Consider the following 133,808-nt stretch of genomic DNA (forward strand, 5'->3'; position numbering starts at 1 on the left):
AGCTGTATGTCTTTTTTCAAGATTTGATTTTGACAGAAAATGAACTTGATTTCTTTGTGCCATCTAGCTTTCAAATTACTCTCCCCGCATCTGTCAGACGTTTTCGTTGTTCAGTTATAAAAACTGTATCTAGACTGGATTATGAGAATGCTGTTTGCAGGCACCATAACCACAGACGCCCTTGGGTTGAACATCAGGCTCACTATCATCTTACCAAAGAAGGAAATATACTTTCAGCTGCTGCACCAGACCATCCTTCTTGGAGAGAGCACGTGAACCTTTCTGGGGTATCTGAAATATACATTTGGGGAGAAAGGAGGCAGCGAGAAGAGTGGAAATAGACTGAATTAATTCCCCTACATTTATGTGGTCTATTCCTACAGAAACAGCTGGAGTGGACAGTGAACACAACTATTTAGTTTGCCCAGGGGAGAGGGAGCTTTTTTTGTCCTGAGTTACCCTATATGTTAGCACCACCAATGTTAACCAATAATGCCCCATTCTCTGCTTCATTTTGCTTATGGACTCAATATCTGTGAGTCACAACAATAAAAAATGCATTCGCTTCCAAGCCTGGCTTTGTGTCCTTAAAAGCTGGCCAGGGAAAGTTTAACACGATGTTGTTTTGTCAAAGGAAGCTTTAAGTATTTGCAAAAGACACTGGATATCATTGGATGTCTGCTTCTCCAGCAAAATGATAAACAACCCAGGTACCGGTCCTTCCAGTTTCCCCAGGATTTCATCTGATACTTCTGACCTACCCACTTAGAGTTACCCACTTTGTAACTTATTTAATTACAACTATTTGTAATAATGTCCACCACGATCTAGCAAGATACTGACTTTGCAGATCCCAAATTTGCAGTGGCATCCTGATTGGTTTTATAGCTTCCACTCTTGTCCCTACCCCCACCCTCCAACCTCACTATGATTCATTTCCCCATAGCAGCCTGAGTAACCCCTTAAGAATATAAATCAGGTCTTGTCCTGTCTTGCTTACAGCACTCTAGTGACTTTCTCTGCATTTAGAGTACTCCTGACCCCTGTGAACCCCTTTTTCTCCCCTGCTTTCTCCCCTGCTGACCTCTTATCCTTCCTCTCCAGCCCACTGGCAATCTCTCTTCCTCGGACACATCAACTTCATTTCGGCCATAGAGCCTTTGATCTTGCTGTCCCCTCTTCCAGGAACACTCTCTCCGCGGCCCTCTTCATGCCTGGCTTCTTCTCATCCCATGGTTCTTCATTAAATGCCACCTGCTCAGAAACGCCCTCATGCCACCTTACTCCCTCCCTCATTGCTCTTTATCATATCACCCTAATGATTTTCTTCATAAAATTTGCCATGATCTCAATCAAATGATCTTGTTTTTCACCTGTGTCTCACTACTAGAATGTAAGCTCAAAGTAAGCATAAACTTCCTCTGTCTTAATCACCACTGTATCCTCAGTGTCTAGGACAGAGTCTGATACAGTCCCCAGTATGGTCTAAACCACTGAATGAATGCTTGGAGACCCCAAGTCACATTATAAAGAATCACCATTTCATGTTCCAGAACTGGTTTATTTTGAACACATGCAAATCTAATATGAGAAGAAGCAGTATCCCACTATTAATTCCAGTGACTCTCCCCGGGATACAGCAATCTGCATAAGAATCATTTCCCAGAATAAGTGAATGTGTCTGTAAATTGAAGAAGAAAAAAATTCAGATGCACTGGAAAACTCTGAGCTGCTTTCTTTTTCATTATAAGTACGACATAGTTCATGAGAGTAAGCATCAGCACTTTATTCTTTAGAAGTTGAAAATTAGATCAAATGAATTGGAGAACAACTACATCTTATATTAATGCTTTCCTCCTCAAATGAAGAAAATGAGATGATGTGAGCCATGACTCCATTTGAAAATGAAACTTTGTATTTCTATTTGCTTCCACTTAAAGCACACTGTTTTTCATTTTAGACTTTTCATGGTGGTAAATGTTGCAATACTTTACATTCATTAGGCTCAAGCCCATTTACCACGTGCAAGCAAGACAAGTACAGATATATCATCCCGATAAAGCGTCATTTCTAAATTACACGATAAATACATGAAACTAAGCCAGAAACCCAAGTTTCACATCACATACCACTAAAGTAAGAAAAAAAAAATTTTTAAACCACCTTGCATCAAAGTTCCCTATTCTTAAAAGATTAAAAGATGCAACTTATGAAAAATCTGTTATGCTTTTATTATGCCAAATAAACTGACCATTCAAGAATACACTGGATGCCTGATCCTAACTTATAACAGACAAAAATGCTTCAAGAAGAAAACTGGACTAATCAGAATCTGACTCTTTTTTGCAAACTCTGATGCGCAAGAAACCTGGTCTTGCTAGGAACCTTGGGTTGATTTCTGATTAGCTGATTACAGAAGTCAGCAGCAAAGCCAAAATAAAGCAGCAGTTCACAGTGAGATGACAGTGAGCAAGTGTCTTTAAAGTTATAATCGCCCTCAGATCTACTTAATCTACCCTTAAGTCATGAGGCATAATTGAGACAAATGGTTACGCTGAGTAGATAGCAGATATGACAAGTAGCTGGCTGTGATTATTTTGTTGCACTATTTCCAGTTGGGAACATTTTCTGCCAATACTTTTCCTATGATGGCTATTAAATTTTGTAGAATTTTGCCCATCATTAGTTGTAATGGCATTTGCATGTTAAATGCTCACAAGAAATGAAAACCATAATTCCATTGTTTTACACTGTAAAAACCATGGTTACTGCTATTCCGAATGGAGAACAAATCTAAAAAGAATCGAGACATTCTTCCTCCTTGTGTGATACCTATATAAGCTCTGTGGGAAAGCCTAGTTACTTTGTAACTCTTCTATTTTAAAACAACATAGATTTTTCACATGTATGAAAACTGAAGATGCCACAGTAACCCAACCAGAAGACAGCTCAAATGTCATTTTTGTTGAGAGAATTTGTTTACAATTAAATACAGTTCTTCTTTTGGTACATTTAACTGAGGGAAAAGCTTGGTAGTTACTTATGGGGTTTTTTTAATAGCGTCTAAAGCACCACCAACTTATGAAAACAACACAGAAGGCAGATGTTAAGAGTTTCTTAGCCAATTTTCTCCTCTGAGAAAATTTGGCAACTAATTCTGGAAATTTCTGGACTATTGTCCTTAGTCTCTTTTTATTGTTTATTGGAAATTTCTGGATTTACTGTTGCGGATTATTATTTTGGACTAATACTTATAAGTAAACAATTACTCAGGATCATCCAGATCTAGCAAAGCAAGCTATAAGAACCTCTGTATTTATGAATCTATAAAACTATTGAAATATACAAGTACTTGATCATTCTAGATCCTTTTAACTTGGTTCAGCTTGCTGATCGTTTCTCTACCGTCAATAACTTTTCAAGGCACTATCTCTTTCACTTAGAATAGCATTTAAATTGCATAACTCTCACATTTCATCCACCAAATCTCGTCTCAAGGCTTCAGTTGTCCTGAGAACCCTGCAGCAATGAAAGACGTGCAATAGTTAAGAAACCAATATTCACACTTCTGAGTTTTCATTTTAACTTTACCTTTCTCTGATGTATATTTTAAATTTCTCATCTTCTTGTTGAAGATATTTAGTCCAAAAATTTATGACTCATAATAGGCCTGTATAAGAGTATAAATTAGATTTAAATTATATGTAATTTCCTGTTAAAAGAATATCCTTGGAAGCTCCTCAAGTAAATATTTAGAATTCTAACTTAAGATCGTTTCATCTTCTTTATCTTTTCCTTCTCTCCTTTTCTTGCCCTGTCTCCTCTGCCCAGTATTCTGCACTACCAAAGCACAATTGGAGAGTGGTGGCTATGTTTGCTGAGGGAATCGGGGAAGATGAAATCCATTCACTCATTCAGCAGTTTTTTATTTATTCACTTAATCACCTGCTTATACCTCTTATGGCAAGGATGGCCAGAGATTTGTGGTGTATCACTACTGTCTGCCCAAATTTGCCCAAACTTCGGGCAAGTGGACAGACTTCCAGAGATCTGGCTTGGTTTGGGGCTGTGTGAGGAAACATCTGTACCATTGGCAACCCTTCCCAACCAAGTCTTACCTAGTGATAAACATTAGTCTTGATAACCACTAGCGTCCCTTCTCTGACTACGTATAGATATACGCATACAAGTTGAACTTTGTAGCAATCCAAAAGCAAGATGCAATGGGTTATAAATGTTGGTGTATGACTAACTGCTTCTTTGGGCAAATCACTTAACCTCTCTGAGACTCAATTTCCACATCTTTGAAAGCGAAGTCTTATGATTTTATTGTCTCTAAGAGAAATGGGTTAAACACATGAGCATAATAATTCACTTTATTCCAGCATAAAATTCACAGTCCCATGATTATTCCCCACTGTTTAGTCTCTCCTAATGTTCTTTCTGAGAGTATTCTCTCCCAAAATACTCTGGGAAGCATGCTACAACTCAGTTTCTACAAGGTCAATGCAACCTATATATTCCATTTGTAGAAAGCTCTCTTTTCTTACATTGCACAATGAACTCAACCTAAAAGTCATTCCAACTAGTGTGTTACATCAACAATTTTTGAAACAGAATACTGAATCTTTTGTTAATATGATGAGAAGTTTCATACAATTCTGGGTTTATCTCAAATAATGCTGTGAAAACACTGGTGTACAGAAAACAGGAATAGTGTCACTGCTATTTTCATTTTATCTATTGAACACAGAGGAAAGGCTCAGATTTGAGAAAGAAAAGGTCATAAGCTACAATCGTAAGAGTTACTTGTTACAAATATTAAACAGATGCAGTTTGTTTAGGGACACTAAGCAGGAACGTCAAATCTGTTTAAGACACTTAAACATACTACAATCTTTCATGCAGTGAGTGGTTATCTGTTCACTTGGTTCTTTATGGTGTTTCACACATTTAACACAGTAAGTCACACAAAAGTAGAGATATACAGAATTGCATGCTTACTAGCCAAGCCAAGACACAGAAAGTTATTGGTGTTATATGACATTGACTGCTAAGCCCCACAATGATCACACCGGTGACAACGCTGGTTCCAGGCATCAAACCCCCAGATACTGGTTCATTTTGTTCAAGGCATCACACACTGTATTCAAGTCGCTGCGGAGGTCCTGCACGACGCTCTCAATACTTCTGCTGTCTTTCAGAACTTCAACACTCTGTGTGTAGGGATTGAAGTGTACTGAGAAGGGCCGAGTAATTGACTTCGCAAATTCCCTGCAACATAAACAGAAATAGAAGGATATGCAATCAACTCTCATGGGTACAAGAAATAGATAGAAAGAAGGAACAGAGCCAGAAAAATAAAAAGTCATTTTCTCTAGATGGGAGAAAAAATAAGTTTACCTCATCTTTTCTTTGGCTTCTTCAAAACTTTCAGAGACAAAATAGGCTTCCTGGAAGGTGGTGATGAGGCACTCCTGCAAGCACGTGGTCTTCGGGTCGAAGGCTTTCACACATGCCTTGTCAGAAAGAGCGTGCTGCAAAACATGCCACAGAAACCATTCAAGTCCAGAAGGAGACTTCCAAGTGCCGTGACACCCCGTTTCTGCAACACAGCTCAGTCCTTTTATGGAACCGCTCAGCTACTAGTCTGCCAGGAAATAGCGAGCTCTCCCGAACGCAGGGTAAATTGAGTGTTAGGGTTTTGGGGTGGGGGTGGGGGTTAAAGTCTGTTAGGTACTGAGGGAAAAAATGAGATTATGGTATCATTTTATTTATTATCAGCCAAATTCATACTGAAGGACAGTTCAGAGCTGTATCCCAACAGAAATGGAATTTTAAATCTATGCTGTGAATAGAACCACGGAGAGCATAAATATAGTACTAAATTTATTGCTATAAGCAATGTAGAAATTTCACTTAACTGGCAGAAGTAATAATTATCTGCATGCAGACGTAATTGGGACTCTGCCTGAACTATTTGTGGACTCAGTGAGAGACGTTTTGAGGCCAGGTACTGTGTATCAATAGTCTGGAGTGGGCCTATATATTTAAGGACACCTGAAAAGCATTCATTTACCTTCCACCAAGTCAACAGAGCAATATACTGACAGATAAATATTGCCAGGTTGGGAAAAAAAGAGGTAATATTAATAGCTATAGTTATGCCCAGAGCAGGCATTAGCAAAACAGGAAAGCCAGTGTAATTACTCTTTGAGCCATCGTTAGCTCCATTCAGCTCACCACATGACTAAGAAGAGCAAAGAACGATGAATGTATTCTCAAGATAAATTCAGTGATGCTACAAGTTCGTGGTCACTTCCTGCCATGTGCCACCTGCCCATTTATAGACCCTCACTGATGATTCTCAAATGTAATATGCATAAGAATCACTGGGAGCTTATGAAAAATGCAGATACCCAGTCCTCAATTTTATTTGGTAGGTCAGGATGAATCCCAGAAATCTGCATTTTAACGGTATCTAAGGTGATTCAGACATAAGTGGCTGTGAACTATATTTTGAGAAATATTCCTCTTGATACTGTCCCTTTCTTAATTTAAAGCATAAGTTAGTTGAAAGAGAGAGAAAAGGGGTAACAGAACTAAGAGTGAGAAAACTTGGGCTCTAGTCCAAGTGTCGGCCTGCTAACTGGGTCGCCTTGGCAAGTCATGTCACCTCTTGTACCTCCGTTTCCTCAGCTGTAAATGGGAGGTCTGGGCTGGGTGACTTCTGAAGACACTATCTATTCTGGCCTTGGGATTCCACCCATGGCACTTTTCTCTCAATCTCTAACTGCTAAGGTTTCCTGGAAAAATGCTGAAAAATCTTTCCTGTACAATATTCCTGGTATATTCCCCCAACAATTTCAAAATGCATGGGGTAATCTGCACCTTCCATGAAGAAGACTGTGGCTCCCTAACTTTGAAAATACAGTTGCAAACCAGAGGACGGGCCTGTCATACAGAGGGTGCACGGCCCCGCCCTGCATGGGCTCTGCTTCCCCGCAAAGGCCCGCTGCCAAGGAGGGCACGCATACGAATTAGGGGACGCAGAGGGACTCCTGGAGAGGACTCATTTTGTTGGCCCACGGAACAACTTCATTGTAAGCAGAAGGTCACTACAAATACGCAAATGTATTGTGCTAGATTCAATGCAGTGAAGTGAGCATCAGGGCATTTCGGTTCCACATGACTAATAATTCTGTCCACATCTTAAAAGCAACCTCACAGTTTCAAGAGACAAAATGTCCTTTTATGAGGGCTCTTGCTCCTTTGCAAAGAAAAGGCCTCCTATTGGCTTGCCGGAGTCTTCAGCATTATAAGTTGCTTTCTTGCACTCTGGGTGCATCTTACTTTAGTATGCTGCTCTAATTTTCTATCCATCCATAAGCCCATATGAAAGGAAGGACAGGGACTGGCTCAGTATCCTTGATCTTTCTACTTTCATCCTCACATTCACGGAGGCAGAGTGATAGAGAACAGGCTAGAAGAACAGTTAAGACATGGTTCCCCGGGGGCATCCCTGCTAAGCCAAAGACTTCACTGAGTCAAGGACAAGCACAAGCAGTGGGTGAAACTCATTTGCTTGGGTCTGCAATGCTCTGAGAGGACAGTAGCAACCTTAGCAATCACTACATGTGGAGGATGCCTCCAGAATGTGTGTATGCAATAACAGAGATGGAAATCAGAGTAGTTTGAGAAAAATTATCAGGTTGACAATTCCACTGATTACTCAGATGAGCTTATTTACTCATTTAACTGGTAAAGGGGATGAGAGTAGATCAAGAATAAGCCAGAAGGGCAGGGTGCATTGCCCCACACTTCAAGAACAATCAGTTGATTCACAGCATATAATTTGAGGCAAAGACCATCAGGCAATATATATCATACTTGCCTAATGTAATAATCAAAGGAAAACCCAAAAGCTGATTGGTCTAAGCTCTGAACAATGCAGTTTATCTTCAGGAGTGTGCTATGGTCCAGTACACTGTTAGCCTGCTGGGACCCTCTCCCTCCCTTGAGTGTGGGACCAGAACTGTTCCTTGGCTATTATGAATATGGCAGTGATAATGGAGCCCAAGGATGAGCCTGGAGAATGACTAGAGCCTGGAGTTGGGGGAGCAACCAGTGAGTGAAGCCAACAAATGAGGCTGTGATCACACCTATAAATGGTCTAATTTACCTGACAGGGAGCTTTCCCGTGTGACAACTGTCAGGAACATCCACACAGCCATGAAGTCCCCTGTTTCTGAATACTTGAGAATGGCTCCAAGGCTATAAAATCGCATCCGTGTCTCCATGGGTTCTAAAGTCCGCTGCCCAATGGAGTGCAGTCCTCCTGCGTTTGCTGCTCAACACCTGCCCATGTCCCCCTCTAAGCCGGCTTGGTTTGCAGGGGCAGCTATCTTCCTCTCTTCTATGTCCAGAGTGGATTCTCTGTAAACATCGAACCCAACTGTTTGATGTCCCCGGGGAAGTCTGTGGTGAATCTTTCCTGAAGTGTAACATTCTCATATCCGGAAGTCTGCCAGAATGAGTCCAACCACCTGAGAGAGAGGCTGTATAATGCTGAGAGGCTCTGGCTGACAGTCTTTCCCTCTAAAGCCATTTTAAAAGTGCAGGAATGCGTGAGACTCACCTGCTCTCATGTAAACGCTCTCTACAAGGACTATTTTGGATTTACCCATAGTGCTAAAGACAAGGCCACAGGACCCAGAGCCAGGAGACCTGGGTTTTAACACAGCTGTCCCAGAGGCCAGAGTGAAAGTTCCCCAGGTGGGGAGGCAGTTTCATCTTTGATAAACTGAAAAGATTGATCTGTGTGAATTCTACAGCTCTTCTTGCAATACAGTTTTAACAGAGCCTACAAGTACACAGCACAAATACTACATGCCCTCCTGCCACCCCAGCCAGCATAAATTGACCAGAGCAGCCCTTAGCCCTGGGCCTGGGGACGACTTCCCCACCCTTCCCAGCAGAGATGTCCATTACCAGTTAATTGGCTTCAGTGCACAAATTAAGACTCACTTGCTGTTGCAGCCTTTTAAATAAAAAATCTCTTTCAACATCAAACATTTCTCAGAACCCAATTGTTCTCTCAAGTTCCTACATGAAGTGTGGGCATGCTATTCCACTTCTGTAAGCCTATTCCAGCATCCATCTGGAAAATGGGAATAGGAATAGTATCCATAACCTAGAGTTGTGGTAAGAATTATATGAGGTAACACATGCAAAGTGCCAGGCACATGGACGATGCTCTCTATTTCGTTATCACTGCTAATTCAGTCTCAAGATCATGCTTGGTGGACGCTGCATTCAGCCACACTGTCCACCACTGCTGCAGCTCCTCTCCCCCTGGGGTCTGGAACCCAGAGAGAAAGAAACCTAGCCCCAGCCAGGAGGCCTCCAGGGCCTGGACCACAACAGGGCCTGCCCTGAGTTCATCAGTTTAAACTCTTCCTTCCTCCCAGTCACCTGCCTTTGCAATGACCCAGAGTTATCATCTCAACTACTCTAGCTGTAAACCCTGTGATCCTCACCCTCTATATTAGGATTGACTAAAGTTGGGAAAAACTCAAGTGTGAAGTCAGGTTCGTAGGTAGTTTGGGGCCTAGATTCTGAAGGAGAATTTGCAAACACTCTTACATCCACACTACCATCATCTTTTCCCACGTCAGAACCACAAATATATACATTTGTGTGTGTGTATATGGATAGTTATATATAATATTTTTTGAATTTCCCTCAAATGTTTCTCCTGCTAACCAAGGACAACATGGCATCAATATCCCCATTGCCAAACCGGGTGATGATGGCACCACATTTTTTTAAATCAGTGATGTTAAAAGTTTCCTCAGTTTGAATAAGCTGCAGGGCAAGGGAACAAATTGCTCTTCCAGCAATCTCTTCCTAAAGGCCAGAGCCCCTTTTCCAGCTCCAGGTGCTCCAGCATGTGCTGCCATTACTAACAATGCTAGATTCAGGGAAGGGAAGGGAGGGGAGGGGGGCGGGAGACCTCTGAGCAGGACAAAGGTACTGGAGCTCTGAAGCAGTGAGCCCCAACTCCAGCCACGTGGCTGACACAGCAGACAAGCTCAGAGAACCACTGTGCCTCCAGCCTTTTCTCTACAACCTGGCAGCAACAGAGTTGTTGTGAGTGGTAGTAAAGACAAATGATTGTAAAAAATATAAAGCTGTCCTGCGAATTCTGATTAATAGCTATAAGAAAGCAGGACAATAAATTCACTGTTTAAGGATATCCTGAAACTAAAGCCAAATAATAATAATAAAATTGTTTAAAACCACCAGCTTTCTCCAAACCTGAAAAGCAGAACAGATGCATTTATATGCAACATTCTAGCAACTACTATGGAGTAGGTTCTAAGGACATTTACAAAACAATATAATGTCTGCCCTAAGGAAATGAAGAATCTGACCTTACCCTGAGCCATGAAAAAGAAGGAGAAATGGCCTTTCACTTTTGAGATGGGTCAACTTTTTGAGATAAGACTCAGCCAATTCATCAGTTATCAAGTATTTCCTTACCACCTCAGGTGAACATTCCCTTCACTATTGGTGCGCCAAGCAAACTGGATTCAACCCAGACCGGCTCAGTCACTGTTTAGAACCTCCCCCTACAGACGCCACTCCCCTGAAACTTAGACCTGCGACTTGGGGTTTGTTGAATAAAATGAATGAATGAATGAGCAAATAATAAATTTAAATTTAAATTATAGTTAGGTCCACTCCGGGATAGAGAGAAAAAGCGTGTGAAAGGAAACACATGCCAGGCTGTGGGTGAATAGTAATTATCCTATTTTCAACCTTTTTAAAAATCCATCTCCAGACGATTTAGCTCATTATTAACTGGTCTCCACAGTGATGAAGGGGTGGAAACGCCCTACAAACACAGTTTTGGAATCCTGAAAATGCACCAAAGGAAACCTGAACCAAAGAGCGCGATCGCTGCTGAGGTAAAAAAAAATAGTCCTAACGGTTATCAGATTTATATGAGCTTTCATAAGCTTTTCCATATTTATTTTCTTTGTGTTTTCTAAGATAAAAATAAGCACTGTCAAAAAATAAGAGGGGAAAATGAAAGTTATTCCCCAAACTACAGATATACGGTTTGGAAGTACCTGGGCAGCTCTGAAGTGCAACACCTACCCCAAGAAAATTTAGCCTCCTAAAGCACAAATTTTAAAAATGGATTCTTTTCAAGGAGAATTGTGGATATTTATGCAAAAGTTATAAAGACTACACCAAAATCTCCAACAACTTAGCTGGGACCTATGTTCGGGCTGTAGTTGGGACAGCAAAAGTATTTTATCACAAAAAATAAATAATCATGTTTTATCGTGAAAGATAACTGCATTCAAAATTGTAAGCATGTTTACACAGGAATTGCTATAAGGCTATTAATAAAGCTGCCCCCACCGGGGTCCAGGACGCCCACTTGTTCATTCAGATAAAAGTTAGACAGGAGTGCTGAGACTCCACGCGAGGGCTCTGGACGCCCCGGGTGCTGGACCCGGACGGGGTGAGGGAACAGGCGCTGCGGAGAGCATCTCACATAATGTGTTCTCTGTGAGCGATCGGAAGATGGTCCCTGGAGAAGGAATTTCTGAATTGTACAAATGGCCTAAAGTAGCAATCATAGGGATGTTGGAGTGTTGAAATTTGAGAATGGAAGAATGCTAATGACTGGAGGTGATGGACCAGAACAGGAAGGGCAGACGATGCCCTTCAGTGTGCATATTTCTGGCTGATTTCCATTTCCAGACGATTCTGTCTGCACCAATAGGAACAAAAACAACAGATTCACCCCAATGCTGCCAACACATGCTCCATTAACCAGACCAGACGACCCTGCCGAGAGCCAGGCAAGGAGAGGGACTGTTTCTTTTGTTTCTGGTGTAATTCATAAACCCTCTAAGGAAAACGTAAATAGTGTAGCTCAAGACCTGCATCATTTTCTGACTAATTCTTTTTTCGGGGAAATCAAGAGGCACTCTCTGGAAGGTGTGGGTCTTAACGGGATACGACCTCATGCTATTGCTGTGGGCTTTGCCACTCCACTGAGATGGACCCCAAATGGATTTTTTTCTTGAGAATTTAGTAAAAAGAAAATGTACCACATTACATGAGGCTTTTGTCATGTTAAATATCATCATCTATTCTAGCCATGCCAAGCCTCAGGCAGCTCCCTAAATGGGCCGGGCTTTGACTAGAGCACATGCTGCTGTGCATCTCGTCCTTTCCTTAGCACGTTTCCACGCTCAGGAACCAGCGAGGGCTTCCCAGGCATGGTCTAATATGTGCCACCCACATTTGTCACACTGTTTGTGTTATCTCTTGCACTAGAATGTAAATTCCTTGATAACAGGGGCCCCAGGTAGTGCAACCTAATGGTTAAGGGCTCAGATCCTGGAGTCTAGATCACCTGGATTTGGGCCCAGCTCCAATGATTACTAGCTGCATGACCTTGAGCAAGTTCCTTAAGGTCTCTTTGCCTCAGTTTTCTCACCTGTAATAATAACATTGCTTGTCTCATTGGGCTGTTATGAAAATTAATTAAGCAAATGGTCTAAAGCACCTAAAATTAACTAAAGTCTATTTTAGTGTCTGTTGAGTAGTTGTTATTGTCTTCATATTCTTCTTCTTCATTATTATTATTTGTCTTTGTATCCCCGGTGCCTGGCCCAGTATATGACTCATCATAGCCGCTCAACCAAATGTCTGAGGAATGAATGAATGAGTGAGTAAAGTCATAAAAGGGAGCAAACTCAATAAAACTCCAGTTACATTGCATCTTTCCAGAGCGCAAACAACCAGAAAGTTCTAATAATCACATAGTTTACAATTACATTATGTAAAGACAATCAAGACAAAGTAAAAACTCTAGATTAGTCCATGATCCTGATCTTAGTCCAAATGATCAAAAAAGGATTAAATTCTTTCAGTGCCACTTCCAGATTATATATCACATTGCATTCTAAATTCATGAAAACTTGCTGTCCCCTAGTGGTATAGACAGCAATTCTTAAATGACCAGAATATTTAAATTATCAAAATGCCCTGGGCCCCAACATTTCTGGATAAATTATCATTTTACTATATTATAAAGAAAAAAAATAGCATTTATTAGGCATCACTATGCGCATTAGATACCTCTGTGATCATATGTTTATTTAGTTTTTTTTTCAGATTGTATATATCCACAAATGTTTTAATACATATTAATTTTGAAAAAGCTAAAATAATCTCAGATTTCCCCTTGGAAAGTAAATGCTGAGGAGTCCATGGGAGCCACGGGTGGGGCAGAAACAAGAGCAGACAAGCCACCCCGACAAGGGCCTTCAAGCCAACAGGGTCCCTGCCAGCTCACCACCCACTTATCAGCACTCAGTTTAGGCCAGTCGCTTACTAGCCAACATCTGAGCACATGCTTGTCATTCCTGTCGATCTGTGCCCACGGCTGCTCACCCGTCTGAGTCACACCACAAACCCAGAAAGGCCTGACCCATTTTCAGAAGTGCAAAAGGTTAGGTCAGCACCCACATCTGAGGTGCCAAATCCTCTGTATGAAATGTTTATGAGGTATCTGGGAGTAGAAACGCTCGTACAAACCAATCACTGTCTTCCCTGACCGTCCCCTGTGCGCGTGGAAGGCATTCCCTCTGTGCGCCATACCTTCAGCTCTCCGATGGAGGACAGCAGCCCCGCTCCGTACGCCCTCAGCTGTCCTTCCTGCTTACAAAGGCCAAACTCGATGGTGAAGAAATAGCACTGAAAAGAAAATGGACACACGTCCAGTGAAAGGGCCAGCAAACTCTTCTACAGAATAAAATGGCACCAAAATAAAACAGCGCACAGTGCATAACTTCTTCAACACTGTCCATTTAAATACATTTGAATTAAGAACATTTATTGAAATCTATTTTCTTGTTTAATAATCCCTCCCCAGGTTAAAAGTGTACAAAAAAACTATAATCACTAAGAATTTACACTTCCTGGATTCAGAAACCCTATGCGTGAAATCATATCCCCTTCAATAATTTTAAAAATAAAAAAACACAGATTTAGAAATGAATGAATATGTCATAGTGATAACACCATGAGAATATGCTACTGTACGTACCAAGTTGTGTTTCAGTGACATAAATAAGTTCATACAAATGTAGAAAAATAACTTGGAATTCAGTAATTCCAAACTGATTTTTGCAGTTTATTCATTCAACAAACCTTTGTTGAGTACCTACTAGGTGCCAATGTTTGGTAAAGAAACAGAGAGACAAAAAGCACAAGTGTGTGCCTACAAAATTACCACTTTTTTAGTGAAATCTTAAAAGTATATCTAGGTATGCACGCATTCATACATATATACGTATATGTACATATATATATAAATATATATAGTAAAAACCATTTCATTGGCCTGAGTTTTATCAGCATCAACTACTACAGTTTTTCCAAGATGATAAAGTCTACAATTGGTTTGTCTGAATTTAGAAATCAACCTGGACAGACAGAAACCTCTCTACATCCAACAGCCTCCCAACGGCCTTGAGAGGCTGGAACCACGCCGCTGCCGCTCTGAGGAAAGTGAGACGCTGGCAGTGAGCAAGGAAAATCACGTGTGCCGAACACTATCCTGGGTTGGTGGCGGCAGAGCGCTGAATGCTGAGAAAGAGGAGGACACAAACGCTCCCGCAGGGGAGGAACATAACCACTCCTCTGGCCCAGGCAGGTTGCTCTATCTTTGTTCGGAGGCTGCGGGTTTCCTGTTTCACGTGTGAGGTTGATCTCGGAGCTGAGGGCCCAACGCTCTGCAGCACCGGCTGGACCCGGAGCACTGATCCTTCCAGGCCCTGGAGCTGAACCTCCAGAGGCAAAATTTTCTTTCCTCACTCACCTCCCACAGAGGCTGAACTTCCAGCCTCTCCTGCCTCTGTCGCATCCGCCTCCTTACTCTCTTCCGACTTCCCCACCACACCGCTTCTTTGACATGGCCCTTCATTTCTTCATGTAGGACATGGACTATTTCTCCTCCGTCTCCTCACCCTGGGCTACAAACTCCAGGGGTGTACAGAGCTGTCTATTCATCCATAACAGGGTTCCCCAACCTCAGCACCACTGACGTATTGGTTGGGTAATTCTCTGTTGGGGGCTGTCCCATACGCTATGGGACGTTTAGCAGCATCCCTGGCCTCTACCCACTAGACACCAGTAGCACCCCCCAACCCCAATTGTAACAACCAAAAATGTCTCTAGATACTGAAAAATGTTCCCAGGGGAGTAGCATCACTCCTGGTTGAGAACCATTGGTATAGAATAGCGTCTGAAACATAATAAGAGCTCAGTAACTATTTGGAGAATAAATGAGCAAATAGTGAATGGAACAAGTCTAAGTTAGGCTTGTTGTGTGACAGCGCGACCTGGAGGAAAGAAACACATGAGGAGGCGTGAGTTCTAGCCTTGGCCCTGCTCCTGGTTCGCTTGTAGCCACAACCTCTGCAGGGTGGCGCCCTCCTGCCTGACTCCACAAACACACCCTGAGCACCTGTCATATGCCAGACTCTATGCAGCTGCCGAGAACGTGTGATGAACGAGGCAACAAGGGCCCTGGTCCCAAGAAACAGACAGGCTGCTGAGATGAGACAGGCAACAATGACAACAACAACAAAAGTCAAGACACAGGATAAATACGTTACATAAATAACAAAACCATGTAATGTGTCAGATGTTAAGCAGAGGACATGACTATTTTAGATAGAGTGGTCAGGGAAGGCCTCTCTGAGAGAGTGATATTTAAACTGTAACCTGCCTAAAAAGCAGCCTTTTGGTAAGAAATGAAAAAGCCAGTTGTGCAAAGACCTAGAGGAAAGATTGTTCCCAGTAGAGGAAATAGCAAGCGCAAAGGCCCTGAGGCAGGAATAGATTTATATTTCCAAGGGCAACAGGAAGGGTTTTAGGCAGGAGAGAGATATGTTCTCATTTAGTTTTCAAAAGATCACACTGGTGCTGGGGGCACTTGTAGCGGGGGCAAGAGTGAACACAGAGGGGCCGATGAGAGGGCAGTGGCAGCCAAGAGACAAGGTAGTGAGTGACTCAGAATACGACTTGGGCCAGGGGTAGCAGGGGATTGGAGAGAAGTCAATATCACAGAGGCTGAAGAGAAGAACCAAAATAAGAGATGTGAAGATGCATTGAAAAGTTAAAATGCAGCCCTCAAGTCTGTCCTCCAAAACATTTTGCACAATCCTGGGCACAACGAAGAGAAGCGATGCCACAGTCACAGAAGGGGAGGCCTGGAAGTTCAGTCTCCTATTTTGCCAAAAGGAAAACTCAAGTTTAGAGATGAAGTGATTTACCCAGGACCAGTCTAGATGGTGACATTTAAGAGGTCTCAAGCTCAGTACTTTAAAGAGCTCGACATCTGTCGCGTTTTAAAGTTTCTAGGTAAAAGATTAATAGATGCATGATTTTCCCTTACAAACAAAAAATTGGGAAATAAAAGTCCTTATGGAGGAAAACTAGACTCGCATCATCTTCTCAGCGTGTCTGTGGCTGATTTCCCTAATTCCTATTGTGTTTACAGCATGACGTGAAATTCTCGGAACCTTAATAGTGGACACAGAAGGGTTTGTGAAGAAATGTGCTGTCACGTTCAAAAGTCTCCAAAACAGCCCCGTGGACACAGCGACAGGAGCATTTAGGTCAGCCCATGAAGATTAGTTTAATCTTCCTTGTGCTCTGTCAGTGCACGCACAACGCGCGGTCATGGCTACGATCTAAATCCAAACAGCTGAGAGAGCCCCTGACAAGCTAGTGTGCCACACACGTAGGCTTCACACGGGCTGGGCCTGCCATCCTGTTTTAAGGCAGAAACAAAAAAGTTTGCATCAGTTTGACTAAAGACTCAAAGCTAAGTCTATCAGCGTGTTTTTGGTCCATGCGCTTCCAGAATCAGGGCAACCCCAGAGGAAAGAGCGCACAGCCTCCGGCCATCACTCACGATGCGCTCTGGCCACAGACCTCATCTGGGAGTCCTTCCAGAAACTCCGACTTTACACAGCTTCATCTGCTCACTCCCTAGCTACCTTTCCTTTTGGTTTCCTTCTATCCTCCAGCAAGGAAGGTGCCTAGATGCTGCTTCTAGGCCCCCTCTTGCGGGAGAATTCGACCTTTCGCTTAGAGACAGCTGTCCATTTGCAGCTGCATGTGTGTCTAACAGAGAAAGAGAAACAGTAAAATGCACCTAAACCTCAGGTGTTGACAACATTTGAATTTTGGACTTGCTCAGGATAATTTTTCCCTTTCTGTTTTTAATACTGATGGAGATCTCAGAATGCAGAGTCCCCGGTCATGGTCGCTGACAGCGATGGAGAGCAGCTGCGCGCTTCTGTCTGGCTGTAAATGCAAAGCCTGCTCAGACCGGACTGGATGACCCCCCTGAAGACCCTTTAGCATTCAAGGATAACTAACTGCTTCTTGAAATTTTAAGAAAGTACAATTTGTTTTCCTCAGAGCACTCTCGATGTAGATCTATATTTCCTACAGATTTACCAAATAAATTCAGACCTACCTATTATCAAAAAAATAAAAACAAAACCCTGAGCCTTATAAGAACATCTGTGAAAGAGAATTGCAGCTTCCTGGCCACTAACATCTTTTAAACAGAAACAAGTAATAATACTAAGACTAGCACCTCCCAAACTGAAGGGCACCTTTCATCAGAGCTGAGTTTTATGAGTTCCAAATTTTACATACTGCTAATTATATGTAATTATTTATAAATATTTTATTTGAATATAATTACATATAACCATCAACTGAAAATCAAAACAGGAATGATAGACCCAACCTTTTCCGCAGAAGAAAAGGAGAGTCATTTACGTCATTAAGCAGAAGAAAGTCTGAGTGACACTCTGCAATCCAGAGTGCACAGGCCGCTGTGGACGCGGCCGGAGGATGCGCACGAAGGCGAGTGCGCAGGAAGACGGGCTGGGCCGCCCAACGCTGCCATCTTCAGGCCACTCCTAGTAGTGCAGCACTCTCCCCACAGTTCTGACTAGGTGGGTGTTGGCCGAGGCTGGAACGAAGGACGTCCCCAGACGCCGAACACACCGACAACATACACGCTGGTCTACGTGCTGATCTGCAGAAGCACATGGCGCAACATCCTAAACGCTGGGGGTTAGGTTCCTGAGGCTGTTGCTAAGGCACCTACTCCAATTAAAGAGATATACAACTTTTTCAAAGAACTCTTGGTGGAAAAGAAATTCACTATTCCAATTTCCCTCGCAAAGGGTCCTTTTGCCTCCCACTTTCCCCACTCCCAGTGCCCCTTGAAATAATGACATAATCTCTTCCTAAGAGTCATTCCATACTCTTACATTGGATTACAATGGCTCACCTCTAGGAGGATGCCCAGGAGTCACTTCTTCCACCTTCTCCAGGACGGCGGCTCATACGCATCGTTCAATAAATGCCTGAGTCAGTGGGTGACATATTTTCTCTGCCATCTTCACTACAAATGTGAGCTTTGCACACTGGTAGTATATGTTTTTTAAAAATTGCATACAGCATTCCACATCTAGAATTCCGTTATCCACATATCCAACACAGACAGGAAACAGAAGTCAGCAAAAAGAATGTGAAAAGGCCCTAACTGAGATGTGCTAAACCAACCGGAAGTGGTGCGCTAAGCGTGATTTACTTGATATGTGAACGACTCATTCAGCCTCACTCAGATCCTGTTCTCCTTATCTTGTACACAATGCAAACAAAGTTCACTTATGTAGCTTCCAAGCCCATAACTAACGTAAGAGGAGAACAAGAAAAATATGCACAAAGCAGGCCCAACAACTCAAAAGCACAGAAATATAATATTTGGTAGTATACCCTAACACTTCCATACTTAGTTATCACTAAACAACAGAATTCCACAGTGACACTAAAACATCAAGATAACAGGCAAGCTCAGCCAGAAGACGTCCAGTTTCACAAGTGCTCAGATGTGGGCTATTTTACTAAAAACATTCACCTGAGATAAGGTAGAGGGGCTATCATCTCCATTCGATGGGCCGGAATACCGAGAGTCAGTGTTCAGTCATTTGCCCAGATCCCACAGCTCATGGTTGGCAGATCTGGGCACAAAGCTCCGGCTCCCTAACTCCGAGCCCAGCCTTCCCTCCTCATCATTGAGTGCACTCAGAGGGACAGGGCCACCATCAGCCGCTCACACAGGCACAGCGGTTCCTGTCGCTGAAGTACTGAAATACTTCCAGAATGGGAATAGTAAATAGCTCTACCCCACCCTCCCCAGTGCCCGGGCCACCCCGCCACCCAGGCCCCTTAGGATTCCAGCTCCACGCCCTCCCCACCGTCACCCCTCCATCATCCGGCAAATAAAGGCTCAGTACCTAGAAGCTGGGGCCTCCAGAAGCCTGCCGCACGCAAGTGTAACAAGCATCTGTCCTATTTGGTGCTGTATCCTAACAAGAGGATAAATTGCAGAAAGGAAGAATGCTACGCGAAGATGTTCTGTCATCAGCTCAGCCCCTCAGAGAAGCGCAGATAAAAGCTCCTCGGAGCGCTCTGCACCTCGCAGCCTCGCTGTCCGCGTTTTCTCTAACGTCTTTCCATTTTGGCTCAAACAGCTAGCAGGTCAAAATATACACTTGAAAAGTTGTTGAAAAGGAGGCGAGCATTCTAGGTCCCCTCCCACCACCAGTTACCGCCCATCCCCAGAGTATGAATTCTAACTACATCAAAATTTCCTTTCACAAGCAGCAAGTACCTTCTCACCTTTTACCAAAATTCCCTTAATCTTGATTAAATTGCAAATGATAATAGGCTTGGAACAGGAAAGAGCCTTGATAGCTAAGCAGGAAGGGTAGGGATAGCAATACTAAGGAATACAAATCAACGTTGGGGAACAAAAGCCACATTGCTTGAGCCACGCAGGCCTCGGTGTCCCTGAAATGCCACCCAGACACTCACTCAAATGTCAGAAGCACCCCCCACCCCACACCAATTTCTGTTGCTGTTTCTTTGATCATTTACACTGCAAAGACGCCGAGGGGCTGCGCAGAAGGCCACATCACCCTCAGGGGCCACCCCAGCCCAACGCTCTGTGTGCAGAGCAAGGACTCCTGACTGGAAAGCTCTGGGGGAGCAGAAAGGAGGATTCTGCATGTTATTTTGCCCTAGACTAGTCCTCCGCAAAATAGGAGTGTGAGAAATGCTAGAAACCAGAGCTAGGAGACACTGGTCTTCTGCAGTCCTGGGGCGAGAGCTGCTCTTGTAACCACAGGCCACTCACACCAGTCTCGAAGCCTCCCCTTGGCTAAAGGAAGCCCCCGCTCACAGCTCGCAGACCCGGGGCCAGTCCTGGCATGGACTGCGAGTCCCCTGTCCCAGTGCCTTGTGGATTCGAGCCACACCTAGATACTACACTCGTATTTTACCATGAACTTCTAAATGAAAACCACTATGGCTGTGGCAGGTTACAACCTCATCAAAATACATTTTTAAAATTTATATTTATTAAATTCTTCTGTGCTAAGCTCTAGATGAGATTACAAAAGTAGCTAAAGATATGGTCTCTATGCTCAATGATGGTGTATTGTGGATGGGAGACCAGAATAATAAAATAATAATAATAATAAAACTCTGCTGTTTTCAATCCCACCACAAACGTGTATGTCTTGCCACTGCAGTGTGTTCCTCTGTCTCAGAACATGGAGACTCTGAAGCTTGTGTTGGACTATGAGGATAAATGGGATCTTGGGAGGGCTTCAGGAAGAGGGGAAGCTACTGGAAAGAGTCACGTTGAGGGGTTGGGGAGGGTGAGTTGTGGGAACCCAAAATGCAAGCCATAGGAAGATACAGGGAAGTCAAACTGTGGAATGTTCCAGATCACAGGCTGCACTTGAACTGGCAGAGGCAGTTTTTTTGGCCAGTGGTCTCCTCAAACCAAGATAGAGGAAAACAAGTAGAAAAAAAGAGGAGGGTTGGGATTTGGATAACATCCCATCATCTAGAAAATGGTGACCCTGAAGTGTGAAAGCAGATTATCTTAGGTTGAGACAGCCATCGAATGAATTAAGAAGTAAAAACCCAAGCTCTGAGGAAACATTATGGCAAACCTTGTGGAAAATTGATCATCAAATGTAAGAGGAACATCCACAGGAAAAAAAAAGTGTCGGCAGAAAGCAACTTTTATTGAAGAATGCATCAGCATAGGCCATTTCCAGCAGCACTGTTTTAGTCCGGACTTTTCAGTGTTTCTTAATTACCATTTGCTAATCTTTCTGGTTGCTTTTAAGAACAAATGGATGCTTTTGTTTAAGTGCCTTCTGCCATTTCTGTTTTATTCTCCCTTCTTCAGCTTATCTGAGAGTACTTTCAACTTGAAAGAAGGCCACTTAACTTATTATCATTTAATATTTACTAGTTTCCACATCAGGCTTTGATGATATTTTTTTAATTAAAAAAAAGAAGAAGAAGAAAAAGGAACCCTCCCTCCTCCTCCTCTAAGACACTCCAGCCCTGGGGCTCAACGTCAGGTCACAATGGCCACATGGTAGCCCAATTACAAACCTTCACTGCGCCCGCTGCCCTGGAGTACAGGTCCACACTTCATACGGCAGGAAAGCCCTTCTGTGGCCTGGCCCCTGCCTCCTCCAGCCGCATCTCTCAACCCTCCTTCCCCCTGTTGCCCGCTCCTCAGGGGACTATTTGCAATTGTGCAGACTGAACGTGTTCTCTTCAGCTTCCCCCTTAGGCCTTCGCACACAGACTTCCCTCTGCCTGGAGTGCTCCTGTCAGCACCCAGCCCCGCTGCCTAATTGCTGCCTGTCTGACAGTTTAGGTGGCTCTCTTCTCACTCCCTATGTAGCACTTATGGATCCATACAGAAACTGCCAGTCTTCTTGCCTGTCCCCTCCACCAGACTCTGAGCTCTCTGAGGGAGGGTCTGACTTGTTTTTTTGTTGTTTGATGTCTGGTGTCCAGCATCCTGCTTGACACGCAGCAGGTGCTCAGCGAATGCTGAAGGAAGGGAGGAGATGGTTCAGTAAGAAAAGTTTCGCCATCTTCCAGATCAGTAGCGACTACCCTCAGCAAATTTTCCAATATTTGAAAAGATGAACACCCCTCTACTGTAGCCATCAAATCAGTTTTCACTTAGAGCTTCAGAAATGATCTGTTCTTTGACCTCTCTCTCTGGGCCCCATTCAACAACAGTCAATGGCCCTCCAAACCAGGGAGGGAGGGAGGAGCTGGCCTCCTTGCAGACCTTCAGGGTGGAGGATGAAGAGTGATGGGCAGGCAGCTCCTGTGGGAGCTCAGCAGTCTCGTGGTTAAGTGGCTTCTAGTCTCCTTCATCATAAGCAGCAACTCTGAAAACCCACTGATTCCGACATCTGGATCCTCAATCAAAAACGTCAAGAGGGAAGTTTTTCAGTTTGCCATTTCTGAAGGTTGTAGCCAACTGGAGACTAGCCAGGGAAAATGCTCACTGTGCTTGGTTGGGGTGTGCAGGAGTTTGACTGTGATGGATCCAGGCCCTGAAGTGCCTTGCAGCCCACACTGCTCAGCACTGCAGCTGTGAGGAATTTCTATCGGCATCACTGCCCAGACTTTCATTTAGCAGATGATGACACGCAAGATCAGACAGATGCTATTTTCTCCTGGAGATGAATTGGTGAGATGACCATCCATCCAATTTTGTTTTCCACAAAATTCTGTGGCTCTTTGAAAGGATATTGTGAATACAAATAGGCTTCTTTTTAAAGCCTCCTGGACCTGCAGGTATTTTGAGTTTCATAGATCAAAAGCTGGTTTTATGTTCAGCAGTATTACTCCTTGGACCTTCCATGTAGTGCACGAGCCTCAATGCAACATCTCCAGAACACAGTGAGCCACGGAGTCTGGCTCTTCTTTTAAAGCAATTCTATCTTTTACCAAGCGACCCTTTGCTGAACTTACTGTATAGCTAGCTACCTTGAAATGGCTAAACTTCACTCTGAGGACACACGCACACACACACACACACACACTATCATTTTCATACCAGGTGCATGGATCAGCATTCCTTTTAGATATGCGCTTAATCTACTTTGCACAGAAGACCTACTTAAGCAAATGCTATAGGTTTGGAAATGCCCAAGAACTGACTTTATAACCTAAGCAATTCTGAGCTCCGTGAAGGAGAAGAAAACTGATGAGAACATTCTCAGCCATTTATCCTTTGGCATGTCCTAAAATGTTCTGCATCAAATCACACTTTCTCCCCAGATGTGGTGATCTTAAACGGCAGCTCTCAAATTCTAATATGAAAAATAAGATTTTTACTAACTCCCAAGGAAGCCGTGGGTAGTCACAAGTGCCTTTGGAGGGTCCTTTTATTTATCCCTGCATTACTAAAAGCAGCATCCTCCTAGACATTAGAGCTAAAGAGCTTGCACTTTCTCACCTATTTCTTTCCAGGCAAGACCAAGAGTCCTGGAAGATGATTGCATGTCTGAAAACTGATGAGAAAGGGACATTTAGCAGGAGAGCCATTCTTGCTGCTCCATGGCACTGAGCAGTCTTCTACGGTAAGTTTTTAGTAATGAAGTCATGTTTCTTTTCTAGTCACTAACAACTACCATCATCATCTCTCACACTCAGAGTTGACACTAACCATCTATATGTGTAAATGGGGCTGGAAAGATTTACCTGTGAATTGGGGTCCCCGTCACAATGAGAGTCTACAGATAAGTGAAACTCGAGACAGCATTTCATCTCAGCTAGTGCCCCGATCTCTAATAATAACCACTGCCGGCTACCAAGACCTAAGCAGCCCCAGCGCTGTGCCCTTCACATCATGCTCCCGACAGCCGGGAGGCGGGCCCCGGGAAGGTAATTTAGTGTGGTAGCTTGAATGCATTCACTTTGGAGTGAAAGACCAAGGATCAAGGGCAGGCTCTGACATGTACTTGACCTTAGGAAAATTATTTAGCCTTTCTGAGTCGTAGGTTCCTTGTCCATAAAATGGAGAAAATGCGTAATCCTCCCTTATCGTACCGAATCTTAGATCTACTGTTTTCTCCTCTACATACATACCTACGATAAAGTTTAATTTATAAATTAAGACAGTAAGAGATTAACAACCAATAATAAAATAGAACAATTGCAACAATACACTGTAATAAAAGTTACCATAGATCTTGGCAACCTCAGCAAACAATTATTTTTTTTCTTTCCTTATTCAAGTGGAGAACTTTCACCTTTCCACTTCCAGAAAGCACTTCACAGCTTCTCTTTGGCACATCTGAATTGCCAGAATCACTACTCTTTTGCTTTCAGGCCATTATTAGGTAAAAGAACAGTGACTTGAACACAGGCACTGCGACACCTCGACGGTCGATCTGACCACAGAGACAGCCACTAACAGACAGGCAGTGTGTCCAGTGTGGACCACTGGACAAAGGGAGGATTCACGTCCCGGAGGGACAAAGCAAGACAATATGAGATTTCATCACGCTGCTCAGAATGGCACACAGTTTAAAACTCATGAGTTATTTCTGGAATTTTCCATTGAATATTTTCAGACTGTGGTTGACCAAAGGTAACTGAAACTGCAGAAAGAGAAATCACAGAGAAGGAGAGACCACTGTGAAAAGAATTCCTACTATGTGCCAGTACTAAATCCCCTGTTTTACAGATGGGGAAACTGAGACTTAGGCAGAATTACTTGGGCAAAGTTATCAATGATAGAGCTGGGTTGGATCAGTTGTGCCTGATCCATGATGCTCAAGTTGTTTGTCCTACACCAGACTGTTTGGCCTCTGTTCTGAGTGACTGACCACTGCAGGCCCCTAAAATTGATGTTTCTGCCATGTTCTGGATAGGTGAGTGTGACATGTGCCAGGAAAGATAGGAGTCTGTCCAGCTTGCCTGCAGCCATCGTCTCACCGTTTGTGGTTGGGTAGATGCCTTTATCCCCTGTGCGGCCCTTGGATTAGCCACATAACACAGCACAGACCTTCGGGGCCAGGGAGGAGCACACACAAGATAGCAGTCCTAAAAAGAAGCCCAGTCTCCTGCGTCCTGCCGGTGGGAAACGGCACTGCAGTTAGCCTAGCTCAGGAGAGCTGTGCCCACGATCCATGAGACCGGGTTGGAAATAAAATACGTCATGTTTATGTTAAAAAGTCATATTATGGGGGGCCGGCCCCGTGGCCAAGTGGTGAAGTTCGCGTGCTCCGCTGCAGGCAGCCCAGTGTTTCGTCGGTTCGAATCCTGGGTGCGGACATGGTACCACTCATCAAGCCATGCTGAGGCAGCGTCCCACATGCCACAGCTAGAAGGATTCACAACTAAGAATATACAACTATGTCCTGGGGGGCTTTGGGGAGAAAAATGAAAAAATTTTTTTAAAAAAGTCATATCACAGAGCACAAAACTAAATATTACACAGTATTGCTTTAAACTACAGCAATCTACTTCCATTTGATATGGATGCATTATTGATGGCGCAAAATAGATGTGGTAACAGACAGTGAGAATTCATGAGACAGTAAAGAATAATATGACCTGAAATATTTCTGGTGTCTCATGATGAGCTCTTCTGCCAAACTTACTCTCTGGCTCTGGCTGCCAAGAGAACTGGTGTGTTTGCTGCTGCCTAGAACACCAACCCCCCATCTCTCTTCCTTCCTCTAATCAGTAAAGGGGGACAGGCAGGTGACTGAAGATGAAATTTCACTTTCCAACTCAGGATTACGTACGCCCTCCAATGGGGCCAGCAATTCAGCTCTGGCCAATTGTCTCCTTGGGTAAAGGCAGTCCAAATGCCAGAGAAGCTGGTCTGTTTAAGGAAAGCTAGGAATCTGGATGTTCATGCGATAGCCTCTGATGTGTAAATGTGTATTTTTTTCACACAGATATTATCTAGAACAGAGGATGCTAATTTGTAATCTCTCCATAGAACAGCACGGTTTAGGAACCTGAATCCCGCTTCTGTAACTGAAGCTTGCCTCAGGACGCGGAGCGCATGTCTCTGCTGCCTCCCTCGCTCACACCTTGCCTGACATCTGAAACTCCTGAGACGTGGTTTGGTGCCCTGGGTCAGGACACAGAAAATCAAATAGCTCAGTCTCTGCCATTATTCTACCGTATGGGCTTGGGCAAGTCATTTCACTTATCTGAGCCTCCCTTTACTCACCTATAAAATGAGGATCCTTTTTCTCACCAAATTTTTATTGAGCATTGACTGTGTGTACAGTGCCCTATGGGTAGATACTGGGGACTGTGTCAAGGGACAATAACATGAGTCCTGCCTATCTTGAAGTGCCATTGTAAGACTCAAATGAATAAGCATGTGTCAAATGCTAGATCAGCGTAAGAGCTGTAACTTAGCTGGCAGCCCTGCTCTCTGTGGTGATTCAGATGGTAGATATCTTCAGGTGCCTCCCCTCGCCTCAGGCTCTGATTCTACAGAGAAGCCCTTCTGGGTAGCCAACTGTGGGCTTGGTTACAGGTCCATGCTTCCTGAAACCCAGTCTAAGGAGCTGTCCAATATGAAGACAGCCCATGGAGATGCCGTTTCCTGAAGTATTAACATCTCTTCAATCAGCAAGCATATGTAACAGCAAATTAAAAACTACCAATTTGACTGCTGAGAAAGCCTTCCCAGGAAACTACCTTTGATCATCCATTCCTCTCCCTGAACCTGACCAAGTGCTCTTCTTCCCCACCTTTGCACCTATCAAATTGTATCTAAATCCTTCTTCATGTATCTGTATCCCTCACTCAACTGTAAGTCTCCAAGAAGCAGAACCACATCCACCTGTTTCACAGTGGAAGTCCCAATGCCTGACACATTTGATGCTCAGTAAACATTTATGGAATGAATCAGTGGCTGGACCATAATCGACTCTATGAGAGCTGTGGGAAAGATACTCAGTAGGATTCCAGCCAAGTGCGTTCCTGTGTTAGAATACCTTCGTAAAGACGCAGAATCCAATGCCCATTTTCTCACTGATTATAGCCTTGACATTTATCTTGGAAGAACTAAGCTTTCTTAGTTAGATTTGAGGGAGAAAAAGATGAATAGCCCAAAAAAGGTTTTGTAAGAGCTAAATATTTAAATGTTTCTAAAGTATGCCATGTGATATTATCTCCCTTGCTGTATACAGAGAACTTTTAAACCTTCCTAGTCAGACACCAACATAGGACCCTTGTGTACAAACATGGAGACACATCCAAAATGCATCGAAACTAGAACCACCATCATTTGGAGCTCTTCCAATAGCTTCTTTGCACACTTTTATGTAAATGCAGCTGTCTTATAGCCAAACTGCTAACAGTCAGCTTGAATTATCAGAAACTTGAACTCATGAGGAGGAGCAGCCAAGACCTGAAACCCCAAATTTATTGCTTCTTTAGTTATTCAGGGAGTGCTGCATGTGTCAGTGAACAGCATCGCTCCTAATCTGCTTGAAAGTTTACTCAGGGATTCACACTTCATGTGCTCCCACCAGCACAAACAATATTTATTCATTTGTTTCCCGAGCTGTTTCCTGCGATTGGCTTTCTCCCTGTTCACTGACGGGAGGGGTGCTATTAACTTGGGGGAGGCCTCCTCCATCTCTGGGAAGAAGCTCAACATCTTTTAGGGGAGGTCTTCTCTTTATTATTTAGGTTAAAACACCTTACATTGCAAAGTAGCACGCTATCTCTGTCTAAAACCCCTTTATAATATAAACTGCATAGTCTGCATTTCAGAATGGAAAATCTGAGTTGTTGAAAGTTAGGGAATTACCCAAGGTCACACAAAAGAGTAAACCGTCTCTCCAGGGCTCTTTCCTGCACTTGAGTCTTACCGATATGGCCACCTGGCTGTCTAAGAGCACCATCACGTCAAGCACACCAGCAGGCAGCTGTTGAACACTCGGCACTGTGCTAAGCAGCTTTAAACACATTATCTCCTTGGTCCTAAGCAGCTCTGCAAGACTTGATAATATTATTCTCATTTTAAAGATGAAGAAACTAGGGCACAGAGAAGTTAATTAACTTATCCAAGGTTACCCAGCCAGTAAGTGATAGAGCCTGGATGTGAACTCAGGTAATTAGATCCTAACGGCTACACTCTGAATTACCCACAACACCACACTGCCTCGAGAGCAGGTCCCTCGGGTGCACAGGCTCAAGGAAAACTACAGTGTCATACACATAGGGTTTGCTCTATTTTATTCCAGCTTTCCCTCTTACTCCCTACCGTATGATTATCTGGATCAAAAGCAATGGGGAAGGATGCCTATGATCTTACTCAAAAAGAGGGTGAATTTTTTTTAAAAGTTGGCACCTGAGCTAACAACTGTTGCCAATCTTCTTCCCCGCCCCCAAACCCCCCCAGTACATAGTTGTATATTTTAGTTGTGGGTCCTTCCAGTTGTGGCATGTGGGATGCCGCCTCAACATGGCCTGACGAGCGGTGCCATGTCCGCGTCCAGAATCCGAACCCTGGGCCACTGAAGCGGAGCACACGAACTTAACAACTTGGCCAAAGGACCCACCCCGAGAGGGTGAATACTGATTAGGTAAAAGTATTGCTCACTAATGGGAACAAGACTAATGCAAAATTTGAAGATTAAAGATTAAAATACATATGGGAATCAATTTTTTAATTAAAAACTGATATCTACTAACTTTTTTCTCAAAAAAAGAAAAGCAAAACTCATTAGCTACATATGATGTTCACTAAAATACTTTCAAAATTACCTGAGCAAAGGTCATAAACCCCATATTTCTAGAGTACTTCCAATTTTTCTTTTTTCTGTAATGTAAAAGATAAAGTCTCTCCTGACAGCACAGTATTGATAAATGGGCGAGCATCTCATTCTTCGTTTTCCCAAAGCCAGGACTCCTTTTTACTAAGTTCTTATTTGATGTGGCAAAATGACTTTTTAGAAAAACTAAAAGGCTATATTCCAAAATGTTAACAGTGGTTATTGCTGCTGTGATGTTACAAATTATCTTTATATTCTTTTGCTTACTTACCCATTTTTTAAAATTTTTCTGCAATGAATACGTGTCACTTTCATATTAAGGAAGAGAAACAAAGTTTTCATAAAGACTTTTCAGTAAGGGGTCCCTAAGTCACCCTGCATCCACCTCCCTTCACCACTGGGGACGATGTTTTGTGGACGTTATAAAAGACAGCCCTGCAGACCCTGACAGAATGAGGAGGCCTCCAAAGACTGCCTCCTCCCGCCACCCTCCCCACCCAGGCCTTTCTAACCCATCCATACTCTGGATTTAAGCCCTCAGATCACAGCATTTCCATTTTCTGGGAAATCGTTTCCTAGTATGAAATCCACCCATCAGAAATATTCCAGCAATACCCATCCTTACAGTGACAAGCATATAAAACTCCAAGTAAATTACAATATTTCCAAGAAGGGAGCAGAGATTTTTAGTCTCTGTGTGTTTGGTCTCATGTCATGTTTCTTATTGCGCTTCCATTCGTTGTGGTGGCTCATAATGTACAGTAATACATTTTACATCTACTAAATGTGTTCTGGGTTTTTATATCACAGTTCAGAGGAATAGCTTTGAAAATCCTTTTGACTCCTTTATTTGAAAACTACATTTGTAGAATGGGGTAATTAAATTCCTATAATTCAATATAACATTACCTCTGCTATTCTAGCTCATAGAAAAATCCCAACCACCTTCTCTCTGCTTTTTCTAAAAATGGAATTACATCACAGATATTTCTGTTAATACAAGTCTAAACTTTGAGAGCCTACTCCATTGTAGTTAAACCAGAAAACTCCTTCATTTGTAAATCTTTATGGGAATTAAAATGAAATTGTCTGTGCTTGGTGAATGCATTCTAGCTTACTTTGAGAAGAAAAAGTAAGAGGGTTCGATATCAGGGCTTTTGAATCACAGGAAGAAGTTAGCCCTGGATGAATAACTAAAGAATTTAGGGTCTTGACATGACTTTAAAATTGTTTTACCAACAATACATACAATACACTACTGCTTCTTTTGTGCAATTAGCATTTCTTGGGTTGAGATCAGGTCCTACCATACCTGGGTAGGAGGTAGGTAATGGCATGGTGTCCATAACAAAAGTATCCCATCTCATTTGCTCTTCATTCAGCATCAGGTGGAAGGAGACTACCCCAACTTTAAAGAAAACATTTGAGGCACAAAGAGGTATTGTAATTTGTCCCTGAGTACAAGGTTAGGAAGTAATAAAGCTGGCACTCACATCATCAGAAAGACAAGAGCTTACAAATGTTGGTGAGAAGGTGGAGAGAAGGGAACATTTGTACACTGTTGGTAGGAATATAAATTGATGTAGCCACTATGGAAAGCAGTATGGAAGTTCCTCAAAAAATTAAAAATAGAACTACTGTATAACCCAGCAATCTCACTTCCGGGTATATAACCAAAGGGAATGAAAACAGGATCTCAAAGAGCTGTCTGCTCTCTCATGCTTATTGCAGCATTATTCACAATAGCCAAGATGTAGAAACAACCTAAGTCCATCAATGGCTAAATGGACAAAGATGCAGTGTATATATTCAATGGAACATTATCCAACCATGAGGAAGAAGGAAATACTGCCATTTGTGAGAATACAGATGGACGTGGAGGACACTATGCTAAGTGCAATACGTCAGACAGAGAAAGACAAATACTGTATGATCTCACTTATACATGGAATCTAAATAAGCCAAACTCATAGAAACAGAGTCTAAAATGGTGATTACCAGGGGCTGGGGTAGCCAGGTGGCAGAATGGGGAGATATTGGTCAAAGGGCATAAACCTCCAGTTATAAGCTTAATAAGTTCTGGGGATCTAATGCACAGCATGGTGATTATAGTTAATAATATTGTAATTTATACTTGAAAGTTGCCAGGAGAGTAGTTCTTAAATGCTCTCACCACACAGACACAAAAAGTAATTATGTGACATGATGCAGGTGTTAGCGAACTAATCATTTTGCAATATATGTGTATCAAATCAACGCATAGTATACCTTAAACTTCCACAATGTTACATGTCAATCATATCTCAATAAAGCTGTCGGGGGGAACTCCACTGGGCTGACTTCAGGTTCAGAACCTCTCTACCACATGGTACCATGCCACGTCCTGCCCATCAGAGATCCCAAATAGCAGCTTCATCAAGGGCTGGGAGACCTCATCTGGTGACTTGTGGTGCTGCTGTGTGGAAGACACTACGGGGACATGGAGCTCACTCAGCACATGAACAGAGAATGGACAGGTACCAGAGCAGCTCTACTTGATGAGTTTCTAAACATATAAAATAGGTTTTTGGTTTTATTTTGCTTTGTCTTCTCATCCTCAGTTCTCGGAAGCCCATAGGATACAGTCATAAACAGCAAAGAAAAATTTTGTTGCAAAAATGTACAACTATTCTAGATTGCAAATGGATTTGTTTCTAAACAAAGTGGGCAATGTAGAGCTCAATTTTTAATTCCAAATAATGGCAATGTCCTCATCATAATGTAAACAGACTTCAAACACCTCATAATGGCCATGATGAACATAAGTGAAACATACACAAACAGATAGAGCAAAAGAGCCTCAGCTCCAATATCACAGTTCTCAGAAGAAAGCTGGAGTCAGAAGGAAGCATGGCCGTGGAGCACCAGGTGGAAAAAGACCAAGGGAAGGCAGTGGTGAGAACAATGAGAAAGGACAGAAGTTACACTTCGTGGAGCTGAAGAAATGTAGTGATCCTTGCAAGGCGCTGTTACTTTTCCATATGCACAGAAGACATAAAAGTGAAAGTAATGAGTTGGAATAGATATTATTAACTTTTAATTAAGTACTCTTGGAAACATCACACAAACTGATCAACCACCCAAATAACTCAATTAAAAATGTATAAAAGTGTATTCCTTCCAGCCTTTTGCCAGTTTTGTATCAAATGATCCAAATAATTGAACTAGTTCAAAGACTCTACATGGAATAAATAACCCTGGGGTTTATTTCAAGCATTCTGTAGAGATACCAAAATGGTCATTTTTAATGTCATCCATCTTCAGAAAGAATTAGAGCTGGGCATAATCCTTCAAAAGCATCTGAAAGTTCCCCATCTCCAGCCAGGTAGGCAAAGACATGAGCAACCAGGAAACAAGCTAATGTCCTCAGCAGACAGGAAAATATTAATTGGCTGTTGATAAACTAAACAATTGATAAACTTTACAATTACAGTTCTAATGTAAGTTACAGTTGATTGTTAGTTTAAGGCTGCCTGTACATTTCATTACCACTCTCAGCATGAGGAAGTACTGGTTATACCTGGAAATTCAAACACACTTGATTCATGGCCATCAAAAGCCCCAAGCAATGCAAACTCTTGCAAGAAATAGATTATTTGTTTTGGTAAAGTACAAACAGAACCCTATATTATTAATTTCCTGACAATTCTTTTCTGCAAAAAAATAAATTTAGCTGGTGATCAGGTCCCTGCTCACAATGAATTCCAGCCTTTCAAAAAACATTGTAGATTTGTATCTCCTAAAACTGTATTCTTTGGAATATTAATAGCTTGGGATGCTAATACACATTCTATAAAAAGAGACTTCTGTGACCATATAATGTATTTTCTTAATTCTCAAGTTCACATTTTAACATTTCCAAAATGGAGCTTCATCTTACAAACAATGTCAAAAAATTTTCTAGCTGAATCTTTTTTCCCCTAAAAACAAAAAGAATTGCTATTAAACTAACAGTATATTTTACAACCAATGTATCTTAAAATGGAGGGAAAATGGTAAATTTGGAAAAATAATGTTTTTTATCACTTGTGTAGATTCACTCTGCACATTTTCCTATTAAAGGCTCTGAAAAGTCCTATGCTTTAAAAACAAAGCCGTTTACTTTATTTAACCCAGTGTTTCCCAAATACATTTGCCCATGGAGCTCTCATTCTACAGAACTCATAATAACGCTTCATGAGGCTGACATTCTGGGAAAGACTGCTGGTCCCTTCACTACGCTTGCCTGAGACGCTTCTCTCATCAGTATTACGAAGACCCAGAGCAGACTCCCCCCAGTCAGATGCTGAAGGTTTCGGGGCCCGCAGAACTGAATGGATGCCCTAAAATTCTCTGTAGAGGGAAAATTCCAACTGGGCCAGAGGCCGATTCACCCTGCCCGGGAAACATCTGGGGTGTATTCATACGGACTGCTTTCTCCTACCACTGATGCACAGCTTTGTCTGTATCAAATGCCTTTATGACGTGAGAAGTGAATAGACTGAATTGAAGCCATCCGCATTGTAGGATGGGGTGCACCGTTTGGTAAAATGTGCCCCTGTACATTTCCTAACATTTGGAGGAAGAGAAATCAATATTTTCCTGGGACTACTTCCTAAATTTACCTGATCAGCAAGTTTCTGTTTGTGCATTCCTGTAAAATTGAATAATATAAGTCATATAGTGAAATAGCAGGCAGCAGGAGAGTGTGAGAGCAGACACACAAAACAGCGCCAGTGATGTGGCACTCACAGACGCAAGGGTACACTCTCAGGCCCAGAATAAGTCCTAAATAAACTTATCGCACACCTCACAATATTTATCTGAGGATACCCTATTAATCCAATTTTTAGAAAAAGTATTGAAAATGTGGAAATAAAGCTAAAAGTTTACTGTATGCCTTTTGAAAGACATCGTCAAGCGTCATCTGACAGGCCCAGTTCTCTAAACCGTCCCCTGCTCCTCTTGGACCAGCAGCATCGGCACTATCTGGGATCTTGTCAGAAATGCCAAACAGGCCCCACTCCACACTGACTTGACCAGAATTTACCTTTAACAAGACCCCTAGTTATCTTACACACATTGCCATTTGACAAGCTCTGATCTAGGGGATGTAACCTTTCTCTGGCCATTTACTTTTGATTTTGTCCCAGATGCTGGGAAGTTAAATGCTGACTTGTGAAGATTGATAAGTGGTAGGTTACTTTTGTCTACTGGACACGCAAATGATTTCTGCCTAGGAGAAAAGATAACCTCAGGTTTGTGGGTTTTTGCCCGGTAGAATATAAACCATTTTGTGCCTCATTCCAGGACTCTTTCTTTCAATAACTATATAGTCTCAGGCCCTCAAATTCTTCTTTGAGCTAGATTTACCACACTGCTTTATGTCATTCATGAGTTAAATAAATCTTTGACACGTGCTCAATGCAGATGTATGACAGTCATTCTTGTAACTGCTTAAAGTTATAACTCAAAAACCAGTCACCTCTCAACTGCAATAAGATATTTATCTGTAGTGAACACTCTAGCAGTCATCTCTTCTTATGAAAAATAGTCAGCTGCCCACAGCAAACAGTGATTGAGGCTGTCCAATGCGACACAAAGATGAGTCTAGTAAGGGCCGGTACCTCAAGGAAGGTGGAATCTCATGTAGAAGCTAACTTTTTCATTTTTTATTATTGAGGTAACAGTGGTTTGTAATATTATACAAATTTCAGTGTACATCATTATATTTCAATTTCTGAGAAGAAATACCTCATGTTCACCACACGGTCTAATTGCCATCCATGACTGTACACATGCGCCCTTTTAACCCTTTCACCATCCCCTCTATTCTCCTCATATATGTTTGTTGTTTTATCTTCCACATGTGAATGAAATTATACGGTATTTGACTTTCTCCATCTGACTTATTTTGCTTAGCATAATGCCTTCAATGTCCACTCATGTTGTCACAAATAGCACAATTTTGTCTTGTTTTACGGCTAACTAGTATTCTGTTGCGTATACACACCACATCTTCTTTATCCCTTCATCAGTTGATGGACACTTGGCTTGCTTCCAAGTCGTAAGTAATGCTGAACATAAGGGTGCATATATCTTTTAGAATTAGTGTTTTCATATTCTTTGGATAAATACCTAGAAGTGGACTAGCTGGATCATATGGTAGCTCTATTTTTAATTTTTTTTTAAGAGGGAAAGATTCATCCTGAGCTAACATCTATTGCCAATCTTCCTTTTTTCTTCTTCCCCAAAGCTCCAGTGCATGGTTGTATATCCTAGTTGTAAATCATTCTAGTTCTTCTATGTGAGCTAACACCACAGCACAGCAACTGACAGATGGTTGGTATGGTTCCACGACCAGGAAGTGAACCCAGGCCACCAAAGTGGTGAGAGCTGAACTTTAACACCTAGGACTTTAGGGCTGGCTCCTGTTTTTCATGTTCTGAGGAATCTCCATACTGATTTCCATAGCGGCTGCACCAGTTTGCACTCCCACCAGCAGTGTATGAGGGTTCCCTTCTCCCCACATCCTCTCCAACATTTGTTGTTTCCTGTCTTGTTAATTATAGCCATTCTAACAGGAGTGAGGTGATACCTCATTGTAGTTTTGACTTGCATTTCACTAATAATTAGTGATATTGAACATCTTTCCATGTGCCTGTTGGCTATCTGTATATCTTCTTTGGAAAAATGTCCGTTTAGATCTTTTGCCCATTTTTTAATTAGGTTGTTTGTTTTTTTGTTGTTGAGTTGTATGAGTTCTCTATATATTTTTGATATTAACCCATTATCAGATATATGATTTGCAAATATCTTCTCCCAGTTGTTAGTTGTCTTTTCATTTTATGTATGGTTTTCTTTGCTGTGCAGCAGCTTTTTAGTTTGATGTCATCCTGTTTATTTTCTCTTTTGTCTCCCTTGCCTGAGGAGACATGATATTCAAAATGTACTCCTAAGACTTATGTCAAAGAGTGTACTGCCTATGTTTTCTTCTAGAAGTTCTATGATTTCAGGTCTTACATTCAAATCTTTAATCCATTTTTAGTTAATTTTTGTGTATGGTGTAAGATAATGGTCTACTCGCATTCTTTTCCAAGCAGCTGTCCAGTTTTCCCAACACTGTTTATTGCAGAGACTTTCCATGGTCCACTGTATGTTTTTACTCCTTTGTCAAAGATTAGCTGTCCATAGATGTGTGCTTTTATTTCTGGGCTCTCGATTTTGTTCCATGGATCCGTGTGTCTGTTTTTGTGCCAGTATCATGCTGTTTTGATTACTGTTTTGTAGCATATTTTGAAATTGGGGAGTGGGATACCTCCAGTTTTGTTCTTTCTTCTTGGGATTGCTTTGGATATTCTGAGTCTTTTGTCATTCCATATAAATTTTAGGATTCTTTGTTCTTTTTCTGTGAAACCTGTCAATGGGACTTTGATAGAGATTGCATTGAATCTGTAGATTGCTTTAAATGTATAGACATTTTAGCTATGTTTATCCTTCCAATCCATGAGGACAGAATATTTTTCCATTTATTTGTGTCTTCTTTGATTTCTTTCACAATGTTTTATAGTTTTCAGTGTACAGGTCTTTCATTTCTTTGGTTAAATTTATTCCTAGATATTTTATTCTTTTTGTTGCTATTGTAAATGGGATTGTATTCTTAATTTCTCCTTCAGCTATTTTATTGTTAGTGTATAGAAACACAACTACTTTTTGTATGTTGATATTGTACCCTAAAAATTTACTGCATTCATTTATTATTTCTAACAGTTTTTTGATGGAATTGTTAGGGGTTTTTATATATAAAATCATATCCTCTGCAAATAGTGATAGTTTCATTTCTTCATTTACAATTTGGATCCCTTTTATTTCTTTTTCTTGACTGATTGCTCTGGCTAGAATTTCAAATGCTAAGTTAAATAGGAGCAGTAAGGTAGGCATTCTTGTCTGGTTCCTGTTCTTAGGGGGGCAGCTTTGAGATTTTCACCATTGAGTATATAATGTTAGCTGTGGGTTTGTCATATATGATCTTTATTACATTGAGGTACTTTCCTTCTATACTCATTTTATTCAGAGTTTTTATCATAAATGGATGAACTATCTTATCAAATGCTTTATCTGCATCTACTGAGATGGTCAGGTGATTTTTATTCTTCATTTTGTTAATATGGTTTATCACATTGATTGATTTAGAGATTTTAAACTATCCTTGCATCCCTGGAATAAATTCTACTTGATCTTAGTATACGACCTTTTAATGCACTGCTTTATTAGATTTGCTAATATTTTGTTGAGGATTTGTTCATCAGTGATATTGGCCTGTAATTTTCTTTATTGTGTTGTCCTTGTCTGGTTTTGGTATAAGAGTATGTTGGCCTCATAGGATGTGTTAGAAAGCATCCCCTCAGAGGACTCTGGTCAAGATGGTGGCATAGGTGGACTCTGAACTCAACCACCTCCCATGAACACAACCTAATTACAACTATTTTTGGAAAAATTACCCCTGAGAGAGAACTGAAAACTGGATAAAAAGAACCCCCACAACAAAGGACAGTCCTGTCTGAGGCAGAAATTCCTTTTGGAGAAGAAAAAAGCCACCTTCACAAGCCATGGAGTTTCATGGCTGGCCAGCCAGGAGAAATCCCAAGGTATGAAGCCTTCCCTAGAGGAGTGGGGGACCTGAGTGGGGGAGTGCTACAACTATAAGCATCCTGCAGACTCAGAACAACTGAGACAAGTCTCATAATATCTGGCTTTGGTGGCTGTTAACAACAACAGGGAATACTCCGAGAAAAGCTAGCAGATGTAAGTGGAAAAAAACCAGCTTTTAAAGAGCCCATGCACAAATTCACCCATTTCAGAAAGCAACCTAAAATGACTATAAAGAAAGGTGCACAGTCCTTTGGTGAAAAGAAACTCAACTAATAGGCTCTGGGTGTATCTCAGTGAGAGGTGAGACCTCTCCAGGGATGGAGACATTGGTGGTCACTATTATTGTGACCTAGTATAGGCATGCTGATGTATATGCTGACAGATGCTAGCAGACTTCTTCCACCTGCCTATTAGCCCAGGATCTTCCTGGTCCACTAGAGCACAGATTTAATCCAGCTCAGCCAGAGTAGGCAGACCACCATAGAGACTGACCCCCACCAACAGCAAGCCCTCAGGCAACTTTTCAGCCTGCATAGACTGGGTGCCTGGATCTGCTGCAGGCAAGTGAGTGAGTCTGCCTCTGTGGGGCAGGCTGCATGAGGAGAGGGTGGAGAGCATGGGGTGTTGGGGGAGTGTGTGGGGGTCTCTGCAGGGGGCAACTGGGTACACATGAGGGCGATTGGAAGTGTGCACAAGTCAGGACTGTGTTGGACCTGGGTGTGGACCTGTAGGCCATGGAGCTTATCAGCAAGAGAAGACCTGTGCTTCACAAACAGCCACACAAGGGATAGGCCCCACCTTCCAAAGCCTGAAACAATTGGGTAATCCCATGCCTGGGGCCAGCCCCACTCAGCTGCAATCCTGAGAGAGCTGAAAACAGCCTTGAATGCCTCAGGGCTACAGCAATTGTAAGCCCTGAGCCTAGCAACCAACCAACTAGGGCCTACTCACTTAACAGAAAAATTGCAAGAGGAATGTGCTATTAGACCTTGCAGTGAACTGTGCTGGGGCTCCCCACACCCTATGAACTGACTGAAGGGTCCATAACAGCCACACAGAGCTGAGCATTACAACCAGCCAGCAAGGGGGACAGGCTAGCCTCCATAGGCACCTGCCACAAGAGCAACCATGCCACAAAAATAGGACATATGTAGTCCACAACAGAGGTCACTCCTGGAACATTTGGAAGTGGTGACAAGAGGGAACCACACTGCTGGGCCTCAAAAAATGTGTCCTAAATAAGGCCACTTCTCCAAGATCAGGAGATGCAGCTGACCAACCTAATACATGGATATAAGCTCAGAGAAAGAAGCAAAATGAGGAGGCAAAGGAATATGTTCAAAGAAAAGGAATAGGACAAAACTGCAGAAAAAGAGCTAAATGAAACAGAAATAAACAATCTATCTGACAAAGACTTCAAGCAAAAGATCATAAGGATGCTCACTGATCTTGGGAGAAGAATGGATGAACAAAGTGAAAATGTCAACAAAGAACTGGAAAATATAAAAAAGAACCAATCAAAAATGAAGACTACAATACCACAAATGAAAAATTCACTAGTGGGACTCAATAGTGAGTAGATGATACAGAAGAACAGATCAATGAGTTAGCTGAAAGACTAGAGGAAATCACCAAAGCTGAACAGATAAAAGAAAAAGAGTTAAAAAGAAAGATAACAGTCTAAGGGAACTCAGGGAAAACATCAAGTGCACTAACATTCGTATTATAGTTGTCCCAGAAGGAGAAGAGAGAGACAAAGGGGCAGAGAATCTATTTGAAGAAATAACAGCTGACAACCTTGCTAACCTAAGGAAGGAAACAGATATCTAAGCACAGGAGGCACAGAGAGCACCAAAGAAGATAAACCCAAAGAGGCCCACAGCAAGACACATTATAATTAAAATGTCTAAAATTAAAGATAAAGAGAGAATCCTAAAAGTTGCGAGAGAAAGGCAATAAGTGACATGCAAAGGAAACTCCATAAGGCTATCAGCTGACTTCTCAGCAGAAACCTTACAGGATAGAAGGGACTGACACAATATACTTAAAGTACTGAAAGTAAAAAACCCACAGCCAAGAATACTGTACCCAGCAAGGTTATCATTCAGAATCGAAGGAGATATAAAGAGTTTCTCAGACAAGCAAAAGTTAAAGCAGTTTATCACCGAGGAACCAGTCTCACAAGAAATGCTTAAAGGGACTATTTATGTGAGAAAGAGAAGGCAACAAATAGGAATAAGGAAATTATTTTTTAAAAGGTAATAAAATCACCAGTAAAGGCAAAATTACAGTAAAGGTAGCAATCAACAACCTATGAAGACAATATGGAGGTCAAAAGACAAAAGTACTAAAATTACAAATTTCCATGATCAGAGGGTAATGGACACACACACACACAGAGTGGTTAGATATGATATCAAAAACATAAAATGTAGGAGGAGGGGAGTAAAAGAGTAGAGCTTTTAGAAAGAGGTCAAACTAAAGAGACCATCAGCTAAATATAGATTTCTATATGCATAGGTTATTATATATGAACCTCGTGGTAATCACAAACAGAAACCTATAATAAATGCACAAAGAATTAAGAGAAAGGAATGCAAACATAATATTAAAGCAAGCCATCAAAGCACAAGGGAAGAGAGCAAGAGAAGAAGAAAGGAACAGAGAAGACCTACTAAAACACCCAGAGAAAAGTAACAAAATGGAAATAAATACATATTTGTTAATAGATACTTTAAATGTCAATGGACTAAATGCTCCAATCAAAAGGCATAGGCTAATTGGATAAAAAATAAGACCCATATATATGCTGCATATGAGTCATACTTCAGACCTAAACACACTCACAAACTGAAAGTGAAGGGATGGAAAAAGATACTCCATGCAAATGGCAAAGAAAACTGGGGTAGCAATACTTATATCAGACAAAATAGACTTTAAAGCAAAAACAGTAACAGGAGACAAAGAAGGGCACTAAATAATGATAAAGGGAACAATCCAACAAGAGGATATAACACTTGTAGGTATCTATGCACCCAACATAGGAGCACCCAAGTATATAAAGCAATTACTAACTGACCTAAAAGGAGGAAATAGACAGTAACACAATAATAGTAGGGGACTTTAACACCACTTACATCAATGGGTAGATCATCCAGACAGAAGATCAATAAGGAAACATGGACTTTAAATGACATATTAGAGCAGATGGACATAGTGGATATATAGAGAACATTCCATCCAAAACCCACAGAATACACATTGTTTTCAAGTGCACATGGAACATTCTCCAGGATTGATCACATATTAAGCCACAAAACACGTCTCAATAAATTTAAGAAGACTGAAGTAATACCAAGCATCTTTTCTGACCACAAAACTATGAAACTAGAAATCAACTACAGGAAGAAAACCAGAAAAGCCACAAAAATGTGAAGACTAAACAAAATGCTACTGAACAACGATTGAGTCCATGAAGAAATCAAAGGAGAAATCAAAAAATACCTGGAGACAAGTGAAAATGAAAATACAACATGCCAAAATCTGTGGGATACAGCAAAAGGGGTTCTAAGAGGGAAGTTTACAGCAATTCAGGCCTACCTCAACAAACAAGAAAAATGTCAAACAATCTAACAGTGCACCTAAAGGAACTGGAAGAAGAACAAACAAAGCCCAAAATCAGCAGAAGGAAGGAAGTAATAAAAATAGAGCCAAAATAAATGAAATAGAGACTAAAAAAATAATAAGAAAAATCAATGAAACCAAGAGCTGGTTCTCTGTAAAGATAAACAAAATTGATAAACCTTTAGCTAGATTCACCAAGAAAAAAAGAGAGAGGCTCAAATAAATGAAATCAGAAATGAAAGAGGAGAAATTACAATGGACATCTCAGAAATACAAAAGATTATAAGAGAATACTATGAAAAGCTATAAGCCAGAAAACTGGATAATCTAGAAGAATTGGATAAATTCTTAGAATCACACAACCTTCCAAAACTGAATCAAGAAGAAATAGAGAATTTGAATAAACCAATCACCAGTAAGGGGGTCGAAACAGTAATCAAAAACTTCCCCAAAAAATAAAAGTCCAGGACCAGATGACTTTCCTGGTGAATTCTACCAAACATTCTAAGAAGACTTAACACCTATCCTTCTAAACTCTTCCTAAAATTGAAGAGGAGGCGAGGCTTCCTAACTCATTCTAGAAAGCCAACATACCCTGGTACCAAAAGCAGACAAAGGCAACACAAAAAAAGAAAATTACAGACCAATATCACTGATGAACATGAATGCAAAAATCCTCAACAAAATACTAGCAAATTGAATACAACAATACATTAGAAAGATCATACACCATGATCAGGTGGGTTTTATTCCAGGGACGCAGGGATGGCTCAACATATGCAAATCAATCAATGTGATACACAACATTAACAAAATGAAGAATAAAAATCACTTGATTATCTCAATAGATGCAGACAAAGTATTTGATAAGATACAGCATCCACTTACAATAAAAACTCTAAATAAAATGAGTATAGAAGGAAAGTACCTCAACATAATAAAGGCCATATATGACAAACTCACAGCTAACATCATATACTCAGTGGTGAACATCTCAAAGCTACCCACCTAAGAACAGGAACCAGACAAGGATGCCCACCTTACTGCTCCTATTTAACATTGTATTCAAAGTCTTAGCCAGAGCAATCAGTCAAGAAAAAGAAATAAAAGGGATCCAAATTGTAAATGAAGAAGTGAAACTGCAACTCTTTGTAGATGACATGCTTTTATACATAGAAAACCCTGAAGAATCCACTAAAAAACTTTTACAAATAATAAATGAATGTGGTCAAGTTGCAGGATACAAAATCAACATACAAAAATCAGTTGCATCTCCATACACTAACATTGAATTAGCAGAAAGAGAAATTAAGAATACAATCCAATTTACAATAGCACAAAAAGAATAAAATATCTATGAATAATCTTAGCCAAAGGGCTGAAAGATCTGTACACTGAAACTATAAAACATTATTGAAAGAAATTGAAGAAGATACAAAGAAATGGAAAGATATTCTGTGCTCTTGAATTGGAAGAATTAACACAGTTGAAATGAACATACTTCCTAAAGCAATCTATAGATTCAATGCAATCCCTTTCAAAGTTCCAACAACATTTTTCACAGAAATAGAACAAAGAATCCTAAAATTTACATGGAACAACAAAAGACCCCAAATAGCCAAAGGATTCCTGAGAAAAAAGAACAAACCTGTAGGTGTCACACTCCCTGATTTCAAAATATACTACAAAGCAGTAGTAAGCAAAACAGCATGGTACTGGCACAAAAACAGACACACAGATCAATGGAACAGAACCAAGAGCCCAAAAATAAGCTCACACATGTATGAAGAGCTAGTTTTCGACAAGGGAGCCAAGAACATACCATGAAGAAAGGAAAATCTCTTCAATAAATGAAGTTTGGAAAACTGGACAGCCACATGCAAAAAATGAAACTAGAACATTGTCTTACACCATGCACAAAAATCAACAAAATGGATTAGAGACTTGAATTTAAGTCCTGGAACCATTAAACTTTCAGAAGAAAACATAGACAGTATGCTCTTTGACATTGGTCTTAGCAGCATATTTTCAAGTTCCACGTCTGACGGGGCAAGGGAAACAACAGAAAAACCAAACAAATGGGACTACATCAAACTAAAAAGCTTCTGCATGGCAAAGGACACCATCAACAAAATGAAAAGACAACCCAACAACTGGGAGAAGATATTTGCAAACTATATATCAGATAAGGAGTTAATATCCAAAATACATAAAGAACTCATACATCTCAACAACAAAAAAACTAACAACCCAATTAAAAACTGGGCAAAAGATCTGAACAGATATTTCCCTGAAAGAAGATATACAGATTGCCAACAGGCATATGAAAAGATGTTCAACATCATTAACTATCAGGGAAATGCAAATCAAAACTACCATGAGATGTTACCTCACTCCCATCAGAATGGCTAAAATTTACAAGACAGGAAACAATAAGTGTTGGAAAGGATGTGGAGAGAAGGGAACCCTCATACGCTGCTGGTGGTGGGAATGTAAACTGGTGCAGCCACTATGGAAAATAATACAGAGATTCCTCAAAAAATTAAAAATAGATCTACCATGTGATCCAGCTATTCCACTGCTAGGTATTTATCCAAAGAAAATGAAAACATGAATGCATAAAGATACATGCACCCCTATGTTCATTGCAGCATTATTCACAATAGCCAAGACTTGGAAGGAACCTAGGTGCCCGTCAAGGGATGAATGGATAAAGAAGATGTGGTAGATATACACAATGGAATACTACTCAGCCATAAGAAATGATGAAATCTGGCCATTTGTGACAACATGGATGGAACTTGAGGGCATCCCACTCAGTGAAATAGGTCACAGGGAGGAAGTCAAATACCATATGATCTCACTTATAAGTAGAAGATTAAAAAACAATGACAAACAAACACAGAAACAGATTGGGTTGGTGGCTACCAGAGGGAAAGGGAGGAGGGATGAGGGTGAAAGGGATGATTAGGCCCACATGTGTGGTGATGGATTGTAATTATTCTTTGGGTGGTGAACATGTTGTAATCTACACAGAAATCAAAATATATAATGATGTACACCTGAAATTTATATAATTCTGTAAACCACTATTACCACAATACAAAAAAAAAAAAGAAAGAAAGCATCCCTTCCTCTTCAACTTTTTGAAGAGTTGAAGAAGGATAGGTATTAAAACCTCTTTGAATGTTTGGTAGAATTCACTGGGGAAGCTGCCTGGTCCTGGAATTTTGTTTTTTGGGGAGGTTTTTATTACTACTTCTTTCTCCTTACTGGTGATTGGCCTATTCAGATTCTCAATTTCTTCTTGAGTCAGTTTTGGAAGGTTGTACAATTCTAAGAATGTATTCATTTCTTCTAGATTATCTAATCTGTTGGTGTATAGCTTTTTGTAGTATTCTCTTAAAATCTTTTGTATTTCTGAGGTGTCCATTGTAGTTTTCCTCTTTTGTTTCTGATTTTATTTATCTGAGGCTTCTGTCTTTTTTTTTTTTTTGGTGAGTCTAGCTAAAGGTTTGTCAATTCTGTTTATCTTTTCAAAGAATGAGCTTGTAGTTTCATTGATCCTTTCTATTGGCCTTTTTAGTCTCTATTTCATTTATTTCTGCTCTGACTTATTACTTCCTTGCTTCCACAGATTTCATGCTTTGTTTGTTCTTTTTTCTAGTTCCTTCAGATGTTGTGTTGTTACATTGTTTATTTGAGGTTTTTCTTGTTTCTTCATGTAGGCCCATATTGCTATAAAATTGCCTCTTAGTACCACTTTTGCTGTATCCCATAGATATTGGTATGTTGTATTTTCATTTTCATTTGTCCCCAGGTATTTCTGACTTCTCCTTTGATTTCTTCATTGACCCAACTGTTGTTCAGTAGCATCTTGTTTAATCTCTACATATTTGTGACTTTCTCAGTTTTCTTCTTGTAGTTGATTTCTAGTTTCACACTTTTATGGTCATAAAAGATGCTCAATATTATTTCAATCTTCTTGAGTTTATTGAGACTTGTTTTGTGGTTTAACATGTGACCTACCCTGGCAAATGTTCTATGTGCATTTAAAAAGAATGTATATTCTGCAGTTTGGGGATGGAATGTTCTGTAAATATCTGCTAAGTCCATCCAGTCTAATGGGTCATTTAAGGCCAATGTTTCCTTGTTGATCTTCTCTCTGGATGATCTAGCTATTGGTGTAAGTGGAGTGTTAAAGTCCCCTACTATTATTTTGTTACTATCAGTTTCTCCTTTCACGCCTGTTAATATTTGCTTTATGTATTTAGGTGCTCTTATGTTGCACCCATAGATATTTACAAGTGGTATTAAGGCCTCTTGTTGGATTGTACACTTTATTGTTATGCAATGCCCTTCTTTGTCTTTTGTTACAGTTTTTGTTTTAAAGTCTATTTTGGCTCATATAAGTATTGCTACCCCAGCTTTTGTTTTAATTTGCATGGAATATCTTTTTTCCATCCCTCACTTTCACTATGTAAGTGTGTTTAGGTCTGAAGTGTGTCTCTTGTACATTGCATATAAATATACAGATCGTGGGGTTTTTTTATCCATTCAGCCAGCCTGTGTCTTTTGATTGGAGCATTTAGTCTATTCACATTTGAAGTAACTATTGATAAGTACATACTTATAGCCATTTTGTTACTTTGCTTCTGGCTGTTTTTGTAGTTCTTCTCTTGCTCTCTGCCCTAGTGGTTTCACAGCTTTTGGGTTTTATGTGTTTGGGTTCCTTTCTCTTTATTTTTTGTGTGCCCTTCTGTTGCGGCAGAGTTGCTGTTGTTGTGGGTGCATGGGTAAACCAGGCTGGCCCCCGGGCTGGCTGGTCGTGAATCTTGGCCACATGTGGCTGCTACAAGCACCTTATTAGGTGGGGTAAGCCCCCAGCACAGCTGGCTGCAAGGTTGGTAGTACGCAGCTACTGCAGTTTTGCTGGTAAGCAAGTCAGGCCCTTAGTATGGCTGGTTGCTAGGCCCAGGGGCTTGCAATTGCTCCACACTCCCAGTTTGGCACCCTGCATGCTCGGCTGCCTCTACGTTGGTGGGTGGGTCAGGCTCAGGTGAGGCTGGCTCCCAGGCATGGCTGTGGCAGCTGTCAGCTTGCTTTGGGCAGGACAGGACTCTGGTGAACACTAGCTATGTTGTGCTGATGGGTGGGGCAGCCCCAGGCCTGGCAGGGCACAACCGTTTCAGGCATTGGAAGGCAGGGAAGATCCCCTGCGTGACTGTTTGAAATGGCCAGCAGCACAAGTCTGGCATGAGCCCAGAAGTCCACCACAGGCTCCCAATTCTGCCCCAGGCTCACAACAGACAGTGTTAATCCCTGGGGTGGGCTCCCTCCTGCCTGGCTGCATTCAGTTGCCGTGGGCGCTCTACTGGGCGGGGCAGACCCCTGCACTAACAGACCTGGGGGAGGATTCCAATGGTGCCTGCCAGCCTCTGTGTCAGCACGACAGAACTAAGTCACCGTAATGGCTGCCACCAGTGTCTCAGTCCCTGCTGGGTGGACTCAGCCACCTCTTGCCTCTCTGGGATGCCTTCTGAGCTTAGTAAGTGAGTCTGTTTTACCAATAGACTGCACATTTTGTGCAGGCATTTGTGCTGGTTTCCAGATCAAGTGAGTGTGTATGGGGGCCCCTTACGAGAAGGTTTCTCTTTCCCAGAAGTTCTGTAGTTTTCCTGGGCATGTTCCCCAATGGTTTTCAAAGCCAGCAAAGTCAGGTATTATGGGATCTTGCCTCTCCTGTGCTGGATCTAAGGGCTAGGATGCCTAATGTGGAGTTCAGATCCCTTGAGCTTCTGGAAAACCTCCATACTTTTCAGATCTCCCCAACCATACGGCCCCATGGCTAGGGTGTGGTTTTTCCTTACCAGGACTCTATCTCAGCCTCTTCCACCCCTGTCAGTGTTGTCCCTTTTGTGGGGGTCCTTTTTATCCAGTTTCAGGATCTCTCTCAGAGGAAATTGTTCTACAGGTAGTTGTAGATTTGTTGTGTCCGTGGGAGACATGGCTTCAGGATCCTTCTATACCACCATCTTCCAAACTCTCCTAATCTAACTTTAGAGACAAGGCTGGTGACTGGGAGCCTATAGTTCTGTTTCAGCTTACAGACATGGTTTGTAGCCAAAGAATATCTTGTTTTTGTTTTAATGTTTGACTTTGAAGCCTTTAGGTGTGATGTGTATTATCCTGTCTCCACAGGCTCCTATACTACTTGTTATCTTATATCAGGCTGTTTCACACATTTGCTACTTATTTGCCCCTGAAGGCAATTGAGTTTACAACCCTTAAAGAAGACACTAATCTATTAAATCCACTTAAGCCAGCACCGGACAGTGGGAAACGCTTGGTCTCAAAATTATAGCACACTCTAATCATCCCTTATTGGGAACATTTTTGCATATCTATCATGCACAGATCCCAGACAGCTATGATGAGTATGAAAAGAGTACAGCTGCCAAAACCGGTAGCCTTATTTATTATCCACCAGAGGGCAAATTATTTACATGTATAACAATGCATTTGAAATATATTTACCAAGCATCATCATCAATTTCTTCAGATACAAAAGAGTTTCATTTAAATTGTTCTCAGGGCATAAAAACCATTGCTCACATAAAACAGTGAAGATAGCTTCATTCTCAAAACTGAGCATTATTAAAATGCCAAAATAAATATCATGAAGAAATACAGCAAGGAGAGGCAGTAGCTACTGGCAACAGTCTGGTGCCTCTGAAGTCAGACCCAGAAGTTCAAATGCAGCAAAACAGAGTTTGGCAGCACCAATTAGTCCTCGTGGAGGGTGTCATCTTCCTTAGATGAATGTGCTGACAGCTCATCACAGAAAGTTATGAAATGTCTGCTTTCACTAGGAGTGACTCTCTTTTTCATAAATGCTTAAGTTCACTAAACAAGGAAAAGTAGGCACTATGTACACAGAGTCATTAATAATATAAATCTCACCTGAAATGAAAGAACAATACAACCTGTCTCATCGTTCTGCATAAATGTGATTCCTCTGGTTTTCCATTTGTCCCGTCTATGGAATTTTCTCCTTTGGTACATCTCATCACTCATTTTATTCTGATACTTCTTCAGGGGACTTTTTGGGAACAACTTTGAGGAAATCAGCTAATAACACGTCCATTTCTCATCTGGACAGCTAGGAGGGCTTGCTAACCACCTCTATCCTCCCCACCATTGGACTTTTTACTCTCCCAGTGAGGCCTGAGCTCTTAATCTCTTAGTCTTTGCAACTGGGTCATCAAATTAGGCTTCTAGTTTTGGTATATGGCTTGATGGTTATTAATAAGCATGTTATCCAATAGGTTATTTATTCCAGGGTTTACTCTGAAATTGCCTGGCTGGAGTCTAACTGTGTTTTCTTTCAAAACCATCCTCCAGCAGTTTTCCATTCACTTCATTTTTAATGAAGGATGGAATGTGCTTCTAGAAGTCAACAGCAGTTTTAGTATCATTTCAAGAAGAATCTCCCTAGCTCCTCACACTGAGTCAACCATCCTCCATACTCTCCATACCACACAGAACAAGCTTTTCAAATTTCTCTTTGGTCTGCAAAACATTTTCTCCAAAGTAAATGGGTAGTCTACAAAATTGGAAAGAATTGGAACTGCAAGACTTGTGAAAGAGAGAAAATCAAAGAGATTCAGAGTAAAGGCTCATGCAATGTTGGGAAAAGAGAAATGAGCAGATCATGAAAAACTATGATGAGGCACCACCCCAAAATTCCCCACTGTACTTAGAAGAGCCTCAAAATATTTTGTGTTAAAGTCTTTTGAAAGTTTACACTCTCTTTGTTGTTGTTGTTTTTAACTATCAAAGTCACTGCACGATTCCAGGCAGGTTGGCTCCCTTGGGGGACACTTGACTCTCCCTAACCCATCACCAGTTAATTCCTCTATAGAGAAGAAGCTCTCTGCTGGCTCCTGCTGCAATTCTGAATCCCAGTCTCCCACCTTGAATTCAGAACTCACACACACATGGAAGATTCACCTTAAATCCACCCCTCTTACATATCTGCTCATGAATATGAATACAAGCTGATACTGACTCTGGGGTTTCTGTATTTTTGTGTACTAGATCATGCATTCCTTGAAGAAAGTACTATGTCCTTGTCTTTTTTCCTATCCCTCCCTCATGGTACCTAAAATTCTTTAGCCACTTAAAGAATACCTGTTAACTTGAATTAGCTTTGCAGAAAAGCAGGAATATTCCAGGGAAAGGATAATGAAAAAATGAGGGAAGAATAGAGAGAGAGAAACATCATAAATGACCTAATGATGTCTAAAATGTGGAAGTATTTTTGGCTGATGGAGCTAGGGCAATCCATGGCCAAGGGTATTGGAATTGTGCTAAGGAATATAAGTTCTGAAAGAAAACTTACTCATCCCACATATTTACTAGCCCTAGTAAAATGGGTTCCAAGTTTCAAGTATTAGTTTTTTCTTGTAAGTGTAAAAATAGAAACAAAGAATAATGGCCCACCAAAGATGTCCTGACCTAATTCCCAGGACCTGTGAGTATGTTACATTTGCAGATATGACTAACGGCATGTATGGACATTGAGATGAGGACATAATTATAAATTATCCAGGTGGGCCCAATCTAATTGCATAAAAGCAAAAGACCTCTCTCAGCTACAGTTTATGAGAGAGAAATGTGAGAAAGGAAGAAAAGTCAGAGAGATGTAACATTGCTGGCTTTGAAGATGGAGGCAGAGGCCATGAGCCAAGGAATGTGGGAAGCCTCTAGAAGCTGGGAAGGCAAGAAAATGGACTTTCCCCCTGAGCCTCCAAAGAGGAACACAGCCCTGCAGACACTTTAATTTTAGCCCAGTGAGAACTGTATTAGACTTCTAACCTTGTGAAACTATAAGATAAGAAATCTGTGCTGTTTTAAGCCATGCATAGTTTGTTAACAGTAGTGATAGAAAACTACTTCAAAAGGAAACCCTTGGCTTCGCCATGGCCTTCTAAACTGATGAGCAGGCATTTCCTGCTGACCCCCGAAACCAGGGAGATTTCTTGTTCTAGCTGAAACCATCCCTCTATTCCCCTGCTCCTTTTTCCGCTTACCTGACTTTGTCTCATCTTTCAAGACTTAGTACTAACTTTATCTCCTGTGAAAAATCTTAGTTTTATCTACATAGGCTATAAATTACCCAAAAGTGAGGACCATGCCATATTCTTCATAAATGTTGCTTTGAATGATGGAATTAATCAATCACCATTTGATGGGTTGTAAAAGTAAAGAACAATAAAACTGCTTTCTTATTACTGCTTTTAAGAAAGGAATAAGAGCGCTCACTAGGATCCACCTACATTACATCCATAAAGTCCTACCTTATTCCTTTCCTCTTCTCTTTGGACACACACACACACACACACACAGCCTGGCAGAGTCAAATCTCAGTTTGTAGCCATTCAGAGTCAGACAAGTAAGCAATACATTCATCCCTGATCAAAAATAGGAGCTGTAGGGTGTCACAGGTTTAAACCAGAAAATTTCAAGGGGGATTTGAAAGGCACGGAAAAGGTTTCAAACGTGGAGTTTAAAGCCAGAGCCAAGGTTTGAGAATTAAGTAACGGGACTCAGGACTCGTGCTGTGGTGGTTTTAAAAGATGTCTGCACATACTTTGACACTCCTTTCTCCAGAGATTCATTCCCCTCCCTTTGAGTGTGGGCTGGAGGGAGTCCTCTCTAATAAATAGAATATGGCCCACGTGAAGAGCATACAATCAAGTCAGAAAGGCATCACAACTTCCTCCCCTCAATCTCTGCCTCTGTCTCTCATCATTTGCACTGGAGGAAGCCAGTTGCCAACAGTCACATGAATAAGCCAACTTGGGAGAAGATTCCCAAATCTTCAGACAACTACAGACCCATCCCACATCTTAACAGCAACTACAGAAGAGTCTCTGAGTCAGAACCGCTCAGCTAAGCTGTTCTCAAACTCCCAAATACAGAAACTATGAAATAATACAGACATACTTCAGTTTATTACAATTAGCAGAAACTGCAATTTTTACAAATTGAAGGTTTGTGGCAACGCTGCATCCAGCAAGTCTATCAGCATCATTTTTCCAACAGCATTTGCTTACTCCATGTCTCTGTGTCACATTTTGGTAGTTCTTGCAATATTTCAAAATTTTCATTATAATTACATTTTTTATGGTAATCTGTGATCAGAGATCTTGATGTTACTATTGTCATTGTTGTGGGGTGCCATGAACCATGACCATATAAGATTAACTTAATCGATAAATGTTGTGTGGTCTGACTGCTCCACTGACCGGCTATTCTCCCATCTCTCTCCCTCTCCTTAGACCTCCCTATTCCCTGAGACACAACAATATTGAAATCATGCCACTTAATAACCCTACAATGGCCTCTAAGTGTTCAAGTGAAAGGAAGAGTCACACGTCTCTCACCTTAAATGTAAAGCTAGAAATGATTAAGCTTAATGAGGAAGGCAGTCAAAAGCCAAGACAGGCCAAAAGCTAGGCCTCTGGCACCAACTAGCCAAGTTGTGAATGCAAAGGAAAAGTTCTTGAAGGAAATGAAAAGTGTACTCCAGTGAACACACAAATGATATGAAAGTGAAACAGCCTTATTACTGATCTGGAGAAAGTTTTAGTGGTCTGGATAGAAGAACAAACCAGCCACAACATTCCCTTAAGCCAAAGCCTAATCCAGAGCAAGGCCCTAACTCTCTTCAATCCTGTGAAGGCTGAGAGAGGTGAGGGAGCTGCAGAAGAAAAATTTGAAGCTAGCAGAGGTTGGATCATGAGGTTTAAGTAAAGAAGCTATCTCTAGACCATAAATGTGAAAGGTGAAGCAGCAAGTGCTGATGGAGAAGCTGCAGCAAGTTCTCCAGAAGATCTAGCTAAGATCGTTAATGAAGGTTGTTACACCAAACAACAGATTTTCAATATAGACAAAATAGCCTTATATTGAAAGAAGATGCCATCTAGGACTCTCATAGCTAGACAGGAGAAGTCAGTGCCTGGCTTCAAAGCTTCAAAGGACAGGCTGACTCTCTTGTTAGGGGCTAATGCAGCTGGTGACTTTAAGTTGAAGCCAATGCTCATTTGCCATTCCAAAAACCCTAGAGCCCTTAAGAACTGTGTTAAATATACTGTGCTTGTGCTCTAAAATGGAACAAACCCCAGATGACAACACATCTGTTTACAGCATGGTTTGCTGAATAGTTTAATCCCACTGTTGAGACCAGCTGCTCAGAAAAAAAGATTCTTTTCAAAATATTACTGCTGTTGACAATGTACCTGGTCACCCAAGAGCTCTGATGGAGATGTACAATGAGATAAATGTTGTTTTCACATCTGCAAATACTACACCCATTCTGCAGCCCATGGATTAAGGAGTAATTCTGACTTTCAAGTTTTATTATTTAAGAAATACATTTCATGAGGCTAAAGCTGCCATAGATAGTCATTCTTCCGATGTATCTGGGCAAAGTAAATTGAAAACCTTTTGGAAAGGATTCACCATTCTAGATGCCATTAAGAATATTCATGATTCATGGAAAGAGGTCAAAATATCAACATTAACAAAAATTTGGAAGAAGTTGAATCCAACCCTCATGGATGACTTTGAGGGGTTCAAGACTTCAGTGGCAGAAGTAACTGCAGATGTGGTGGAAATACCAAGACAACTAGAATTAGAAGTGGAGCCTGAAGAGGTAACTGAACTGTTGAAATCTCATGATAAAACCTTAATGGATGAAGAGTTGCTTCTTATGGATGAGCGGAGAAGTGGTTTCTTAAGATGGGATCTACTCTAGTGAAGATACTGTGAAGATTGTTGAAACAACAACAAAGGATTTAGAATATCACATAACCTTAGCTAGTAAAGCAGGGGCAGCATTTGAGAGGATTGACTCCAATTTTGAAAGAAGTTCTACTGTGGGTAAAATGCTATCACACAGCATCGCGTGCTACAGAGAAATCATTCATGGAAGAGTCAATCAATGCAGCAAACTTCACTGTTGTCTTATTTTAAGAAATCGCCACAGCCACCCCCACCTTCAGCAAACACCACCCTGATCAGTCAGCAGCCATCAACATCGAGGCAACACCCACTGTCAGCAAAAAGATTACGACTCACTGAAGGCTCAGACAATGGTTAGCATTTTTCAGCAATTAAGTATTTTTTAATTAAGGCATGCACGTTTTTTAGACATAATGCTATTGCACACTTAATAGACTACAATATGGTGTAAACATAACTTTTATATGCACTGGAAAACCAAAAAATTCGTGCGTCTCACTTTATTGCGATATTTGCTTTATTGGGGTGGTGTAGAACTAACCCCGCAATGTCTCCAAAGTATGCCTGTAAATGTTCATTGTTTTAAGTCACTAAGTTTTAGGCCTATTCACTATGCAGTAATAGACAGACAATATACATGAGCCAATCCTTAGGGCAGAGGTTATAAGTTTGATGTCAAAATCCTGATTCAGTCTACAATATATTTTCCTCAGCTCACAAAGCTAGATTTGTTTTTATGAGCCAAAATTTAAAAATCATTAAATTTCATTTAGAAATCTAGATTTCCAGTCTCTCTCAAAAATTTGGAGATCTGGCAACACAAAGGCCTGCACGCCCACCTGGCAGTCGTCAGTGGGAACTGAGAAGCAGCCTTGTGCTACAGAAGAAGCATGTGCTCCCAAGTTCACTGCAGCCCCTGCTGACCCCTGTTCACCCCCAATGACATCAACAGCATGACTTTTGCACTTGTGTTTCTCTTTTAGTAGAAAAATATTTGTCAGTTCCTATATATCTATCAAAAGTAGGAAACAAAAGGTATACTGAAAGGGCTATGTGTTTTAAGAAATCTAGGAGAAAACTTACTTCTTGGTGAGAGTGACAAATATTCTTGCACGCCTAATATGCCATCAATGTGTATCTCTGTCAAATACACACAACCTAAGATCCGTTCTTTCTTCCTCTCCTAGCTCATTTAGGCTCATGTGCTCATTTAGCTGAAAGGCCTGGCCCCTGTAGGCAAGTAAGTCTGTTAAACCTGCTCGTTCTCACCCTGGGCTCTTTGAAATGGCACTAAGGTAGGCACATGAGCTTGCTAGGGCTGGCTGTCCAGCATCTCAAAGGTAGCTGCCAACATTATACCTTTCTTCTTATACTGCTGGTTTTGAGAAGAGCCTTGCTAAGACCATAGTATCTATTAAATATTTTTCTGGTTTTGTACTTATAATAATCATTTAGTCTGAGCTTCTTATTGCTGACTCAAATTGTGTCTGACCACACCCATGTCGATTAATCAGAGAGAATTCTAAGCACAACCTGTACTTTACCATAAATGCATACTTTTTACCATTACTAATGTTTCTTTTTTTTTAAGATGTTTTTCCTTTTTCTCCCGAAGCCCCCTGGTACATAGTTGTGTATTTTCAGCTGTGGGGCCTTCTGGTTGTGCTATGTGGGACGCCGCCTCAGCATGGCCTGACAAGCAGTGCCATGTCTGCACCCAGGACTCAAACTGGCGAAATCCTGACCCGCTGAAGCAGAGCGCGTGAACTTAACCACTCGGCCATGGGCCGGCCCCACTAATGTTTCTAAGAAATAAACATTGGACTAGAACAAGAGCCAGCAAATTTCATCATACAGGTCAAGCCTGGCGCACTACCAGCTTTTCTAAATAAAGCTTTGTTGGAACAAAGCCACACTCATTCATTTACATATTGTCTGTGGCTGCTTTTGCAACGCAGTGGCCGAGAGTGGCTTTGACAGAGAGCTTATGACCTGCAAGCCTAAAATATTTACTATCTAGCCAATCCCTGAATGAGAAGGAAGAAATACAAATATTTTGATGGTTAGTAAGTCAAGGACATATTGTGCTTCAAAGGAACACATGGACAAAGGTAAAGTCACTATGCCCCCTCTAGAACGTTTGCCTTAAAATTCATAGTCAGTAACTCTGAAACTTTCTTTACCTTACAAATGGACATAAACAGAAGTCTTCTAAGTTAAAAAATGAACTCACCGTTGCTAGTTTCTGAACATCTTCATCTGATGCTCCCAGAGATGCCAGGCCTATTTCTTGTGAAAACTGAGCAAACTTAGGGTCTGCAAGTAGTGGAACGTGTCCCAAGAGCTCATGACATGTGTCTCTGACAAGAAAAAATCACAAAGAAATGTCATACGAGAAGTTTTAAACTATCACTAGTAGAACAAGACTTGAAATCTTAAATATAACATTGTTCCTATAATAAATTACTGTTAGGACATTTCATCAATTCCATGAACTTTTGTCACATTTTAACATCCCTGTAATCCAAATGTACTTACAATTAATGGCATCTTAAATACACAATATTTTTAATAAAATAATAGTGACTATTTTCAAGTAGTCGCCTGGTAAGTGTTTCTTTTAATCCTTAAGAGAAATTTAGAGAATTAATGTAACGTATTAGTTCATGATCCTAAAGATCAGGGGTGGGCACACTGTAGCCACAGGCCAGATCCGGCCTGCTGTCTGCTTTTGTAAACTGAGTTTTCTTGGAACACAGTCATGCCCATTCATTTGTGTGTTGTCTATGACTCCTTCTGACTAAAATGGCAGACCTGAGTAGTGGTGACTGAGACCATATGGCACCCAAAGCCTAAAATATTTACTAGCTGGCCCTTTACAGAAAAAGTTTGCTAATTATTGCTATAGATAGTGATAGTGGAGCCAAAATTTGAATCCAGCTTGTCATGATTTCTGATCTCTTACTCTTAACCCTTAAATTGCACTGCATCCCATGTTACACTTTGCCAGGCACTGAGAAACAACAGAGGGTCATATCATCATCATCAAAGTGGTTTTTCCCATAGACAATTTATCTGCCTATAACATAAGCAACTCTCTTGAGTTCGCACACTGGAAGACCCAGTCCTCTGCTTTGTTTAACTTGAACTAGGTAAAAATAAAAGCTTAGAATCTCTCTCACTTGCCTGAGCTTCTACATGGAGCCAGATGACCAGGCAAAGGCAGGTATGTGTCACAACGAAGCAAGGCAGATGGCTTCCTGAGTCATTGCTGTGAATCACGGACTGCTCCCTAATACCAACCTATATTGGAGTGGATTCCCCTATGACTCACTGGGAATGGATCAAGATAGGAGCGTTTTATTTTCTTGACAAAACTAATTAGCCAGGTAACAACTGAAAGTTTTCTGTTTTCACCTGCGCTCCTCAGAAGTGGATCCCTTCAAATAGGTGCTATAATATAAACACCAGCTGCTACCACCATTATTACAAGCATAAAGTAAGTTGGATGGTCATGTGGTTGAAGCAAGTGAATGGTGGTCAAGAGCACAAGATTGATGCCCACATAAAACAGACGGCATTACTCAATCTAAAAATCTTGTTCCCACAACTCAAACCACATCCCCAGTCATGGCCAGGCACTTCATAGACACATCAGGTTGAAAGGGCGGCCAAGTGAGAATATTTGGACACAATATAAAAAGAAACTCCAAATTCATTTCCTATCAACTGTGTGACAATAACTTTCTTTTTTGCACACAAACTGAATTTGTGGAAAAGAATATGTGGTGGTTACTCTCTAATCACATTGCTTAAGACAAAGAATCAGACTCATTAGATTTTAAGGCATAAGGGGAATTTAAACATTGTCCAAGCCCCTCATTTTACCTATGAAGAAATTAAAGGAAAAGAAAAAAAAAGAAAGCTAAAATACACTGAGCTCTTTTTTGTGCTAGGTACTATACTAAATATTTTCGTATCACACTAGTAATTTCACTTACTAGTAACGTTCACTTACAAAGAATTCAGATTATTCCCATTTGAAAAATGGGAAAACCAAAATTTAGTAAATTTTACTTTTCCAACGTCACGTTATTAATAAGAGACAGAGACAAGATTTGAAAGAAAATTCCTCTGCTCAAAGCCCTGCTCCTTCTGCTCTGTTTACTCAGATATGGAGTAAATGAGAAGGGGGAGGGGGCACAGCTTAGGACATGGGGAGACAGTTTAACCGAGTTGCTTAGTACAAGTAAAAATGCAGTCAGTATGTCCTAAGTCTCTTTTGCTGCCACTCACTGGTCCTCAGACCTCCAATTACTTGAGAAGCCTTTTAAAAAATACCAGTGACTGAGCCCTACTTATGACCAATTCAATCAGATTCTCTGGGATGGACCTGAGCATCTGCATTTTTTTAAATGCTCTCAGGGCGATAATAAGACCCAGCCAGGGTGGAGACCAGCTGGCACAATGGATGATGCTAGGAGTCTCCTAGCAGGCTTCAAGCAAGTAGTACTTGAAACTAAAGCTGAATGTGATTATGTAACTTTGAGCTGCCCAAGTTTAATTGCACTAAAATTACATCATAATACTGGGAAGTAAGGAAAGGCGGTGAAAGAAAGTTCACTAGTAGTTAATTACTCCTCCATGAGCATTTGATTCAGTTAAAGGTCTAATACTTCTATCTTGGGAGTGGACCCTAAAGACTCACTCCTGTGATCTGTTTTTTAAAAGGTGTGCAGTCTGCACCAAAGTTGGAATTAGCATCAAGTGGCCCAGCATTAACAAATCTGCATACCCCCCATTGTAGCCCTATGATGTAAATACTAAAGCATCCCTACCGATCCAGGCAGAAAACATGACAATAATTCCAAAACTGGCCAGGTGTCAAACTCCAGGGAAATACTGAAGATGATGAGTGTTAGCTTGTGATATAATAAGCAAGTTAAGCAGAAACTAAAATCACAATTATTGCGGCCAAGCTGTATTGAATGCTTACTATGGGCCAGCACTGTGCTAAGTGCTTCATGATGCGAGAAGAGGGTAGGTTGTGGCTACTTGGTGGTGGATTCTGGGGGCAACACTGGATTTACTTTCGAGCTTGTTAAATACTTGACGAAGGCTGCTGCAGAAGACAGTGTCCTATCTACCTGGGTCCAATGGGGCCCAAAAGCTTACAGGTAGAAGGGAAAGGGAAGAAAGTTGGCAGTTAAAAAGGACAGAAGAAGGAAAATACTAGACATCCAGAGACATCAAGGAGTCGATTCTCCATGGCAGGAAAGGAGCTGTCACCTGGATTTTAGGTTAAGGTGTCATTATCAGAAACCCGTAGCTCCCAGCCAACTTAAGAACTTTTACTAGCATTTCAGTAACAAGGTAATCCAACCATACATACAAGAAGAGAAAAGAAATTATAAATTTGGAAGGTAAAAATCATACAATATAGCAGAATGAGTTATATTGTTTCTTTAAGAGTGAAACCCTGCAGCAAGATGTCTAACAGAATCATTAATGGAATGCTATGGACGCCCCTCGGCCCCCCAACTCCACACAGAGACCCTGAGACAACACTGGCACTCAGATGCCTGAGCAAGTGTAGAGGCAGCACGTACAGGAAGTCACTTCTCACTGAGCCAGGGCTTTAAGACCCTACATTTCAAGACCAGAAACAAGATTGTTATCCTTTACAACTTTGATGGAACACTCCCAGAAATAAACACCAGATTGTTCTCCATCCCAATGTCTTTGGCTAAAACACGTGGTGTAGACAAAGGAACTGAAGTGCCTGGAAACTCTTTAACCAAACACCAAAGAAAGATTTTTGATGTTACTAATAAAAGCAATTAATTAATTTTTTGAAAAGTTGACTTTTTGGGGGTTTCTTTGAGATTGAAGGGCTTAAAAGCTGGGTTAACTGTGACTCTGAGGGACTGAAAGAGGTTCCAGGCTATTGAGAGACTGAGGGAGAAGGCTAAGCCTTCTCTCCAACCTTTGTGTTAATTGAGTTCTGCTGGGCTGAAATCGTGCTATTTCACCCTATTTTACAAAGTGCAATAGCTCTTATATCCTGCATGTGAAGTAGCTCACGATCCCTATGTCAGTCCACAGCTGGACCCCTGAGTATCTAATTATGAACACGCTTCCGATGTGAGTCCACAATGATCAACTTATCTCACCAAATCTCTCTTAAAAGACTCAATTATTTGGCTATAATTGTACCTGTCAGCACATGCTGCCTTCAATCTCTACATTGGCAAACTTTTCTCTTTTTAACTCACATCCCTTTGATGCATTTTTGCCCGAATAATGCTTTTCAGAGCCTTTTTCACAAAAGTGCTCTGTTCACTGGAAATGTAGGACCTTTCAAAACAGTTAACACTGTAAAACATCTGCCTCCTTTTGAAAAAAAAAGAAAAAGAGAAACTAGAGCTGATATCAGACACTAAACTTTTGCCGCTTTAAATTGCAATCTTCTCTGATAAGCCCTGTTAGGAGAATTCTAAAGATGGACCTACACAGGGGCCTGGGCTAAATGTCTCCAGGGAATTCTTAAATCATTCTAAGAAAGTTGTTATCATTTTGCTTCAGGGAAATACAGGTTCTGGTTGTTAAGTTCAACTTCAAAACGAGCCTGGCGTCTCTCTCCTCTTCTCAGTTTTCAAAGCTGACTCCTCATGCTCCTGTTGGACAACTCTTTTCATTCTTGCTGTAAATTAAAGCCTTTAAGAAGTAGTGAGTGAGCATCCAACATTTGCTTCTCATCCCAAATCAGTGCATCTGTTTTAAACCATATTTCTATAGGTTTTGGTTGTTCTAAATGACACAGAAGCCAGCACTTTAACTAAACTGTGAAGAGAAGGAAAGGAGGATATGTGAGAGGGATGGAGAGTTTGCACTGAGGAAAAGAAGCAGGAGGATGAGCTGGGAGCAAAAATAGGGTATTTTTTCAGCTTTCACACAACATTTGGTGGATAAGTGCAAGTAATTTGGATAACACACTAGGATGCATTGAAAAGGGGGTGACAATTTGTTTTCACTGCACTAAGGAAATGATAATGGGAATTAATCTGGTATTGAGGCAATTGTTTTTCAGTGCTCTCTTTGGAGCCATATACAGAAGTTCTTTAGTTTAGATTTACAATAGCATATGAAAACCTGGCCCAGATATAATTTTAGGTGGCTCTTATGATCCTTCCCTCTTATTCCTCTATTACCATGTAAATAAACACCTATGTGGCCCTCTTCTGATGAGGCCAAGCCCCTGGATGTTCCCTGGAAGAAATCTTTACTTTTCCCTTAGGAATCATAAGGAAGCCCCCTCATGTTACTCTTGTTCACTATGGTTCTTCCAAGACTGGCCAAAGATATTATAGCTACCTTTTTTGAAATTTAGCTCAGAAAGCATTTATTCTGTGCCTATTATGGACCAGGACTATGTTAGGAACTGAGGCTTAAAAGTAAAGGAGGCATAATCCCAGAACAACTCTTAGCAAAAGCCACCCTATGGTTCCATAAAAGAGCTGTCAAACAGCAAGTACCAACTTTCTTCATCTAGTGAAAGAAAGAATTTCCTGTTCTTACAAGTACCACAAAAAGGCCACGAGAGAAATGCCATTGATGTGTCTCCAGTTCCCCCACCATCCCTGATAGCCTATTTCTTGAAGAAATAAGAGATTCTTAACTCTTTCCCTGCACCCCCTCAATTTCACTAAATATTGAGGAGGCAATATAACATAGTGATTAAAAGCATACACTCTGGATTCAGACCTAAGTCCATTTCCCACATTCCTGCATAGGCATTACTTAGAGCAGTGCTATGAAATAGGACTTTCTGCAATGATGGAAATATTCTACATCCATGTTGTCCAATATAGTAGCCACTTGGCACAGGTGGCTATTGAACACTTGAAATGTGGCTAGAGCTACTGAGGAACTAAATGTATTAGTCAATAAATTTAAATAACCATATCTCCACCATGTTTACAGCACAGACATATTGTTTTCTCATCTATAAAAGGAAGATTATAAAAGTCTCTATCTCATGGAGTTCTTAAACAATGTAGTAAGATAACGCATTGAAAACTTAAGTTCCCAAGTTATGTACTATTCATCATATTACACTGAATTATGCTTACACCTAAGTCTATTGTACTTAAATAAGTTTTGTCTTTTTGGAAGATATTTTAGCACTTAAGAAGCAGGAAGGGGGAGTGACATTAGTGTCATGGTGGAGTGAGCTTGCCCGGGACTCTCTTCCCCTCCAACATACAACAAAAAGGAGTGACCACATTCCAACAGAAGATATCCTAATAGCACAGGAATCCTTGGAGAGTCACAGCAGCCAAACCATGGAGGGCAGAGAGGCTCGAGCCCCCCTTGGAGGAGCTGGAATGGGGTAAGAGAGAATTTCCCTCCCTCCCTCAAAGACTGGGACCACTGCCGCCGGAGGATCCATGAGGGAAAGAGTGGGGGAGGCTCCACACGTCCAGAGGATCACCCAGGACTCCCCAGCGCCCTTGCAGACTAAAGGGAAGCCCTCTAACTGCGGGAAGGCTTTTGCGTGGGCTGACCTCATCAAGCCAAGACCCCAGAAGACCAGATAGAGAGAGCTGATCAGAAACCCGGTCTGGGCACAAGAGAAAGTGCCCCCACCACTTCATCCCGTGCTGTGCTGCGCCATCTGGGGTGAAGGCAGAGGGCTCAGAATACATGGCTCTTGACCCCCATCTAATGGCGAGAAGCTGTAACTGCAACTGAATAATATCACAATGGGGAAAAATCATACTTCCAGTATCAGGCAATTCATCAAATCTCCAGACCAGAGGGAAAACAATAAATACCCAGAACTATGTCCTCAGGACTCAGAAATAAGTAAACTAAATGACAACAAATTCAGAATAGCTATCCTCAAAAAACTCAATGAAGTAAAAGAAAATAGAGAAAAACAATTCAACGAGTTCAGGAGCTACTTCACAAAAGAGACTGAAACTCTAAAGAAGAATCAATCAGAAATACTAGAGATGAATAACACAATGGAAGAGATAAAACAAAACGCAGATTCCCTGAATGCTCACGTGAACACTATAGAGGAGCAAATCAGCATAATCGAAGATACACATGTTGAAATGCTCCAGACAGAGGATGAGAGAGAACTAAGACTAAAAAGAAATGAAGAAAGTCTCTGAGAAATATCTGACTCGAGGAGGAAATGCAACATAAGAATTATAGGTATTCAAGAAGGTGAAAAGAAGGAGAATGGAGTAGAAAGCGTGCTCAAAGAAATAATAGCAGAAAACTTCCCAAATCTAGGGAATGAGAGAGAAATGCGTGTGGAGGAAGCTTCCAGATGTCCTAGATATGTCAATGTAAAAAGACCTACTGCAAAGTATATAGAGGTAAAACTGGTAAAAATGAATGACAAAGAAAGAATACTCAGGGCAGCAAGGCAGAAGAAAATAACCCACAAAGGAACCCCCATCAGATTTTCAGTGGATTTCTCTGCAGAAACCTTACAAGCTAGGACTGGATGAAATGTCATATTCAAAACTTTAAAAGATAAAAATCTTCATCCAAGAATACTCTATCCAGCAAAAATATCCTTCAGATGTGAGGGAGAAATTAAATCTTTCCCAGACAAACAAAAGCTAAGGGACTTCATAGCCATGAGACCCGCCCTCCTGCAAGAAATCCTCAAGAAGGCCCTCATACCTGACAAAAGAAAAAAGAGGGAGAAAGGGGTCACAAAACCCAGAGTAAGGAGACAAATAGATAGACAGAATCAGAATAGGATAGCAAATATTCAACTTTAGCAGTAGGCTAAAGGGAAGGAAAACTCCAAAAACAAAGAAGATCTTGTCACTTTAACCACAAATTCACAACACAAGTTGGAATAAGATGGGAAAATAATAACTTAGGAGGGGAGGAGGAAAAGGACTGAATTGGTTTAGACTAAGGAAATAAGAGGCCATCAGAAAATGGACTACGTTATGCATGAGATTCTGAATACAAACTTCAGGTAGCCACTAAAGTAAAAAGCAGAACAAAGACACAAAAAACAAATAAAGAAAAAACTAAGAAACACAGCATAAGAAACTGCAGAAGTCAATGGGTAGACCAAAACACACAGGACGAGAAAAAAAGGAAATGCAGGAAAACTGGAAAACAAGTGACAGAATGACAGCATTAAGCCCTCATACATCAATAATCACCCTCAATGTAAACGGATTGAACTCTCCAATAAAAAGACACAGAGTGGCAAGATAGATTAAAGAACAAGTTACAACAATTTGTTGCCTCCAGGAAACACACCTCAGTTCCAATGACAAATACAGGCTCAGAGTGAAGGGGTGGAAGACAATACTCCAAGCTAATGGCAAACAAAGAAAGCAGGTATCTCAATACTTATATTAGACAAAGAAGATTTCAAGATAAGGCAGGTAAAGAGAAACAAAGAGGGGCAGTATATAATGATCAAAGGGACACTCCATCAAGAAGAAATAACAATTATAAATATCTAAGACCCAACACAGGAGCACCAATGTTCATAAAGCAACTATTAACAAACTTAAAAGAAGGTATCAAAAATGACACAATAATAGTAGGGGACCTCAACACCCCACTCACATCAATGGACAGATCATCCAGACAGAAAATCAACAAGGAAACAGTGGAATTAAATTAAAAGCTCAAACAGATGGACTTAATAGACATTTATAGAACACTCCATCCAAAAACAGCAGAATACACATTCTTCTCAAGTGTGCATGGAACATTCTCAAGGATAGACCATATGTTGGGAAGCAAGGCAAGCCTCTATAAATTTTAAAAAATTGAAATAATAACAAGCATATTCTCTGATGATAATGCTATAAAGCTATAAACTAATTACAAGAAAAAAGCTGAAAAAGGGACAAAGATGCGGAGACTAAACAATGCTATTGAACAAGCAATGGATCATTGAAGAAATTAAAGAAGAAATCAAAAAATACCTGGAGACAAATGAAAATGATAGCATGCCATATCAACTCAGATGGGATACAGCAAAAGATGTATTAAGAGGGAAATTCATCGCAATACAGGCACACCTCAACAAACAAGAAAAATCCCAAATAAACAATCTCAAATTACACCTAACTGAATTAGAGAAAGAAGAAATGAAGCCCAAAGTCGGCAGAAGGAGAGAAATGATAAGACTCAGAGCAGAAATAAATGCTATTGAAACAAAAAAGGCAGTAGAAAGGATCAATGAAACAAAGAGCTGGTTCTTTGAGAATATAAACAAAATTGGCAAACCCCTAGCCAGACTTACAAAGAAAAAAAAGAGAGAAAGCTCAAATAAACAAAATCAGAAATGAAAAAGGAGAAATAACAACAGACTCCACAGAAATACAATGGATTATAAGAGAATACTACAAAAAACTATATGCCAACAAAATGGATAACCTAGAGGAAATGGATAAATTCTTGGACTCCCACAATATCCCAAACCTGAGTCAAGAAGAAGCAGACAATCTGAACAGACCAATCAGAAGGAAAGAGATTGAAACAGCAATCAAAATCATCCCAAAGAATAAAACCCCAGGACCAGACGGCTTTCCTGGGGAATTCTACCAAACTTCCAGAGAAGATTTAATACCTATGTTTTTCAAGCTATTCCAAAAAATTAGGGAGGATGGAACACTTCCTAACATATTCTATGAGGCCAACATCACTCTGACACGAAAGCCTAATAAGGACAGCTCAAAAAAGGAGAACTACAAGCCAATATCACTGATGAACATAGATGCAAAAATTCTCAACAAAATTTTGGCAACTCGAATTCAGCAATACATCAAAAGGATCATACATCATGATCAAGTGGGATTCATACCGAGGACACAGGGATGGTTCAACATCTGCAAATCAATCAACGTGATACACCACATCAACAAATTGAGGAATAAAAACCACATCATCATCTCAATAGATGCAGAGAAAGCATTTGACAAGATCCAACAGCCATTTATGATAAAAACTCTGAACAATATGGGGATACAAAGAAATTACCTCAACATAATAAAGGCCATATATGACAAACCCACAGCCAACATCATACTCCATGGGCAAAAACTGAGCGCCATCCCCCTGAAAAGTGGAACGAGCCAAGGATGCCCTCTATCACCACTCTTATTCAACATAGTACTGGAGGTTTTGGCCAGAGTAATTAGGCAAGAGAAAGGAATAAAAGGAATCCAAATAGGGAGGGAAGAAGTGAAACTCTCCTTGTTTGCAGACAACATGGTCTTATATATAGAAAATGCCAAAGAATCCATTGGAAAACTTTTAGAAATAATCAACAACTACAGCAAAGTTGCAGAGCATAAAATCAACTTGCATAAATCAGTAGCATTTCTATACTCTAATAATGAACTAACAGAAAAAGAACTCAAGAATACAATCCCATTTACAACTGCAGCAAAAAGAATAAAATTCCTTGGGGTGAATTTAACTAAGGAAGTGAAAGATCTGTACAATGAAAACTATAAGACTTTCCTGAAAGAAATTAATGACAACATAAAGAGACGGAAAGGCATTCCATGTACATGGATTGGAAGAATAAACATAGTTAAAATGTCCATTCTACCTAAAGCAATCTACAGATTCAATGCAATCCCAATCGGAATCCCAATGACATTCTTTGCAGAAATAGAATAAAGAATCCTAAAATTCATATGGGGCAACAAAAGACCCCGAATTGCTAAAGCAATCCTGAGAAAAAAGAAGACAGCTGGAGGCATCACAATCCCTGAGTTCAAAACATACTACAAAGCTACAGTAATCAAAACAGCATGGTACTGGTGCAAAAACAGGTGCACAGATCAATGGAACAGAATTGAAAGCTCAGAAATAAAACCATACATCTGTGGACAGCTAATCTTCAACAAAGGAGCTGAGGGTATACAATGGAGAAAAGTAAGTCTCTTCAACAAATGGGTAAACTGGACAGCCACATGTAAAAGAATGAAAATTGACCATTCTTTTTCACCATTCACAAAAATAAACTCAAAATGGATCAAAGACCTAAAGATAAGACCTGAAACCATAAGGCTTCTAGAAGAAAATATAGGCAGTACATTCTTTGACATTAGTATTAAAAGGATCTTTTCAGACACCATGTCTTCTCAGACAAGAGAAACAATAGAAAGAATAAACAAATGGGACTTCATCAGACTAAGAGCTTCTTCATGGCAAAGGTAAAACAGGATTGATCAAAAAAACAACCCACTAATTGGGAAAAAATATTTGCAAGTCATACATCTAACAAAGGGTTAATCTCCATAGTATATAAAGAACTCACACAGCTCAACAACAAAAAATCAAGCAACCCGATCAGAAAATGGGCAGGAGACATGAACAGACATTTCTCCAAAGAAGATATACAGATGGTCAACAGGCACATGAAAAGATGTTCATCATCATTGATCATCAGGGAAATTCAAATCAAAACTATGCTACGATATCACCTTACATACATTAGAATGGCAAAAATAAGTAAAACAAAAAGTAACAAATGTTGGAGAGGTTGTGGAGAAAAAGGAACCTTCATGCACTGCTGGTGGGAATGCAAACTGGTGCAGCCACTATGGAAAACAGTACGGAGATTTCTCAAAAATTAAAAAGAGAAATACCATATGACCCAGCCATCCCACTACTGGGTATCTATCCAAAGAACTTGAAATCAGCAATTCCAGAAGTCCCATGCACCCCTATGCTCATTGCAGCATTATCACAATAGCCAAGACGTGGAAACAACCTAAGTGCCCATCAACTGATGATTGGAGAGAGAAGATATGGCATATATATACAATGGAATACTATTCAGCCATAAAAAAGACTAAAATCGTCCCATTCACAACAACATGGATGGACCTTGAGGGTATTATGCTAAGTGAAATAAGCCAGATAGAGAAAGACAATCTCTGTATGACTCCACTCATATGAGGAATTTAAACATGTGGACAAAGAGAACAGATTAGTGGCTACCAGAGAAAAGGGGTGTGGGGGTGGGCACAAAGGGTGAAGTGGTGCACCTACAACACGACTTATAAACAATAATGTACAACTGAAACTATCATAAACTCGATAAAAATTTAAAAAAAAAAAAAAGAAGAAGCAGGAAGGGACTGGCCCAGTGGCATAGTGGTTAAGTTTGCATGCTTGCTTTGGTGGCCCAGGATTTGTGGGTTCAGATCCTGGGTGCAGACCTACACACTGCTCATCAAGCCATGCTGTGGTGGCATCCCACATACAAAATAGAGGAAGGGGGGAACAGGTGTTAGCTCAGGAACAATCTTCCTCACGAAAAATAGAGAAGCAGGAAGCTTCCAGGACAGAGGTCATGCCATGTTCATCTCTGGGTTCCTGGTGCTTAGGAAACCTGGCACGTGGTAGATGCTGGGTAACTGCTTTTTGTACTCAACTGAATAGAGCAGTGATGGTGGGCTCTATTGTTCCATATCGAGGTATAGCCAAGTGAATCCCAAGTATCATTTTCCTCACTTTCAGTGTAGCATAAGGACTTTGGACTAGATCATGGTTTCTGGTTCTATGACTGTAGGGAAATTACCCGACGTTTTCGGATCTTGGAATTGCCATCTGTAAAATGATGACAGTCCTGTCTACCTCATAGAGATGAGCGGAATGATGACAAACACTACATGTGTGGGAAATGTCAGATCCCTTTGTCCTTCTCTCTCATGGTGGCTTCTGTGCCTGTCAATAGATGTCATTCTCTACACAGTAGTGAAGAGGTACGAACAGTAGTTATGTCTTCCTTACCTAAAATTTGATCATTTTGAATTTCTTCTTCTGAACTTGCAATTTAAAAATGCAAATATTCCTGAGAGAATTTCTCCTAGGTCATCTCAGCCTTGCACACCCACAGCTCCATAAATGAGCCTCTCCCTGACTGTGCGGCACCAAGGGGATGTGCGCTGTGATTCGGGCACAGGTGCTGCTGACTGCTGATGCTGGATTATGGGCACCTCGTGAGGAAGGCACACCTTGGGGCATGAGCGGTGGGGAAAAAATCCTGCTTTGAATCTGTTAACATATATATTTATTTCTCTTATATATATATATATGAGAAAGCTTAATCCCAAATCACTACAGATAATAGCCTCAAAGAACAAAAACAGAGCTCCAGCAGGCACTTAGTCACAAATTTGTTTTCAAAATGCACAGGTTTTAAATAATGTACAGGGTTGTGTTTTCTTTATGTAGAATGTTTGTTGTTGGAGAACTTGGAGCTCTCGAGACAAAGGGCTCTGTGAAAAGTCTTAGGGGTTACTTTTGCTTTTCCGCACTTCACAAAACTAGACACAATATTACGATTGGCAGCTTGGGAGTCCACCTCTAGGAACGTAGTGTTACAACTCAGGACACGCTGGAATTCCATGAGGCGCTTGAGCCTCCACGTGCATTTAAGAGGTGCCACGTAAGGGTGGACATATTTGGTATTTATATAAAGCTTTTTTCTCTTCACACATCGAAGCGTGTATTTCATCATCAGTCACACAGGAAGGTTAGGTGGCTTGCTGAAGTCACGCTGAGTGCTGACAGTAGGACCTGGGTTTCAGGCACGAGTCCTCAGGCCCTTCTGCTGAAGCACATGGACACAGCAGCCTCCTGTGCGCACGACACGGGGCGAGGCCCTTCCCCTTCTCTCTCCCAACGAAGTAGGATTGCCTCCTCTGTCGAAAGGGGCAGGCTAAGAGCAGCCTGACAGGGTCAAAGGAGAGGGTGGGCTCCTAACAAGCCTGGCAACTGGACCAAAGACTGGATGGGACAGCACAGCACTAGACCGTCCAAGAGGCACACACTGTAATTAGGGTTCTGGCAAGGCAAAACCACCAAACTAAAGTAAGACAATGTCACCTTTGACAATGTTGTACAAAATCTGTAATCAGAAAACCAAGAAAGAAGCTATTCAACTTAGGCACACATATACGTTTTGAGTTTTTCTATTAAGTGTTACTGTTTAACGTAGAATAGTGGTTAATCCCATAGATTCTGACAATAGTCCCTGAGTGCAAATTCTGACTCCCCAACTTAGCAGCTGTGTGGCCTTGGGAAGTTAGTTAACCTTTCTGTGCCTCAGTTTCCTCATCCATAAACTCAGAATAATAATAGTAACAGCTCAGATGGTTTTTGTATTAAATAAAGTTCATCCACATACAACACAAAACAGTGCCTGGCACGTAGTAGTCGATACACGTTTGCTACTAACGGTAAAAAACGTTGTTGCATCTGCTGCTGCTGCTGTTGTTGAAGTTATCGATGTTGGAGGATAGAAGGGAGGGATGACGACATTTTCAGGTCTTAGGGCCTTTAACATCTTAATTGGGCCTGAGTGTCGCCTAAACCAAACTTCTCCAGAGGGAGATGATGGCTGCTAAGCTGCAGTGTGAATTCTGGGTGAAAATGCAGGAAAGGGAGGCCAGATGGAACTGGCATTCTGAAAACATGCCGTTTTCTGAGAATTGCTGGTGGAATGCGGTTCTGCAATCCTGAACAGCAAAACACGATCCTAGAGCCCTGGAAGAAGCCAGTTGGTTGTGCAGAAGCTTGGCACGAGCCCGCTGGGGGCCCCGTGGGAGGCAGCAGGTTTAAGCTCCGCAGAGCTCATAGGAATGAAGGTTGGCCTCTGGCTCATCTTCCTGGCCCTGCAGCACCGTCTCGCACAGGCTTGCCTTCAGCAGAGCCCAGTGCTAAAGATGCCCACGATGGCCAGGGCTTAAGGGGGACAGGTGCACAGACCCCGAATCTCTCAGCCAGCAGCCAGGAGGGAACGTTGGGAAGCAAAGATCCTATTTTCGTCTCATTACAGACATAGAGAGGCATCTGTTGGATGAAGAGAGGGGCAGCCAGCCTTGCTCATAACTTTGAAAGCCTCAGTCTTCACCTGCTGATATTGTTGCTTAACAAACGAGGATTAATGTCCGAGTCACAAGAAAAGGACATCTTCTGCCAGTTTTAGAGAGGGTTCTGTTCTAATAAGCAAGGGCTGAGCATAAAATTCATCTACTTTACTTAGAAACAGATGCATAATATTGTCAGAAATAATTCAGTTTTATTTTTCTAGTAAAATTGACACACAACAGCAATTATAAGGAAAATCACCTGACTGCAAAGCTTTTTTTAAACTTTCAAGTAGTTGTATTTAAAAGTAACATTAATTGCACCTAAAATGTTCAATTGTGACAAGAAAGATTTTCCTTAACGCAAACACATTTAGTTGTATTATGGCAATAAACGTTACAATATTAGCCAATGGTGTCATGAATTATGCCCTAATGGGCAAAGTTTGCTCTTTGATTTGAAAAGTGACACACCAAGAAAGAGCAGAACACACACTCACATCAGTACGTGCAAATCACCTGTCATCCCAGCGCAGCCTGAATCTGGAACGCCCTGACTGAAGAAGCTAATACTATGCTGTGCCCAGTCTTCTGTGTAGACAGGAGGAACACCTAAGAAAATAGGGTCTTCTTGCCCATCCTCCTCCATTTCTGAGACCTCAGTCAGTCCACACAGCTGCTAAAGGAAAGTGCACAATTTGGCCCCCGGAGAATACAGTGTTATTAACCAGTATTTCTTATTAAAGAGCTCTGCATTTCTAAGATACCACTAGCAACCGGGTATCTTAGACATAATTGTCTAAGATAGACAAATATATTTATGTCTATAGACATAATTGCAAATCATATACACAAATATATGTGCATATCAAATTCAGTTAGCAACAATTCAACATACACCTAACAGAAAACACATTCAAGAAGTCTGTAGGCACTTAAGACTGGAGAACACCGACCCCCAGAGGAAGTGCCCATGGAAGAAAAGTGAAACAAGCTAAAGCAGGACTAGATTGGAGTGGGCTACCTTCTGAGAACCAAAAGCCTAGTGTCAGAGACCAGACCCAGCCAAACCCCAGCAGGGCCGAGGGATGTCTCTCCCTCCAACCCACTTCTCTCTCTGGGTATGCCCAAGACTTTCCCAAACTGAATCACCACCACCCCCTCCAGCAAGAAGCTTCCAGAGAAAAATCCAGAGATGGTTCCACCTCTCTGATCCACCCTTCTCCCTGGAGGAGGAGTGCCGCCCACTTCAGACATGGAATTGTAGACACCAATTAAAGCAACAAGGATAGCCTTCTCTTCAAATCACACCCAATAAGGCCAATTTATGTTGTTTGTTTTTGGGATAGAAACAGTTTCAGAAGAAAGTAGTTATTTACTGTGAAGCTGAAGAAGAGGAGCAAAAGGAGATGCGAAGTGGTCTCTACTTCTGCCTTATTAAAACAAGAGAAGGAGGGGGAGGAAAGAAAAAGAGAGAGACCCAACTGCACTTCACATGGTGCTAAAAAAAGGACATTTTCTCCCATTTTGGGTAACTAACCGTAAATATCGTCTCACCTAAAAGGTGAGAAAGCCATTGACCTAGCTTAAAAAGTCATGTCACTTTGTGATGTGTTCTAAATTATACTTGAACTGTTTAAGATATTACATGAGAAGAAGTTCTATAAGATTGGCAACTTCGGCCAAGCATCGGTTCAGGTCCGTTAGGGACTGTTGCGCAGGTGGATGTGCTTTAATTGGTGTCTACAATTCCATGAACTATCAAAGATTCATGACTTTGCCTGAAGACATTGAACATACAAAAATAGCTTATTCACAGAGGAGTGTCCAGCGTCAGCCCCTGAAATCAGAGTAAAGCAATTGGGGTGAGTGGAGGACACTCACCAATATAGGGGCACAGCCCTGCAGAAAGAGGCCCTACTACCACACATGGTGTGTCTGAGCTCCCCAACGCTCCCTTCCTCCACAGATCTCAGGCTGAGTCTAGGCCTCAGAGTCTCTCCCCGGGCAGCAGTGCTACTCATGGTTTCAGCCCTCTTTGGACTCAGTTTTCACTTTATATGCCAGGTTTGGGTATCCACTCCAACCTCAGTCTATTTTCCTCTTCCTGTGTTGCCTTTGCCAACTGGCCTTGAGTTAATTATCATTTTCCAAAGGAGACTGGCACACAAACAGATAATTACCATGCAGTGTTGTAGGTGCTAAGTCAGTCCAAGGGCTATGGGAACATCTCTCTCTGCCTGGAAAAGTCTTGAGAGAGAAAGCTGCAACCGGACCTTAATCCTAGAGAATTAAAGGATTTTACCAGAACCCTTCCAGATGGAATGAGCCACTTGTGCAAACGGATGGAGGCATGAACCAGAGGCTTCTGGAGATGATGATAAGTCCAGTGTGGCTGGAGCGTAAGGTTTTGAAGGGGGCAGAAAGAGAAGCGGAAGACGAGGTTTGATGTGATCAGACTTTTTTCCCTATACGTAACAGGGAACCAACAGAAGTTAAACAGGGAAATGCTGTACTCAGACCTGTGTTTTAGAAAGAAAATAAAGTCTACAGATTGCTTCTAGGAGGAAGGAGCACAATAATTGGCATACAGAGCAGCAACACTAACATGACCTGTCAAATGTCTCATTTTTGAACAGTGGTTCTCACTGGGGGGTGATGTTGCCTTCCAGGAGACATTTGACAATGTCTGGAGACATCTTTGGTTGTCACATCTGGCAGTGATGAAAGGGTGCTCTTGACATCTATTGGAGAGAGGCCAGGGATGCTGCTAAACCTCCTACAATGCATAGGACAGCCCCCACAGTAAAGAATTACCTGGCCCAAAATATTAATAGTGCCAAGGTTGAGAAAGCCTATTCTAAAAGAAGATAAGTGGGCCAGAGGGCGCGATATGATACAGATCACAATGAACTTCCCAGAGAGACAAAGAGGAGACCAGGAGATTGTGAGGCTTCTCGAATTTTTCTTCTACCTCTATCCACATGCCAGGTGATGCTCACACACCCGTTTAACTTGGAACTCTACATCTTTCCTCTCATTTCACTGAGTGAGAGGGATGCTATTATTGGAATAACCTTGAATTTGACCCAACTGATTTTTTTTAAAGGAAATCATTTGCAAACTCCAATCCTCAATTAGTGACAAAGTTGCTTGCAATCTCATCTGAGCAAGGCCTACAGCTATGCAACAATGAAATGCAGAACCACTGCCTTGGGCACTGCTCAAAGAAAGAGAAAGAATATCTCCCACTTCTGGCAGAATCAGTGACCTTTCAATCCAGGTAGAAGCACATGAAAAAGCAACCCCTCCCAAGAAAGCTGGGAGTCACTGATGCTTCAGGACTTTCTCTATCGTCCTCCAGGCCTGACAACTTTCCCTAGGGAACCAACCCAATCTGCCATCGCTTTTTAAATTCAAGTCTTATTATCTGGCCAGATTTACAGAAGCCAGAGTCCTTAAAATGTAAAATCCAAAAACATACCAAAGACATATTTAAAATCCACTGTGTGTTGAAAGCTTCAATATAGAAACACATTTTACCCAGACTGAAAAGGAAAATAAAATTCTCTTTTCAGATGGTGTCTCTTTGCTGTCTTCACTCTCATTTCTACCTGCATCTTCAGGGCTCACCTTCGTCTGATTAGCGCTGCCTCCACTACAGCAGTTCAGCAACCGAAGGCAGTTATCTGGAAGCAGAGTACGTGCAGCAGATGCAGTGGCCAAGTTGAACTTCACAAGTTGGAGACTCTGCCCTCTTGTTGGTTTTCAACTCAGGAAATGGATTTCATTACAAAGACAATGCCTGTGAAAGTACACAGGCAGGAAACAGCACTCCCAGTTTAGTGTCCCAAAGAGTCAAACCATGTGGCTAGGAAGGGACTTATTGATGAGGATCAAGGCTACCCCAGGGAGAAAAGCCCAAGGCATCCTGGTCTACATACCCATCTATATCACCCTTCCAGGAAGCATAGGACATCCTGACCTGATCCATCTGATTCTTAGCCAAAGTTATACAACCACCCAATAGCCAGACCCCACCTTCACTGATAGCATTTTAATGACTTTTTTAGATAACCTCTCCTTTGTCTTGTAAAGAAATAACTTACATACCTATGCCTTATAAATTTAGCCCTGCCCTCAACCCATGTTTGCAGCTCTTCCCTGCCCATGGGTCCTGTCCCCATGCTACTCCATGCTATTCTCTGAATAAAAGAGCACTACTATCAGACCTTGAGAGTCCAAGAAATCTTTCTTTCAACTCTTCAGCTTGCCAAGCCTGCATCATTTCTCCTGGTGGCTAGTATGGGGATCTTGCCTCATCAGCCTGTGAGCTTCAGTTCTTGTAAGTGCCCTTTTCTTCTTTGTGCCTTCCTCTTTTTCAAAGGTGGATATAAATTCATTTTTTCATCAGGAACCTTCTCAGACAGCTGTTTATGAATCCACATTTGCTTCCCATGGCTACTCTATGGGGCAAATCATAGCATTCAGCTCAAAGAGAATCAGTACCTTAAGCCTGAGGGTGATGAAGAATGAACTAATCCATTCCTTCCTTATCCTATCTCTAATATATAAATTTTACATGGGCACGGGTCAACCACTTAAGTCATTAGGATGGTCGCCAATCTCCAAGACTCCCATGTCAGGTTTCTTTTCCTAAGGCTGGATTGGGATACCTCCCTATGGCTCCTGACCACACTCCAAACAATGGGAAAGACCCAATTGGGACTCCAGTTCAAGAAAAGTACCAAACTCTAATCCTTGGTTGAGTATGGGAACCCCTTCTTCAGAGAAGAGCTCCAGGAGGCAATTGAGTAGAATGTCCCGCAGACTGGCAGAAAATTCTTCACTGTTTTTCTCTATTCTTCTTTTATCTCTAGGACCATTCACCAGGCACCTATTACTGCCAGGCATAATAGGGAAGGTATACAAGGGATACAATGCAGTGGGACGCCCCCATCACCCTTTGCTATAGGAACCCCATTGGGGGAACAATGGGTAGGACACTGCTCTAGGTTCAGGGGGGATTTTTCAAGGTAATGGACCCATTTCTTTCATCTCTTACAGTTATAGTGGCCATTTTAGTGTCCTTTTGAGCATTGCAACTGAGAAACAAAGAAATCTTTAAAGAGTCAAAGGCTCCACCCCTGGGAGCCCCAACTTTGAGTTCCCGGGCCTGATCACCCCAGTAACACCAAGTTGGGTGCCCTCTCTTGCCGGTTGGCTCGTCAAGTGTTTTAGGCCCCTACTGAATCAGTTATGAGGAAAGAAGACCTGTGATTTATTCTGTGAACTGTCCTTCTGCGGTTGTGTTCCTCAGCAAGGGAACTGTTGTGTGACCCTTATCTTGATATCCCTCAGGAAGAGACCGTGAGAGCAAGGCCTTTCTTTGTTTCATTTGTCACCTCCCCTGTTGTCACCAAGTCGAGGTTAAGTTCAGGCTGGACCTGAGAAGAATCTGGACCTTCTGTAAAATTGAAAACTTAAACTTTTTGCCAGGTACTTAACTCTCAACCCCAGCACTGGGAGCCCCAGCCCCTAGCCAGCTCCAGGCCTTTGCCTCTTGCCTCCCTGGCTCACCTTGTGCTGGTTCAGGGACTAAGTGCCCCAGCTGAGCAGGACTTGATTAAATTTTATAACTATATTGATGCTTACAATTGGGCTCTGCACCCTTCTCTATCCCACTGTCAGTGGGACACCAACTTCACTGCCATGGGGAAGGCCCCAAGCATCCCCAAAGACTCACCACTCAGGTGCATTCTAACTAATTGGAAACACTTTCAATTGGATGGATTATGCCCCAGAAATTCCATCTGGGAGAAAACCTGAGGGGTTTCTCTGTGCCTTTGTGATGTAATTGGACAGGTAGATCAATCTATAACATCATTTGAGTTACAATCCAGTTTCTGAGAAGTCAAGAGCAACTGTCCTTGGAAAATCCTTGTAAGGCTGGAAAGCAGCTCTAGAGGCAGTTCAGGTTCCACTCATTTCCCTCATCTTGAAGAGCTTGCAAATCTTCTGGGGAATATCTAGCCCATCACTAATTCCTAAGACTGAAAGGAAAAAACATAAGTGTGCCCTTGTCAAAAAATCTAGCATCTTAAATGTCTTCTCCACAAACATTATTAAAAGGCTCAAAAAGAAATTTGGATCCATAGCTGATGAGCTTTGGCAGTAATTTTTAAAACAATAGCTGTGGAGATTCTGTGTATGTGTGTCTATATGTATGTTATATGTGTGTAGTATTTTACCTCCAGATGGTATGGCCAAGTTTAATTGGCTTAAGGTAAGCACTTACATAAATTCTAAATGTAGTAAAAAACTAACCCATATCTTTCAAGTTAACATAATACAGATTAATCTTTGGTAAATGAAAGTTTGCTTAAGTTTGTTGGTTTGATTGAAATAGGCATGTCCTTAGCGTTGTCAGTATTTGGATATGATGCAGACATGCAGCCTAGGTTTACTAGTCAAATAAGCTTGTGTTGTCTGTTACAAATTTGTGAGCAAAATAATAGCTTTAAAGAATAGCCAATTTTGTCTAATGTCTCATGAGGTTTTCTTGGGTAATCTGAACATAATTGTTGGAAACAAATGATTTAAATAGATTAAAATGGGTAAGAGTTTGTGGGTACAATAATTGTTTTATGGTCTGTATACTTCGGGAAAAAACAGCTTCCAAATTCTTTTTGGTAACTTAAAACTTTAGAGTTTTGCCAAGTTAAGTTAAACGAGAAAAACCTGTTGAGGATCTGGGTCATTTTTGGATAGAATGGAACACTGAAACATTATTGTTAAATGTATCTAAGTTTATCTACTTTTGCTTTCTTACTGAAGAGAGGCTAAAGGATTTTTGAGTCTATTAGTAAACATACCTGTGTTTTATTACTCTGAAGTAGTATGTTTTCTGAAAATTATGAAAAGTATTTAGAATGCTGATATAAAAGACAGTTCATAATTGCTTAGATTTAAAGTTTTTACTAGGGTCTAAAATTCTAATTAATATATGTAATTAAAGCTACTAAAAATAAGGAAAACAGCTCTGTATACAAGAAAAGTAAAATGTATGTTTTCAGTAAAGAGGGTATAAAGAGTGGCAGTATTTTTGTTTGTTGGGTTAAGAAAGATAAATTTGTCCTAAAGTACTAGAAGTGAAGAAAGCAAGCATGGGACAAATTCTGAAGGCAAAAAGAAAGTTGTAGACGGTTTGTGAAAGAAAAGTTCTGAAGTGAGTTTCATGCCTGGTCAAGTTGGCTAAGATTAAAGTAAATCCAATTAAGTAAATGAATTTTAATGTTAAAAATAAGCTGGCACAAAAATTAAAATTTAGTTTTCTCTCAAAGGGTACTTTTCTTGAAATTTTGGTCTGCTCTAAATCTACCTAAAAGCCAGAAAATCTATGTTTCACTAAAATAATTTCGTATGTGCAGAAAGAGGTCTCTCTTAAGATTTTTTGACTGTTTTAACTGTTCTTGACTGTTTCTGTTGTCACTTTGAATAGATACCTGAGCATTGTTTCACAGGGAGTGTTGTTTCCTATTTGAATAAGTGTTTTAAAACTTTTTGATATTTTTGACAAACTTCTCCCTCAAAAAAATATTCAAGTCCTGAATAAAGGCTTTCTTTTGACCTGGTAGAAAGAAGAAAATTTCTATGAGAATTTTCAGAGGTCCCCAAGACTTCTCAAAGAAATTTGTTCTCTCTTCCTATAAGGAGGAAAATACTAAACTTATTAGGCTTATTTGGTGTATTAAATTACATGGGAAGCATTGTCAAATAAGTGATGATAAACTCTCTTAGGTGGTATTATGTGGATAAATGTTATTGATATAAATGGTTTAAAATTATATAACATTCTTAAAGTTCTGATCTGTCCCGATTGTCAGCCATAATTTTAGTTATTATCTTAAAGTGTTGTTTGTCACAGAAGTGGCCAAGTTTCTTTGTCAATTGCCCTTTTGTGTCTTTTGTCATTTGCAGATAGTCATTGTTTTACTCTGATGCTTTTTGCCTTTGCAAATATGTTTCATCTTCAGAGAAATTCATGGAAAGAATTCTGACACAAGATTCTAAAATACGGGTTCCTGATAAGCTTTCAGATGGTAAAACTGAGCTGGGTAAGAAATTAAAGAATTCTAACAGAGAAACTGATGACCTCATAAATCTGCTAACAGAAGATTAAGACCAAGAATCGATTATACAGGACCATATGAACTAATGAGCATGGTTATAATTGTTTATGACTTTTGTTTGAAATATTATTGAGTTTTTGATATTTTGTTTTGTTTTCTCAGATTTAAGGAAATCTTTTTCTCTTTTCTCTTATGCTAACTATGACTTATAGCAATTTGGTGAAATTATACCTTTGTGAGCAGAACTGAAACATTTATCTTTGTCTCCCTATCTGATCCCTCCAGAATTTAGAAACTCAGTGAGTGAGTGAGTATGGTTACTTCATGGCAATATAGTTATTTGCATAAGTTCAATAAGAATCTGTTCTTCTTATAACAGGACACATTTGGAAACCTAGGTTATATTACCAAGGCTTTGACTGGAATGTCATATTTGAGAGAAACATACAGACTCAGATATGACAATACAGCCTTTGAGGAATAAGGTTGACTTTCTGGAATAAAGCCACTTGGAAATATTGGCCTGGTACCTTGTTTACAGAGATTCCAGCAATCTTACCTGGTAAGTAAGGAGTCTCACTTATCTGTCAGGTGCAGGGAACCTTGAAATAGTTTGGGGGACCTCAAAAAGAGAGGAATCCATCCCAATCTGTACATACTGTAGGCAAAACCTGATGGCAAGTCCTTGGCTGGGCTGTTCCGGCCTCAAGAGGCCTTTAAAGTTCAATCTGAGTTTTCTCGTAAAAAATTCCAGCAAAGCAGATTTAAAAGAGTGTATATGATCAATTGCTATTCTTGCTGCATGTAAGTAAATACTTGGGCCAAGTTTTTTTTTTTTTTAAAGATTGGCACCTGAGCTACCAACTGTTGCCAATCTTCTTTTTTTTTTCCCAAATCCCCCCAGTCGTATATTCTAGTTATGGGTCCCTCTAGTTGTGGCATGTGGGACGCTGCCTCAACATGGCCTGATGAGTGGTGCCATGTCCATGCCCAGGATCCGAATCCTGGGCCGCCAAAGCAGAGTGCACGAACTTAACCACTCAGCCACGGGGCTGGCCCCTGGACCAAGTTTTATTGAAACTACACTTATTTTGAAAATCAGTTCATCTTAATTTGGCTATCTTTTGTAAAAATGAGAGTGTTTTAGAGAGAAAAATTACATTTCAGTAGAATGTATAGTACACATTCATGGATATTACATTCTAGCTCTTCTCTTCCACAAGATTCATCTATTACTGATCATAAAGTCTCCTTGTGGCCATCCGTCTCTGATACCTGGAAGCTCCCTGGCCACATTCAAGCCTTTTCCTTCAACTCTACTGCCTAAATGCTAACTAAATTTGCCTTGCCACAGATGGATCATAAACAACAAGTTACACACACACAGGATGGACTATATCAAATTTGGGATGAATGTATTTGGCTCACTCCTACTAGTGGTCAACTCAGTCAAAAGGCCACTCTATGTTGGGAACAAACCAATCACACTTGTGATACGTGGCCTAATAGCACCTGACCTATGGGACAAATTCTCCATTATAAGTGTTCTCATACAATAGCCTTAAGAAATACTGATTGGTTTGGGACTGACTGGGATAGACGGCCCAGTATACATTGGTTAGCCCCTAATGGCACTCAGTGGTTATGTGGCTCCAACTTATGGCCTTGGCTGCCACCTGGATGGATTGGACGATGCACTCTAGGCGTCATCTGGATGCAGGGTAGAACTACATTTACTACATCTCTTACTGCTAACCTACCCAACCTATGACAATGCTGGACCCCTTCTGCCTTCCAGTGGTGTGATCACCTTGCCTCAATTTTCCTTCCCCATTTAGGGATCGAAAGTATGATCTTGCACATGGAAGCCCTAAACAAATTTACCACGAAGGCATTAAACAATACATAACATAGCCTTTCACTGCTTGATTTAGAAGTATTCCAAATGTGTAAGGCAGTCCTCCAAAACTGAATGGCACTGGATGTCTTGACAGCAGCAAAGGGAGGCACTTGTGCCATTATAAAAACCGAACATTGTGTCTATATTCCTGACTACCATGAAAATATCTCTGGCTTCCTATCTGATATGAGCCACCAAATTAAACCCATGTCTGACCCCACCCTATCCCTAAATGATTAGTTGGACTCCTGGTCAGGACCAGGTCTCTGGACTACTATCAAAGTCTTATTCATTGGGTTAATCATATTGTTTGTATTTCTTAGCATAATTTGTTGTCTATTTCATTGTTTCTCTTTCACATGTAAACAAAGTTTCAGCTCCTGGACCACTTCTCATCAAATGATCTCCTTCTCTGTATACTTTGTCAGCCTTGGACTCCACAGGCATAACTTTCCAGTTCACTAACTTCCTGCCTATACCCCTATGGCCCCATTTAGGGACAGCTCTACGATCCTGTACAGCTGGAAGTAGTTACAGAAGATTGACCATCGTCCATGTCCCCAAAGGATTTGGGGGCCAAATGGGTTCAGGGGGGATTTTATGACAAGGATCAAAGCTGCTCCAGGGAGAAAAGCTCAAGATGTCCTGCCCTACGTACTGATCTATATCATCCTCTGGGAAGTATTGGACGTCCTGACCTGATCTGATCTGATTCTTACCCAAAGTTATAGGACCACCCAATAGCCAGACCCTACCTGCACTGATACCATTTTAATGACTTTTCTACATAATCTTTCTTTTGTCTTGTAAAGAAATAACTCACATACCTATGGCTTATAAATTTAGCCCTGCCCTCAACCCATGTTTGCAGCTCTTCACTGCCCATGGGTCCTGTCCCCATGCTACTCCAAGCTATTCTCTGAATAAAAGAGCAGTACTATGAGACCTTGAGAGTCCAAGAGATCTTTCTTTCAACTCCTTGGCTCACTGAGTGTGCATCACTTAGGATTTTGCAATACTTGAGGATTAAAGGATCTTTACAGAGAATTTTGTCTGCATAATGTATTTCTGGAAGGATGCAATGGAAACTGGTATCAGTGGTCACCTCTGGGGAAGAAGTGGCTGTCAGGGAGCAGACGAGGGAAAGGAAGTCACTGTTCACAGTGTACCCTTTCATAAACTTTGAATTCGAAATCATGTACAGGCATCACCTATTCATAAAATAATAGTAATTTAAAAATCAAATGTTTTATAATATAAAACCCACTCAAAAAGAAGAGCCTGCTTGGGGCTGACCTGATGGGTCAGTGGTGAAGTTTGCACACTCTGCTTCAGCAGCCCGGGGCTCACAGGTTCAGATCCAGGGCACAGACCCAGCACCACTCATCAAGCCATGCCGTGGTGGCATCCCACATAAAATGGAGGAAGACTGGCATAGATGTTAGCTCAGGGCGAATCTTCCTCACCGAAAAAAAAAAAAAAAAAAGAGCCTGCAGAAACAATCCCAAGTTAGTGAATTGCAAGTTCCCACCCTCTGGCAGTCTCCTCATGTCTGTGTGGTCATAGGTGTCAGGGAAGAAGAAAACACTCAGGTCTACAGCGGGACCTTTAAATTCACTTCTGAACTCCCAACCCTTGTTTCCAGCTTCCAGGGCCTTCTCCACCTGGAGGGCCCACCCATGGGCACCTAAAAGACAACATGCCGCAAACCCAAGCCCTCCTCTTCTCTCCCTCTTTCCTTCCCTCTTCCCTCCAAGCCAGATCCTCCTCCAATATTCTCCGTTATTATTAGAAAAAACTACCCATTCAGCTTCCCAATCTAAAAACCTTAGCATTACCTTAGGGACGCCCCCCCCCCCCCAACCTCCTCACCCCCATTAGAGTTGCCAAATATTGTTAATCCCACCTTGGTGATGTTTTTCACATAGGTGCCCTCTTGTCCTATCCCATGGACCTTTTCTAGTTTAACGCCTTATAAACTACATTCCTGCACTGGAATGTGAGCTCCCAGGCTGGTTTTCCAGCTGTTTCCTTCTCCACACTTCTCCAGCCCCCACCCCATCATCTTTCTCAAATACAATTTATCTGACCATGTTTAAGAAACTTGGATAGCTCTCTATTGCCTAGAGAATTAAGCCCAAATATCCTGATTTGACAAATGACCATTTACATCACAAACTGAAAAAATATTTCCTCCCTAACATTTACCCTGTGCTCTGGCCACTCTGGTGCCACAAGCCTTGCTCCTTTGTGCCCCCTGCATGCCTCACAACCTTGCACTTGTCACTTCCTTGTCTTGAAAGCATTCCCTTCCCTCCACACCCCACCTTGTCCAAAAAAGGAATTCCTGTATGCCCTCCTAGACTTGCAGTCAGTTTACACCTTCTCTGGAAAGCCTTTCAGGACTGCCCTCTGCCCTCCGCTAACACTTTGTACACACCCCGTTATAACCCTAGCCACAGTCTTTCACAATTATTTATGTTTCTCTCTCTCTCCTGCCAGAATGCGAGCTGCTTTAAAAAACAGCTGCTATGTTTTATTTATCTTTGACTCCACTGCACCTCCCTGCTAGCATTGCACGCAAATGTTTGCTGAATGAATTGGCTGAAAGTACTTTGGTAAAAATGTAACACATTATCCCCAAATTTTATAGACCTCTGTGGCTACAATCTCATTTCTTTGCCCTCTCTCTGCATACCTATTGGCACGCCAGCCCAGGTCTCAGGAGGGCCAGTTATTCAAAGGGAACTAACAAAGTGCCTGCTGTTTGTAAACCCTCTGGGCTAGATTTAGAGATTGCCTTTCTAACTCTGACAATGCTCCTTTGAGCGCTTACTCCACTCTCAGTAGCATTTCTTTTCCAAATGTCTTGAGCCCTATAAGTAACCATGTTTACCCTGAAAACACTTTCAGGGAAGCTGAAAGGAGCTAAAAACCATGCAGTGGGCCTGAGGCCCTGCCCCCTCCCTGGTCTGTGGGCCTCCTGCCTGCCTGGGAGGAGGAGGAGGGGCCCCCACAGCAGCTCTGACCTGGGCTCACTCCACAGTCAGCTACTTGACTGCGGAACCTCTGCTCCCCCAGTGAAGAGCATGGCAGCCCATCAGCCACAAGAGTATTCTAGTAAAACAGCATCATAAGCAAAATGATAACCCCAGTGGCCTGAAAAACAGTGGGTAACAAATAAGGGTAGGATTAGGGGTAGGCACTCATTTGAACAGAGCCAAAAGGGCAGAGACCCAGTGACAGCTCCCAACTTCAGGGTCTCTTCTCCTCTTGGTTCTGCTCCTCCAGAGCAGAGGCTGCTCTGATGACTCATCCCAGAAGAGCGGCATCCGTCACTCTTCACTGCCTCGGTCTGCTCTGTCTTCACAGCACTTGCAGCACGTCCCAGCACTTGTACCTGATCCCACATTCCCCAACCATCTGTTTGTGTGCTGACCCTTGTCTCCCACGCATCCAGGAGGGCAGGGGCCTTGTCTTGTTCCCAAACAATTCAAGCAAATAGTAGTCTCCCAATAAATATCGATTCTTTTTTTTTTTAAGCATACAGGCGCTGGGCAGGTGGTATAGTGCTTAAGTTTGCTCACTCCACCTCGGTGGCCCGGGGTTTGTGGGTTTGGATCCTGGGTGCGGACCTGCACACCGCTCAAGCCATGCTGTGGTGGCATCCCACATACAAAATAGAGGAAGACTGTCATGGATGCTAGCTCAGAACCAACCTGCCTCACCACACGCACACACAAAAAAAGCATACAAAGAAGTATTCAGGGCACTGCTCTCAAGTAGATTACAATTTCAGCGAAGATGTAAGCCCCAAGTTTAAAATGTTAAAAGTTCACATGATTAAATACATGTAACAGATGGACAATAAGAAGAGTAAGTGGCAGATTTTCTGAGGAAGGAGTGATTGTGCACAAGATGGCAAGAGAATGTTTCCCAGAGAAGAGAGAAGTGGCATCTGTCTTGAAGGCAGTGGAAAATTCAGTGAGTTCAGGACCAGGGGCCAGAGTGTCCCACACTAGGAGACTGTACAATCCCGTGTGTGATCAAGCCGAATTAGCCACACATGCTTGTTCACAGCTTACCCACTGCTCTCCACCCAATCTTCTGTCCCTCACCTCGGCCCACCTATTGTCCAGGAGAGAGAATATAAAAGTCCCAAAGACGAATTCTTTCAAGGAGAGCTGACAGAGCCAAGAAGAATCACAAACCCCACATAATCTAGAGGTAGTGGGCAGGACTGGAGGAGTGTTCAAGAAACAAGACAGTAGGGAGAGCACAGCACAGAGTCTGAGTCTGAGGTGATGAAAGAGACTAAAGAAGAAGGGAGCAATCACAGAGTCACCGCACTGTGTGCACGTGAAGCTCCTCAACACGAGAGAAGCCGCCTGTGCAGGGGCCCATGTGCCCCGCCTGTGCGCCGACGTGCACTTTAACCCTGCACCTGCGTGTCCTCATCAGTAAACACAGACATGGCAACCGTGCCTGCGCCACAGGGCTGCTGTGGGGACTGAATGAGCAGCTGCGTGCCCGGCTTGTAGGGTTACCCGTTTTATTAGAATTTTGGTGTGAGCCCAGCTTCTTTAAATGCAACATTGTCCTAATGGTCCATATGGATCATGGCTTTATAAAAGTTACACATTAGTTAGGGAGTAATATTATCAACAGTCTGGCCAAAGCAGAGGGTTCAGTGTTGGGATAAAGTTAGAGACCAGCTGGAGCAAGGATATTAGAGACCCCACATTCCCAGCTGGGGATCTGATCTTTCATTGGGCCCTGGCTTCCTTAGGTGAGTGCTGGGGCTCTCACTGGCCAGAAAGACAAAATTGCTATGGAGGTAAAAGAGGGCCAGAGCCACTTTCACACAAAGTGAGCACTGACCACTTGACAGTGTGGGTGCTCGTCCCGCCTGGGCTTCCAGTAGGGGTACTCACGGTTCCGGGGTGTAGAGGGGGTCCGAGCTGTGCCGCACGTACTGAGTGCAGTGGAACACTCTGTAGGCCAGTCCTGCCAGGAAGTCTCGTGGGCTCAGGTACCCAGCCACAGGCCTCACTGCGAAGCCAGACCTTTCTACAGGGGCAACAGAAAGAGCCAGCTAAATATTAACCCTGTGAGACTTGAGGGCCCAAGCAGGGCGTCCTGTTATTTATAAGGATGTTCTAGAAACAAAGTGATCAAGGTCCTAACACTCTTGATGATTGAATGACATATACTGTTCACAGCTAGCATGTTTACAAACTTCTGATTACTAAAATACACTCGTAGGGTTTCCAGGGGAACATGACATACACTAAAATGGACAGAAAGGTGAAAAGAAAATTTAAGAATTTAAATTCAGAAGCCAAATGAGAATCAAAAAGCTCAAATACACAGGAGAAGATTACAATCTAAAGTGATGCTTGCAACATAATACCTGGTGTCTTTTTAAGTGGCACACCTAGGTAGGGATCCATTCTGCCATATGCGTTCAGTTAACACACAGCTAATTCACTAGCATCCTGGAATCAGTTCACACTACAGTTTTCTATTGTCAATACACCTAACTCCTTCATTCTGTAGTGCTGTTTTCTGTGATATTATGAAAACCTTCATATTAATTACTGCAATTTGAACAAGTACACTAAAACTGTACATGCCCTATTTGTCTATGGAAAGAGGAGACACAGTAAGCAGACTACAGTAAAATCTGTGAACTCTCCCTACACTGCTAACTCAGGCAGGCTGTGGGCATCCGTACTCTCAGCTTAAGGACTACCTAATGCTTCCTTCTTGTGAAGGCCCAGAAAATTCACAAGGGGATGGCTCCTCTTATCTCTGACACCTGCCCTGTAACAGCGCCCATGCGGAAAGCCTCAGCTGACTAGGAGAGTCCCTCAAGACCGTTAGAATGGGTTTGAAAGGCAAGAACTGATTCCACTTATAAAACAAGCCTGTCCTGGGAGTTCTGGTATCTACATGGAAATAACCCCGTTCTCAGGCCTCCTCAGACCCATCATCTCAGCAGTGTTATGTTCATTCCACCAAAAGCTTTCACTTTGGATTTTTCCCCACTGAATATCATAAAGATAGGTGTATTTTCTTCTGTTTTATTTTATGTCAATTAAGCCAGTATTTCCCACATGTGGGACATGAAGGGTGGTACACAGAGGAACATTCTTTATTTTAATAGTTTTGTATTTTATTTTTATATGAATTTTTTTAAATATATATAACTATTGGGCCCAGCCCTGTGGCCGAGTGGTTAAAGTTCTGCACACTCCACTTCAGCAGCCTGACTTCACGAGTTCAGATCCTGGGTGCGGACCTGCTCCACACACCAGCCAGGCTGTGGAGGGACCCACATACAAAACAGAGGAAGATTGGCACAGATGTTAGCTCAGGGACAATCTTCCTCACAAAAAATAATAATAAATAAAATACGTAACTATCATGTAAAGAACTTTGAATTTGTGGATATCATTGCCTAAAAAGTTTCCTTTTTAAATAAATTAGGTATTTTAAAGGTAAGTCAGTTAAAAGAAATAAAAACACAAACATTTACATTGTGCTTGTTCTGTGTCAATGAATGATGCAAGATGAGCTTCCCCGTATCTGGTTCACCAAGGGTTGTGAAAAACAACAACAACAACAATAATAATAGTAATGATAACTAAGACTCAGCTATGCTTAATGTGTGTCAAGCAATAATAAGGGCAGATATTTGTGAGGCAGATAAAATTATTATCTCCATTTGCAGGGAAGAAACTGAGGAACAGAGAAGTTAAGGTACATCCTCTAAGGTCACACAGGTAGGAACTGGTAGAGTGGGAACTCAGTCCCAGGCATTCTGGATCCAGAATCATGCTATACCATACATACAACCTTTCGTAAAAATATTAAGTTGAAAGACAGATATGACAAAAATACAGAGTCAGTATTCTAATTACTGGGGTTTGAGAAACAATAAGGCAAAAAGCAATCCCAATATATGAGCAATCAAGCCCCTGGTAAATATATAGTATGCACACAGCTCCACGGGAGGCACAGAGGATGTGCCAGACACGGGGCCATCAGGGACAACTTAACTAGTTCAGCATCGACATGAGGCCTTTTGCAGTTAGGCGCTAAATGATACTGATTCGTGGTTCTCCATCTCTTTCCCTCAATAACAAATGTCCACATGGGAGGCCCTCCCAGTGTGCTAGGTGTGGTTCTTGGGATACAAGCTGTCACACCATGCCAGCTCTCCTGAGACGCACATGATCCGGAATGAAAGCAGAGCATGGAGAGGTCATGACGGCTGCTGCTACACACAGGATTCAGAGGAGGCAGGACTTGCTCTGAGTCTCGAAGAGGAGACAGAATTTGGGTGGGGGGAGAAGGGAGGACTTTCAAGCACGGGGCAGAGCCTCGTGTGGGAGCCACAGAGCAAGAGGGTCTGTGCAGCTCGGCCGGGCAGGAGGCTCGGCAGGCCGGGCAGGGCTTTGAACTGACGCTGAAGTCCAGAGCTTCAGCGGATGAACCAGACGGCAGCAAACTACAGCCTGTGGTTCAAACTCAGATTGCCACCTGTTTTTGTACACCACCATGAGCTAAGAATAGTTTTTACGTTTTTTAATGGTCACATCTAAATGTCTATATAAGTACCTACATAATTGCCTCAATTTTGCCACTTGGCCAGAAAGCCTAAAATATTTACTATCTGGCCTTTTACAGGAAAAAAAGTTTGTCAACCTCAGTAAAAACAAAGGGGAGCCACTGATAGCTTCTGAGCAGAGATCCAGGAAGGCTGTGGTGCTTTAGGAAGCTTCATGTGGGAACAGTGGGCAGGACAGTAGACGGGAGGAGACACAGACGTCAAGGTTGTTAAACGGTGGGACCTCAGTGTGAGTGGTGGCAGCAGGATGGGAAGAAAAGGACAGGTTCACGAGGGTCACAAAGTTAGAAGCAGCAACACTTGCAGACTGTGGTAAGCTGAATAATGGCCCTCACGAGATGTCCACCTGAACCTTAAATGTGTCCCTTATGTGGCAACATGGACTTGGCAGATGTGATTAATTAAGGGTCTTGAGAAAGGGAGGTGATCTTGGATTATTCTTTTGGGGCTGATATAACCACAAGGGCCCTTAAAAGAGGGAGGCAGGAGGGTTCGAGTCAGAGAAGGAGATGTGACAAGAGGCTGGAGTGATGTATGGAAGGGGCATGAGTCAAGGAATGCAGGTAGACTCTGGAAGCTGCAAAAGGCGAGAAACAAGCCTCCAGAAGGAACACAGCCCTGCCAAGACCTTGATTTTAGACTCCTGATCACCAGCGTAAGATAACACACTCGTGTCATTTTAAGTCGCTACATTTGTGGTAATGTGTTACAGCAGTCATAGGAAACTCACACAAAGACTAACTAAGTACGGGGGGTGGGGCAGGGATTCAGAGGAGGAGTCCTTAGAGGCTGGGGAACACAGCAGCACCGGCAGAGACAGACAGCCGGGAGAACGCCAGTTCCAGGAAGGGTGGCAGACAGCCGGCTTCCGCTTTTAGAACTGTCCAGCTCGAAACAGAGGAAGAGAGAGCACCAAGCAGAGAAACTGGGACTCGACCACAGTGAGGAGCAGAGGAGGAAGTGGGGCCACCAGGAGACTTGGCCTTCTCCTCCCACAGGAGCCCTAAGTTTTCCCAACTGCTGTCCCAGGAGGGCCAGTGAGGAGAGTGACCACACAGAGAACATGAACTCGAGGTGACCCTGTGCTTTGTCTTGTTCACTACTATAGCGTCATCACCCCCCTTTTTCTGGAAAAAAGGGTGTTGCTGCATTGTGTGTCCTTGGAAGGCAAACGAGGATGTTGATGGGGGAAAGGCAGGCTGCGTGAGGCCTCACCTTTCAGAAACATGGAGACGTCTTCCAGCTGAGGCACGTTGTCCTCCCTGTAGCCGCAGTATTTGGTCAGCAGAGGGAAGTTTTTCAGATACTCCTGGCAAGCGTGGGTGGGATAGAGTCTGGAGAGCTCCCGGAACACAACGCCCCACGTTTTCGTTTCTTCCTCTGTGTACTCCACCCGGGGAATGGGCTGACCACTAGGAGGGAGAGAAGACAAGAGAATGAATCTACCTCTGGGTCACTGGGTTAAGTGTCCACACCTGTCGCAAGTCAGATTCTTATAAAGTGGGACATCTGAGTGTCTAAAAGGACCCCATTAAGTATCATTGTTAAAGTAAATTCCAACCTTCTAACTGTGTGTGTGTGTGTATTTGGACTTCCATATAAATGATTTGATCAAGTTATACCTTCACACATCCTCATGGAAATTTGACAAGATTTATGTTCTTTCACTGAGATCAGTAACAAGTAAGAGTTCTGGGTTGGAAAGAACTGGTTTGGGTACAAAGCTATGCTTGGACCTTTTCTGCAATCACCTAACAACAGTAATAAACGGATATAATCTCTTAAAAATAAAATTGCCTCTGGGTTCTCTTTGTCCCTTGTTGGGAACTCACCCCAATCTCTAAGTGTAATTTTGAGATTATTTGTTTAGTGAGAATAATATCTGGGAAATACAAAAGACTATGCTAATTTTAAAAGTGAGAGTTTTGCAGACTGCAAAGTACAAGCACTTGTTACACACCATGCCAAGACGCACACACATCAAGGTCTCTCAGGCTAGGAGAGGAGTCAGCCCTTTTTTCTGTAAAGGGCCAGAAAAGTAAATATTTCAGGCTTGTGCGCCACATGGTTTGTCGCAACTGTTCAGTTCTGCCATTGTATCTTGAAGGCAGCCACGGACAATGTGTAAACAAGGGAACCTCTCTGTGCTCTCACAAAACTTCCTCTATGAAAACAGGCAGTGGGCCGGATTTGGCCCACGGGCAGTAGTGTGCTGGCACCTGACGAGCACATTGACAGGTGCTGCTGGACTGGGTGGTCAGGGAAAGCTTCCTGGAGAAGCTGAAACTTAAGCTGAGCCTTGCTGGCCAGGTATGATCTGCAGGTTCCCAGACAGAAAGGGGAGGAAGAAATGCTGCTCTAACAGCAGCCAGCAGCCATGGGCAAGGAACGTAGCTCCTGGTGCAACCCGGAGCAAGGAGACAAAGAGGAAGATGGACCTGTGCTGTGCAAACTACTGCTTGAGGGACCAAAATCTGAATTTAGCCTCTGATTAAAATACCTATTTTGAACGTGAAATTAGGGTTTGAGAAAACCTCTCAGGACACACTCAGCATCCACCTGCAGCACTGCCCCCCACCCACCCTGGCCACTCGTCAGAGATTCAGTCAACAAATATACACACGCAACGTATGATGTTCCAAATATATACACAGAAAACTAGGAGTTCTGCTCCAGCCATCTCCACAGGCAGCGAGCGCCGCCCCGGGCTGCTGCGGCTGCGGAGCACCTTCAACAAGCGGGTCATGCGGGAGCACCCCCAGGGCAGCGAGAAACGGAAGGAGGACAACGCGGGGTAGGGCAGCAAACAGACCCAGCGCCCCCAGCCTGCGGGTGTTCCTATCAAAAAGCTTCCTGTCTGAAGTTCAGGTCCAAATGTGGTCCCACTGCCCCAAATTATTTCTATTTAACAAAACATGAGCTGCAGCACTTGAGGGATGTGGGAACAACACACATACAAGCAGGAGCAGAAATGAGCCCTCGCTCTCTCTGAGCGCCGAGGCTAGGCTCATCCAAACCCAGTTAGAATGGGATTAGCGTGACTTAAATTTGGCTGTGGATAACAAATAAAAAATTACAACCTGGCAAACATTTACTAAGAATTTCAAGACCTGCTAAGCATCTGTGATGAATCTAGAATGAAAGTTTGAAATGGAAAGATAAAAATAGGAAGGATGTAAGGGAATAAATATACAAATGCTGTCATCCCAGTTCCAGAAAACTCAAAGAAATCAATGTGTGTCAGGTAAGTGAACAAAGCTAATCAGGGCTGTGCACCATCGGGGGGAGGACAGCAACGAAGCTGAAACTGTCAATGAAATACTGAGAGGGCAGTGAACGAATTTTGAGGCCAGACTTTTCCATTTGATACTAACCTGCAGCATTTCAAAGGGGAGCTGAATATGGCCAATAGGAAGCAGCAGAAGGAAAAAAAGTGTAAGCTAGGGTAGGAAGAAAGAGTAATACACATCTGTCACTGAGTGAATTTCCAGCATCGCCATCTGAGGAATACGTATGGTCGTGTAGATTCTATATGTTTCTGCTGCTGCTTCCTGGGTAACTAGCCAGCCGGCTCATTCGGCCACGGTCTGGTGCGCGCACCACCCTGAGCTCAGTGGGTCTGACTACGGTTGCATCAGGAGCTTCTCGCCCCTCCAGCCCCTGGCCCCAGGGAACTCTTGAAGTTAAATGTTCAAAAATCAAGTTCATCACAAAGTAAAGCCTAGTTTTATCCATTTAATTTCTATTAAAAATATCCAAAATACAAAGAAAATAAGAAATTTCCCATTTTTCTCTGTAATTAATACAGGTATAGGATAACAGTTCATCTTTGAGAGCTTACTCTGCGCCACACGCTTTTTTAAGGTGAAGTGTTCTTACACGCAATAACCTATTTGATTCTCACAACAACTCCATGAGACAGACACTGTTATTATCCCCATTTCACAGATGAGGAACTGAGGCTCAGAAAGATGAAGCTCTTTGCCTAAAATCGTGGAGCCAGGCTTAAAACCCAGTTAGTCTGGCTCAAGACTGGCTGTAGTCTTAACTGATTAGGATAACCAATGAAATAAAACTTATTCCAGACATCAACTTTCCATATACCAAACTAAAATAAGACTTCCAGGTGTGTGCGTTTATACATAGCAGCTCTCATATGCAGTCACAGGCAGCCACGAGACCAGCGTGCAGGCGTGGATCACACAGAGTACTCGCGGAGCTACTCAGTTCTTTAACCATCTCGAGAAGACTGGAGGTCGTGCTGGGGGCACCAGGCATGCAGGGGCACCCATCTATTTTTTTAAAACTGTGAAATTTGATATTCGGAAAAATAAAAACAGTAGTCGTGGGAAGAAGCAGAATGTGCTGCACTTCTTTGTATTTATTACAGATTAATGTTCTTTTGTGAACTGTACCTCAGAAAGATGACAGAAGGGTATCCTAGGATATACACCCATGTGTTATGCATCTCTCTAGGAGGACATGTTATAATGTCTATGTAATGTTGTCATAGTTCAGCATCCTAAAACTCTGTTCTGGTCCAAACTAAAGTCTCTTAAGTACTCCACATTCTAGAAAAAGACCCCAACAGCTGGAGCCAGTCCTCTCCTTGCAGGGCATGTTACCAGGCAGCAGAAATGGCCCTACCATCAATAAAGTCCTCTCTACCACACGCCTTCCACCTCCACCTCACCCACTGGTCTAACAGGGAACAAGATGCACAGCATTGTGAGGAGGCCAGTGTTTGAGGGGAAGGGCAGGTTTTTTCCCCTTCCCTGAGTGAGGAGGGGAGGCTGTGCCATGAGAATCATCTGGAAGGACTGTGGATGCCCATGAGAAGTGGGGCCTGGCTGCTTTTTCCCAGTTGGACCCGTGCTGAGCAGCAGTACCACAGGCCCTCCCTGGTGTGGCCACCAGAGTCGAGCAGCAGAAAGACAGTCCCTGGGGGAGTGTCTGGAAGCCTAGGAGTACGGCACACTATGAGGGAGAAGAGGGGACCCTTGATATGTGCCCTCTGAAATTTGAGGTTCCCATGAACGTGGAGCCTGATGTCCAGTGATCTATAGATTTCCAGAGGACCCAATGTGGTGTCCCTGAGAGAAAGACGGGGAAGCCTCACCCTGTCTAGTTTTGCTTGGGTCTCAGGATGCAGAAGAATGCTCCAGTGGTTCCCGTTACCCTGGTGAAGAAGCAAGGAAGGGCAGGTCTGTGAGGGGTGCCCAAGCCATAGTGTGCCCAACCCAGAGAAGGAGGTGGGGGTGCCAAGGCCAAGGGGATGCGGGGTGCATATCTGTAGGGGTGGAGATGGAGGGAATGGTCCTGCCCCAAGAAAACTACACATAACACTCTACAGAGACCACCCCCTCAGAAAGAATCCATCTGAACCAGGGTAAGTGTGGCCTGAGGCCTGCCCACCGCTGGCATTCTAACAATCCTATAAAAAGCCCTTAGCCACCTCCCTCCCTCCTCTCAGCCCCTACCTCCAGAGGAACTAGGTTCTAGAAGAGGGAAGGAAAGGCACACAGAACCAGAGCTCCCCATGCGTGCGCGCACACACACACACACACTCACCTCCAAACTACTGAAGGGGAGGGAAGATACACTTTGAATCAAGTTTGAGATTAATCTTTCTTTCAATGAACAGGACTAGGCCTTAAATAGCCAAATGAGACTGTACTAATAATGAAAACGGACAGGAGATTAGATGTTGCTAAGGAAGCTGCTTCCCAGCAGGAAAGTAGAGTTCCACATGACACAGTTGAAAGTGGAGAGTGGGGAAAATAAAGACATTTCTGTTGGGATAAACCCTAACAAGATGGGACTCCTCCACAAACTAATTACATGCAAATATTATAATTAGATCTATAGGGAATCTCCTCCATTTATATGGAATTAGTTGGGATTCTGGAATTCTCAACAACCACCAAAATTGTTATTCACAGATTCCTAATTCACTGGAGAGAAACAGACGTGACTTTCAGTCGTTTCCATTCACTGTAGATTTTGCCCTCTGGCCAAAGAATAGCAAACTGAGGCTTTATGAACATGATGGGGGCCAGCGCCTGGGAAGACAGTACCGGGAAAAGGACTAAGATGGTCACCATGGGGATTTACGCTGGATGACAGGACAAACTCCATGGTACAATAAGTTACTTGGAGAACACTAAGAACCTTCTTTGGAAATACTGACGGCTGTGGGAGGCATCTTTCTGCCTGTAAGGTTAAATACCACTCTTCCTAGAATCAGGGGCGTGATTCTGAAAAACCTGCTTTGTCCCTACAATGAGGAGTTGAAAGTGCACAGACAAACCAAATTGGAGGCAGGTACAGACTTGGTTATTCTAAGGAAGTCCTGAGCTCCTTAGAGCAAAGCTGTTTAACAAACACATATTTGACACTGAAACCCAAGGACACGTACCCCACTGAGGCTGAAACTGTGGGAGTTCTTTCTATACCCAGATGAATAAGCAACAATGCTTTTGTTTTATTTAACTATTCTATCTTCTCCTCCAGCACGTCTAACAGCAAGCTATTTTTCTTATATATATGTTTTTAAACTTGGGGGATTGGAAAATATCTAATTATGGTGGTGTGTCCTGGATGCCTCCTAGCGTCCTTGCTGGTGGAATTCCTAGTACCAGATGCAGTTTCCCTACTTGTGTTATCTTCAGAGGTACTCCAGTGCTGGGGAGCAGTTCACTCACTCAGTGGAGGAAGATCTGACAGGCTGCAATTGTGGTATTTACACCAAGATGGCAAGACTGACTGAAACACCATGCAGATTGTGTTTTTTGAGAACAGCTGGATTTCCTCAGTGGCAAGGACCAAACAGAACAGAAGGTAAACAGAGAACTGGTGAGGGGGATGGACGAATCTGATAAAAACAGAAAGGAACTCATTTTCTACTTTATTTCATTACATGTTCCTTAGGGTAGGAGATGCCTTACTTATTCAAGAGCTGTTCATCTACCTGGAACAGACTGTCCCTCACATCTCTGCCTCATCTCTTCTCTCTCTCCCCACCTTAGGCGTTTCTCTCTGGATTGACACTTCCACCTGGGGGCTACAGAAAGGAAATGAGAAGAGGTGAAATGTGAAAATTCACCAACTTTGCAACTCATTAGCAATTAGCAGCTCCTCTAAGGATTTGGACAGGACCTTCCAGAAAGATTATGGGAACATGAAGGCAGGAGGTCCCTGTCTTCGTTCCTTCCTGACTTATGAGAGTACATCCTGCACTCCTCAGTGAGCACACCCTGAATTCTGCATAATTTCCAGGGAGCTATCTGCAATTCATCCTCTTTCCTTCCCATCCAAGAAAGCATACAAGAATATGGAAGAGTAAAATTGACATTATTCTAACATTATTATAAGAATAACCTTGATTTCGATCTAATGTAATTTTTTAAAAAAGAAGCATTTGGGGCTGGTCCCCTGGGCCGAGTGATTAAGTTCGCGCGCCTCGCTTCAGCGGCCCAGGGTTTCCCGGGTTCGGATCCTGGGCAAGACATGGCACCGCTCGTCAGGCCACGCTGAGGCAGCGTCCCACGTAGCACAACCAGAGGCACTCACAACTAGAACATACAACTGTGTACTGAGGGGCTTTGGGGAGAAGAAGAAAAAAAAAAGAAGACTGGCAACAGACGTTAGCTCAGGTGCCAGTTTTTAAAAAACACAGAAAAAAGAAGTGAAGACATTGAAAGCCATCAAAATTTTTTAAAAACCCTAGGATCTGAAAAAGAGGTAGTTGACAACAGATGTTAGCTCAGGGCCAATCTTCCTCACAGAAAGATAAAAAATTAAATTAAATTTAAAAAAAGAGAAGCATTCATCATTCACAAAATTTACTATTGTTACCAAGCATTTGTTACACTTCTCACAACTGAGGTGACACACCAGTGTGCCAAAATTCCAGTCAGTACTGGTGACTCTCACCATAACCAGTGACCATGCCGTCACCTAGCTCTATGCTGGTTAGTGTCACCTGTAGCCAGGTGTCTCCAGAGCAAAGCCACACAGGAAGATGCGTATGCCTCTGAGGTTGGAAAAATGTTACTACAAGCCAGGAAAAAAACATCCTAAGAAAAGTGTATGAATTCCATTAAAGTTTAACCAGAAAGCAAATGCCACTTTTTCTACTGATTTCCAAGAGTCTATGAGAAAAGTCTAAGGCTCTCCAATTTGATAAAATTACACTTCAGAATTCAGCTCATAAAGGACACTCAATAACTTTGTGATAATATACTATCAGTAATACCCAGGGAAATAAAAACAAGAAGTAAATATCCACAGCTATGACTCTGCTAACTCTCTCCTCATTACAAAGTGCCCTCCCCCAGGGCGCGGCCCGATGCTTTCTCATCTACCTTATGCCACCCAGAGGGGAGCCTGGAGCAGATAGGTTTCCATACGTAATGTGTATTGAATAAGTAAATCAACCAGTCAGCGTGAAACAAGCCACAAATCTAAAGGTTCAGAAAAATTATAGTTGAGTACCAGAAAGTCTGGCAGATACATACTTGTCCCACTGGTTTCCTATTATCCCTACTTCACGTGGAAGGGTTTCTTTTTCCTACTTTTCTCAGCTCAGGTTTCCTAAGCATTGTCACCCATCACACTTGTAGCCAAAATTTTCACCAGGAAAGAAAGCAGCACATATAAACCCAGAGGGATGTAAAAGCCAAACTTAACTCAACACAGAGATGTTTCCTTGACTGGATATCCTAGTGAATGAACTTTCAAAGATATTTGCAAAGCCACAGAGCACGATGATTGAATGCTATTTTCCTGAAAGGAAATGTACAACTCAGTACAGGGACTTAACAACTGCTGAGTTACACCGAGGCCTCCACCCATTCAAGCCGTCAGACATGAAGTGGCCGGTGAGGGCTCGTGGGTGGTGGACTGGGCAGCCTGAGGCTCGATGCCGCTCCACAGAGTGGGGCTATCTGTAACTCATCCGTAAGGCTCAGGCCCATTCTCAGCTGGTCCCCAGGCCGCTCAGGTGAGAGCACCGGTGATCACATATTTTATGAGCTTTTACAAATGAGTTTTTCACACATGAATTTTCATAAATGAGTCTATGGGGCCTAAGGAACTTTCAGATGGTAGAAAACAAAAATGTTAGTTTGTTTGTTCACGTTGTTAATGTTGGTGCTGCCTTTGTAAGAGATGTAATGAAAATCAACGACTGCACCTAGGCAGCCTCAGGAGAGGGAAGATTTAACTCCTGGAAATTATGTGTTTTCACTTGTCCTGTGATCCCAGGATAGGGCTTCCTCCCATTTTCTCACCTTGAAGAAAGTCCTCTTCACATTCTAGAGGAGTGATTTTCTTCTGCCAAAACTACTATGAAATTAAACATCAACAGCAACAACAGTGGGTCTGACAACTGTTGATGTGTGCATGCTCAGCACTCACCAGGATGGTGACTCAGAGGACACAACCTAGCAAAGAGCTACATCCCATGGCAGCCAACCATCTCAGGCCACAGGGATGAAGAGACTCAGGCTGGGGTCTCCAAAAGCTCCAAATTCAGTCGCACACATCTTGCATCTTGACCAACAGGGACCAAATGTTGCTAACGACCTATTTCAGTAGTGGAGTCATGACCTCGACCACAGGATCCCTTCATTCATCCATCCATCCCACTGTAGCAATCATAATAACATAACAGCACATGACATGGATGGTGTCATATAATTCTCACTTTACAGGGGAATAAATGACTCCTACCATCCTCATTTTATGGTTGAGTAAACAGGCTTACAGACTTGGGAATCTGTTCAAGGTCAAACAGCTATAAGTGGCATAGTGAGGACTCCAATTCAGGAAGGCCAGCTTCAGAGACCTCACTCTTAACCAGTACACCTCAGTGCAAGGTACTGAGTACCTACTACGTATCCTGCATGGCCTCTGTTTCCGCATTTGAAACTGAGGGAAAGAAGGGAACTGTACAACACTGACAGGGTCAAATGAGACGTCATCTGTAAAGCACCTGGGCCAATGCCTACTACCTGACAGTACTTAATAGAGTTGGTTCCCTTCCTCCACGTCTACAGAAATGAATAAAATTTCATCACTTCCCTTCAGGGTCAAGACTAGGTCTGGAGATAGGGCCCGCCCCGTGGCCGAGCGGTTAAGTTCATGCACTCCGCTTTGGCAGCCCAGGGTTCCCCCAGTTCAGATCCTGGGTACAGACATGGCACTGCTCATCAGGCCATGCTGAGGCGGCATCCCATATAGCACAAACAGAAGGACCCACAACTAGAATATAGAACTATGTACTGGGGGGCGGGGGAGAATTGAGGAGGAGAAAAAGACTGACAACAGATTTTAGCTCAGGTGCCAATCTTAAAAAAAAAAAAGAATAGATCTAGAGATTACAAAATGGCACTCTTCTGTATAAACCCATTCGCCTCAGACAGGACTTGTGGAAATCATTTTAATCCTTCATGTTCATGGAAATCATTTTAAAGTAAAAGTACTCATACTTCATTTCCCATGAAAGATGTTAGAATTTGGTGCAGCTTCTGTCCTTGTCAGTAAGTGCTACTGGGCCATCCTGTGTTTACGTCGTCCACAGCCGTGGGAGCAGCCCTCCTGAGGCATTCACGAACAGCTAAACGGTCCACCAAGCCCAGAAGATGAAAAGGAGAAAACTTTTCCGAGTCAATTTTCCCTTTTGTCTTTCTTTGAAACTCTCAGGCTCCCTTCCTTTCACCCACTGAGCTGAACTTCACGTAGAGAGTAACACTTGGCATTCTTTTAAATACTTTACAAAAACTGTACACTTCAAATAAGCTGAGAATTCTGTAAAGAGCAGAATAACTTTTTAAAAATCTAAGTCATTTAATTCTGTTGCTCTTGTTTTCAACTTGTGTACGATATCCCCCATGTCAAACGGAAGTTGCTATCCAGATTTAAAAACAAAAACAGGGGTGGCCTCTTGGGCAGAGGAAGATATTTAGGTTCTGCAGGAGAGGCATTCTTGAAACCTCTAATGTGACCTTCCTCAGAAACTATTCTAGTCATCTGGGAAATGACCCCAGTACTACAAATATTTGGTTTTGTTCCACTTTTCAATTTACCGCTCCATTTCAGAGAAATTAAAGCATCTACAACTGGTGTTTATGCAGGAGTCACAAAGTACCCAAACAGCCCCATATATCTCAGTTCCATTCAAAACCTGGGAAAGGAAATCGATGGAGGATAATGGAATGGGATAAAATTAGCTCAGTCAGGGAGAAAGCACATTTGCCTTCTAAGGGGCCTCTTCTCAAAAAGGCACAGAAGGAAAAAAATTAAAGCTTGGTCCCATATCACAATAGAGGCCACAATTCATCAAGGGGACCATCCGCCAATGGAACTGATGAGGAAAATGTCACGAAGGATAAAAACTTGCAACCTCTCAGTTAATTTTTTTCCCCTGTCAAGAAAGCATTAAATTTTCCCTTTCATTCTTCCTCCACCTTCTATTTGTTGTGTTTCCAATTAAGATTCGCCTATCTAAAAATAGGTAATGTGGCACTCACGACTCCTGTTAGCAATGAATTCCTTTAAGCTACATTCTGAAAGCAAGCAGGATCCATAAATCATGCCTCTTCTCACATGAAATGAGAAATGCTAAGGTCAACTGAAATTTCTCAAAAAGTGGAGAGGTGGAGCCACCCCAGTTATTTTTCTGCAAGCTGCAATAATTGCAAAAGCCTTCTCGGAAAAACTCAGTATCAGGAAGCCTCTGGCTCAAACTCAAAGCTAAATCGTCACCGCCCCCTGTGAGGAGAGGAAGCCCAGTGTGCACAGTCCTGGGCACTGGGAGGTGGGAGGCAGAGCGGCAGACACCTCTACCCAATGTCTGCCAAGGGTTCTACTCAAGGTCTGCAGCTCATCCTTGTTTGTCTCTGCTCCTCCATCTCTTTCCTTCCCTTTGCAAACCTATGGCTGACTCCTGCTGAGTCATCTAGAGAAAGAAGTAACTGAGTAGACCTGCTGAGAAGAGAGATGCTGGCTTGGAAGCCCAATATGTTTATTTCAAGGCACATCCATTCCATAATTATGCATCTCTTCCACACCTTAAAATGCACAGCACATTACTGAATCCCAGTCCCAGAGGGCTTCATTTTGACATCATGTGGTATTTGGGGCTGTGAGTAGGGGAACACAGAGTGGCAAACAATGCCCTTCTCTGCTTTGATGAGGAGAGAGGTTAGAATCATCGCCAATTCGTATTGAATAAGCAAATTCTCTCTCTCTTCCTCTCTTCCTCTCTCTCTTCCTCTCTCTCTCTCTCTTCCAGTTTCTCTCTCTCTCTCTTTCTCTCTCTCTGTCTGCCCCGATGGAGCTGAGTAGAATATTCACAAGCTCACCCAAACTGAACGTGCCTGCTGGGCGGGTGATTGCATTTTTTTAATATGTCAGTTCCCATGTGGGGCTGTTTTGTTTTAGAGTCTCTGTTTAGCCATGTACACTCAGAGCAACTGAACCACAAAGGATGCAATTTTGTAAATCAAAAAATCAAGAAATAAATAGGCAAGCAACTAGAAAAAAGCCAGAGAGAGACAAATCCCAGGCAACTGTTTTTCAAGTCTTAGCCTAGCTATGTTTATTTCCATCTACCATACATCCCACAAGGGTCAGGCTTCAGGCAGGAGGAGAAGAGCACAAAACCACTGTGCAGGGTTAGGACACGGCCTGGCTCTGCTGTGCCAGCAACAGGTAGATGTCCAAGCAGCCAGGGAGACACATTGTACCCTAGAAGTCAGACAGGGTTACTTGGAGTCCTGGCTCCACAAAGTCTTAAGTGTATTAAATGCTTACAAGAATTGTGCATTTCAAATATGCTGAGAATTCTATAAAGACAATAATGACTTTTAAAAATGCCACGTCACTTAGTTTTGTCATTGTTATTTTCAGCTTGTGTATGACACCACCTATGTAAAGTGGAAGTGCTGCAGCCACTTCCAAAGAAAAAAAAGAAAAAGAAAAAGAAAAGATATGGCTTCTTGAGCAAAGGAAGACATTTAGATTCTGTAAGAGAGGCACTCCTGAAACCCCTGAGAGTGACCTTCTTCAGAATCTACTCTGGTCATCTAGGAAGTAACCCTAGGACTACAAATATTTGCTTTCATTCTACTCTTTGATTTACTGCTCCATTTGGGAGAAATTAAAGTGGCAATAACTAGTATTTATGCAGGTGACATGATCAGCTGTGTCACCTTTAGTAAGTTTCTTAATATATCTCTGAACCTCAATTTCCTCATCTTCAAAATGAACACAATGATGGCACCAATCTTCAAGCCTCATTGTGATGTTAAATGAGAGACGTAAGTGATGTGTTTAGCACCATGTGCAGTACACAGCAGGAATTTCACTAAAGGAAGCTAAAACCACCTGAATGTGCCAGGTGAGAGGCCCACCTGTGGTGAACATTTCTACCACCATCAGCCATTCAGGGCTCAAGCCAACATATGCCAGCCGCATCCTGGACTCTCAGACCTTAGCTGAGAGTCGCTGGCCTCAGAAGGCCTTGCAGAGGCTCAATTTTTCAGATTGAAGAAGCAAGCTGTGTGCATGAGTTACATGAAACTAAAAAGTGAAAAGTACACACACACACACACACATTTTTTGAAAAACTCCTACAACCCAGCCTACCATGGAGCCTGAAATTCCTTAATTCATTCACTCCATAAGGTCCTTTATTCATTTTAAATGAGCTTAATAAATGATTATATGGAATCGAGGAACCACCAGCTACTTAACGCTTGATGATAATAATCACATTATCAGAGAGTCAACACTAGCTTGTGCGCATCGGCATCTGGGCCCTGTAATCATTGCTAATCCTCCCAACCATACAAGGTAGATATTGTGCCCATTCTAAGATGAGAGCACTGAGACTCAGAGAGACTACGTCTGTGCTCATGGCCAAAGAGCTTGTAAGTGGAGCAGGAATTCAAACCTAGCTCTGCTAGCTCCAAAGCCTATACATTCTGCCACGTGTTCTGCTACACCATGCTACCGCTTCCTTCACAAGATCAGTTCTACAGATAATGCATTGGCACCAATCCTGGCAGAGCAGTTGGGGAGATGCTTGAAGAAATAAAATCAAACACAAGTTAAATGTATGTGGCAGCCAACCTCCAAGACAGCCCCCAGTGAACTCTGCCTCCTGGTGTCATGCCCATGTGCAGTTCCCTCCCACAGTGTATCAGGGTTGGGCTGTGTGGGGACAGGGCCTATGGGCAGTGAAGAGCTGCAGCATGGGGCCAGGACTTAACAGGTCTTAGTCTTATAACATTGCATAAGGAAGCATTCCCAGTCAGACATTTTGAAACATACTCAGGCAAAGTTGATATAACCTCTTTATAAAAAGAAAATCAGCTCAAGAATTCCAACCTTTATAATCTTATCAACACTTAGACCTTTATATTTCAGCAATTCAATTATAACCTGAGTCAGGGTTTAAACCTAGTTACCATTTTCTTGCGTTTCTTTTTTAATTTGGCTTTTTTTCATAGATACCAATTAAAATTATGATGAGAGCTCTCACAATTTTTTTCCCCAATTTAGAAGTTTTCCGAATTTAAATGATCCATCGTCTGGCCGAATTGACGAGTAGGATCTTAACAGCGACTCAACCAAAGCTTAACCAAGGACAAAGAGGCGTCCCCAAAAGAGATCCAGAAAATTCACTCCCAAAAATAGCCTAAGAAAGTAAAGGCAAGCAACAAAGGTTGAGACGACAAAGGCCCCTTATGAAAGCAATTGGGACCTCTTATGACAAACTCCCCCGAGAGCTGAAACAGCCGGACAAAGAGAGTGTCCCAGAACCCCAGTCTACTCGACTGGCCGCCAAGATGCATGCCGGTACATGCATCCTCTGATGGCGGAGACCAGAGAGGTCACAAAGCCAAGCTCTCAAGACATAGAACAAGACAAAAAGCCCAGACAACAGGCTTATAGAGATGCCTGTGTCTTATGACAAACAAAAGAGACAAGGAAAAGTCTATCTCTGGGAGGAAAAGGATCTACAACCAGTGACTACTCAAATCCTAGAGTCGCTAAATCTGAGAAGCTAGCCTCACCAACATTTTCTCCTGCTAATCTAAATTTAGAAGAGCAAAATACTCACCACTCTTGCTTCCATTGGACTCCGCCGGCAGAGATCCGGGAGACTGACGTGGTAAGAACTCTTACCTCTTGCCGGCTCTCGTCAGGGGTCCGGGATCTCTTGGCCACAGCAGTCCAGGAGCAAGCAGTGTCCAGCCAGGGAAATTTCAACCTGCCGACTACGCCAAAACTGTAGGGGAGGAGGACATTTCCTCTCCCCAAATGGGGGTTCGTCTAGCTGGAGAACGAATTAAATTCACATGAGACAGAATAGCAAGAGAAAATTAAACAAAGCTTTATGAGGAACCATGGCCCGGGGCCTTTCTTCCCGAAGGAAGAAAGGGCACCGAAGAAGTGGGGTGCACAGAGTGGTTATATAGCCCCAAACAGGGTGTTTCACATGTGATTGAAATGTCCCTCCCACAATAGTCACAAGATTGCCCTGTTGGCACAGTGCTTGATGGACACAGCAGGTAATGGTCTGCTATCTTGGTGGGCGTAGCAGGAGGCAAGTCTATGTCTGGAGCTGGGCGGTCAGAGGTGAGTGCAGCAGCAATCGGTTCCTAGCCTAAGGAAAGATGCTTAATCCTTAAGGAATGCCAAAGTTGGGAGGGGGAGGGAAGTCAGTTACAGGAGGTTACCAGACTAGCACAATAAAATGCAGATTTTAAGTCATTGCCTTTGGTATTGATTAAGAGTTTTTAGAGAGAAGGTCATCTCCTTTCTTCTTCCTGGTACAGAGAGGGAGGCAGCTTTTACAGATAGAGATTTACCTTACAAATGTAAATGTGTCCTAAGGAAGGGCAAGTTCCATTCCTCAGAGCCTCCTTCCCTGTCCCAGTTTATCAAAAGCAATCAGCCTCAAATAATCCTGATGCCAAAGTGACATATCTTGGGGTGGCCAATTCCAGGTCCCCACAGCTGTGAGACCAACAGAACACGTCAGGAGTGACGGTATGTCATTTCTGAGGCTAGGTTATAAAAGGCATTGTGGATTCTTCCCTGGACTCTTTCAGACCACTGATGGAAGCCAGCTACCATATCTTGAGGACACTCAGGCAGCCCAGTAGAGAGGCCATGTTGCAAAAAACTGTTGCTTCCTGCCAACAGCCATATGAGTGACCATACCAGAAGCAGATCTCCAGCCCCAGCTAAGCCTGCAGATGGCTGCTCCCCTGGCCAGCACTTTGATGCCAGCCTTGTGAGAGACCCTGAGCCAGCACCACCCAGCCAAGCTGCTCCCCAATTCCTGAGCCTCAGAAACTATGTGAGATAATCAATGTTTGTCGTTTTAAGCTGCTCGATTTTGTTATGCAGCAATAAATAACTAACAGCGTAAATATCAGACGAAAGTCAGGACTTAAAGAAAGTCTTGGCTAAGGGGAGTGGAGATGGGTGGCAACCAAAGGATTATAAAAACGTTTGGAGCGTGAGGAGAGACAAAAAGGAGAGGTCAGCTGAAGTGAGAAAAATAGTATTATAGAAGTATTAGCAAATACTTATATAGCACTTCCTATGTAGTGTTCCACATGCTGTTAATATATCCGCTCATTTAACCCTCGGGACAATTCTATAAAGCAGTAGTAGAGTTATCCTCATTTTACAGACAAGGAAATTGAGGCACAGAAGATAAGTAATTTGCTGGGGTCACTCAGCTGGTAAGTGGTAAAGCTGGAATCCACCCCAGGCATGCACTCCAACTTCTGCCCTCTTAGCCACCCCACACACTGCCTCTCAGCTCTAGGGGAAAGGGGCAGCTACCGAGGCCTCCATGTCGGGCAGCGGGCTGAGGGAATCCTGGGCTCTTGGTCTAGATTCTTTGATTACTGTTTTCATAAAGATAATAACAAAGCCTATTGAACAGTGATGCCGCAATGATTCCATGTAATCCCTAGCATACTCCCAGGAGAGAGGCAGAAGCGCTGCTATTGTCTCCACTGTACAGAGGACATGACTGAGGCCTGGAGATGCTATGGAACCACTTGGACTCCTGAAGTTGAAATGAAATGAGTTTTCTTGGCAAATTGGGGGCTTTTCCAACTTTAAGTAGCAAATTCTGACATGTTGCAACTCCCTCGTTTACCTTTCCCACTGACGTTTGCATTTACCTATTTTCATTTCAGATTCCATGGACTGAACAAACCAACCAAAGAGGAAGCAGCCCCATGAGAAGAACATAAGGTTAGGTACCAACTTAATTTCAACCAGAAGAAAGTACATTCACAGCAAGACACAATCACAGTAATCTTCAAAACCAATTTAAGCAAACCGGAGCGGCACAATGGACGCCAGAGCTCCGGGCCTCTTTCGAGAGAGAAGATGCCTTGAAATAACTACCACCAGCCCCACCAAACACATAATTAAACTAAATATGCATGCATATTGTTCAGAAATAGTCATTATAATAGCCTCCAAAGAAAAATTTGTTTTTTTTCTAGTCAATTGAATAAAAACACATTACTGCTTTTCTTCCCCAACAATATAGCAATTGTGAAGCCCAGGGAAATGCAGCAAAGCTAACGTCCAAGGTTAAAAGATGAATGTACCAATGACAAAAAGCTGGGTAGTTTCAGACAAACCTAACAGTTACAACATCTCAGGCATCATTTTCTCTTGCTCCACAATCCGGCTGCCCCACCCACAGCCATTTCCTCTGAACTGCAAATCTACGGGGGCCTCACATCATCGAATCACGGGGTACTTGCTGTTCTGTTCGGACCAGAATTTCTTTTATTTGCGGGGGGGAAACTGGGGTCTGATCCCCACGTTCTCTCCCAGACGCATCAGGAGGAGCGCCCCCTCCGGGCAGGGCGTTGGTCCCCGGGGCATCTGTGGAGAAGGCCGCGCCCACCCCACTCGTGGGCGCAGCGGGGACGGTCGCGGCGGCGGTCGGCCGGGGCGCGGGTTTCAATCCTGCTTGTCCGCTGCGCTGTCAATCAGAAATTCGTGGAGAGGCGCCCACCGACAGTTCTCAGCGGCCGGCATGTTCCCCGCTCCCTCTCCTCTTTTGGGTTCACGGTCATACAGATTTTGAGCCTGCTGTTTTTTCATCATAGAGTGATGAAATGAAACTTTTTCATTTTTCACTGCTTTTGTTGATTTTTTTCTCCCTGCTTTATCCTTCCAAGACTATCATAGAAAATACAGTATTCAACACGAATCTCCCAGAGGGCTTCTTGCCCGTGGTTTCAATATATACTATCCTGTATTTCATTTATTTTCCTTCCCCTTACCTTTAGACCCCTCCAGCTACATCCTGCCAATCCCTATGGCAACGCCAAAACATCTGTACTCCATCTTCATCTCTATTTCTGACCATATATTTGACTTCTTCTCAGAGGCCCGAAGCCTTAACGAATTATCAACAGGAAATTGAATTGTTCTCCCCGCGTCAGAGTGCTCCCTAATTTTGTCACCAAATTATATTTGCAGGGCCCTCACATGCTGGATTTTAGGACCCCCCTGATTTCAAATAGTCTGCTTCAGACCAGTGGTTCTAAGCTTTGGTTTGGAAAATCAGATCATAGCATGCTGCCAGAAGCCGCTCAAATGAACTTATTTTAAGTAATTATTGTATTGACATCCTTTACCTTTGCTCACTCAGAAAGCTATCAGCACTAGAAAAATACCTATTTCAATTAGAAATTGCATCTTTATTTTTTGTAAACTGAAAGGAAACCTTACTTACTTCAGGGCAAACTGGAGACAAGGGCCCAGGCCCACATGGGATCTGTCAGTATCTGTGCCACGCCCCCGTCAGCACCAGCACCCAGGTTCGACTCCAGCCCTCAGCGTGCTTGTAGATGCACATGCGTGCACCCACACACAATGGCTAGCCCTTATTCATCCTCAGACTCAGAGAAGCCGCAGCAGTGATGGCATGAGGGCATTAAGTGATGATTCTTTTCTCTCTACTTTCTGCAAGTCCTGGGTTCATGTTTTTCAGATTTAGCCACTCCTGGTAAGCACTGTCCTCACTCTGTCCACTTACAAGGAACACCCAAGGCAACTGGCAATGTGTTATCAGTATTTTGGCAGCTTCCCACAAACACACACACAAATATGAGAATATTATGGTTTTCCATGAAATCTCTCCGTAAAGAAGGATGTTGGTTGGCACAAAAAGCATTGGTATACGCAGCAATCTTTAAATTAGAAACGGAAGGAGTTTTCTTCCAAGGATTACTTTAAGGGACATTGGAGCTACAGTATTTGCTAAGTGGCAGCCTAAACTAGGGTGTGAGTATAACTAAAGAACCAAGCAAACAATCGGTCACCTGTAAACTAAGGACAGCCTGTGGGGAAGGGGGAAGGAGGAGGATAAAGTATTAACAACTGACACCTATAGTCACAAATCCCGTGCTGGGCACTGTGCTGAGCACAGCATATGCGTTCTCTCGTCATCCTTACCACAGCCCTGTGAGATGGGTCCTATGGTCAAACGCGTTTCCTGGATGGGGAAACTGAGGCATTAGGAGGTCGAACATCCATGTAGGAAGCAGTGGAGCCAGTCTAGAACCCCACATTGTCTGCCTCCAATGCCCCAGTTTTTAATCACTCTATTATTCTACGTGTCAATCTTGACTCAGCGCAGTCCAGGGGAGAGGTTCTTATGCCCCTGGATTCCAGCTTGTTCAGCTGACCGTTCCTTTGCTTTGATTCTCTATCCACCAAGTAACCTGCAGGTTGTAATTTGGCCTTTCTGGTATCATGACAACAGGGAGAGTTTTGTGAGTCCGTACGAGAGTAGTTTCTCCCTGTAACATGGTGACTTGGCAGTTTCCCTCCTACCTCAGCCTCCTAAACATTCAGTTACCAAGAGTCAGGTCCCTCCAAACTGGGACCAAATCCTGGAATGCTCCAGCTCCATCCAGCCCTCCTTTGTATGGAATCTCCACCATTTCCAACCTCCAATCTTTAGTTTTCCATAAACACCACACCTCAATTTTTCTCTTTTGTTGGCAAATGCCAACTCTTGTTAACACTTTGAAAGCCTCACTCTCCATCACTCTATGTGCCTTTTTCCTTTCCTCTCCATATAAATATGTTTTCTTTAAAGCCAAAGGCTCCCCATTATCAATGCTCCTTGAAACTGGTTGACTCATATATACCAATTGTATCAGTATCACCACAATATCGGCTCACCTTCGTCCAGTTTCTGGGCTCTATCAAGAGGAAATAAGTAATATTTGAGGTAGTCCCTTGATCACTATGCTAACAAAATCCTGTACATACACATACATACATATATTGTTTTATATATATATAAAATACATTACATATAGCATCTACGCATAAAATACATTTTCATTTATCTGTTTTATCTAAGAGAAAGACTCTGCCAGGCACTGAGCTTTGACCATGGCCTGGACAGGTCATGTCCCAAAAGCCAGTCCTGTGCATATCCCTTCTGAGGACCCATCAATGCAGGCATAGTCTGATTCCATGGGAAGGGTCTGGGACCCAAAGGAGCTGATCTTAACACTCAACACCACTTACGAGGGCCTGATGGGAAAAAGTGAGCTTGGCCCATCAGAGCGCTCTCTCGGCAATTTGTCTGGGAAACACTGGGAGACGGGGTCATGAGCCATGGTGCTGAGGGTCAAAGGGGGCATGAGGCTGGGCTTGGGCCAGGACAAGCCATGTGTACACAGACACTGTGAGGGTAGAAAGTCACAGTAGGCTAACGAACATCAAGAAGCTGCTTGGAACAGAGGAGACAGGAGTGGAGTAGACACATGTGGAGAGCATGTGCCACATATTTCTGGTTTTTGGCATTATAGATGTGATGGGAAAAAAATAGAGGAGGCCTGGGGCTTGGGAGGAGAGACAGAAGGGGATGCCAGCATCCAGGAAGTTAGAAATGAGTAAATGACTGGCCCAACCAGAGGTGCAATGTGGAATCCTGTCACTTTGCTTTAAGCATCTGTATGTCATAGTCCTTTAAAAAAAAAAAAAAAGCAACACTGATACCTTCTATAATACACATAATGTCCTAAATCCTCACCAAGGAAAAACTTGTGCACAGGGCAGTCAAGCTTCTCACCTAGTCTCAATTAGAGCAAGAAAGAATCTTTCCTGTACCACGTACGGATCTATATTTTGTTCTGATGACAAGATTCATGTAGCTGATCACATACCAGACAAAGGGAACACAGAACTGCAATGGTCTTTAAGTTTTACTGGTGTAAGTAGAATGAACAGAGGCCTGATCTCCTCTCCATTTTTCTAGACATAGTCATCAGTCAACACACTGCATTATTGCCAGTCAAAAACCTCCTGTCACTGCCCATTAGCACCAAGCACCATGCACAGTCCTCACCTTAATTCTGAGCTTCTGCAATTTTATCCCAACCCTGATCCAGGAATGGGTGTGAAACTTTTCCGTAAGCCCTCCAATTTATAGGAAGTTTCCCTTTCCATGTAAAGCAAATTCGTTTATTTTCTATTATAGCTGCTAACATGAGCCTTTCCCCATTCTTGCTGAAACCTGTATTTTCACTGGGGAAGCTGGACATCGAAGGGGTTACTAAAAGGAAAAGTCGAAAGTAAAATTAAAACACATTTTTCAGGCCCTGCAAAGTGCACAAAAATGGCTTCTTGCCTTAGTAGAGCTGCGAACACAGCCATGAAAATGTAGCGCTTGGCATGTGGCCCATGTGTCTCATTATTTTACAGTTATACCTGGACGCCAAGCATCAGTGTTGGCACGAAAGCCTACGGAGTTGGCGAGTGTTTAAAATACTTCATGTCAGCCTTCCGCTGAAGGTCAAATGAAGAGGAGATGAGTCCTTGCACACAGTATGCATTTCTCCTAACTGGCCAGCAACAAGTCACAGGAAAGAGTCAAACAGGTACTTACTATTTATAACTCATGGCCACGTCCACAAAATACTTTCTTCTCTGTCTATAGACGTTGTCCTTAAACCCCTTAAACAGAAAAGAGAGTAAGTTCTTTAACAGAGTGCCAAAAAAATTAGTTGCAGAGGCCTAAAAGAAAATCACTGTGGTGTTTACTTTGTTTGATCCGAATGTAAATTTTATCCTCCGATGACCATCTTGATGACAGGCAGAAGTGAATTGTGCTTATAGTAAAACCTCATTAAATTTGGGCTGTACTAATTCAGGATGTGTGGAAATTCAGGCTGAAGTTTACCTTTCCACTAAGTGGGCAGAATGGCTTAGTTAAGCAAATTGATGCTGTGAACAATATCCTTTGCTTTTAAAGTATCATTTGTATGTAATTGATCTTAATCACAAATTAATCTTATCCTGTTCGTTAAAACAGGTCTCTTTAATGAGGTTATTTCGTAAGTTAATTTATATGAAATTGCTTTGTGTAAATGACCAATAAATGTACCTTTATTTAAAGTTCTATCCTTCAAAATAATCATCAAGTCCCCAATTAGTATGAATTAAAGAGGTTTTGTGTATAGCCACACAATGCAAATAGATTTAAACAGATTCATGCACAGGATGGCAGGCTAGCTCTGTTCCACTCTGAGTTCCCATCATTCTGATCAGTCTTTAGCAACTTGAAGAGTTTATTTGTCATCAGGGGCTTGGGGAATTAAACATACTGTCTGTCATTCCTCAGTCAAGTGGGATCCTTCTGAGAAGATTTCTTGGTTTACTCAAGAATCTCTCCTCTTGTCAACAGACTTTCCATTTTCCTTTCCTTCAGGTACTTTTAGACAAGCAATCCTTCCTAAAGTTGTTTCTTCAAATTGCTGGAAGCCCAGAGGGAATTGTTTCAATTTAACTTCTTACCACTGCAACTTCAAAGAATAACCAGGAAGCAGCGGCCATCTCAAGAATGGAGTCCAGGCCAAAAGACAGGCCTGGGTCACGGGCTCTGAGGAGAAGTGGGGCAGGACCACAAAGGCCTAGACTGCCTCCCCGCAGCTAAGATCCTTCGTAGTGGAACCTCAAACTCATAGAAAATTGTTCCATCCTCTCTTCTGGTTGAAGGAGAACTGGCCTTGAGGCAGGAAATCTTCACAGAAATGAAGAACTTCCATTACGAACAGCCTTTCTCTCAGGAATGACAAGATTCATTAATGGGGGAGGGATAGAGAGTGCCACGGTCACCCAAACACCCTGCAGAAATGAAGGATCCCGCCCCAGAAGCAAGCACTTCCTTTCTTCTGCTGAATTGGGAGTTTTTAAACTAGGTTCAGAGGCAGGCTTGTGAAGCCTTAAAATGTGTATATGCAAGATTTTGTGACCAGAGTTACCACATTCGCAAATGAGTGTATGACCTAAGAAAAGGGTCTCCTGCTTTAGAGAGGGCAGATATGGTCATGCCAGGGAGTATGAGCGTCCACACTCACTAGTCTTACCAGGCAACCTGGGACGGTCGGACTGAGAAGTTCCCAGCACCTTTATTACTCAGAAAGAAAGCCGGCCGCAAGGAAAGGAAAAGAGCCATGGGAAAGCGCGGCATCTGTCCCCAGTTCCTGCCTAACCAAGCACCATGGTAACAGCATAGTAATCTGCTGGACTTCCCGAAGAATCTTGGCTGTCTCTCCTCAGCAAACACCTGCACATTTTCTAGGCGTGCAAGACAGTGATTTAGTCATCATGCCTCATTAGCCTAGTGTGACGGTGATTACACAAATGTGGTGGGAGATTCAGAGCTTCCAGGATTGAGCCGTGGACTGGCAAAATCAAACAGGGGTGCTAGCTCCACTATGATTACAGAGACACAGCATCCCTTGGCCATCCATGCTGGACTGAAGCCAGGGATAAGGTTACCAGATATAATACAGGACACCCATGCGATATTTGGGGCATACTTATACTAAAAAAAGTATTCACTGTTTATCTGAAATTCCAATTTAGTTGAGCATCCTATATATTTATTTGCTAAATCTGGCAACACTGGCATCCAGAGAATATCTGCTACACACCCACTCTTCCTCTCTCAGTCTTAATCAAGGGGAGCTGAAGACCTAGCCGGCACCCTAAAGTGCTCAGCTAAATGTGCGTTGGCACTCAAGTAGCTCTCCCAAAGAGGGCAACACCGGTGGAATATTATATCACCTGGGAGCTTTAACTACTACTCTGAACCTAAACACATTCCCGGAGTTTCTGATTTAGGCACTCTGAGGTGAGACCGTGGCTTCAGTATATTTTTCAGTTTCCCACAGATTATTGGAATGGAAAGCTGGGGCTGTGAGTCACTGCCTAGGATATTACTTCTCAAACTTTAGAGCTCATCAGAATCTCCTGCAAATCCTTTTAAGTGCAGATTCCAGGGTCCACCCCTGAAAGTTCTGACTCAGCAGGCTCCAGGAGCCTTAGGGTATTGCATTTTTAACCAGCACTGCTGTGGCAAACCTTGAGCCACACTTTGAAAGATTCCCCTAGTCTAGATCCTTGCTACTCAAAGTGTAGTCCTCAGACCTCCGAGGAAGCCTCAACTGGGAGTTCGCGAGAAATGCAGAATCTCAGGACCCCATCCGCGTTTTGTAAAGATCCTCCAGGTGATTTGTCTGTCCGTCAAAGTTGGAGAGGCACTGACCTAGATAGGTATTTAACCATTTCTAGAGAGCCTCAGCACCCTGACTCTGGTATTCCAAGCCCCTTCTGAGCCGTCTAGCACAATACTCCCTGTCTCAGGACTGGGATCATTCCCGGGCACAAAATGTGCTTGGACAACTTTTTCCATCCTCCTCAAATAATAACTTATAAAAACACCAACTTACCGCTATAAAACTTTGCATAATGAACATTTGGTGTGCTTATAAAAAAAAATATATGGTTAAAAAAGAAAAAAATGACAATAAAGTAGAAGATTGCTAAGTACTTGCAATTATTTCAAGTGGCTGCACAGAAAATAAGAGAAAGTATCATAAGGTGGGTGTAATTAGGAGCAATGGAACAAAATTCAGCCCAGGGAAATTTACTCTGGGTATCAGAATAAATTTTTTCACAACAAGGTCTGTGGTTCCTGTGGTTGTTCCATTAAAATGGCTGATCTCTTTTCTCCAGGTTGAGTAATTTTCAAACTAGACTAAGGGGAGCATTTGGAAATAGGAGGTTAGCGAGAAATCCTTTTCTGTCCAGGCATTGATCTGGATGATTTAATACAGCATTCCCATTCTGGAGTTAAGCATTTCATCTTGCCAAAATGCTTTCCAGTTGTTTTATTAACTAGGCTTTTCAAATGCCCCTTTGAGGTCAATAAGAATTTTATTTCCGCTTTTTCCATAAAGAATTTGAGGTGCAGAGGTAGAGGGCCTTGCCCAGGGACAGCCTGCAATCTAACAGCTGCTATCCGGGCAGCCCTGTTACTGTTCACCTCTACATCAGGCTTCCCTGCTCATTCTGACTCTTCCAGAAGTGGGGAAGGGGCAGACAACAAATGGGTGATTATTAAAGGCACTTTTGAGTGTTTTTCTAGTATTCAGGATCCTTACCCGTGAAATACTGAATTCTGAAATTTTAGGCTATGCTGGCAAACACAACACGCTGTGTCTTTGAATTAATTCTGATTTTTTTAAAAAGTGCAATTAAATTAGGGCTGTTAGACCATCTGTTTAAATGGTATGTTATGAATTGGTTTGAATTGGTATATTATGCCAAATGACTGACTTGACTGAAAATTTCCCTCTTGTGGAAGTCATCATAGTTTCCTTTAAAGGCAAGTGTGGGCTTGTTAAAACAAGCTTCCAGGCAACGCGGATGCAGCAGCCCTGAGACCACACTTAGAGAACCACTGCATAGAGTGCAGTCCTACTCTCAGATTTCCGGATTTCTCCCATTTAAATAAAATCTCTAAACCATTACCCTCAGACCACAAAGTCCTCTATAAGCATGACCAATCTGCTTGGGTTTCACCCTTTTATCTGCCTAGTTTTAGACAACAGGCACCGGGGGGAAAAAATGCTTGTAACAAAATAATTGTACATTGCTTCCTTCTCCCAGACTATTAACCGTACTTCATTCTGACCATAAAGAAGCTCCAGGACTCTTGTGTTAAATAAAAACTGATGCAAAGGGAGAGGGAGGGAATAATGGGAAATGCTTACCTGTGTATTATATTTCTTGAAAGGTAACGTTTTTACTGGAGTAGAGGAGAGATGGTGGTAAATAGATTTAGGGTAGAGGTGGGAAGAGATGCATCTTCCATCACGGCCTTATTCTAAAACCCTATGCCCTTCCATTGAGACTGAACCACCACATTTCTCTGCTCCTAACTAACTACCTTCAGTCGAGGAAAATAGCAAGGAGAATTTTATTCTCTCACTGAGCCCCATAATGCCTAGGCCTCTCTAGTTTCCAAAAGGGGCGATCAATTTCAGTTCATCATTTTTCCAAGGGTCACTATCTGCAAGTATATCTCAAGCTGTCTAATTCTACAGAAATATTCTCCAAGGTTTAGAATCTCCTCCTCTAACCAATCCTTTTAAAAATAAATGCTATAAGGAAATGTCATCCTTCTAACCTGCTTCCAGCCAAGGCATATGTACAGGAAAGCATTATCATTTGAAAGTCTGCTCTCAGTTGTGGGGAATAAATAACAAACTGCTCTACAATAAGGCATCACAGCACAGAACATGGCACCCTGCCTGGCACATGGGTAGTCCTGGAAGAGCATGTGAGGAATGGATTTTACTGAACACTTACTGGGTGATCGGCATCGAGCTCAGAACCATACATGAGAACTCTGTGAGAGCATTTGTCTAACTCCGAGATCTTCCGGGGGAACCAGGGCACATCCTCTAGCTCTGTTGAAAACACAGTGCACGTTCACAAATATTAGCTCACAGATTGTGTTTTCTCCTTCGCAACATTTGTCAGATTGCAAAATCCCCCAACAAGCAAAACCTGGCCTTGCCTTCTTCCTCTGTCCAAATGTTCTCTGGTGGATTCAATGTCACAATTGTGGTTTGAAATTTCAACAACTGAATGAGCTCATTGAATTCTGTTTTGCCACACTCACAATCCACGAAGATTTCAACCTCTGAACTTCTTCGCCGGGATTTCCTGGACTCAATATGAACCATGTTGACATGTTTTTCCTGTAGAAATATAAGCAACATCTCTAAATCACCTTCAATAAGGCAACAATAAAAGGGATGCCATGGACTGGTCTTGTTCAACTCGTAAGCAACAAGGTGCCAAGTGCCCACAAAAGAGGGAAAGACAATCTCCTTGCTCTTTGGTTGACTAAAACATGGAAATGTTTATAACCATTGTCCCTATTAATAATAACAGAGACTGTATGTAGGTTTTCCTGTCTCCTTGAAAAAAAGAAGGGAGCATTAAGTTACATAAAGAGACCCATAAAATGTACTATGATTATGAGCATCATCATTTCCCAGAGTGGTCCCCATCCCACTGGTATTGTGCCTGATTATTTGGGGGGGTTTGGGAGGGATTAGTTTATCATATGCCATGTAATCCTCAGGTTTATTTGTTTATTTTTATATGTTTAAAAAATCATAACTCAAACTCGAACCCCTGATTTTATAGTGGTATAGAGTTTCCTTTTGAAATAAAGCTTAAAAATAAGATAATCTTTGAAAAAATAAGTAAATAGTACAAACAGTAGGCAAATGAGGCATAGATTGGGAACATCATATGAAAATGACTGAAATTTGGGAAACGCTGGCCAAAGTGTGGAAAAGAAAAGGAAGCAAGAAGAGCAGCTTCCCGAATCCATCAATCCTACAGTAAGATGTGAGAGGGAGGGCAGCAATTTAATACTTAAACCTCAGGTTTAAATTTCCTCAATGACGTGGGCTTCCATTCCACCACATTAACTGAAAACTAAGCTCTCCTCTCCACCTTAACCTAGCCCCAAAGAAACAGACACCTCCTCACCCTCCGGATGGTGTTCTCTGATTATCAGCACAATTCCCAGTACAATCCTCGTTGGCCTCAGAATTTTCAGCACAGGAGCAGGACAGGTAGCTTCTGATGCCAGAGTAAGTTGAAATCAAACAGCATCCTCCCTGTATTAAAAACTTAGCCCTGTGACCAGGAAACTAAATGATCTATTTCTACTTTTATTAATCTTCTCACTAATGCCGTATTTCCTAAATTGGCAGATAATAAAGGTAAGACTAATATTAAGCTCAAGATTCAAGCATCTTCACACATATTGTGTCACTTTGGCCTTTCAGTGTCTTTTGGTTGAAGCAGAGTAAATATTTTTAGACAAGGAAACTGAGGGCCAGATGCGTGAAGTGGTTTAGCCGAGACTCCATGACGATCTGATGGCCAAGTGAGAACTCTGGGCTGCCAACTCCTTCTCCAGGGATTTCCACTGCACCCAGCTGTCTAAGTGAATGTGTCTGCCTTGGGCACTGTGTGGAGACAATGCTGGATGATATAATTATGTGTAAAATATTTTCCTAGATTTCCATTACCACTGCTTATGGTGCCTGATCCTTTCTTCAAGGTCAAGAGAAAACAGGAAATATTTGCCAAATCAGGCTGCTAATTCCCCCTCATCAAAAAAGCATCACAATAATGCCTCATATCTGTACACTTTACAAAGCGCTTTCACTTGTATTATTTCATTACAACACCTTGTTGGGTAGGAATTATTATTGCTGTTTTACAAATGAAGAAATGGAGCCTAGGAAGCAGCTAGTGATTAACCAAGCCAGGAGAACACAGGTCTGAATCCTCCGACTGCCGTTCCAACCCTCTTCCCCCGGTACCAGCATCCCACGGCACTGAAGGTGCCTGAAGCACGGAAGGTGCTTGCTGAAGCATACGGAAGCATCCAGTTTACCCTGGCAAGGAGGCAATAGTCTTTCTGGATTTTTCTAACCTCACCCTCAACCAGGCTCTCTCTTGAGGGTTCAAATCACCAGTTTGGGCCTGGGAAAAGGCTACTGCATTTCCATAAGATAAAGAGAGAGCTAGCCCTAGTTTATATATAAGGAGAGTGACTCATCCTTACAAAAGACACATTAAGTTCATGAGACAATGAAGTTTAGGGAAATACCAAGTGCCTACAGTCTTGTGTCTCATCTTATGCAATAAATGTGCTCCTAGGACATGTGCACTGTTCAAAGGTTAACAAACCAATTCAGGTTGCAGGGTCTTGATATTTACAAACACCCTGTTTGGCTCCTTTGTGTTTGCATTTCCAGGTGTGAAGCTCACATTTTTTAATTACTGACTTCCTCACCTGGCAACAGTCTGCAGAATGACAAATTGGCTAACTCTGAATTAATAAAATATAATTCACACAAATCTGCTTATTTCCTTGTTTGGCAAACAAATTCCCCTTGTAAAGCCTCATGAAGTTCAGTTTCTTTGAACCTTTCAACACATTGTCCAGAAATTGATTCACGAATGTTTCTTAACAGATGACAGGTTTGTAACCAGGCACACAGTCCCTTTTAAAGTGGTACAGTGATGTCTGACACTCACCTGGAAGAGTTTCAATGCCTTTACTAACCCACCCACTTCGTTCTGCAGGGAGAACACGACCGCCGTCTTGCCACTGTCAGGAGCAGTTTCACTTCTGCTGCTTCCCTTGTTGCCTTTTTTATCATCATTTTTGCCAGAGTTAGATTTATTTACCTTCAAGAAGGTGGAAACAATATATATATATATATATAAGTTAGAATTCCAGAGTTCTCTATAATTAGATTTTTCTTCAGATATTCCATTTATATGCTGGAAGCCCCAGCAAGCACACAAACTCAAAAAAAAACTGCCATGTCACTCATACCTTTCAATCATAAATATTGGTCTAATTTACTCTGGGACACCATTTTCCAGTGCACTATTTTCATGTAGTAGTTGAAATGAAAAGGGGGTCATATTTGCTTCATTTTAATAGCAACAAAAATCTGACCCCACAAAGTATAAGTCTCATGTATGAGCAATTCCTGTCTTTCTAGGTTTACTTTATGGCATGAAATCTGATTTGTTAGCCTAGTTAAATCATATGGAAACTATATTAATTACTAAATATAACAAAAATAAGACCAAACGTATACTCTTCACAGTTATTTTACTTTCAATTATATCTTAAAAACAAAATATTAATTTCATTTTGAAAGTCATCAGGACATGCACTGATTTTGATAACCTTCCTTTCTGAAATTAGATCCACATTGTCAGTGTAAATATATCTGCAGAAGTTCAGCACAGAGGAAATGTATTCAGCTAAGGCTATCTGTGCCAGCAGACGATATCTGAAAAGTGTCTGTTAAAATTCACCCACAAATAAAAGAAAAGAAAAGAAGGAAGGGAGAAAGGAGGGCAGAAAAAACTAGCTAGCTAATCATTACGAGCAAAGGGTAGCATCTGAGAAACTGAAAAAGATTAACAGTTCATTAGCCATTCAAGATATTGTAGTACATGAGTAAGTAATGGCTCTTAGTCCCATTGGCTGAGGACAAAAAGGACAGATTCCAGAATCTTGGATCACATTGTCATAAATGCAGGATGAAACAGCTGGAAATTTTCATTTGGCAGAAAAAGCAAAATTAGGGTGTACTTTTTTGTGTTTTTTATATGCTAATGAAGAATTAGGCAAACAGAGAACTTCCTCCCTGGCAATAGTGATATAGTACAATCACACCAATTATTACTTTCTCATGAAACTGAGAAATATAAATTTGATATGGAACCCAGTGAATAGTGATTTGCCCTTGCTTTCCTCTGGTTTCTTTGCTGGCTTTACTTTCACATGTTAGTATTGCCTTGCTCACTAGATTTATATGTCATAGAAATGGATGTTTTATTATTTATGCAGACATAGGCATTTGGCAGTATGTTTAGTCATTAAAACCTCAAATGTCTTAGTCCTCTCGACATCTGCCTCCACCTTACGACACAACACACCGATCTTATATATTTCAGTAGTATTCTTTATATGAAAAGGTCATACCTTAACCATAACTCTGAGTTTTCTTTGTTTTCCTTCTAGCAGTTCATTATGACTTCAAAATTCCTCAGCGTAATATCTCATCCAAATATTCATAATATTTAAATGTTAGAAAATCTATTTATAATTTTGGTCTCATTTTTGCAAATTGATTTAAATAGTTCTGCAAAACTTGCCTGATTACTTTTCAACATTTTTAGCAGTATAACATGCCAGTACAAGATGACTCTCTGTCGTGTATTTGGAGCTACAATAATAAAACAGATTTTTCTGTGATACAGACTGAATTGCAGTTGGTTGATAAACTCTGAGAGTACAGTAATGAAATATCATTTAATATTTTTAATGACTAGGAATCCGAATACATTTTTCTTTCATTGTCTTTTTTATTAAATCCTGTGACTATTACCTCAAAACAGGATCTAAAATCCAGCGAACTATTGCTCTTTTACCCTGTTAATATTTAAATACAAACAAATGCCTTAAACACTGAAGCAAGTGGCATATTGCTTTCATTACTCCAAAAATTAAACTGAAAAAAATGAAGCAATGAAAAGTGCAGAAAAACTTTTGAAAGGAACCCATCTTCCTTTTATTCCAATAACCAGCACCTATAGACAAGAAGAGAAAATATTGCCTCTATGTTTAAAGACTAGGCTTTGTAGATGGAAGAGTGTATAGGAGACATCATAATCTTCCAGGAACCATAAAAATCTGTTTAATTTCTTCTCCTTATTTCTACTCACAATAAACAGCCTTTCAAAATTCTACAGTTTTTTTGGTTGTGAATAAAAGACATTGGTTCAGACAACCTCTCATTCTTGGTGTTCAGGAACTTCTTTACTTTCTACTTATAAACTTTGAGGAAAGGAAGTTTAGCACATATCCATCAGTACACACGCTTTACTTTACGGAGAGAGAAGGAATACTGAATGCAGACAAGAGGGAAGCAGGGCTCACAGATGAAAGAAGAAGGGCTGAGGTGTGTGTGCTTACTCTACACCAGTTGTCCATGTAGCAAGGATAAGATGGTCACTACCCTAGAAAACACTTCTCTAGAGAGTGCCAGCAACTCAGTACTCACTGTTAAGTTGCCAAGTAGCTGATGCTCTTCAGGCACCGCTGAATCCAGGGAAAACCCTCTCCTTGCCCAGTATTTACTGGAAAACATCATCATTGCCGGCTGCATGGATCCCAACGTGATTTTCTTTTTCCGCAGCAGGGGGACTAGCGAGGCAGTAGAGGTTGGCGGAGATGGAGAGAGGAAGGGGCGCTGTCCAGTACTCTGGTGCTGAAGAAAGAGCAACGCGAATCCTCCCTTCTCCGGGCTCCTTTTTATGAGTGACTGGGAACTGATGGAAGGCTGATTAGAAAAAAGCTCATTTCTGGCTGCCGATGGCCACAGTCAGATTACAGACCTGACGCCTGGGGTTATCTGTGCTTATGGTGAAATTTGTTTCACAGGTCGAGTAGTCGTGTGGGCGTAGTTGGTGAAGAACAATCCGTAACTAGGGTGTTATGTGTAAAAGAAAACAACTGTCTCCCGACGTTAGTTCTCATCTCTCAAACCTGCTTTAGGTGACTAAATTCAAAGGTTTGTGCTTTCTTTCCAAAAGGAGGAAAATAATTTAAGAAATATCAGCACTGCTGAATCCCTAAGCTATTTTATGTTAAGATTTTTTTGATTGATTGTGTTATGACTGTGTCTACACGTGTGTGTGATGGCTTTCATAAAAGGCACTGCTTCCCAATTGTGTGATGCTGCTATGCAGTGATGTTCAGGCAATTGTATTGTAAAGGAAACGTGAGGCTTTGATGTAACGACATATAGATGATAGTTGAGACACTAACCCTAGAATCTTTCTCACTAAGTGGGAAGAAAAAGGAAACAAAAATGCCTATGTTTCAGTCATTCCTTTGATGCTGTTGACGGTTACTGAATTTTTCCTCTCCACTTGTGATTAGATCAAATCCGACAATCTGAAATACATAGATCAATTGATTTACTATTCAAACTTTAGTAAGTCATAAAATTCACCATGTCACAGGAAAATATTACCAACTTCCTGAAGGATGGAAGGCTCTTGACCAAATGTGCTTGTTTGACTGTAAAACTAAACAAAACCTGGGGCTGACACTGCCTGTCTGTATATAAAACAAGATGAAAACAGGAAAGGATGAACTAATATTAACTGAATTTTAATTGTTTCTGGAGTCTTGAGGGGATATTATTATTTTATCTAATTTGGGAAATATTTAGCTCACATTTCCTCTAAAAAATCAGCTATGACCAGCTATTAGGAAAGTCAAATTTAAATATGTTCATTTAAGTAATGATAATAGTAGCTAATATTACTGAGCGTGTCATATTTGCCAATTTCTATTCTAAGCACCTTTTTAGGTAAAAATGTTATTCATCATCACAACAACACTTACAAGACATAATTATTATTTCCCTTTTATATGTGGAGAAAGTGAGGCAAAAAGAATTAAGGTAACTTGCGAAAGGTTCACACAAGTAAAGAGTGGCTGAGCCAGGAGATGATGAGCTGAATTAAGGTAACAGCATTAAGGATGCAATGAAAAGAACAAGAGATGTTAAGGGGTAAAATTCATAGGGCAACATAGTACAACTTGGATGTGGGAGCACAAAAACAGAATAATTCCCAAGTTTCTGACTCGGGTGCACTGGGTAAATAATGGTGTCATTCATTGAAATGGACCACACATAAATAACAATTTAAGAGGAAATTTTTGTTGTTAGAATAAGATAGGAAACTAACAGGAAAATGGCACATCTGAATGACCTCTTTTATCATATCACTGATGATTTCTTCTCATTATTATTCTTTTGCTTTTTTGCCCCCAATTATTTCCTTGGTATGTTAGTCTTTCTTATTGTCTTTATACTTCCTTCTTTCTTTTTCAATTATATTGTTGAAATCATAAAGGCTTATAACATTGTGTGATTTCAGGTATACATTAGTATTTATCAATTTCTGGATAGGTGGCATCGTGCTCACCACCAGTAGTCTAATTTTTATCTCTCACCGTACATATGTGCCCCTTTACCCTTTTTGCCCACCCCCCAGGTCCCTTCCCCTCTGGCAACTGCTAATCTGTTCTCTTTATCCGTGTGTTTATCTCCCACATATGAGTGAAATCATGCAGTGTTTGTCTTTCTCTGTCTGGCTTATTTCGCTTAACATCATACACTCAAGGTCCATCCATGTTGTTGCAGATGGGACAATTTTGTCCCTTTTTATGGCTGAGTAGCATTCCGTATATTTATATATACGGTATCTTCTTCATCCATTCATCCATTGATGGGCACTTGGATTGCTTCCATATCTTGGCTATCGTGAATAATGCTGCAATGAACAGAGGTGTGCATAAATCTCTTTGAATTGCTGACTTCAAGTTCTTTGGATAAATACCCAGTAGTGGAATAGCTGGGTCATATGGTATTTCTATTTTTAATTTTTTGAGAAATCTCCGTACTGTTTTCCATAGTGGCTGCACCAGTTTGCATTCCCACCAGCAGTGTATGAGGGTTCCCTTTTCTCTACATCCCCTCCAACATTTGTTATTTTTTGTCTTGGTAATTATAACCTTCTGACAGGCATATGGTCACATCTGATTGTAGTTTTGATTTGCATTTCCCTAATAATTAGTGATGCTGAACATTTTTTCATATGACTGTCGGCCATCTGTATATCTTCTTTGGAGAAATGTCCATTCATATCCTCTGCTCATTTTTGATAGTGTTGTTTGGGCTTTTTTGTTGAGTTATATGAGTTTTTATATATTTTGGAGATTAACCCCTTGTCGGATACGTGACTTGCAAATACTTTCTCTCAGTTGGTGAGTTGTTTTTTCATTATGTTCATGGTTTCCTTTGCCTTGCAGAAGCTTTTGAGTCTGATGTAGTCCCATTTGTTAATTTTTTCTTTTGTTTCCCTTGCCTGAGTAGATGTGGTATTCAAAAAGATGATGGTAAGACCCAAGTCAAAGAGTGTACTGTCCATATTTTCTTCTAGGATTTTTATGATTTCAGGTCTTACATTCAAGTATTTAATCCATTTTGAGTTAATTATTATGTATGGTGAAAGATAATGGTCTACTTTCACTCTTTTGCGTGTGGCTGTCCAGTTTTCCCAACACCATTTATTTAAGAAACTTTCCTCTCTCCATTGTACATTCTTGGCTCCTTTGTCAAAGATTAACTGACCATAGATATGTGGTTTTATTTCTGGGATTTCAATTCTGCTCCATTGATCTGTGTGTCTGTTTTTGTGCCAGTACCATTGTATTTTGGTTACTGTTAACTTTGTAGTATATTTTTAAGTCAAGGATTGTGATGCTTCCAGCTTTGTTCTTTTTTCTCAGGATTACTTTGACTATTCGAGATCTTTTATTATTCCATATAAATTTTAAGATTCTTTGCTCTATTTCCATGAAGAATGCCATTAAGATTCTGATTGGGGTTGCATTGAACCTGTAGATTGCTCTAGGTAATATGGACATTTTAACTATGTTAATTCTTCCAATCCATGAATGTGGGATACCTTTCTATTTCTTTATATCTATCTTCTTCAATTTCTTTCAATAATGTCATAATTTTCAGTGTTAGGTCTTTTAACCTCTTTGATTAAACTCATTCCTAGATATTTTATTCTTTTTGTTGTGATTGTAAATAGGATTGTATTCTTCTCTTTCTGCCAGTTTGTTATTAGTGTTTAGAAATGCAACTGATTTTCGTGAGTTGATTTCGTACCCTGCAGTTTTGCTGTAGCTGTTGATTATTTCTGATAATTTTCTGATGGATTCTTTACAATTTTCTATATATAGAATCATGTCATCTGCAAACAGTGAGAGTTTCATTTCTTCCTTTCCAATTTGGATTTCTTTTATTTCTTTTTCTTGCTGAATTGCTCTGGCCAAAATCTCCATTAGCTTAAGCAGGTTTCATCCATTTCCTCTTCTTCTGAGTTACTGTTGTCACAAATTATTCTGTTTTGTCTTCTGAATTTGTGACTAAGTTGAAGTTTTTATAGTTACTTTTGATGCTTTCCTTCCCTTTATCTTTTAAGTTATAATTAAGTATTTGCTACCCTGTACTGAAAGAGAGCTGCAGTTTTCCGATTTTGTCTATCTCCTTGCTTGAAGCTTTGTAAACCTTTGCCTTTTTGATTCAGGTGTGAGGGCATCCTTAACCAGTTCTTGTAGGGGAGGCCTCATGGCAATAAACTCCCTCAGCTTTTGCTTATCTGGGAAAGCTTTTATTTCTCCATTGTATCTGAAGGAAAGTTTTGTTAGATATAGTATTTTGGGATGAAAGTTTTTATCTTTCAGTATTTTGAACATATCATTCTATTCTCTCCAAGCCTGTAAAGTTTCTGCTGAGAAATCCACTGAAAGCCTGATAGAGGGTCCTTTGTAGGTTGTTGTCTTTTGCCTTGCTGCCCTTAATGTTTTTTCTTTGTCATAAAATTTTGCCTCTTTTACTATTATATGCCTTGGAGAAGGTCTTTTAGCATTGATGTAGTTAGGAGTTTTACTGGCTTCATATATTTCTAAGTCCAGTTCCTTCCCCAGGTTTGGGAATTTCTCAGTTATTATTTCTTTGAACAAGCTCTCTGCTCCTTTCTGTCTCTCTTCTCCCTCTGGAATACCTGTAATCCTTATGTTCCTTTTCCTAATTGAGTCAGATATTTCTCAAAAACTTTCTTCATTTTCATTGTCTTAGTTCTCTCTCCTCCTCTACCTGAAGCATTTCTATATTTCTATCCTCTAACTCACTAATTCTATTCTCTGTAAAGTCAGCTCTATTTTTTAAGGATTCTAGATTATTTTTTATCTCATTAATTGTGATCTTCATATCCAGAATTTCTGCTTGTTTTTTAAAAATAGTTTCAATCTCTTTGGTGAAGTATTCCTTCTTCTCATTAATTTTATTCCTGAGCTCATTGAACTGTCTTTCTGAGTTTTCTTGTAACTTGTTGAATTTCTTTATGACAGCTATTTTGAATTCTCTGTCATTTAGATTGTAAATTTCTGTGACTTTAAGGTTTGTTTCTAGATACTTGTCATTCTCCTTTTGCTCTGAATTGTTGCTATAGTTTCTCATGGTGTTTGATGAACTAATCTTTTGCTGGTGCATTTGTGGTAGTATCAGGTCACAGATTCCACAAGCTACCACTAGGGGGAAGCAGGAGCTGTGATTCTGATCCCACCCCCTCTGCTGGAAGTTGTGTGGGTACAGTGGGTCCTCCCACCAGCCGGGAAAGTGTTTACAGGTTGGCTCAGTGTTGCTGCCACACTGTGGCACATTTCCACCTGTGGGGCCACAGCAGTACTGTGGGCACTCACACTGTATAAGAAACCATTCACATATGCCTATATCCACTGCTGCTGCTTCTTACAGTTGCCTCAGTGCTGTGCTTGGTGGGCAGGGCTTCTTCATGGAGTCAAGCCTGGGCCTCTCACTGGGACTGTAGCAGCAGGCTGGGCTCTCCCACTGGCTGGGAAAGCATTCACACACAGGCCCAGAGCCGCCACTGCCCCTTCTCACAGTCACCTGAGGCATGTTCCCACTCTCAGGGCTGCAGTGGTACTATGAGAGCTCTGCCAGCTGGGAAAGCATTCAGGCACATGCACAGATCTTCCAGGGAAGGATAGGGGAGTGCTCACCTACCTCCACCACTTGCCAGGGAGCCAGCCCATCCACCGTCAGAGGTACAGCTGTGTGGATCTCTCAGGCCTCATGTTGTGCTGTGTGAGTATCCTCCATTGGTCAAGGAATGTCTATTTAGTTGTATGTCAAAGAGGGAGAGATAAGGTAACAGCTCACTCTGCCATGTTGCTGACCACCAAGAGGAAATTTTTTAAAGTTAGATTTTTTACATATTGCATGTGAATGGTCAAGCAAAGATATCTAGTAAGCATTTGGATATATGCATTTAAAACTTGAAATGAGACTCACTTGGATATAGAGATTTAGGTATTGTCAAACAACTAAATCTACATAAGTGTAGCTTCACTCATGGAGCATATGCTGTCTGAGAAGAGAGCCAAGAACAGAACCCTGGGGGGTGCCAAATTTAAGAAGCAATTTAAATTTTAAAAAAGAAGAAAAATAAGAACGAAAATAAGTCCAGAGAGGTAGGAAAAGGAAGCCAAGAGAAAATAATTTTCTAGAAGACAAATATAAAACTTGAAAGGCAAGATGAAGGACTAATTATATGGAAATTTGAATGTCAGGATAAAAAATGTATATTTTAAGAAGAAGCATTTATTATTTTTGTATTGGGATTATAGCCTAATAAAAATAATACCTTAGTAAGATTTAGTCTAGGTAGGACAACCAGTTGGAATAAAAATGATAAAAGCTTGAACTAGGGTGGTGGCACTTATGAATAGAAAAAGGAATGTTAAAATAAGAATCAACAAGTAGTTGGTGGCTAACTGGATATTACTTCTGAAAAAGAAGGTGAAGTCAAATATAAGAAAAAGACTAAGCTATCAAGCCTCTACAGCTGGAAATAGTGGTATTTTCACTATTTCTAATGAAGAAATAAATTTTGGGGAAAAAAGGAGTTTTAGGAACAGTGAATTTGAGTTGATTGTCATACTATTAAGTGACTTTAAATAGCATGCAGTTATAAATATGGAACTGGAGTTTGGGAAATAGATTAGAGCTGGGAATAGAAATTTGAGAATAATTCAGTGACACTAGCTGATGCAGGACATAAACTCTCCAAATAAAAGAATATCTAGAGAGGGAAAAAGAAGATTAGAACCCCTGTGAACTGTTGGGAGGCATGTAAAATGGTACACCTATGGTGGAAAACAATATAGTTGTTCTTCAAAAACAAGTGAAAATAAAATTACCGTATGATCTAGCAACCCTACTTCTGGGTACACATAACCAAAAGATTTGAAAACAGGGTCTCAAAGACATTTTGTACACCCATATTCATATCTGCTGCTCACTTTTTGATTGGGTTGTTTGTTTTTTGTAGTTCATTTGTGTGAGTTCTTTATATATTATGGAGATTAACCCCTTTTCAGATATATGATTTGCAAATATTTTCTCCCAGTTGGTGGGTTGTTTTTTCATTTTGATCTTGGTTTCCTTTGCCTTCCAGAAGCTCTTTAGTCTGATGAAGTCCCACTTGTTTATTTTTTCTTTTGTTTCCCTTGTCTGAGGAGACGTGTTATTTGAAAACATCCTTTTAAGTCTGATGTCAAAGAGTGTGCTGTCTATATTACCTTCCAGAAGTTTTATGGTTTCAGGTCTTACCTTCAAGTCTTTGATCCATTTTGAGTGTATTTTTTTGCATGGGGAAAGATAATGGTCTACTTTCATTGTTGTCCATGTGGCTGCCCCGTTTTCCAAGCACCATTTATTGAAGAGGCTTTCCTTTCTCCATTGTATGTTCTTGGCTTCTTCGTCCAAGACCAGCTGTCCATAGATGTGTGGTTTTATTTCTGGGCTTTCAATTCTGTTCCATTGATCTGTGTATCTTGTTCTTGTACTAGTACTGTGCTGTTTTGATTACTATGGCTTTGAAATATATTTTGAGGTCAGGGATTGCAATGCCACCAGCTTTGTTCCTGTTTTTCAGGATTGCTTTGGCTCTTCGAGGTCATGTGTTGCCCCATATGAATTTTAAGATTCTTTGTTCTATTTCTGTGAAGAATGTCATTGGGATTCTGATAGGGATTGCATTGAATCTGTAGATTGCTTTAGGTAGTATGGACACTTTAACTATGTTTATTCTTCCAATCCATGTGCATGGAATATCTTTCCATTTCTTTATGTCATTATCGATTTCTTTCAGTAAAGTCTTATAGTTTTGTTTGTATAAGTCTTTCACCTCCTTGGTTAAATTTATTCCTAGATATTTTATTCTTTTTGTTGCAATTGTAAATGGGATTGTATTCTTGAGTTCTTGTTCTATTAGTTCATTATTTGAGTATAGAAATGCTACTGATTTTTGTATGTTGACTTTGTACCCTGCAATTTTGCTGTAGCTGTTGATTATTTCTAATAGTTTTCTGATGGATTCTTTAGGGTTTTCTATATATAAGATCATGTCATCTGCAAACAGTGAGAGTTTCACTTCTTCAGTGCTTATTTGGATTCCTTTTATTTCTTTTTCTTGCCTAATTGCTCTGGCCAAAACCTCTAGTACTATGTTGAATAAGAATGGTGAGAGTGGGCACCCTTGTCTTGTTCCTGTTCTCAGAAGGATGGCTTTCAGTTTTTCCCCATTGAGTATGGTGTTGGCTGTGGGTTTGTTGTATATGGCCTTTATCATGTTGAGGTACTTGCCTTCTATACCCATTTTATTGAGAGTTTTTATCATAAATGGATGTTGGATCTTGTCAAATGCTTTCTCTGCACCTATGGAGATTATCATGTGGTATTTGTTCCTCATTTTGTGAATGTGGTGTAACACATTGATTGATTTGAGGATGTTGAACCATCTCTGTGTCCCTGGTATAAATCCAACTTGATCATGGTGTATGATCTTTTTAATGTATTGCTGTATTTGCTTTGCCAATATTTTGTTCAGGATTTTTGCCTCTATGTTCATCAGTGATATTGGCCTGTAATTTTCTTTCTTTGTGTTGTCCTTATCCAGCTTTGGTATCAGGGTGATGTTGGCCTCATAGAATGTGTTAGGAATATTTCTGTCTTCCACAATATTTTGCAATAGTTTGAGACTAATAGGTAATAAATATTCTTTGAATGTTTGGTAGAATTCTCCTGAGAAGCCATCTGGTCCTGGGCTTTTATTTTTGAGGAGGTTTTTGATAACTATTTCAATCTCTTTACTTGTGATTGGTCTATTCAGATCCTCTATTTCTTCTTGATTCTGTCTCGGGAGGTTGTAAGAGTCTAAGAATGTATCCATTTCTTCTAGATTGTCAAGTTTGTTGGCATACAGTTTTTCATAATATTCTTTTATAATCTTTTGTATTTCTGTGGTATCCATTGTAATTTCTCCTCGTTCATTTCTAATTTTATTTATCTCAGCCTTCTCTCTTTGTTTCTTAGTGAGTCTGGCTAAGGGTTTGTCAGTTTTGTTTATCTTCTCAAAGAACCAGCTCTTTGCTTCATTGATCCTTTTTACAGTCTTTTTTGTTTCAATTTCATTTATTTCTGCTCTAATTTTTACTATTTCCTTCCTTCTGCTGAGTTTGGGTTTTGTTTGTTCTTCTTTTTCTAATTCTGTTAAGTGTAGTTTAAGAGTGTTTATTTGAGCTTTTCCTTGTTTCTTAACGTGGGCCTGTATTGCTATAAATTGCCCTCTTATGACCACTCTTCCTGCATCCCATATGAGTTGGTATGGTCTGTTTTTGTTCTCATTTGTCTCCAAATATTTTTTGATTTATCCTTTTATTTCTTTGATGACCTATTTGTTTTTCAGTGGCATGCTGTTTAGTCTCCACATTTTTGTTCCTTTCCTTGCTTTTTCTTGTAGTTTATTTCTAGTTTCATAGCCTTATGGTTGGAGAAGATTCTAGATATGATTTCAATCTTCTTAAATTTATTGAGGTTTGCCTTGTTTCCCATATATGTGGTCTATCCTTGAGAATGTTCCGTGAGCACTTGAGAAGAACGTATACCCTGCTGTTTTTGGATGGAGTGCTCTCTGTATATATGTATTAAGTTCATCTGGTCTAGTTTTTCATTTAATTCCACTATCTCTTTGTTGATTTTTTGTCTAGATGATCTATCCATTGAAGTAAGTAGGGTGTTGAGGTCCCCTACTATGATTATGTTGTTGGTGCTCCTGTGTTGGATGCATATATGGTCATAAGTGTTATGTCTTCTTAGTGGAAAGTCAAAGGGCAAAGGATTTGAATAGACATTTCTCCAAAGAATATATAGGCCATAAGCACATGAAAAGATGTTCAACATTATTAATCATTAGAGAAATGCAAATGAAAAACATAATGAGATATCGCTTCATAAACCACTAGGGTAGCTAAAATAAAAAAGACAGGCAAGTGTGGGCAGGAAGTGGAAAAACTGAAACCCTCATACATTGTTGGTGGGATTGAAAAATGGTACAGCCACTGGGAAAAGTTTGGTAGTTCTTCAAAATGTTAAGCATAAAGTTACCATATGACCCAGCAATTTTACACCTATGTATATGTGAAATGGTGTAGTCATTTTGGAAAAATATTTGGCAGTTCTTCAAAAAGTTAAACCTAGGGGCCAGCCCCATGGCTGAATGATTAAGTTCTGTGCTCTGCTTCAGCAGCCCAGGGTTTCACCAGTTCGGATCCTGGGCGCAGACATGGCACCACTCATCATGCCATGCTGAGGAAGCATCCTACATAGCACAATCAGAAGGACCAACGGCTAGAATATACAACTACATGCTGGGGGGTTTTGGAGAGAAGGAAAAAAAAAATGATTGGCAACAGATGTTAGCTCAGGTGCCAATTTTTTTAAAAAATAAGTTAAACCTAAACTTACCATATGACTCAGGAATTCTGCTCTTAGGTGTACACCTAAGAAAAATGAAAACGTGTCCATGCAAAACTCCTACACGAATGTTCATAGTACCATTATTCATAACAGCCAAAAGTGGAAACAACTCAATATCAATGGATAAAATGACAGAACAAAACATGGTATATCTATAAACAGCAATATAAAGAAATTAAGTACTGATATGTATTACAACGTGGATGAACCTTGAAAACATTGGACTAAGTGAAAGAAGCCAGGCAGAAAGAAACACATGCTGTATGATTCCATTTATATGAAATGTATAGAAGAGGCAAACAGAGATAAAACAGAAAGAGAGAGAGAGAGAGAAGAGACAGAAAGTAGAATAGTGGTTGCCAGGGGCTGGAGGGAGGAGGAACAGAGGAATCACTACTAAGTACAGAGTTTCTTTTGAGGGTGATGAAAATCTTCTGAAATTAGATATTGGTGATAGCTGCATAACTCTGTGAATATACTAAAAACTACTAAACTGTACACTTTAAGAACCCTCTTTTTTGACACATGAATTTTATGACATACGAATTTTATCCTACTAAAGCTGTTATTATTTTTTTTAAAAAAGGCAGTTAAACTCCATATTTCCCTCCCTTGTTCTATATAGCCAACTCGCTTCCCTTCCTGCCCCAGGTAGATGAATGGAGCTTATTCTCTGGAGAAGGTAAAATAGAAGTCCTATGGACTGAAGGGCACCAGATATAGTTGAGAATAGGGGCATCATGCTAAAAAGAGAGTGATTTAATGAACTTATGCACTGAGACTGCCAAACCCCAGGAGGCTGAAAGCCAGGCATTTACCCTCCAGCCAAGTAAAGGGAAAAGCCTGGAGAATCTGACCAAGCTAAGAGGAAAGACCTAAAGATACACTGAGAGCTCTGAACAAAATGGAGCATCAGATTACCCAACAGAGAAGCTCCAATTTAAACATTTGGTAGAGAGAGTAGGGTTGGATTAGTGATACTTATATATAAAATTAGTAAATAAAACACCTTGATAACAGTTAATTTCCAAAGCAAAATGAAAGTTAGGGCCAAAGGGGAACATGTCTCAGCTGAGAATTGCATTGACATTAACCAATATTATGATATCAACTATACTGGTAAGATGAAGAAGGGTGGATATGTATAGTGGGGACTGGGGGAGGGGACAGAGAGCTGAATCTACATCTGATGGGAAGTCATTGGATAATGCCTAAAACCAAAAATTAAAGTGGTAGCAATACAAGCATATCACAACATTGAGAGAGGTGGAAGTAAGCACCAACAGAATCAGCTGAAAGCTGAAAGTCTTGTCACTGGGGAGGAGGAATTAGAGGGTGGGGAGAAGGAAAAAGATAGTTGCTTATAATAACAAATCTTGTGGAAATCATGTGCATGTGTGACATTGATTACAAAAATAAAAATTTTTAAAACAAATTATATTGCATGGAAATAGGGCATTAGTTTTGGATAAACTTGAGTTAAATCTTAGCTCTGCCCTACCCATGTTTGAGGACATATTACTTCACATTTCTCAGCCCCATTTCTGTAATATAGGGTGATAATACCTACATCTTATAGGGCTTTATCCCAATTAAATTAGATGTGTATAATGTGCTTATTACAGTGTCTGACAGATACTGGATACTCAGTGTTAGTTATTTCCCTATCCCTCATGGATTTTGAAACCAGAGTGATATAAATTTGGGCATTGGTTTGGAATCTTTGGCAGAAACTAAAAAGATATGGATACCTAGGGTTTGACGAGGCAGCTGTCCTTATAGTCCATGATAAGCAGGCAGCCAACAGTCATAAGCTGAGTCTTACACAGAATTGGTTTAGACCAAGCAGTTAAAGAGCCCAAGAGTGGGAAATGGAGTGGGAAAGTATAACGTGAGGTATTGTCAGATAAGGAGACCTTCAAATACAAGTTCTTACAGGTGAAGAGGGCCATGTAACCATAAATGGTCATGGTGGTAAACAGCTGAGAGATTGACAGGGTCTACAAAATTAGGGAAGTTTTATGCTAAGGACATCAATGAATCCTCAACATAGGTATCTGTCCTCATTGAGGACAGTTGTGAAAACAAGAGAGAAATAATATTAAGCCAGTCCTTAAATCACCTGGAAAATGGAAGTGGATCCTAGGAGTCTGTAGATTCCCAGGACAAAGGTATGGAGAAAGTGATATGAACCAACAAGGGAACCAAGGGGTATCCATAGTTGACACTGGAACAGATCAACCTCCCCACGCCTATGAACTTCCCCCACTACACATACAGACTTCCATACTGTAGGCAAAAGATGAGAGACCCTGGGGGTTTCTTACTCCTCCCTCCCTCACCACTCACTCTCATCACTCTGGCCAAATAAAAAGCCAACTGGGAATTCAATGTCATCAAGGGAAAGCTAAGCTTCAGATATGCAAAGAAACGTGTTGGTGCGAAAAGGTAAACAAATAAACTGAAAGGAAGAATTTTCCTGGCCACTCCTCAAAGTGAATGGAGAAAGCAGCTTGAAGTTATGAAAGCATAGACAGGGGATGTGTAAGTATGGAGACATTTGAAAGAGAATCAGTAGTGATTATTTCAAGATTGGGAATCAACAAAAAGTCTGATCTCTTTCCCTTAAGTAACTTGTCATTTTGGTTTTAAGCCCTAATTCCAGCCTATTAATTTTGTTTCAAAGCAAATTTGATACATATGCTTTCTATGCTTAAACTCATGTTGAATAAAGAAAAAAAGACTGAACTTTATAGCATGAAACCAACCTAGCAATCAGTTTTGTTAGATTTCATTTTACATTCGACTCCCAGAGCTTACAGGGTAAATTCCATGGCAGGAATTGTTTACTATTACTACCATCCACTTCTAACTCCTCCAACATAGCCAGATGAATAGCATACCAAAATAAATGTATACCATATCTAAGGTATTTTCTTGATTTAGTAGTAATTTATCAATAAAAAGAAATGAAATGTCTGCCATGACTAACTTCTGGGAAACTCAAGCAGGCCCCTACACAACAGCACTTTCTTTTCAAGCTATTCACAAACCATCATCATGAACATAGTTAATAAAGTAGCCATTAGCCTGGTACTTTAAATATCTACAGATTTCTTTTTTTTTAAAGATTCGCACCTGAGCTAACAACTGTTGCCAAGCTGCTTTCCTTTTCTTTTTTTCTTTCTGCTTTTTCTCCCCAAATCCCCACAGTACATAGCTGTATATTTTAGTTGTGGGTCCTTCTAGTTGTGTTATGTGGGACGCCGCCTCAGCGTGGCCTGATGAGCGGTGCCATGTCCACACCCAGGATCCGAACCCATGAAACCCTGGGCTGCCGAAGTGGACTGCTCCAATTTAACCACTAGGCCACGGGGCTGGCCCCTATCTACAGATTTTTAAAATGATAAGGCAGCAGTATGAAAAAGTCCGAGGTTCACCTGAGACCTTATAAAATCCTACCCTAACTTTGAATGAAAAGTCTTCATAAAATTGATATTGGTCATGAGAGAATATGAGCAATAATACACTCGTGCTCACATGAAGAAAATTTCCAAACTCTACCATACCCAAGTGGCCTCCACCAATTCAACTCATATTACATCAGACGAAGCTGTTTATGACACAATGGAAATGTATTTATTCCTGCTGAGTACCCCTACACACTACAGAAACCATCACCTTGAAGGGGGAAAAAGTATAAACAAAGATAAAGGAAACAAGGATTTAAACTTTGCAAGGAGGTTGTGTCAACCAGCCAGACATCTAGACAATATAATGGGAAATAAAGTCACAAAGGATGATTTGGTATCATAGTCTGACTGAACTGACCTAATGTTGAAAAATAACCAACCACAGCTAC

General features: G+C 41.5%; 1 protein-coding gene across 1 annotated transcript; it reads right to left on the bottom strand.

Annotated features, from left to right (window-relative positions):
• Positions 1-1,900: 1,900 nt before the first annotated feature.
• TPH2 (tryptophan hydroxylase 2) lies at positions 1,901-119,729 on the bottom strand. Its single transcript, XM_014833271.3, has 11 exons — positions 119,519-119,729; positions 116,967-117,119; positions 114,412-114,595; positions 114,201-114,301; positions 109,429-109,496; positions 88,671-88,867; positions 84,754-84,889; positions 55,126-55,252; positions 13,693-13,788; positions 5,404-5,537; positions 1,901-5,274 (listed from the first exon to the last, which is right to left on the bottom strand). Exons 1-11 carry the CDS (start codon positions 119,621-119,623, stop codon positions 5,100-5,102), a joined length of 1,476 nt encoding a protein of 491 aa, XP_014688757.1. The 5' UTR covers positions 119,624-119,729; the 3' UTR covers positions 1,901-5,099.
• Between the last annotated feature and the right edge of the window lie 14,079 nt (positions 119,730-133,808).

This window comes from Equus asinus, chromosome 4, assembly GCF_041296235.1.
Source record: "Equus asinus isolate D_3611 breed Donkey chromosome 4, EquAss-T2T_v2, whole genome shotgun sequence".
NCBI lineage: Eukaryota > Metazoa > Chordata > Mammalia > Perissodactyla > Equidae > Equus > Equus asinus.

What these genes read in the sequence shown, in the direction of transcription:
- TPH2 (XM_014833271.3), bottom strand. Translation starts at nt 119,623, where the DNA reads ATGCAGCCGGCAATGATGATGTTTTCCAGTAAATACTGGGCAAGGAGA. An exon ending in AGCTCGATGCCGATCACCCA is followed by an intron (nt 109,497 to 114,200) that starts GTAAGTGTTCAG and finishes TTTCTGTTTAAG; the next exon opens with GGGTTTAAGGACAACGTCTA. An exon ending in CCCCTCTACACCCCGGAACC is followed by an intron (nt 55,253 to 84,753) that starts GTGAGTACCCCT and finishes TTTTCTTGTCAG; the next exon opens with AGACACATGTCATGAGCTCT.